This window comes from Lynx canadensis, chromosome B1, assembly GCF_007474595.2.
Source record: "Lynx canadensis isolate LIC74 chromosome B1, mLynCan4.pri.v2, whole genome shotgun sequence".
In the NCBI taxonomy this organism is placed as follows: Eukaryota; Metazoa; Chordata; class Mammalia; order Carnivora; family Felidae; genus Lynx; species Lynx canadensis.
Window position 1 is genome coordinate 145321767 of NC_044306.2, and position 131263 is coordinate 145453029.

The 131263-nt window shown below is 44.7% G+C and overlaps 1 protein-coding gene and 1 long non-coding RNA gene across 3 annotated transcripts; one reads left to right on the plus strand and one right to left on the minus strand.

Annotated features, from left to right (window-relative positions):
- The first annotated feature begins 4519 nt into the window (after positions 1-4519).
- LOC115512549 lies at positions 4520-9617 on the plus strand. Its single transcript, XR_003968420.1, has 3 exons — positions 4520-4535; positions 5157-5164; positions 9536-9617. It is a non-coding gene; the product is annotated as an uncharacterized LOC115512549 (long non-coding RNA).
- Positions 8404-120080, minus strand: PARM1 (prostate androgen-regulated mucin-like protein 1). Of its 2 annotated transcripts, XM_030313679.2 has the most exons (5): positions 119789-120080; positions 47896-48621; positions 46438-46489; positions 26002-26080; positions 8404-12566 (listed from the first exon to the last, which is right to left on the minus strand). In XM_030313679.2, exons 1-5 carry the CDS (start codon positions 119829-119831, stop codon positions 12537-12539), a joined length of 930 nt encoding a protein of 309 aa, XP_030169539.1. In that variant the 5' UTR covers positions 119832-120080; the 3' UTR covers positions 8404-12536. The 2 variants fall into 2 exon arrangements, with proteins under 2 accessions (XP_030169539.1, XP_030169538.1); XM_030313678.2 differs by lacking the exon at positions 46438-46489.
- Positions 120081-131263: the final 11183 nt, after the last annotated feature.

A 131263-nucleotide genomic window follows, 5' to 3' on the forward strand; every position in this document is an offset into this window, starting at 1 on the left:
TTGATGCTGATTATAAAGATACCTACCAGGAAAGGAGGCACCTTTGGCCCACATTTTGCTGGACTCACATTTTCAGGAACCAGTTAGCTTATGCCCCCCCCCCCCCCGATAATTTCAAATATAGATTTATGATACATGTTTGGTTTTATATATTAAGTAGGTATCTGTCAAAGTGGGTATCCAAAGTGAGGGGTTTTACTTTTTATGGTTAGTATTTGGCATTTTAATTATATGAAATAGATTTTTTGGGAATAAAACTCCAATTCAAGAGGCAACATGGGACTCTTAGCTGTCATCCAGAGACTTTATTGTATATCATGGGTCAGTCATATCTGCATTTCTAATTCCAGTTTGTCATTCCTTCTGAGACACAGAAGGGGAAGAGCAGAGATGGGGGTAATGGTTTTTGAGCGCTACGCATAAAGGATCTTATTTAGTCTTTATAAACACGATTGCCAAGAAATGATTGCCATTTACACTTTTTTTTCTTAGGTGAGGAATCTGAGGCTCAGGAAGATTAGGTAACATGCCTGGGGTCTTTAAAGTGTGTGATTGACAGAACTGAGATGTAGCTGCAGGTCTATTTTCATATGCTGCTTTTGCCAACAACCTATCCTACAAGAAGATGAAGATAATAGCATTGAATTACTAACTTGAAAGTAATTATCGTGACTTTTACTTTGTTTTATCCCAAAGAAGTCTAGCTCAGTGCTGGGTACTGTAAATGACCACAGGGGTAGGTGAGGAGCTGGGCAAAGCATGAAATTTGGAGCTGTGGCACCCAGGCTTCAGAGCCAGTTCCCAGGGCTTCCCGGATTCACCACTAACCAAATACGTACCCTCAGGAAAGTCAGCTTCCTCAGACTACCTATCTTTTCGGGTGGTTGTGGGGATTAATTGAGTTGATGCTAGTAAACCACTTGGGATAGTGTCTCATACATGATAAGTTCTCACTGGATATTAGTTTTTATTACGATTGATCAGACGGATTGTACCATAGTGTAGGTACATGAACTTGAGTAAGCCTCCTTTTCCTCCTTGGTAAAATATGGAAAACTCACTTATATGGCTATCATATTTAGCAAACATATGCTTTTATAGTCTTTGATCCGTGCTGTGTGCTCTTCAGGTATTAATTTATTTAACTTTCATAATAGGCCCACGAGGCATATACCATTCTGATCCCCATTTTACAGATGAAGAAACTGAGGACCTGAGAGGTTAAATATTGTCTTTAAGGCAATACAACTGGTAATTAGCCGAGGTGAGATTCAAACCCAGACACTCTAGTTCTAGAGTCTGAGTTTGTTGTGTCTAATCCATGCCACGGCTGCAGTGAAACAATATTCGTAAAGCATCTGTCCGTTTCCTGGCAAAGAGCAGAGGCTTAGCAGATGTCAGCTCCTCTCTCATTTTCTCAGTGTATACCCTTCGAAATTGTCGTGGAGTGCAACATACGCATTTATTAGCTGGCCAGCGTGCCTTCCAAAGATGCCCACGTTTGTGTAACAGCAGCATCCCTGGACTCTTTAGGGGTGCCAGACAATATGTGAACATACCTCTCTCTGATTAGGCCCGTCCTGGATCGTCCTTTCTGTTGCAACGCTGGAGTTCGAGGAAGCGGGACGTCAACATGCACTCATGCGTGTGCAGTGATCTCCTGTAGGGCAGTTGTCGGTGCTAACAGTGTGGAGTAGAGCAGCCGGAGGGCAGCGCTGATGTTTCCAATGACAGAGAACAAGTAATGGAGATGAGGCAGCCAAAGGGATGGCACCTGAAAGTAGTGTGCACACCCCCAGCTGCTGTTCAGGGTTCCTTGATGAAGATCCTAGGAAAATTTTAGGTGAGGCAGTCTGCATCATGTAGGGCTGTCCCAAGAAAATCAACTGTGGATGATTTCATCCACTGAAGGATTTCTAGCATCCTTTACTCCCAGATACGAAATGCTGGTAACTGCACCAGTCATGGCAACAAGCAGAAAACAAAACCCAAATATGCTGCCACACATTGCTACCCGTGGGTAAGGGGCAGTGGTATTGGCCCTATTGAGAATGGCTCCCTGTCGGGCCCTTGGGGTCTACCTGGGATTATGAGTTAGAAAGCTGCTTCTTCCAATGCCTTACTGCTCAACATCAGGGGGCAGCGGGGAACCCCTAGCATCAGCACCACCTGGAGCTTATTACAAATGCAGATTCTCACCCCTTCTCCCTGACCTGTGAATCAGAAGCTGCATTTTTAAATTGACTTTATTTATTTATTTTTGAGAGAGAGAGAGTGCAAGCAGGGGAGGGGCAGAAAGAGAGAGAGAGAGTCATAGAATCCAAAGCAGGCTCCAGGCTCTGAGCTGTCAGCACAGAGCCTGAAGCAGGGCCCGAACCCACAAACCAACCGTGAGATCATGACCTGAGCTGAAGTCGGAAGCTTAACCGACTGAGCCACCCAGGCACCCCCGAAGCTTCATTTTAATGAACCCCCCCAACCCAGTGATTTGTGTACACATTAAAGTTTGAGAAGCACCATCATCTAGATAGAACATGGACTTGGGAATAAGAAGGTCCAGAGCTGAAATCAAGATTCTGCCTCTTATTAGCTCTGTCACCATGGGAAGTTCACTTAACCTTTCTGAGCCTCAATTTTCTGGTCTCTAAAAAACCCTTCCTCACCATGTAGGCACTTAACAGGCATTCAACACAGGCCATTTCCCTTCTGTCCTCCTCTCTTCCATCAGACGACACAGTCAGGAAGGCCAGTTAAACTCCTTGGTGAACCTTAGTGAATTTTTACTGTAGGAAATTGTGGCAAGATGAGGATAGGATGACATTCTCTCTCCCTGCCCCCTCCTCACTCTCCGGCTTGCTTTCTGCAGTGAGAGAGAACAATACTTACCGAGTTCCAGCCCGAGGCATCACTGGGCCATGACAAACACTGGAAGCACGGGCTGATCTGGGAGTGTCCAGGTTGGGGAGAAGCCAGTACCCTTGGCTCAAACGGGTCAGTTAGAAAGAGCAAGTAAGATTTCTAAGATAAAATCTTGGACTAATGGTAAAGGATGGATCTTCAAAGGAACAGCCCAGAGGGCAAGTTCAGGTCCAGGAAATTCATTAGGCAGATGGTAGGGGACTGAGGACCAGAGAGATCTCTGGGAATGAGGAAGATGAAACCAAACTTGTCAGGACACTTTCAGATCTTACTACTACATCCTGTTCTGCGCTCCCAGAGTACCCTGTACATTACCAAGGTACCCATCACTCTGCGTGGAGTCACTGTTTTTATTATTAGATTGAAAGCATTTTGAGGATGAGTATTATTTTAGGGATCATGTCTTGTTTCATTTGTTTATACATCTAGAATGTATACACGAATACTGTTTGTTGAGTGGTGAATGAATGAAATTTTTGCTTCCAATGCTACAGTTCCACCACAGGCTATTCCTTAGTGGAATCCACGGGACCTTTAATGGAGCAAACAGTGAGGCTCTCAATGAACAACTGCTTCTCTGTTGATCTCTAGTCCCATATGCTTCTACCAGGTAGCAGCCTGGGGTTCCCACGGCCCCCTCTCTTCTTACAGCTAGTGTCCTAAGCACAGAGAAGGAACCGAGGGGAAAGGATACAAAGTGGGGCAGAATTTCTAGCCTACCCGTTCTCCTGTGTCGATGGTTTTGACTCTGGTTGGACTGAGAGCCTGTTATTCCACAGGGAACCAGCTGCCTCATTTCCAGGAGATTATAGAGGCTAGGAAAGAGTGATTTTACTTTTTTTTTTTTTTTTTTTTTTTTGAAGAGCCACCTGTCAGCTCCCTGGATAGCTCAGATGTCCAGCCCCAAAGGAGCTAGTTCAGGAATTTACCTGAACTCATAGGGGCATTGAAACTGGCCTAGGGGAGACAGACGTAAAATCCAGCCTCTCCATTATAGAGGAGAGGAGGCCAACAGCCAGGTATTGCTGGGAACCCTTGGAGGGTGGAGGCAAAGGCAAAGGTTCCCAGGCTGTGCCCCATGATTAGGGCTGCTTAGTGAACTTGGCTGCTTTCCAGAAATGAATGTTCTGAAGGAGAGAGCACAGCCCCTCATGCAGCCCCTGGGCCTCAGGACTGGAGATTAATTGCCATCGGGGATTATTCATCCTGTAAGTTAAATGTATTTCATTTCATCGAGTATCGGCTCCAGAGCTTGTTATCATGGTTCAGCAAGACCATCTGCAGCCAGGTGTTTCCTCACAAGGGGAGATGAAGGAGGGGGCTTGGTGGTGGGATGTGGAGGGAGGAATGGCCGGTGGAACTTTGAAAGGAAATCTCGCTCTTACTTTCCCCCTCTCTTCCTAGCAGATGTTTTTATCAAGTTCTGGCTTTCTGAAGAATGCATTATTCTCCTCAGAAGACCCCAAGCAGAGATGAAGGGTAGGGAGGAGTTGGTGGGTGGATGGGGGGTGTGGAATGACCCAGGGCTCTTGCATGCAGCAACCTAAGTGTTGACAATGGTTTTGAACCCCTTCTCTACCCTATTTTTTGTTTGTTTGTTTGGTGTGTGTGTGTGGGTGAGGTGGGGGTGGAGAGAGAAAAGAGCAAGAAAAGTAGGGAAGGGAGAGTATTTGGTATATATGGACCACATACGCATCTCTCTCTCTCATGTTCATTTGTTTGTAGGGTCCAGTTCAGTCGCACCCTTTCTTTTCCAGTCCCCAAGCTTTACTCACATTTTGGCAGAAAGTTTGAGTCACCCTGCCATGTAAAGACCCATGACCAGACGAGACGTTGGCTAAAACATAAGATGTCAGGGTAAAAGAACATGCAAAGGCTAGTGGAAGAAGAAAGTTCTCAGTGCCAACAAGGTCTAGTGATCAGTTGCAGAAAGGAAGTCTTTTGTAACTATGTGTTATTCTCTTCCTCAATTTGATATATCTCTGTATCTGCCTATCTCTCTATTTGTCTAATCTACCTACAACCTATTTGTTATTTGTATTCATCAGTTCCTCCTCTCTCCTTCATCCCTGCCATGTCTCCCCGCCCCCGCCCCTTATCCAATATCAAGTGGTTAATCGTATAAGTTGGCATATAAGTCATTGGCTATCAAAGGAAGATTGCATCTGGACTAGGAGTAAATGTTCCCAGAGCTCAAGTCACACATGGAATACTGTGTCTTTCTTTTTAGGGGGCAGGTGAGTGTGTAAGAGACAGTTGCATCACCTTAGGGATAAAATGATGTTGTTACTCTCCTCTTGAGGGAAGTTGTAATCTGGAGTAAGAAGGGTGGACTGTGCTCACTTATTTTCAGCTCAGTATCCTCACCACCTTGTCTAAGGTCTCCTTTGCAGGACAGAGGGGAAGCTGGGAACCGCATTTCTTTCAATTCCCTTTCCTACAGGGTTCTGGCTAGAGCTTGTCCATAAGACGTTCTCACATGAGATAGGAAAGATGGAAAAAAGGGAAAGTCATTCTCCAGACCATTGCTGGCAGGTGTGGGGGTAGCTGGGGCTCCCCAGTGAGCTCTTAAGAACCCCCTGCCTCACTGCTGGAGCCTGAGACAGTGGCAGCCTCCCAGAGACCCAAGAATTTCAGCAGTTACCTGCTATGGCTCCCCTACCCGTTTCTCTTCCTGCTCTTAAAAAGTTTGTGCAAGACTGATTTCTATGTGAAATCCTTAGCTTTGTGTTCAGATGTTCTTATATATTCCAGGAACGCACGGGCAAGTGTTTGTTGTTTTCCCCGATGAACGCCTGTGGCAGGTCTCAGTGTCCTGGCATGGGGGCCAGGGGTGAGCATTTGTCTCTCACACCACCCGACGGCCCCTGGCTTCCGTCGGGCTTGAGCTTTTCAGCACTTTGCCCAGCAGTGTTTGCTGTGGTGAGTTCTGTCCAAGTGCCGAGGCAGACACGGCTAGTGGGAGAACAGGAGTGCTCTGCACTGTCTCACCACAGCTACTGTGTGGGCCTCGTGACAAGAGAAGGGTCAGCCTGGAGTCCCCTGCTGTTGAGCTGGAGGTTGTCAGGTGGGTGACCTTGTCTGGAAGGACCAGAATCTTGACAGAGGGAGCCCAGAGTCTGCCAGGCCAGGTGCCCTACGAGGGGGCCCCTGTGGTGACTCTAGAAGCCTCCCTTCAGGTAGGGGCCTTGCTTTTGCAGCGGGTGCCTGGCCTCGGCCACACTGGATTCAAACACAGATGTCTGGCTGAGTGTATGTGCAGGAAACTCGGGCACTGAGTGAGGGCTCTGTGGCAGCGGTCAAGAGCATGGACTCTGGAGTCTGACGGTTGGCACCAGAATTCTGTTCCACAACTTACCAGCTGTGTGACCTTGGGCAAGTTTCGACACCTTTGGCCCTTAGTTTTCTCATCAGTACCATGGGAATACTGTATTAATAAGATCTACCCCCTTGCGATGTTAACCCACGTAAAGTACTTGGAACAGTATCTGGCTCATTGTAAGTGTTAGGTGAGAATAAGCCATTATGATGATGATACCAAGGAAAGACAAGTCAGTGACATAATGGAACAAGAGGGCAAAAGGGGAAGACATTCTGAGGCTAGAATTTCTAGTCCACGCTGCTGGGGATTCACGCTTGTCTCCTACGGAGAGCGGGGTGGCTTCAAGTGGAAGCTAAGAGGGGGGTTCTTCACTAAACTCTGGGAGACAGTCGGGCCAGTGTTTGTGCTCTGACAGAAGGGGGTAAGTAGAGGCAGTCTCTTCCTTGGCAGAGAACACAGCCCAGCAGGGCAGCATGAATTGGCAGAAAGGTGACAGTGCCTGGCAGGGGACATGTGCTTGGGACCTGACTGGGCTTTCTCTGGGCTGCATGCCAGACCCCCCCCAGATCACCTAAAATAGCTGAGGGGGGTACCTCACAAGACGGGGAAGGGCCCATTTTAGTAGAAGGTGTGAGAGTCTTAAGAGCTGGGTTATATTTAGATAGGAAACCAGCCCCTTGAGTGGAAAATAACCAACGGCTCTGGCAGCAGACCGACCTGGTTTGAATTCCACTTCTGCCACTTACTAAACTGTAAATATTTGGCAAGCAGGGGCCATCTTATTCATTGCGGAGTACATGGAAGGAGTCCGTACATGCGTGAGTGAATGGAGTATCCTGGCACCTCAGTTTCCACATCTGTAAGATGGAGAGAGTGTAGTGATCACTGAGTTGATCCAAGGATTACATTAGACAATGCCCACAGGTACCCAAAGTTCCTAATGGATACTACATTCCTTCTGTTTTATAGTAAATATTCAGTATCTTGCTTAAAATAGGAACACAATACACTTCTTGCCTCCAATGGATTAATGCTGCTTTAGTGCTACAAATGGAGTCCATTCTGTACTTGTCATAGATTAGGTCCTTTAAAAGAAGAGACCGTACTGCTTACAGGCGTTTTCCCAATTTGATCATTGCTTTTCGATGGTCATTTATGACTCAATGCTTTCTGACAAACATCAAAATATAGCCAGCTATTGGTGAGCTGGGTGAGTACTACTGAATTTTAGGAGAGTAAAACATCACAGATAGCTTACTAAAGACTTGAAACATATTATGATCTGACTTGGAAAAGCTATCATATAGGAAAATATATTGATGGGGACCAAATAACTCATAATATGTAAACACCTCCCATTAGGCCGTTTCTTTCCATGCATGTTCAAAGTGCTTTCTGACTGATTCTGTTCAGACAAGCTTGGTTGGAATCATGGACTGGTTACTTGCTTTTGTGGCCATGGAGGGCCTCAAAAAAATGGCTGAATCATCAACAGGAAAGGGTCTGTTTGATGTCTGGTCCTGTTTTTTCATCTAGACTCTTCCCAGTCAACCCTCCACGTCGTGCCACTGGAAACCAGGCACCTAACCTTATGAAATCTGACCTTAAGTTTCACATCATCAAATCAACTTGCTCTAGCTTACAGGTGGCTCCGTTCCTCTCCTGTGTTGCAAAATGCATGCATCTTGTTGCCGTTCTTCTCCTCAGAATCAGAATAATCTTTGGTTAGCTTCTGAGGGTTGATGGTCTATTCTGAATGATTGAAATTGCTTGCTCTTTAACTGTCAGGATGGGTATGATGGACTTAATTTTTTTGAAGGAGAGCCAGCAAGCATCAAATGTACTTGCTGATGTCAAATATGCCTTAATAAGACTTGAGTTTTTCTCACTGCCTACTTACTGAATCAAAGTGTTTATTCTTACATCTACTTTCTAAGACGTGGTGTATTGTTAAGAGCAAAATCACTCCTTAGAAAGTTTCATTTCTGACACTCTTCAATTCTGTTTCAAGATCAGAGAAGCCTTCCTGCCGTGCAGAAAATGCTATTTATTGATGTGGGGTAAATTTTCTTTAAGAACAAGTCAAGGCTACTTAACATGAGCAGAGCGACTCAATGGCTTGAATAACAAAACATATCAAAATGTGAATCACTACTGTCAGATGCAGGCTTTTAACAACTTTAATTGATATAATTAGTATGCAATATGTCTTACAACAAATGTAGGTACAATGACATCAAATATCAAAGAAGTTGCACATCTTTCCATCTTTTAAGTGATGTTGGCTAACTCACCCCAAGAAAGCAAGCTGGCAAGGGTCTTCTGGTTAGCACTATTACCAGTATCAACTAATGCTTTAAAATCAAAGTTGAAATGGTACATTCATTTGCCAACAGGAGGTTAAAGGCAAAGAAGGTGAATCAGTGAATCAACGTGCAAATCAACACGGCCCAGTTGCAAAATTCATTTCCCACCCGTGAGGGTTTGAACCATGCACCCTTGCAAGCAGGACAAAGGGCAAACAGATGACTTCAAACCAGAATCAACTCCGTAAAGAACCCAGAACAACTTCGGGGTGGTGAAGGCCAGAGGTCTACCGCTGTTAGTGCTCAGGTATCTATACTGTGTTACCCTAACCTCCTGGATCCTAACTCAGTAGTCCGGGAGACCTATGTCCTGGGACATCTTTTCATTTGGAGACAGAAACCATTCTGGTCCCGGGCACAGCTAACCCTGCAGTCAGTCAGCAGCACGGGGGGTAGCTCATAGCTATGACAGCTGCCTGATGTGGCTACGATAACAGCTGTCGCTTGATAGATGTAAGTGAAAATAACACACCAGTATCACAACAAACAAGAAACTGAAACTGAGATCCCTTATATATATCTGCGTAATACTTTAAATGTCCATAAATATCTTTTCTCCAGAAACTGAAAACATTAGACATCGTTTCATTAATCCTCACAACACGTTTGTGAGGTAGTGTGGGGTGAGGTCAATGTGAAAGCAACACCCTCATTTAAGAAATGAAGACAGACATCCAGGGAGGGCAAGAGACTTCACTGGGGCCAGGAGAAAAGAAGACAAAGTTGGATCCCACTGTTCATCATTTGCAATCTGTGGTTTCGAAGAGGCTGCTTGCCTCCCTCCTGCTCTGACTTTCTATTGCTTTATTGACCTAGTCCTATTCCTGGAAGGAATGTGGTTGCTTTAGATCCACTGAAGCTATTTCCCTTGGGTAGACCTGAACAGACTCTCTGATGTCTAGGCGTCAATTATCAGCATGTATTTCAGGGGTGTGTGTGTGTGTGTGTGTGTTAAGCAACCTATGTTGAATACAGTTGTTCAAATTCTTTGGCCAACTCAGAAAAAAAATGCACTTGGCAAAATAAGGTTCAACCTATGGTAGTTTATACTGACATAACACAGAGTGTTAGTTTTTATGGGAAGCTGTCACCTTGCCGAACAGATCTTCCTGAGGTCCAGATCTCTCCCTTTGCCATAAGGATTTGGAAAGTAACAGGAGCAACAAACCCACCAATCGCTCTTGAACAACAGAAGACTTTGGTTAGGACAGATGTTACTGAGTCCGTGGTTCATAACTGGTCAGCTTTTCCTGGGAAGAGGTTGGTCCCTCTGACCCAGCATAATGACTGACCCAGTATTTATCCAGAAGAGCACCGCTTTGAAGGTGTTTCATGGACATTTTGTCAAAATGTTTGTGGAGGGAGAAAATAAAAGGGATATTCTGTTTTTACTGAATTGTCCTTTGCTAAACTGAGAGCCTCTAGGCTTTATAAAGGGCATGACAGTAGGGAAGAGAGACAACTATTCAGGCCCATCACGGCCAGAGGGGGCACCACTGGTCATCCCTGGCCGTTTTTCTGAGAATGTCCACTTTTTTTTTTTTTTTAAATCAGAGATACCAGAATTCTTGGCACTCTACTTCTCATTACCTAGTCCTATTGTAAAATACCTCTGGGGGTTGCTCATTCTCCTTTGATATGGAAGGAATTTAAGAATAATTTCTTCGCAGGGGCGTCTGTGTGGCTCAGTCGGTTGAGCATCCAACTTCGGCTCAGGTCATGATCTCACGGTTCGTGAGTTTGAGCCCTGCATCGGGCTCTGTGCTGACAGCTCAGAGCCTGGATCCTGCTTCGAGTTCTGTGTTCTGCCCTTCACGTGCTCACGCTCTCTCTCTCTCTCTCTCTCTCTCAAAAATGAAATAAACATTAAATTGTTAATAAGAAGAATAATTTCTTTGCAGAGTGTGGGATGGCAGGCTGTGGAAAGTGGAACCCTCCTGGCAACTGTGAATAGCGTGGCAACAATGGTTTTCATGTCAGTACTTGCTGGACCACAGTGAGTGACAGGTTGACCCGAGGGTCAAGTTTCTGGAAACCAAACAGAGCCATGGCAGCAGGTCCGAGTTTAGAAAGAAAAACTGATCCCATTTCAAGTTCTTTTAAAACACTGTGGGACAACAGAACACATTCTGAAACAGGGCCCAATTTATGTTTCCCAAACCATGGAAGTTTCCCACTCCAATCAGGACATGAGATGCCATTTGCTAACATCAGGTGTTACGGGAGGATAGAGTTTGAGCCATGAAATAAAGCTATCTAGAGAACACAGAAATACACAGCCAGCCACGCATGTCAAAACAACCCATAAGCCAACAAACTAAATACTTTTTAGATAACAATTTAACAAATTGTTTCATTTAATTAAAAAGAAAAAATACTACTACTCTGGCAGTGTCCTGTTAACGATGGGCATTTCAGTAACTCATGGTTTCTCAAACTCCGTACTATTGACATTTGGGGCCAGATGATTCTTTGTTGCGGTGGGCTAGCCCGTGCCCTGTAGGTTGTTTAGCGGATCTGTGGCCCCTACCTACTAGGAGCGCCAAGTTGTGACACTCAAAAATGTCACAAGACATTTTTAGATGTTTCCTGGGGGACGCAAAGTTGTCTGCCGGTTGAGAACCCCTGCAATAAATGGATATCTGCAAACATGATCGGTTCCTTCTCAAAATTCAAGTTGTAGGGTCTTAAGACTGTATACCTAAGAGTGCTCATTAATTCAAGGGCAGAATTAGTGAGGTAAGTGTATGGGAAGAATGCACGGATTACTCATGGTGTCTGTTTCCTATGGAATTGCCTCCCTGAACAACTGCATATAGACTAATGCCTTTACCCTTAAAAAAAAAAAGTTTACAGCCATTATCCAACAGACCGGAAGGCAGTGGACCAGCTGTTTCATGGGTATAAAGCAAGGATTCCAGACGCCCCTCCAAGCAGTGGATGACTCTGTTAGTTATTGAGGGCCGATTCCTAGTTTCCTTAACGCGGCACTCAGTGCTTGTCTGCTCCCAGCCTGCCCTCCCAGCCTCCCCCACTGCCCCACCGCACGCTCACTCGCACACACGCTCCCCCTTTCTCTCCGATAACTAAACTCATGTCACAGCCCTCTCCCACGGAGAGCCTGGGGGCCGCGATCCCAGCCGCAGCCGACTAGAATGAGCATCCTTAGCAGAGATGGCTGGCCTGGAGGGGAGAACAGATAAGAGGGCACGCTGAGCTCTGACAGCAACATGCTACTGTCCTTCGGCTTGCTGGCCTCCTCCAGGTCACCTTCTAGTTTCCTCTTCCATTAATGAGGCAGTGAAGAAGCCGGGATCCAGCTTGTAGAGCCAAGCAGGCATCCTGTCAGATACAACTAGGTAAAAACAGATTAAAAAGGAATCCGAGCAGCCCCTGCTTCCTCACCTGCGGGGCGAAATCCTCCCAGTACTCATTTCCTTGCCCCTCACTGAGATTTAATAGAATTTCCTAAATAAAAGTATAAGAAATGCCACAAACAAAAAGTCCCTCCCAAAGGAACCCCCCCCCCCCCCGACACAAAACAGCTCAATCCCTGGCCCTCAGTCCCTCTTCCAGTGGATCCTGTGGTGGGTCCAGAAGCCTCCACCACGGTGGTCTGGCCTGTGGCTCCGGCTCCAGGCTGGCCCATTTTGGCTGCAGATAAGCCTCCACTCACCTTAAAACAAAGATTCTTTTTGTACCAGAAAGGGGAAGTTACAGCAGCCAGAGGAGAGGGAGGAAAACAAAACAACCAAACCAACAAAACAGGGCTTAAGATTGTCGCGCGATGCGCATCAGGTACTTGTATTAATTCTACTGGGAAAGCACTTATAAATAAAGAACAGTTATTTCTCATCCCAGCCACGTTCCTTCGTTAGGAGTCGTCGTACAGAGGGTTGTTGTAGTTTCCCCAGGATCCGTAGTCGTGATCATCCAGAAGCCTTCCGTAGGAGGAATGCCTGGTGGGAGGAGGAGAGGGCTGTGGTTATTTGGAGAAGTTGGCCGTCTGGGGCTAGCCGACGGCGGCCCGACAGCCTGAGCAGGGGAGGCCTCCAGGGCCCTCACGAGGGGAGACAGGATGCTTGCACCCACCAGCCGTGGAAGCCTCAGTCCACAAACCCCTGGAAGTTACCACCTGGGAACTGCTCACCTGCTCACCTGGGAACCCAGCTGGCACCTTCCACTGAGACCAGCTGGGTCCTTGTCCCTCTCCTTGACCTCCAGTGCTAGAGAAGGAGGGGGACCCATTCCTATGGCTACTTAATAAGAAGTAATGGCAAAGGGAATGTTGCATTCGGGCATTTCGCTTAAGTCCTGGACTCAGTTTCCCCAGAAATAATAATGACACCACTGTTCCTCTCTCCACCCCTCCTGACCAGCACATAGTGTTTTACAATCTACAAAATGCTTCTGTGTTCCATTCGTACTTGAGGGTCCTCAAAATAAGGCCATGGACCAGGTATTGCTTATTTTTCTGCTGGGGAAAATTTCTCCCTCAGAGCGAGCTGTTGACTGACGTGCACAAAGTCACCCAACTGAGCTATGAATCAGATTCCTACCTCCTGGATCCCGAGCTCTGAGCTCAGCTTCCCAGAGTCCGATTAGCACCCCTCAGTTCAATGGCAATATGGGCTTAACAGGCTTTGATAGGTTATTCTGGGAACCTGTCTCACAATATTATTTCTATAAGAAACTGAAATCAAACAGTGATCACTCCTCTGTTTAAAACCTCGGAGTGGTGGGGCGCCTGCGTGGCTAAGTTGGTTAAGCTTCTAACTTTGGCTCAAGTCATGATCTTGAGGTTCACGAGTTCGAGCCCCGCATCAGGCTGTCTGCTGTCTGTTGTTGGCACAGAGCCTGCTTTGGATCCTCTGTCTCCCTCTCTCTCTGCCTCACTCTGTCCCTCCCCAGCTTGTGCTCTCAAACAAAAATAAACATTTAAAAAACAAAAAACCAAAAACCTTGGAGTGGGTCCTCATCTCATAGAGTAAAAGCCAAAGTTATTACAACAGTGTTCAAAGCCCTTCGGGATCTGTCCCGTTACTTTTCTGAGCACATCAGCTACTACTCCAGTCCTTCTCGCTCTTTCTGCTCCAACCATGCCTCCCTGCTCCTTCCCATCATGTCTGGCACCCTCTTGCCTCAGGGCCTTTGCATGTACCATTCCCTCAGCTTGGAACAGCTGTCCTCCAGGTGTCCACACAGTTCATTCCTTCATCTCTATCAAATCTTTGCACAAATGTCACCTTTCCAGTGAGGCCTTCCTTAAGAGCTCTATTTAACTTGCAATTCCCACCCCCCCACCCCTGGCACCCCTGGCTTGATTTTCTCATAGGACTCATCACCTTCTCACACACTATATAATTTACTTGTTTATTTTGTTATTGCTGCCTCCCTTGACGAAACTGTAAATATGGATGATTTGCCTACTTTGTTTGTTCTTAGCACCGTCTCCAAAGCCTCGGAGAATATCCAGCACATAATAAGTCCTTAATAACTGTTTGTGGAAGAAACAGTGATTGGAAATAAACTACATCCCGAAAAGCCAATCTGTTCCCAAGACAGAAGCTTCCCAGGGAGGATTATCATCACTTTACGGCTAAAACTAATGTCAGGACTGGGAGAACACCACAAAATGAAACACAGAGTGGTTCTGAGGTTCATGCTAGTGTGTGAATTATCACACCTGGCCACTGGAAATCATGTCTGCTATATATAGGACACGCAAAATGTGGCCCCCCTATCTCCCTCCCCCCAATTTTTTTCTCGGCTCAACGTGAAAACTGAACAAAATGAAAATACAATCTGAAAGGCACAGAAAGCGTGCGTTACACTTACATCTCTGGCTACCATAATTGCTGTCGCTCTTCTATATGGTGTTTACATATACCAGGGATTTGAAAAGAGAAGATCTGTTGCAAAGAGCCAGGCCCTTGCTGAATTCGTTTTGAGATTCTTAGACCTCAAAATTCTGAGAGCTGGCTCAGCTCACCCAGCCGATGCACCTGGAAATTTGAGAATGTTCCACCATGTGCTTTGTTTCCCCTAACGGCCCACACTCATTTCTGTAGGTGTGAGAAGGAAAGAGACCAGAAATAACACACCGTTGGATCTGATGGACAGGGATTAAGGGAGGCCAGTTTTGGTAAACAAGGTCACAGGCTATGCATCGCCAACACCTCCCCCACACTTAACACCTCCAGCCTCAAACAAATCCTTCAATGGGACGGTTGAGAAATGGAAGCTATAGAATGAACTAGTAAAAACCTCAGGATTATAGGACTGGAGCTCAGCCTAGATTTCAGCATGACTTACTGTTGCACGCCTGGCCAACATCTACCTAATAAACTTGCTCCGATATTGATAGGGTACTCCTGCTTCGCCTTTGTATGGTAATATAACGTCTCACAGCATTTTACATCTACCATATAATTTTATTCCCATAAAGTATCAGTTGGGTCAATAGATGCATGTCCTTGAATATGTTTTTAAACCCCTGTTTATTCATCTATAAAATGGAGAAACTTAAAATGTGTTCGAGCTGGTGGGAGGACTAAATGAAGTAATGCATATAAAAGGCCTGGCACATAGTAAATGCACAGTAAATGTTGGCCAGTATCGCTGTTTAATTTTTATTATAATGAAACGTACACAAGCACACGGCAAATAGTGGAAAAGGGCACTGAGTGAAAAGCAAGCCTCCTTCCCACCAAGAACTCCTGAAACTACACTCCAGGCATAGTTAAAAAACCCATTTCTGATATTATTGTTATTTGAATTAAAAAAAAAAATATTGTGCTGGAGTGGGGCCAGAGGATTAAAACTCTCTCGGTCATCAGGTTTTACTGCTTATTGTTATTTTCAGGCAAGACTATTTGATCAGAGCCTCCCTGAACCTGCTGTTTTCTAAGAGACATTCACGACATCAATACTAGGAAAATAAAAGCAAAAGATAGATCTTTACTTTCATTTTTCTTTGCTTTCTCATTTGAATGAACAGGGAGTTGAATAAATTACCAATAAATGAGGAAAGTGAAGCAAGAGATAGAGATAAGCCATAAGTGGGAATGTACTGAACTTGTAGCTTGTTTCAATATATTAACAAGGCTAAACAAGAAGAATTGGGTGTGCTGGGATCCCAGCCAGGTTTGGATAAATCGTGTAATACTGTAGAGAGAGAAAGACAAACACATTTGTGTGTGTGTGTGTGTGAGAGAGAGAGAGAGAAGAAAAGACAGAGAGGGGTAAGAGGAGAACAATGACCCTTTTAAACTATCTCTCTAGGTCAGAACTTCTTAGATCATGCACGTTTTAGATGAAAATCGGGAGGCTTCAGATCGGTACTCGTGGCGTCCAAGAGGTGAAAACAATCTCACTTTCAAGATTAGGAAGGTAAGGCTTAAGAAACCTACGTGACTCTGTCCACGTGATTTAATGGTAGAGCTGCTATTGAAACCTGGTCTCCTGGCCCTGTTCTGCAACACCGCTTCACCTAATTTCACTCCGAATAGCAGTCTGTACGAATGTCACCGCTGTCAGGTCGAGGCGGTTTTCTTTACTCAACTTCATGAAGACTGGTACCATTCAACATAGCTGCATTTTCTAACTGCTGTGCTTTGGCTCCCTTAGATGGTAAACCTCTTGGGGGCAGCCTACGTCTTACCTTCCTTTGAATTTTCTGGACATCTAGTATGTTGCTCTTACTGCGGTGGCTCTTTCATAAATATTTGATGACGAGTGCTTACATCAGGTACAGATAAATAGTGTATATGGAGTTTGCTTGGTCGATACCAGCAGGGATTAGTCTGGCCTGTGGCAATTCATCGTGCAGTGTAACCGCGGCAAAGTGAAAATATTATTAAAGAATACAAAGGGTCAAAGCCATCACTTTGACCTTAATTGTAGGGAGAGGAAAGAGAAGTATAGCTAAATTTCTCTCATGCAGCGATGTGGCTTCAAAGCACCCAGCACCGTGCTCACAGGCCCTGTGAATCAACGGCACTCTGCTGTCAGTGCCCTTTTGCGGTACTGTATGGTTTAGGGAGCTAACAGCAGAACCCGGGGAGGACAAAACAGGGAGTGATTTATGTTAAGCCCTGGCTTCGCGGCTTCCTTCTCAAATGGCTTGGCTCTAACAGGAAGCAGCCCTTCCTACTCCCCTCCTCCCTAACTGCTGATGCCTTGTGACAACTGGTACCTGTGGTGGTGACGTTTGTGGTTTGAGGCCTTTTCCACAACTGCAAAATGGTACCTATTTTAAGACAACTGTAGCATCAGTACTTAACGGAACTCCATTGTCTTTGAAAATGAATGAGGTGTTTTACTTGTGCTGAAACAAACTTATTTTAGATCTACCCTATGACCCAGCAATAGCACTGCTAGGAATTTGCCCAAGGGATACAGGAGTGCTGATGCATAGGGGCACTTGTATCCCAATGTTTACAGCAGCATTTTCAACAATAGCCAAATTATGGAAAGAGCCTAAATGTCCATCAACTGATGAGCGAATAAAGAAATTGTGGTTTATATACACAATGGAGTACTACAGGGCAATGAAAAAGAACGAAATATGGCCCTTTGTAGCAACGTGGATGGAACTGGAGAGTGTTATGCTAAGTGAAAGAAGTCATACAGAGAAAGACAGATACTGTATGTTTTCACTCTTATGTGGATCCTGAGAAACTGAACAGAAGACTGTGGAGGAGGGGAAGGAAAAAAAAAGTTAGGGAGGGAGGGAGGCAAACCATAACAGACTCTTAAAAACTGAGAACAAACTGAGGGTCGATGGGGGGTGGGAGGGAGGGGAGGGTGGGTGATGGGTATTGAGGAGGGCACCTGTTGGGATGAGCACTGGGTGCCGTATGGAAACCAATTTGACAATAAATTTCATATTAAAAAAAAAAGGAAAGAAAACACCTTCCCCTTTGTAAGAATCAACCCCAGTTCTCAATGAAGGGTCCAGCTTTGTTTATTGTGACACCTCCCAAAGTTCTCACCTCTTTAGTCGAGGAGTGAGTCTTGCCATTCAATTGTTAGCTCTTATTATGTGCTAAGAAGAAGAGATGTAAAGATGAAAAAGATATGGCTTAGTGCTGGGAAAACACAGCCTAACCTGCAGCTCATTAGTCATTGGTAATTAAGCCTTCAGACTCTTATCATCCATTTGCAAAGTCAGTTCGGTGCAGCTGCCACTGTCTCCTTTGTTTCTGTTGGTGGCTTTCTCTGATTGTCATCTCCCTGGCTGGCTCCTTTCATTTCAGTAGTCACTGAAACCTTACGATCTATTAGGCCCGATTCTGGAGCTGGGAGAACGGCCACGATCCCTGTCCTAAGGGACTTTACAATCTCCTGGGGGCCGACACAATAAATAAGACATGAAAAATAATAGGACGAATGGTAATATGTGCAACAGAAGACAACAAAGCAATGAAGGGGAATGAGGAGTTCCAAACGTGAGGTGGGGACTGTAACCACGAATATGGTTGGTGATCAGAAAAGGTCTCACTAAAATGACATTTGAACAGACAGGTAAACCAGGTGTGGGATGGGCCATGTGAAGGCCCGCCAGGAACTGCACAGGCAGAGAGAACAGGAGTGCAGAGGCTCTGAGGAAGGAGCAAACAACACATCTGTGTGGTAGCTACTGAACTACGATTGTTTCAAAATAAATTATTTATTGGAATGATTCTGGATTTATAGAAAAAATGCAAGGATGGTACAAAGAATTCACATATGGCCCCCACCCAGCTTCCCTTGATATTGACCTCTTATTTAGCCATGGTGCATTTGTCGAAACTAGGGAATTAGCATTGTCAGCTATAGTTTTGGAGCCGAGAAAAACTGTGACTCTTAGGGGTAGATTTATTTGCCCACAGTTCCTGAAGCAAGTTAGTGGCAGAATGAGTATTCTAATTTAGGAATCAGTTTCTGCCTTTCTACTAAAATCCCAATAATGGAAACTTTCCAAACATTGATTTTCAAGGTATTCTTCCCATGTTCTGGGTTTCTTTTAAAGAGCACCTATTTTAAATTTATCTTTAAGTAACGACCTCTACTGGGGCGCATGGGTGGCTCAGTCAGTTGAGTGTTCAACTCTGGTCATGATCTCAGAGTAGTGGGATCCAGCCCCACATCAGGCTCCACACTGAGCGTGGAACCCACTTGGGATTCTCTCTCTCTCTCTCTCTCTCTCTCTCTCTCTTTCTCTCTCTCGCTCTGCCCCCACCACTTGCACATGCTCTAAGATAAAATTTTTTTAAAAAATAACCTTTACTTTGAAGGAGTAGATGAAATTTATTTTTTATTTTAAAATTATCTGCCAGTATCATACTGGCAGGCTCTCATCACTTGTTTATTTGTAAACAAGTTCAGAGTCAGGAGGTCACTAACGAAGTGTATGGTTTCATAGATTCCCAGAGCTTCCCCTCCTCTAAATCTAGTTTCCCTTTATTTGGAATAAATGAACACTGCCCACTGCACCCTAAACTTTCCTACCCAGAATTATTCACTCAGCCAGGAACTGTTTATAAAACAATTATGCCAAGGGCTTTCTATCCTTCTAGTGGAGGAGCCCGACCAAGAATACAACGATTCCAGGACAGGGAACGGAGTGGTACAAAGGAGAGGTGTGCAGCTAGGAACTCACCCTGGAGAGGGTGGGAGGGAGGCTTCCCAGAGAGAGTCTCTTTTGAGATAGACAACCTGGAATTAGGCAGATAAAAGAGAGGTGAGCCAAACACCTGTGCCCGAGGGATCAACCTGTCGAAAGTAGCCAAGACATGAACCAGCGGGGGGCACTGTATCTAGAATGTGTGTGTCTGGTGTGTTGGGAGATGGGGGTAGATCAGGATCACTCAAAGTATGGTTCTCACACCCAGCGGCACTGGCCTCACCTGTGAGCTGCCACACGGAATCAGAACCTATGGGGACCAGCCCCAGGAAACCACGGTGGTGCTTTTTGTTTTTGTTTTGGGGGGGGGAATGTCTTGAAATTTATTTATTCTAAAGACCCATGAATAACAGATATAGGAACGGGGACAATGGTCACAAGGAAGGCACTTGAAGAAGAAAAAGCGGTGAAACAATTATATAAAGGAGTTCAGATAGAAATACAAATTTTTCCAATCATAAACATTTTTATAGATTGGTAATTTCTTTTCTTTTTTAAGTTTATTTATTTGTTTTGAGAGAAAGAGAGATAAAGAGAGACAGCAAGCATGAGTGGGGGAGGGACAGAGAGAGGAGAGAGAGAATCCCAAGCAGGCTCCACACTGTCAGCGTGGAGCCTGACAAGGGGCTTGATCCCATGAACCATGAGCTCATGACCTGAGCCGAAATCAAGAGTCAGACACTTATCTGAGCCACACACAGGCGCCCCTAGATTGGTATTTTCTAATCCTACATGTTTTCTCAGATTGGTATTAGCCTATAGATGGATTAAATTGGTTGCTAAGCTTAAATATGCTGATTTGGAACATGACAGTGAGCTGCCTAATGTCCATCAAAGCCTTTTTTCCTGTTAAGCAGACAGACAGGGAGCGCCTAACTTTACTTAGATAAGCCATGGACACATCCTGGGGATAAAATACAGGGTACTAAATTAATTTCATTTTCATTTAAGACCCACTTCCTTCATGAAGACTCTGTCTAGTATCACGTCTGAACATCTTCCCCTTTTTTGAACTTCCGTCAAATAAGGTTGAACATTACTAAACTGGGTTTAGGGGGAACATTTAGGAGGCGTTGCTAACATTGCCGGGCGATCACATGAAAAGGAACCGTGTTTTTAATTACCGCCCCCCCATTGATTCTTATGCACATTAAAGTCTCAGAACCACCGAGGTACAGAATCAAGTCAGTCAGACTTACGGAATGCCAAAAGCTGATCCGAAAAAAGTCAACCCGCAAGTAACAGATTCTAGAAGACCTTAGACTTTATGGCTGGGCCCTACTCTTCAAACCTACCAACATCCAAAAGGAATCCCGTTGTATAAAATGTGGTCACTGAAAGACTTCAAGCAAGACAGGTGACTTCTAAGAGAATGCCCTGTCGTGTCTCGAAATCAAGATCACATTTATTTTTGTGATGGGAACAGTCCCTGTTGTCTGTGTGGGTTACCCACACCTAATTATAGCAGCATCCACATTGCTGGCGATAGCAGATACGGTCTCCTGCACAGGGGATTATCTCGTGGCAGAACAGCTTTGAGCCAATTTAAACACAGCAAACCCGACTTACCTCGTTCTTCAATCATCACTAATTAAAGCCACCCTTCTGCAAGAGGCAGGCAGGGCTCTTGCTTCCTTTTAAAGTTGCAAACAGGCCCTGAGATCAAGAGTGCTCAGAGATGGTTTCTGTTTATGAACATGTAACGTGGATGCAACCGCACGGGCGTTTAGAAGCAGCACAACTGAAACCGCCAAGTGGAACACGGAAGTCTGTACATCGGCGTGTAATTGGAAAACGGAGCTGCTGTGTCATCTTCCCCCCTCTCCTCTCCCCTCTCCTTTGAATCCCTGCCTACCCAATGGGACTGTTGGCCGCTACCATTCTACTGAGCACCTAAGTAGTAAGCGCTGCATTAACAACCATTACAGTGACAGGACGTCGTCCTTCCATCGTGCTCACCTTGAACCCGGTGCTGAAGGTTTCTCTCTGGTACAATTTAATCCTCATACCAATTCCGAGCTAGGTACTAGGTATTAGTAGTAGTCAGGTAGTTGTATTACCTAAACTGAGTTAGGTATTAGTACTATAATACTGATATAAATATAACTATATACAGTTAAAGAACACAAAACTGATCACAAAGTGCGTAACACATTTGCCCTAGAGCACATGTTCTTAACCACCCTGCTGCATGGTCTTTGCAGGTGCCGTACGTTCATCACTCCACTTCATCTTCAAAAGAACCTTGAAAGAAGGGTGTTTTCCACTCGATGTTTGCACATGAAGAAATTCAGGATCAGGGAGGTTATCATTTGTCCAAGGCCACTTAAATAGTAAGTAAAAGGGTCAGTGCTGAACTTGACCGCAAAGCCCATGTTCCTCCCTCCGCACGATGCCACTGCAAGCTAAAATGCGGGGTCGGTAATAGAGAAGAGCCCTGGAAGGTTCAGGGCAGCTCATTTTTACGTCGCTTCCGAAAGTGGCTTAGATTACAGAAAGAGATGGTTCCCTAGGCGGGGGGTATTGTGACAAAACTAGAGGTCATGGGTCCCTGAAGAACAGGAGTGTGGAAAGAGATGGCTGAATTTACCAACGCCTTCAGAGAGAATTAAGATTTAGGAAAAGGGGCAACTACTGAGCCACCGCTGGCAGAGCTGACAGGACGTGCCCCTCGTCTGGTTGTGAGGCTGCCCTTTGAGGCAGACACTTCTTTTGCATTTGCAGGGACACTGGCTGGGCCAGGGTGACAGCCCGTGGTCACACGCCAGCAACTAATGGTTCCCTCACGGGCTGTGATTTCAGTCACTTTCTGCCCAAGCCAAGTGAGCTGAAAGACCACAGAAAACAGACCGCTTGTCATGTTCTATTTCTCAGAAATCGGGGATGATAGAAATGGAATAAACTTCCAGCCAAGGAAACACCCGCCCTTAGGTATACACACACACATGCATGCACACAGGCAGGCCCCTATGCACACACACACACGCACGTACACACACACATTTGTCGATTTAGCCAAATGTATTTTTGATGAATGATCAGTGGGGCTTTCCAAGAATCTGGCAAAACAACACTTGAAGCGCTTTTAGCCCAGCCTTAAGATGCACGAGGGCTCTTAACCTCCTTATGTTATCGTTTTGCCAAAATAATTAACAGAGCAGCAGAAAGGGGTTTTCCTTAGGGGGTTTCTAAAGAGGGGTCTGATCACTTTACCCATCCTTAAATGTGTAGTCCCAAAGATAAATAACAACCTCAAACCTATACCACTGGGGCCTTTCTACATTTAAGACGGAGGGCCTACACGGGGAGGGAAGCCATGACGAATTCAGTGTAATCATTCACCGAGTTCACCTTGTGTTGAGAATGTCCGGAGAAGATACACTTTAAATTTTTTAAAATAAAACGTGATGCAATTTTAATCAGCACTCATTAGAACCAATTTTTATGACCTGCTAGCAAAATATTCCAAACACAGTACATTCTGCGATGGGAGCACTGTGTCTCATCACTGATGGGACCCCAGTGCTAGAAGGGTAACTGGCACACCGCTAATGCTCACGAACTAGAATGCACCTGTTCCACTGAGAGCCCTTCCCGCTGACAACTTTGATGATGATGGTGATGATGATGGCAGTGCTAGGTACCTGGGAAGCAAGGTCCATTAATTTTCCCAACAATGCTACCAAGTAGTTAATACCGTGGCCCTTATTTTTACGGGGGAGGGAGAAGTGAGGGCTCGTGAAGCTCCGTGACATTTTCAGGTCACACCAGAGCCTTCTAAGAAGTGGTAGAGTGTGGATTCAAACCGAGGTCTCCCTGCTTCTGGAGTCTGAATTTTTTTTTTAAGGTTATTTATTGATTTTGAGAGAGAGAGAGAGAGAGAGAGAGAGAGAGAGAGACGGAGGACATGAGTGGGGAAGGGGCAGAGAGAGAGAAAGAGAGAGATTCCCAAGCAGGCTCCACACTGTCAGCACAGAGGCCGATGTGGGGCTTGAACCCATGAACTGTGAAATCACGACCTGAGCCGAGGTCAAGAGCCCGACCCCTAACCGACTGAGCCACCCAGGAGCCCCTGGAGTCTAATTTTTAATCATGGTTCTAGACTGCCTGTCTGTAGTCAGTGGTTTGAGACAGTAATCTTGAATTCTCGCCTGGAGTCAAGATGAAGAGTCTTTAGATTCTTTCAAGATCCTTTTTGGCAAGTGCATGGCGAGAGGAGAGTGTTTTATTTCACTCCACATTCCAGTGGACGTTACACTTTTTGTGACACAGCCCTTAAGAAACTCACCACTGTGACAACAGAATGGTTCTCAAATTTACCCTTTTCTCAAAGTTCCTTTTCTGCCTCCTCCCACCCCAACACGGAGAAACTGGCTACAAAGAGGGAATGAGGTCCCCAGACTAGTTCATAAAAGCCAACTTAACTCAGAATTAACATGGTGTATCTGCAGTGATAAACTAGTAAGGAAACCAGCTGGAAAAGAGTACCATTTAGTAAGATATAATTCATAAAGTTAAGTTTTCTGGTCAAGGAAATACAGACTTAATGGAGAAAAAGATTTTTTAAACTACGAAGGAGACAAAGATGCTCTTATAAAAGCTTTTAGACACAGGTGACGCTGGCACTTTAATTCCAATTTCTCTTTGAAACCTGGCTTTCCTGTGCTTTGTACCTTAGATACAAGTGATAGTACCAGGCGCTCTCATATTTAACACCATCGTTCGATTGATCCTGTGCACAATTTAGAACAAAAGATGGAGGAAGATAACAGGGCAAGAGGAGCGGAAGGGCACCTGGGTGGCTCAGTCGGTTAAGCGTCCTGAGTTTGGCTCAGGTCACGATCTCACAGTTTGTGAGTTTGAGCCCCATACTGGGCTCTGTGCTGACTGCGTGGAGCCTGCTTGGGATTCCGTCTCCCTCTCCCTCTCTCTCTCTCTCTCTCTCTCTCTGCCCCTCCCCTGTGCTCTCTCTTTCTCTCTCAAAAATGAATAAATTAACATTTAAAAAAAAAGGGAAAGAGGCGGGAGAGTTGGTGAGTGCTGGTTTGGGCTGGGGTGGCCAGGGGAAACGAGACAGGGCAGCCACGGAGACATGTGAAGTGTGATAGAGGTGATAAATGAAGTCCGTGAGATCCACGGAGGCAAGCAGGCCAGGAGGGAAGCCCCGGATGTGTGCCTCTTGAGGAAGAAGCACAGCTGAGGAGAAGAAAAACCAGTGAGGAGTGTACATGTGTGTGCACGGCAGTGCCTGAGTGACTAGATATTCTTTTTTATTTTTTTTTTTTTAATTTTTTAACATTTGTTTATTATTGAGAGACAGAGAGAGACAGAGCATGAGCATGGGAGGGACAGAGAGAGGGGGAGACACAGGATCCGAAGCAGGCTCCAGGCTCTGAGCTGTCAGCACAGAGCCTGACGCGGGGCACGAACTCACAAACCTCGAGATCGTGACCTGAGCTGAAGTCGGACACTCAACAGTGCGTCTAGACAGTGATTAACAGCCAGGACAAAAGTAATGAGGCACTTAGACAGTAAAGAACAAGGGCACCAAACTGGAAAGGAAGACTTCTGGAAGATGTGATGTGAAAGCTTTGCATGAGAGGCAGCTAGAAGAAAAGCCTTCAGGGAGGGGGACCAGCCAGAGCCAAGGGCCTGGAGAGAAAAAGAGCCTGGCATAGTCTATAAGAATTGGGCAGACAGCCAGCACACCTGTGGCTCTGTGGTTAGGAGGGAGACGTGTGATGAGTGAGAAGAGGTAAGGCAGGCCCCTCGAATGACCTTGAAGGTCAAGCTGAAGGGTTAGAACTTAACTCTCAGTGCAGGGGGAAGCCACTGGGGGCTTTTAAGGGAGGGAGCACAAGGGCCACCATAAAGATGGCTCCAGCTGTTGAGAAGAGAATGGGTTGGAGGTCAGAGAGGGGCTGTTCTCACCATGGCTGCACGTGCCCTTCTGTCCCTTATTAGAGGCACCGCACAGACTGGCATGGTGAATAAGACTGCTGCTTGCCATGAGGCATGTTTTCGCCGTGAGGACCCTCGGTGTAAGTCACGTGGTTTTGAGCCGTTGGGATTTCACAAAGCAGGAGACAACAAAAGTGGGCGCTCATAGTCTACTGCAACTTTCTATTTGACTAGGGCAAGTAAAACCTCAGCTACCATCTGTGATCACCTTCATTTCATAAAAGAGGAGATATTTTGAAACCAAAGATAGGACATAATCTCAGAGGGGAAAACCCCATTTTATAGAGAATACACTACACTTTCCGTGTATTTTCAACATTTTTGCTTTAGAACCCGTGAAAACCTCCTTATCGACCGGGTACACAGCCACACATCAGTGTTCCGTACGTCGATATTCAGGAACCACTGAGCTCATGCCTCTACCCACTTCACAAGTGAGGAACCTGAGGTCCAGGAGGCAGGTGGCCTTCTCAGGGTAAAGGGGGTAGTTAAGGGCAGAGGGCCAAGGCTTCAGCCTCCTGACTACAGGTTCATTCTTGTCCCGTTACGTCATCGTGCCGCGTATTTATTCTGCTTATTTATTCTGCTTTGCCAACATTCAGATACTGTACCATCTATTCCGGTCCAATGTGTAGTGCACCGGCCACTTTTACTTCCCTGCCAGGATTTCCAAGAACTAAGTACGTATCAGGAAACAAGCACTCAGCAATCCAGCTCTAATGGAATCCTTTTCTTCATAAAGAAGAAAGTGTGGTGCGTCTCACCTGATCTTCAGATACGCTGCAACTCCGAACACCAACAATACGACGGCAATGACAGTCACCGTAATGGCGGCGATGCTGCCTGTGGAGGAGGAGAGGCACAGAGAGAGATGAAGGAAGGGCATTCGTTTCAGATCAGTCTGCACAGAAGTCAGAGCTAGCATGAAACCCAGGATCTTAATTCTGTCACCAAAATGCTTCTCATTCTAGGAGAGATTTGTTAAATGACCAACACTATTAAGACCTTTTGGCTGGTCCGGAGTTCCGGAAACAAGTCAACAGTAACATTTTTTGCTTTAAGGATGACACAACCTGTTGCTGTTGCTATTGGTGTTTGCGGGGATTTTCGGGGACTCTTGTCTCAAATCTCCTGACACCCTGTTTCCTTCTTCTTTTTTTTTTTTTTTTTTTAATTTTTTTTTTTTCAACGTTTATTTATTTTTGGGACAGAGAGAGACAGAGCATGAACGGGGGAGGGGCAGAGAGAGAGGGAGATGCAGAATCGGAAACAGGCTCCAGGCTCTGAGCCATCAGCCCAGAGCCTGACGCGGGGCTCGAACTCCCGGACCGCGAGATCGTGACCTGGCTGAAGTCGGACGCTTAACCGACTGCGCCACCCAGGCGCCCCGCTGTTTCCTTCTTCTATACACTCAGGCTCCTCTTTCTATCCCTTGTGAAATCTTGGGAGGCTTAGGGTGTTTTATTCAAGGGTCACTACAAAGTAATGTGGTTGGTTTTTAAATAAACCAGACCCACACAGCCGGATCAGTAGTGTCTGCTTCAAAAGGATCACCTTGGTAGGAGAAGCGCTCATTTTAACGATACCATCAGATCATGTTTTAAAACAACTTCTTGGAAAGTGTGTCAAACTTTCATCCTTGAAGGGTGAATTCGGTTTTGTGGAGAGTAAAGTCAAGTTTGGTGTAAAAATAAGGTCAAGTCTGATAGGTAACACCACTTTCTGTGTATAGAAATAACCAGGTGTAATTATAAAGTAACATGAACGTTTCATTGTGTAGTTTGAAATCTGGCTCCAAAGGCAACTATTAATGAGCAGCTAAAAAACCCTTTGAGCACGTAGCCTTATGAGAATAGCCACACTGCTTCCAAGTATTACGACTTTGGAGCACAATGCTCTTTTTGTGTGAGCTTTGGATTGTGATGTATATACTTCAGTTTTGTTTCACCTGGGAAATGCCAAGAATCAACTGGGCTCTTGTCCCCTAATAATTAAAGTGACTTTTTTTCGATGCTAAAGCTGGTGTTAGGGACCCCATCAGTCCACTGAGAAACTATTTACCACTGCAACCAACGCATGGGGCCCTTCGTCACACTGGAAAGAGCATCAGGGATCGGGAGTCCGAATATGTAGATCCAAGTGTGGCCCCATCGCGGTTAGCTGCGTATGTAGCACGGGTTATTTAGGTAACACCGACTTGGCATGCCAATCACCTGCAGCAACCAAGAGAGAAGAACTGCTCCACCCCCCACACAACTTGAGGAGGGATTAAATGAAGAGCCATGCGTGCCAAGCCCAAGTCTTATCCAAAGCGTACCGTCCTGCACCAGTGCCCATCTGTCGTGTACTGGACCTCAAAGGTGATGGATCTGCCCCACGCTTTTGGAGATTTACTGTTTGTAGGTTATTTTGCCATTTCTCCTTTTATTCCTTTCCGTCTCTTATGAATGCCTTTTGTATATTGTTCTTATTAGACCTTTCCACCAAAGGAATTAGAGCAGAGCTAAGAAGCAAATCAGTCTACTTACTTATTAACTCTTTATTAACTCCCCAAAAGCTCTGGGTGAAAGGCTACATCAAACATCCACGCGCTGCTGGTTATGTCTCTCAAAGGGAGCCAAGGAGGTCCGCTGCTAACCCTGAGGCTAAGACCAGAGCTTGACGTGTCTACACAGACTGACCACATTCCACCGTTTCAGAGTTGCCACACGTGTGGACGCTCACATGCCTACCTCCTTGCTCCTGGAATCCTTCAGAGCTAGCTTAGTACAATTATCAGGTTAATCCTTTCCCCCTTGTTACTACTGTAAAGATAGAACTGTGGCACGGAATCGTCCAATGTACAGATCGGATCGAGTAGAGAGAGTTCAAGGTCAGATCCCCTTATGGAAAACTTCCACTCCTCCTCTGAAAGGCTGCACTTGGCTTTGAGGCCTCCAAACTGTGCTGAAATTAGAACAATTCAAAGTTCACGGAAGCCTCTTAACAGCTCTTTTAAAAGAGCTTGTGAAATGAGGATTATGACTGCAAGGTAAGGTGCTGGGGGCCTTTCAAGACTCACAGAGATACAGTGGTTGCAATTAGGAGCAGTTGAAACACTGACCTTTAAATTTAATTTGCCCCTTTCAAAAAAATGGGAAAAGAGACAAAATAGAGTTGATTTCTCTCTGAGACGACTCTTTCTTGCTCCCGCAGAGTTTAATGCAGGAAACTGTAGGTTTGACCTTTTTCAGAGTTTCTTTCCTAACCCTAGGCAGTTGGATCTCCTCCAAATCCATGATTTACTGGATATATTTATGTATCGCCTCTCTCCAGAGATAAATCAGGCAGTTCCCCAAGTCAAGTGCCGTTCTCAAAAAAATGGCAAGCGATAGAGTGACCCGCTGCCCCTCTAAGTGGCTGCTGGCCGTCTAGCTCTCGAAGCCCCGATCCTCAAATGGGGCTCTCAAGGTCATCCTACCTTGTTCACAAGAGGGCAGCCCCTGTGACCAGAGCTGGGATTAGCAGGTGATTTTCCCCCTGCTGGGCTCTTGAGGGCAGCTGGGCAAAGGGGCCCTTCTGAGGGTTGGTCCTGCTCCACATGAGGTAGAATAGGTCGTACTTCAATATCTGGACCACTTATGAACTATTCCGCCACCCGCTGGCTCTCCTCACAGGGTGCCAGCCAAGGGAGCAAGGGTCCTCTGAAAGTCAATCTCCATCAGGCCCCGAGCCTAGGAGGTCTTGTGTGGCAAGCCTGCTCTGCCCCCCACAGCAGCTACCTTCCAAAGCAGCGAAGCAGCGGGGAACCTCATCCTGGGAAGTTCCGCACCTCGGGGCATCATGGTTCCAGCATAATGGGTTGCTGAGCCAACATTAGCACAACTTTTATGGTAACTGAAAAGGCTTGATTTCCTCCTGGTGAAAACAAATGTCACTTCCCCCAGAGTTCTGTTTAAACCAAACTGGAATTTCCCTTCTCCTCCTACTTAGTCTTTTTTCAAGGAGGGGCAGGGAGAGAGAAAAGGAGGAAGGTGTGGCCGGCCAGGGAAGGCTTTGCCCATTGAGGAAGGTATGGGCACTTGTGGGCAGGGTGCTGTGAGTGGGGGATGGGGAGGAGGCTGGCATTTCACTTCCTCCTTACTGGGGTTTGCCAGTTACCGACTGGGTGTGACTCATGCTGTAAAGCCCTGGAGCCAGAAGGAATTAGAGAGAATTGGAGGAAACTTATCTGTATATTTTACAAGCTGAGACGCAAGAATATTCCACTGTGCTAGCACATTCCACTGTGCCAACATGTTCGGCCTGACCAGAGGGTTGCTGAAGATCCACGCAAAGCCTCCTTGAAAACTGGGCCTCTCTGGAGGCTGGGATTTCTCAGGGTGCCATTTTGCCACTTTCACAACAACTCAGAACAAAAATAAACAAGCTAAAGGACAACCATAGTTGTCTCTGCACGCAGGTTACTTTGGGCCAGTACGTGCCCAGAGCCTTACGGCCATCAGGTCACTTAAGTCTCTTTAGGAGATGAGTGGAATTATCCCCACTTTATGGATGAGAAAGTTAGGGCTCAGGGAAATGAAGAGCCTGGTTCAGATCTTACAGTCTGATAAATGGTTACGATAACATCTGAACCCGGACTATTTTATCGCACGCTTTGTATTTGTAATCACTAATATACACGTTACGTCCACTGGCCCTTCTCTTAGCTTGGCCAGCTCCTTCTCTTTCCTCATGACTTAACTAAATATCAACCCTTCCGAGCGGCTTTCTTGACACCCCCACACGAATTACCACGTTACTGTGGGTTCTCAACTCTTCGTGTCCGCTTCTTTCAAATACTGTGTGTTGCGTTTATAAGCTTCCCCAGGCAGGTTCTAACCATATTCATCTCTTCCTCTTCTTCCTGCCCTCTCAACCCCAGATGCAGTCTCTAGTCCATAGTGCGTACTTGACTCATTTATTTAATGCTGAATGACGAAATGTAATGTTGGCAAAAAAAAGAGAGAGAGAGAGAGAACTGGCAGTTTTGGAGCCCCATCACTGTGCTGAGAAAGTTCCCAAGCAGCAGGTTTTCCGTCTACCCATCTTGGAATCCCCTGCCCCAGGTCTTACCTGATTATCTACATGAATGACTCTATAGCCATGGTCCAACCCCTGCATCATGAGCTTGTGAGTGCCCATGGAGGACGGAGCTGGAGGAGTTATTTGGGGAACAGCCATCCAAACAGAGTCAGATGACATCCTTGAAGTAGGCAGAGCAAGCTCCCAGAAGGCTATGCTCCTGGTCAGACCTGGCACTCCAGGAGGCAGGCTGTTCCGGAGGTCATCACTTGCCCTGCTTTGAGTCTGTTCTGTGCCCTGTGCTGTCCTGGAATAAAGTATGGCATCATTTTAAGGGGTCTTTCTCCTCACACCTGGTACTCACGCAACAGGCATGTCCCTTTCTTGATCACACTCCTACTGGTCCTTCACGGACATAGAAGTCTTCATACTCTGAAGGGACTCCGCTCCTATCCCAACTAACCCCTCGCCCCACTTGACCTAAAGAGGCCCACCTGTCTTAAATGTTCCTCTGGGGACTTTTCTTGTTGAAGGATTTTCTCTTTTCCCCACTTTAAACGTGGAAGAAATGTTTCATATGAAATATTCAGCAGGATACTTGTCAATCCTATGGAGGATGGGAATATTAGGATATGGCAGGGCAAACCCGAACAACCTCTCGAAGAGCCTTCCCAGGCTCTTTAAAGGGGCTGCCATCGCTCTGAGAGCGCAGGAGGTGACAACGGGCAGCTCCTGGGTGACGAAGGTGAGCTGTCCGCAGGCGACTCCTGAACAATGTTTTCCTTGGAAATGCAACAACCGGCTTATTTAGACTGCACTCGTAAGTATTTTGACCAACTTCCTGGGTATGTGTGTGCACGTCTGATCTATTTTGAGAAGTCTGTAACAGACCTTTGGCTGTTTTTCAATATTCTTGCTCTTTTCTTTCCTCTTCCTGGTCCAGAGGGTAGGTAAGACATGGAGAAGAGGAGCAGGTGACCACTTCAGAGTGTGGTGGCCTCTCCAGTCAGGGTCACCAGAGGAAAGGAACATCTTTTCTCAAAGGAATTCTTCCTCTATAAACACAGGTGTCTGCGCATGTGCTGGAGGAGGGGTGTGGGTAGCAACTGGGGGAGAGGCTGCAGTGCAAGACCTCCGTGTGTGCCCGATTATACTAGGAAAAGTTTCTCCAGCAATAGTCTCCTATCACACCTCTATCCTCCCAACAACAACGATAACAGTAATAAACAACACTAAAAGTGATCGTGACTGACACTTTCTTGTTATTGGCTCTGGGCCGGGCACTGTTCCATGAGCTTCACTTACTCGAATTCATGTCATTCTCGTGAGAACTTCGTAAGGCAGGTGCTCTCGTTATTTTCTTTACAGATGGGGAAACCAAGGCACAGAGAAACTAAGGGCGGGGAGGCACAGAGTTGATCATTAGAATTGCTGGGACCCCAGCACAGGTTGCGGAGTCCATGTTGCTTGGGGCTGGGCTCTCCTGACACCCCGGGCTGCAGCAGTTAAGTGTGAGTCCACCTGGGGGTTAACTGGTGGCCCTGGCACCTCCTCTGCCTGCTGTCGCTGTCCGGGAACCAGGTCCTAACTCACGGCTGTGTGGCGTTTTGTGTCCTCCTGTAGGTACTGGTGAAGTTGGTCAAAGCTCTGCAATTCAGAATACTTGTAGGCAGGACTAGTTAGAAGCAGACAATAGTCACAGAACAGCGACCTAATAAGGCCATGTCCTTGGTTTCCAGCATGTGTCGGGGTCCAGAAGAATCGCCAAGATCACTGCCCAGTGCTATTCACCGCAGCATACCAAGTCACCAGGGGTAGGTGGCAACTGCAATTCACGCTGGTGTGTGTGTGTGTGTGAGTGTGTGTGTGTGTGTGTGTGTGGGCGCGCCTGTGTGTGTAGGATGTACTATGGGGGAGAGAAGGGAAAAAGAAAATCTCAGTTTTTGGATACTCTCACCCAAGTGGGTCCTAATTTTACCATTACTGAAGGTCACTTGGACTTCGGACCTTGAATTCTGCTTGGATTTCACTTCTGTTTTTTTCCCCCGTTCACTCTGTCCCACAACAGGGGAAGCTAAGCTTATCTGACTCTGATCCCAAATCAATCCTGTGAGTTTCTCCTGAATGAGCTGCATGGGTTCCTCTGAGCTAAGGCAGTTGCCAGATGTGGAGAAGCAACAGGCAGGGCTGTGAGGTTTCACTTCCCAGTTGCAGAGACATGTGTCAGGCTTGGGAACCACACTGGGAAGCGTAGGATTGGATGGATAGGCAGGTAGGTAGTTATGGGGGGAGGTGTATGGTACCGAACTCTGTATTTCTGTCTCTAACTTGGGGATGTCTATAAAAATTGGAACCTTGGGGAGACATGGGAATGAGGCTGTTCTTTGAAGGATGGACAGGACTCGAATAGACAGTGATGAAGGTTTGAGTCTGGGGCCAGGTAGAGGGAGAATAGACACCTAACATTTCTAGGCTGGACATTTAGCACTGAGTCTGGAGACAGAAGCACCTCAACTGGTGTCCTTAAGTAAAAAATGGCACATTCCTTGTCCTCTCCATTTCATAGGAATATTGAGACGGGGGCGCTTTGTAAATCAGCACAAATGAAGGGGACTGTTGCGATCTTTGCAGAGCCCAGCCCCTTGACTTTAGGGTTCAGGAGTCCTAAGTACTGAGGGATTCACTGAGTAACTTACCCAAGGTCACCCAATTTACAGTGGTGACAAAACCAAAGTCACACTCTACATAAAAGGATATAATGGAAATTAATAGGGATCATGAAATGGTTGGTATTTGGGACCAAATCATGGAGTATTCTCAAAGTCAGACATGGTGTTTGGGGACACTGTGACAGTATGGGGAATGGGGACCATGGAAGTGTTTTGGGCAGAGGGATGATTTGCAATAACCTTCTCAAAAATCCAGTCTTCTCTTAGAACTCATCCCCAATGACGTCTGTTCATCTTGAGCCCTCTTTTTCTAGATATTTGCCCTTTTACTTAGCATGGCACCATTTTTTAAAGTTTATTTATTTATTTTGAGAGAAAGAGAGAGCACAAGTTGGGGAGGAACAGAGCGAGAGGGAGAGAGAGAGAATCCCAAGCAAGCTCCACACTGTCAGTGCAGAGCCCAACCCGGGGCTTGAACCCACAAACCATGAGATCATGACCTGAACCGAAATCAAGAGTTGGACGCTTCACTGACTGAGCCACCCAAGTGCCCCCAGCATGGCACCATTTAATAACTTATTCTAGTATATAGCTAATACTGACACGTGTGGTTATGGGTAGTTATGCACACACACACAAGATAAAGACGAGATACGGTATTATACTAATGGTTTTATGTGAGCACGTTCTTTCTGCTCTCCCTAGACTGAAAATCCCTTAAAGCCAGAGATACCAAATACATTTCTTTATTTGTCTAGGCCCAAAGTAAGAAATTCATAAAATATACAATTGCTTCTGAAAGCGTAGCTGTTTTTAAAATTGGACTTTATTAGCAGCTACGATGCAAATATGGAGCTCCCTTATAAGGCATACAGCTTGCGCACAAATATGCTACAGAAATGTTTTTCATTAGCAAAACCTAAATTTGCCTCCGTAAGTTACTCCTGCTCCCCCATGCCCCCAAACCTTTAAGTCATTAAATTATTGCTTACCCATTTCTTCAGAATGGCGGGGGGTAAACTTTATCAAATTTAGTCAAATATGACCGCAACTGGCATCTTTTATTTCACATTTCTACTCTTATTTAAATGCTAGTTAATGAGCAGAATTGCTTAATGGGCAGATGTGGGATTCAAATTTCAGGGCAGGATCCTGAATACCTATCTTTTTCTTCTTCTGGTAATCAGAAGACCTGGTTTGGGGCCTGATTTCACTTTCATCTAAATATTTTACCTACTTGGGTAGCATATAAAGATGTATACTGGAAATACTAATCTCTTCAAAGATGTATATTGGAAATGTCAGTATCAGGCAAATGCTTATTTCCTCTTCCTCAGTTCCCATTCATGTGAGCACATCAGCTGTACTTCAAGGATGCCGGGAGCACAGGTTTGCAATGAATACAAGTAGGCACGGTCCCTGGTTATCATGGTTTTAAGGTTTTGTCATTTCGGGGCACCAGGGTGGCTCTGTTGGTGAAGTGTCTGACTCTTGATTTTGTCTCAGGTCATGATCTCACGGTTTGTGAGTTCAAGCCCTGCACTGGGCTCCGTGCTGACTGGGCAGAGCCTGCTTGGGATTCTCTCTCCCTCTCTCTCTGCCCCTCCCCTGCTTGTGCTCTCTAAACAAACAAGCAAACAAACAACATGTAAAAATTCTCCATTTCACTTAACATTTGACAGTCTTTCCCAATGCAAATGAAGCCTCTTTCCCACCAGGAATTTCTTCGGGCTATGTGTTCAGGTCCCCTGATCCCAACCCCCCCATTCGACATTTGTAATGTGAACTAGCTTGGGTTTCTACGAACAGCAAACAGTGCTCCCCAGCCCCTTTGCCCATGGCCAGTTTTGCAGCCTCCAGTCAACGTAAGGGGGCATTCCTCTCACTTGGCACTCCCTAGACTAAAGGAGCCCTGGGGAATGAGAACGCCCTCCTGAAACGTGGGTGAGCCCTCCGTCTGAACTCTACTACAGAGTCTCCTCCAGGACTGCTCTGAGTTCAGTCTTGGCGCGGCAACCGTTCTCAGGGGACATCTGTAGTATTATGCTAAGAACAGTAATAACAACAGAAAGGAAACCAAAGTCATAGCTGCCATCATTTACCGTGGCTACCCTGTGCCAGGCCCTGAGCTGGGCACAGCGGGGGAGTATCTCCACTTTGGTGGTTAGGAACTGGAGGCTCCAAAAGAAGTTACCAAAAACCTGCTCCACTAGTTAGTGGGAAGGAACGGGATTCAAGCTTTAAAGCTGCATCTCCCAAACCTATGCTCTTCTAGTTTCTGTCATCAGAAGACCCGGCATACAGACCTGCCTTATAGATGCACCCACGAGCTGAGTAACCGTGGGCAAGCCACTTTACCCCTCCCTGTCTGTGTTCATGACCTCATTTGTGTCTCTGTCTCTACTTGTAAACCGAGGATTCTTTCAGTCATTCACACAGCTGCTGTTTATTGTTTACAATGTGTCAAACTTTGATGAAACACACCCTGCCTCTCAGCGCCTCTCTACAAATTAAATCGTTCATTTCAAATGCTTTGTCCATCACGAAGTGCAACACAAAGGTCTCACGGGCTCTGGGCACCTTCTACCCATAAAACTCTAAAGCCAGTAAGGAACTTTGGTTCCATAGGAGATGTGAGCCAACCTGGGTATTTTAGAAATGACCGCAGATCTCAAATTCAGGGTTTGCTTCCAGTGAGGTCATGACCAATGGAATAATGCAATTTTACCATTCAACGGAAATTCTAAAAGGGTTCACTGAATCTAACCTCTTCATTTTACAGAATGGAAGGTGATAGAAATTAAGGGATTTGGTTGAGATCAGACTCCATCAGTTGCAGAGCTGGGACGAGATACCTTTTGATTTCTGGTTTGCATTCTTTTAAATTCTCTAATTCTGGGACTCATCCCAAGTGAAGCTTTAAAGCACTGATAGCTGAGACAACAGATAGGGATAAGATCCTGGCCTCTACTTCACAGCCGTGTTTCCGAAAATCAAACATCTCCATACCGCTGTCATGATTTTTGTCCTGTCCACATCACCTATGCTATAATTTTCTGAACACACGTCTTTAAGTCATTATTTTTCTTTAGATACTTACTATACAGATAGCTTCACCCTAAACAGTAATAGCTATGGAGTCATGAATTCAACATGCTGTTTTATTCTTTTCTCAAATTCACATGAAGACAAAAACCAGTCTTTATTAGGACAAAAAGGGTTCGCCACCTTGCATGCTATCCACCCAGAGTAGGGACCACACTCTGGGAACATAGCTCCCAGGAACATCAGTTTCTCAAAGGGGTTGGGAGAGGAGATGCTGGGCTGGTGGGGGGGGGGGGAGGTGAGGCACCGGCCCTCAGGGCCCCGAAAGAGGCCAAAAAGAACAGAGGGCAGAGAGCTGGGGCCAGCAGCATCTGCCCTGTCAACTCCTGTCCCTGCCCCTGGGAATGCAGCAGCTTTATGAATACTGCTTCTTGGTGAAGGCCCAAGTTGGCGGAAATGTGACGTAGGAGTGACAACTGTCTCACCCTGCCTCACCCACTCCCAGGAGCAGTGCAGACACGAGGGAGGACTTCACTTCTGGGTCCATCAAGCTAAGCCCTATGTCTGCCCCTTCACATGCGCTATGCCAGTTTCTGCCCTTCTCAGCTCTCTCCTGCAGGACAAATTTGCAGTGCCTGGCTTTATAGCCTAGCATAATTAGTTTTAAATTACTTTATACAAGGTATATAATTCAGCCTAGACTGAATTATAAATTCTTTACAAAAATGTTTTTTAATGTTTATTTATTTTTGAGGAGTGGGGGGAGAGGCAGAGAGAGAGGGAGACATAGAATCCAAAGCAGGCTCTAGGCTCTGAGCTGTCAGCACAGAGCCCGATGCGGGGCTTGAACTCATAAACTGTGAGATCGTGACCTGAGCCAGAGCCGGACGCTTAACCCAGGCACCCCTGGACTGAGTTATAACTTCTAATGAGCTAAGAGAACTACAACTTGCCATGGGGTGGGGAGGGGGGGATTTCAGCTCAGATTCCTGGGGCAGAGGGAAGGTGGGCAGGGTCGGAGAACAGAGAATCCCCTCTATGGTTTGCCCCGGATGAAGGAGAATTCTCTTTCCTCTTCTGAAAATTCCGATCTCTAAGTGTGAGCGGGTCAGCTGTGTCATGTCAGGTCACCTAATTCCTTGACTGGGGGACAGATATTTCTATTCAGGAGTCAAGTCAGAAAGAGGAAAAGAAATCCCTAAATCACTCTGCTACCCGAGTATCCTTAATGCAATTCGCGTTGAAATTATGGAAAAGAATTCCCTGGGGTTCTTTCAGGTGGGAACAACTAACTACATGGCAGTGGGGAGGAGGAGGAGTGCGGGGGCTGAGAAGTCAGCCTTTTGTGGCCCCTGACTTTCAACAGTAAGGGACCAGGTTGAGATACTCAACTCGGAAGTCATCCCTTTGTGAATTCCACGGAGGGGGCGAATAATGGATGGCACTGCTTGCTTAAAAGCTGTCACTGATCTCCATGGACTCCATGGACGGGGAGGTTTTTGTTATTGTTCCTTCAGTATTTCAATGAGGACAATGAGGCATGACCATGGATAAATCCATTCTGGGTAAAATAAACCAGAAAAGTTGGCCTAGGCTCTTTTTGAGACTCACCCAGTCTGCAAGGCAAGGCTCAGGGTCCTTTGGGGTTCACCACACTTCCACACTGGTGTTCCCTTGAGGACATAAGCAAGAAGGAAGGGAGGAACCTCTCAGAGCCCGAGATAGAGACCTAACCCTATTTGCCAAGCGGTGTGCAAATGTCTGACTTTTATCATGGAATATGGGTGGAGAGCAGAGAGTTACAGTTTCAGGACACCTGTTCCAATACTTACCTTGGCCAATGGCAGTGACACTAGTGTAATTAATGCAGCCCAAGGACTCAGGGATCTCTGCAGAACCATTAATTAATTTAGCCTTGCCTCCATGTATTTAGTCACCTAGGCCAGGTAGAAATCTGCTTTTGGATATTATTATTTTACCAAATTTTAATTTTTCCCAGACTCAGGCCCCCAAGGTTTTAGCGTTAAAAACTTTGGAAAGAAAATAATTTCCGGGGCGCCTGGGTGCCTCAGTTGGTTAAGTGTCTGACTTTGGCTCAGGTCATGATCTCACGGTTCCTGAGTTCAAGCCCCGCAGCAGGTTCTGTGCTGACAGCTCAGAGCCTGGAGCCTGCTTCAAATTCTGTGTCTCCTCCTCTCTCTGCCCCTCCCCTGCTTGTGCTCTGTCTCTCTCTCTCAAAAATATATAAACATTAAAAAAATAAAGGAAAATAATTTCTAAACTTTGATGCCAGTAAAGAGGAGTGAAACCCTAGCTCCTAACTGGCCACACTCAGGGGCCAGTGGGTCCTTGGCAAAATCCTAGCTCGGCTTTTGTATCCCCATCTCCCCGCAAGATTTCTTTTCTCCCCGCTAGAAATCTCCAGTTGTTGGAGATTTCTCTACCCTTTCCCTCTGCGTTTCCCAAGTTCCACAAAAGGGTTACTATTTCAAATGTGAACCTAGTTATTTCTCCTTTACACGATCTTTTGATTATCCTTTTCTGTACTGTGTTATAGATGGGTACTTAAATGGATCCTTATTACCTAATACTTACAGTAATAATCCTTTTGGGAGTCTTAAAGTGTTTTACAAACATTCCATTTTTTTCAAGTTGAGAAAATCAAAGTCTAGAAGAGTCAGACTCTTGTTGGTATCCACACAGAGAGCTGGAAACCCACTGTAATAATAATAATAACAGCTAACATTTACTTAGTGTGAACTGTGCAAAAGACACTTTATATATACTTGTCTCAGTTAATGCTAGTAAGCACCCTATAAGGCAAGTACTGCAATTCTGTTGTCCTTGTTTCATAGATGAGGAAAACGTGATACTCAACGACAAACAAACTTGTGCACGTCTCCTCTCCAACGAGTGGCGTCGGTGGAATCTGAACCAGGCAGTCTCTTGCCAAAGTTTGTAATTCTTACCCCTCTTAGAGCCTGTCTTCAAAGTGACCCCACAATTTCTCCAAACAGAAATACGGCAAAGTGTTTTTGATGGCCCACCTCCATGGACTCACTGAGATTTTATGATTTTAACCTAAATTCACCTTCAGTTTTGAGACTGTGGCTCCCCCCCCCCCAAAGGTTGGGAGTCTGATGATAAAGGGAAAGTACCGTGACATAAGATGCTGGTTCTTACTGGCCAATATTTTCCTTTCGTGAGACCGGAGAAACAAGGCATGCTGAGGGCAATATCAATTAAGCATCCAGTATGCGTTCTAGAACACGCTGGGGTGGGATTTTTACATTCTTATCTGATAAAGATGATGGATTGGTGCTGATCCGTTTTCACTTTCCTGTTATTATTTTATGATGAAAAAGACATGATCTTTGCAGTACAAAGATTACGGTAAAGGGTCTGGATATAGAACTGGTTCTATTCCAACCAGTTTCCCCAGTGAGACAGTAAGCCACAGATTCATTAATGATATCAGCTGTGCTTATAAGCTAAATCCCACTCTCTCAGTGAAGCATTTCCAGAATCACTTTAGTCATATACGACTGGTGAAATTATTTGAAACAGAAAGTAAGAAAGTGTTCCATGGAGACAGAAACTCTCCAAATGTAATGAAAGGTGATGCTAAGACAATTAAAATACGGGATGGAGTTGCACCCCTCACAGGTAACAACATAAATGGTAACTAGCTGGTTTCATTACCTTGACATGTATTTTTTAAAGGATATTTTGGAAATATCTCAAAATCAGATTAAGGTTTAGGTAGTAAAAAGTAAACCAAAGGAGAAATAAAAGTCATAGAGACAAGAATGCAGAATAATTTTTACCTAAAATGAAATCTGATCTTTGGAGTTCCTTTGGGCAATTTACTTGGAGTTAACAAACTTTGAGGTTTAGCCTAAGCTTCAAAAATTGGGCACAAAATAAAAAAAAGAAATGTGACTGAGGGTTTTACAGCAATCCATAATCTCATCAGCTCCGAAGTCCATCGGAACCAAACGCAGGAGGCAGTCAGCAGGTTAGGAACGAGGTGTGGTGGGAAGGGGCAGTGGGAACCCACAGTGGCAGCACAGAGCCCTTTAGGTCATCTATAATGATGGCAATGTATTACAGGGATATCTGTGTGCATGGGAGTTATGAACTAAATGTTTATGCCCAACCCCCAACTCATATGTTGAAATCCTACCCCTGGTATGATAGTATCTGGAGGTGGGGCCTTTGGGAAGTGACTAGGTCATGAGGTGGAGCCCTCGTGAACAGGATTAGTGCCCTTATAAAAGAGTCCCCAGAGAGCTCCTATGCCCCTTCTGCCACATGAGGGCACAGTGAGAAGATAGCCATGTGTCAACCAAGAAGTAGGAGGTCTCATCAGACACTGAATCTGCAGGTGATTTGATCCTGGATATCCCAGCCTCCAGAACTGTGAGAAATAAATTGTTTAAGCCACCCAGCCTGTGGTATTTTTGTCCTACTAGCTTGAACTGATTAAGACAGTACGTGAAAGTGTTTTTCTTCATCCTCAATCCAAAGGTCAGGGTTTACGAGGCTAAGAAAATACGTGGATTTATTATCTGAAGTTTGATATTTAGTCATTAAACTATACACTGTTGGGTGCTAGGAATTTCTTTGTGAGCCCAAACAGACAAGGCCCCACCCATAGTTACCTGGAAATGCAGGGTAAACGATGAACAAAGAGCCACAAGCATAAATGTGAAGAAGAGATACAACTGAACTGTGACAGTGTAACTGGAAGACCAGAGCTAGACTGGGGGGCCCAAGAGAGACTTCCTGAACAGGTGATCTGAGCCGCTGAGACCCCAGGAATGAGTCAGAATTAACTGGTGAAGGGATGTGTTTTGGGTTCCCAGGAGAAGGTGTGTCAAGAGGGAGATGAGCACGTTCATGAAACGGACAGACGTCAGCGTGGGAGGGGCAGAGAGCAAGGAGTAGGGAGTGGGATGAGGCAGGGATGGCAGGGCTCTGTGGCCTTATGGATTCCATCCTAAGGGCAGTGGGATGTCCCAGAGGGGCTGGGATGCAGGGAGGAGCGAGGGGTGTGTGACCTGATCAGATCTGTGTGTGATCCTCACTCTGGCTGCTCTTTGGTGAATGGGCAGGATGGGGAGATGGGTGCAGGGGAGCACAAAGAGGGGCCATGGTGGTGGGATTATGGGAGCTCGGACATGAGAGCAAGAATGAAGTGAAGCGGATGCATTTGGCAGCTACGAAGATTTCGAAATCAACAGTGTTCGGTACTGAGAGGACACAGGGAGCAAAGAAGAACAACCTGAAAAGATGGTGGCACCTGTAAGTAAGTAAGTAAATAAATAAATAAATAAATAAATAAATATATTCTTCCATCTTTTTAAGGACCTAATTCTTTCTCAAATCTATACTCATCGTTATGAGTTAATCATGGAGTAAGGAGCTGTCGCGTAGAGCTAAAAGTCCCCTGCAGGTATGGATGTAGAGATGTCTAGATGTCCATGCCTGCCGAGTGCCCTTTATTTAAGGGTATTTATTAGCACAGTTTGTACTGAATAAAGACGGGGGTTCAGACAAGCAATTTAAAGTTTGAAGGCCTGCGGCACCTGGGTGGCTCAGTCGGTTAAGCGCCTGACTCTTGATTTAGGCTCAGGTCATGATCTCGTGGTTCGTGAGCTCTAGCCCCGTGGCAGGCTCTGTGCTGACAGCGTGGAGCTTGCTTGGGATTCTTTGTCTCCCTCTCCCTCTCTGCCCTTCTCCTGCTCACTCTCTCTCTCTCTAAATAAATGAACATTAAAAAAAAAAATAAAGTTCAAAGGCCTTCATCGATTTTCACAATGATATGTCCTCTTTGTAACGGGAAGTATAAGATAGCATAAAGAAGGCCAGTGGATGCTTGGATTTTATGGACAAAAGAGAATATCCCTTTGCATCAAGCAAAGTGTAATTTTAAAGTTTTCATTTGCATAAATTGAAGACATTTTGAATATAACTTGGAACGTGATGTCAGTTAATCTCTCAAGCATTTGCTGAACACCAAATCGTGCACGACACCGTTCAATTTAGTTTATGGGTCAAAACATATCATAGTCATGGTTTCCGCCCTTTTAGAGTTCTGATTTAGTAACACAAGAGGATCCAAATTTAACATATCGTGCATCTCTTTCTTTCTTAAAAACAAAACAGAAACAAACAACAGAACTCATTTGCCCTGCAGAGCTGCTTTGGGATGGCCGCGACTACCACCTGCCTCTCCTTCCATCAGGCAGCCCCACCACCCCTTGGACTCGGCTGGCCGCACTCCGTCCACGGAGCTTATTTCCACAGTGGTGCTGGAGGCCATCAGTCCTCCCCTGACTTTTCACTTCTGTGATTTCAGGTAGGATGGGTCTAGTGGAATAAACTCTTGACTCAGGGCCAGTTAGGAGAACTGAATGGCAATCCTGGTCTGGGTGCTCAAGTGAAAACTTGAGTAAGTTGCTGAATCTCTTTGTTTGAACAGATACCATCGAGATCACATCAATGGAATGTTCTGAACATCACACAAGGGGCTTACCTGTGTCAACTGCTAGCCTGACTCTTAGGACACGTATATTCTCAGTCAGCTTCATATGAATATGGATCTCATTCTTCTGCATCGGACAATTGTAATACACAGTTTCATGGCATGATAAGCCAAAAGGACCTGAAAGATTGTCTCTCTTATATTTAGTTTATAGCTAAGAACCCTTAAAGTCAAAGTAGTTAAGTGACATGGTTTATCAGTGGCAACAGCAAACTGGAAACCAGGTAGAAACTGGTCTTTGTGTTTCTAGCACTGAACTTCCTGCAACTTAACCATACATGTTCCTGACAACTGAATATTCTTAAAATATAATTCTCAGCATTTTCTTCTCCTGATCAAAAGCTCTTGATGACTCTTAATCGTCTGGCAAGTAAAGTAAGCCACCTTATCCTGCTACTCAGGGTCCTCTAACACTTGTTCTGAAATCTTGTTTCCTCCTTCTGCGAGTTTCCTCTCCATGCAGTCTGGGATCCACTAAACTAGGTTACTTGCCATGTTGTGTTCATGCTACATTGTAAGCTCCATGAGAACAGTGATGTCTCGTTCATGGCCAAATCCCCAGCACCTAGTCAGATGCCTGACTCATAGTTAAAGCTCAATGAAAGTTTGTTGAAAATGGTGGACTTTCTTCATTACAATAAATGTAACAGCAACAGAAATAAGAATAACAACAGTAAAATGGCAATAATAATGATGATAAATCATAGTAAAATAATAATCAGACATTGACTGGACCATTGGTCAATAGTCACTAAGCTATAAATTTCTTTTTTTTTAAGTTTATTTTATTTATTTTGGGGGGGCTGGGGCACAGAAAGAGGGAGAGAATCCCAAGCAGGTTCTGCATCCTCAGCGCGGAGCTGGGATGGGGGTCGATCCCACAGACCGTGAGATCGTGACCCGAGCTGAAATCAAGAGTTTGATGCTGAACTGACCGAGTCACCCAGGCGCCCCTAAGCTGTAAATTTCTTAATTAAACCTTATAATAATCCAGTCATGTGGATACTGTTCTTATCCTATTGATGACATGACCAATGCTCAGGGAGATGAAACAACTTCTCTGGTGTTGGTTGACTGACTCTGTCATTCACATGTTCAACAAATGTTACTGAGGGGCTACCCTGTGTCAGGCTCTGTTCTAGGGATTGGGGATGCAGCCTACATATTCCTCTTTGTGAACAAGCTCTTTGCTTTCAGGGAGCTGACATTCTAATGGCAGAAAACACACACCCACTCACTAAATAAATGAGATAGAAAGTGGTAAGAGATCGTGAAGGGATGACGGTTTCATAAAGGGCTAAGGGTAAAGGCTCACTGAGGGGATGACAGTCGAGGTCTTGAGTGATGGAAAGGAGTGAGCTGTGAAAGACCTAGAGGTTTTTAAAATATCTCAGGCAAAGGGAACAGCAAGTACAAAGGACCTGAGGTAAGAGTGTCTCTGGTATGTTCCAGAAAACGGTAAGGCTGCCGGTGTGTCTGCAGGTGAAGGTGGAAGAAGAGAGCAGAAAGACCGCACAGATTAGATCACGTGAACACTGCAGGCGCCTCACAAACTTGGCTTTGGCTCTGATTCAGAAGGTAAGCAACAGGAGAGTCAGAGCCGGGGAGTGACAGGTTCTATCCTGGGTTCTAAAAGGATCTCTCTGGCAAGGATGTAGCTAGTGGGGATCAATTACAGGAATATTAAAATCGTGTCTGTGACCGAAGGCAGAGGAGCCTGGGTTCTGATGGGCTGCATGAGGAGTCTCTGTGGAAAGGAGTCCAGGATTAGCCCAAGGTTTCTGGAAGGTGAGGGAGGAGCAGGTCAGGGGCTGAGGATTTCAGGACCTTACCACATACACATTCAGTGCAAGACGCCTACGAGCCACGCACGTGGAAATATGAGTTAGCTGACAGCTGGATGTACACGTCTTTAGTTCACTGAAATGAAACAGGGATAGAACTTTCTGTCTCAAAGTTATCAGCATGTGGATGGCATGGTGAGTCCTGTGGTGGGATGAGATCATCTCAGGAATGAGTATGGAGAGGTCAGCAGAGAGGAGGGCAGGACTGGCCCTGGGGTTGCTCTGGTGTGGGAGGGGGTGAGAGGCAGGGACTTTGGAGGAGTGGTCAGTGAGGCAGGTGAAGGAATGAGAGATTTGTCCTCGACGTCAGATGGAGACTGCGCTTTAAAGACCAGGGCAGTGACCATCCCTGTCAAATGCTGTGGAAAGGTCAGGTCAAACCAGGCCTCAACCCCTAGACTCGGCAGACTCGGAGGGCATTGGAAAACTCACCAGGAGCAATTCTGGGGCTTGCAGCTGCTGGGTAGATCCTGAACTACTTTGCCACTGCTTCCCTACTTTGCACGAAGGTGCTTGGATCTCCCTTGCCCTGTCTCTCTTTAGGTCCAAATTCCCTTCCTCTCCTAGGACCCCGCTCCTGTGCCCCCTCCGTCACAGAACCTTCCCTGATCCCCTAGTCAAATTGCACTGCCGTGGCATTTACCTTGTTTTAGCATTATTCATTGGTGACTGTATCTAGGTATTTGTTGAATGGATGAGTCCCTGGGCCAATAAAAATATGCCATGTGAACTTCATGCAGAATAAGACAAAATGCTAAACAAAAGTGTGGTATTATTACTGCCACAATTAGGGCAGCTCACGCATCTGAACACGAACACCCCCAAACGGTAACCTGCCAGCAGGGTCTCTGGGTGCTGCTGGGCCTGCGGGGCTGGGGGAGGAGGGAGCGCAGAGACACCGGCTGTTGAAAGAAGACTTGATTGTGGTTTTAAGGATCTGGGCTCTGGGCCCAGCTCTGCCACTGGGTGGTGTGACCTTGGGTGAGGCCCTCCAAACTTCTGGGACATAATTTCTTCACCTTTGAAACGAACGAACAGATTGTACCCCATCTGCTCAAAGATCCTTCCACACACTTCAGTTGATACTCAGGTTAGAAAGTAATGTGGTCACTCTAATGGTATTAAGAGTTACTTGCGCCCTTTCTCTCTACTCAAACTGCAAAGATTCAAAGACAGGTCTCCCACGTCTCTGCCTCAAGCACAGTATACTGGTGGATGCAGAGGAAATGTTTTTTGATTTAATAGATCACAAGAATAAATCCTTTCTGGTCTATGAAACGTACACTGGCCCGATCTCTCTTCACCCTGCCACCCATCTCTCTTCTCAAATCGGTCCCTCCTTCCTTCCTTAATTCACCTCGGAGTTGCTACTGGGTGTAATATTCCCTAGAGCTATAAAGGTTCATGACCCAGCTCTGTCACTAATTTTGCACGTCTTGACTCTGTTGGCTTAGAGTTGAGGACATCGAGACACAGGTTCTACAACACAGGCCAGAGCACTGGAACTGGATGGTCTCAGATAATCCAGCCCACGGAACTAGGGTACTTGTAGAAAGTGGTAGGTTGTGTCTGATTCGGGAGATTTATGCATGGCAGGCTCAGAATCTGTGCTCAGGAATCTTAATCCACCATGTCTGAGTATCCCGGAGGGGACAGAACGTGGAGAGAGGGCCATCAGCCAGAAAGCCGAAGACATGGCGTCACGGGGGTGGTGTCGTGGCCTAAACTAGGAAAGAGAGAAGAGACGAAGGCCACTTCGAGCCAGTACTTTGCTGGCACCTTTGACAGGGACAGTCCTTCAGATACTGAGTCAACACCCACCCTGTTCCAGGAACTGGGTCCGTGTTACAGAGGTCACCTGCAGGCTGGGAGCACAGCATCCTACAACACCACACCGAAAGGCACTGTGATGAGTGCTGGCCGGAGGTGTGAACAGGGTGCCAATGGGGATGGGGGCTGCACAGACGAATCAGCATTTCAACTGGGTGTGCCACTCTCTACTGTACCCTTCCCCACTTTGCTCTCTGATGGGCCCTCCGGGAGGCTGACCTGTATGGACGACATCCATGGGCTTCCCCGTTCTTGGCTTCTGGCTGTATATCTAAGGGAAGGGAGACGGGGAGGGCAGAAGGTTTATTTATTTCACTCTCAGGGTTAGCTGTGTCTCTCTCAACCAAGAGTCGGTGCTTCTGTCAAGGTGGTCTGTTCTACAAGACTCTCCTTCTGGGTTCTGGTGACTGTTCCCTCCTCCAAGGCCTGACTCACGACAGCTCTGCTATTATGCTCCCCTGTGGTTACCCTGGACCTTCGTAATTAATTCCTTTACCCCCGTTTGACTGCCTCGCTGTCTCTTTTGGGACTCTCGCGGATATATTAGGCCTTCAGCATCAGAACGCGTAATTCTTCGGGACGTCATCCCCTAGTAAACTCATCTTCCGTGAGGAATCATGTCTTGTTAATCTTAGCCCTCTCTCCCCACCTCCACTGCTTACTGGAGTTTCTGTTCGTAGAGGTTTTCATCGTTAAACGGGAGTTCAAGTCTCCTCGGTCACAGCCATTCCTTTGACTCCAACTGGTCATGTGTGGCTCTATTCTGAATACTCCTAGGGCAGCCCACAGCTCTGGCAGGACTGTCCCAGCGAAGGGGCCACAGAGCCATTTCCCCCTTCACCTTCTGGCTGCTCTCACCTTATTGTTTCTTGCTCAGGAGGCCAAACGCTCCCACTAAAGCCTATTCCTGCTCAATACCCTCAAGTTTACCATCTTTACGTCAATGTCACACACATAGGACCTTCGAAGAGACCCTAAATCTCCCTCCGCTGTAATTTCCAAGATTGGAAAATCAAGATAAAAATAATACTGACTTCACAGGGCTGCTGGGAGAGTAAAAACAAATCCAATGCCCTGTAAAATTTATTGTCTTTCCCATGAACTCTAGCAGTGACTATAAAGAATCAGCCAAGTTCTCTACACACACACCCCCGCCCCCTCCCTACTTTGCTTTACTGGTTTCCATGAAGTAAGCACTTCGTTAATACACTGAGAAAAATAATAACTGACACGTCCTGAGCACTTACTAAGTAAGCACTCCACAGGCATCGCATAGAATCTCCCCAAGGATCATGTACGATAGAACCCCTTGTGTCCCCATTTTACAGATGAGGAAAAATAAGGGCACAAAAAGATGAAGTCACTTGCGCAAGGTCAGGAGCCGAAACTAAAACCTAGGAAGCGTGCCCAAAAGCCACACTGGTACCCCCTTTGCTTATACTGTCTCATCTGCTGCCATTGTCTGTGACATCTGTGAAGACAAACTGTAAAGGCTGGCTGTAATAATGAGATATCCTGTAGAAATTATCACGTGACTAAAGGCAAAGTTTGCACTTCTGTGGACGTTCTTGTGAATTCAGCTCAGGCACTGCACCCCCAAATTCAAATGTAACCTACTGTGCTGGGTTAGCGGAACCGCATTCTTAACATCTCCGTGGTCTAGTGACTGAGACTCACCTGAACTTAGAGCATGCTCCACTTCCTGCATGATCACCCCGGGGGAGGCAGTGGTCTCGACGTCGATCAGCATACAGGTCACTTTGGCCGGCACCGTCGCTTGGGGCGTCGTCTCCGTGGGCACGGGCTCTGCTGTGGCATGCGAAGTGGGTGTGTGTTCAGAGCTGTGCTCTTCTGCTGGGGACTCTGGTGTGGCTGGGGCTCCTGTGGGCTTGAGGCTGGTCTCAGCAGAGCTGTGATTGGTGCTGGCAGAGGAGGCAGACGAAACCTCGGGGGGTGAGGTTGACAGGGGTGGAGGTGATGAGGCTGCAGCCTGAGGGGAGGGGAGTGCGGGAGACTCCGTGGGGGACTCAGCAGGGGACTGAGCTGGGGTCTCAGAGGGGGACTGCGACCCTGTGGGTGGCACGCTTGCCTTGGGAGTGCCTGAGCTGTGTTCTGAGGGCGTGGGTGTCAAGTGCAGCCCCCCGCTTGTTGGGGAGGGGTCTGTGTTCTTGCGTTCCCAGTGAGAGGCCGGGAGGCTGGTGTTCTCCTCTCTGGGCTCTACGGAAACGTTCTTGGGGAGTGTAGGTGTTGGAGCCGAGGTCGTAACTGGGAAGACGGATGTGCCAGTGGTCGGGGAGGCAGGGGGGCTTTGCGGAGAGCTTGTCCAGATGTCCGTCAACGAGATGTTTGTCGGAAGAGAAAGAGGCAAGGGGCCTGATGTAGGCAGGCTCTGGACCCTCAGCCCTGTGGAAAAGCCAGTACAAACGTGGTGAATGCGTGAAAACCCGGGAGGCAAGGCTGCTTTATAGCACGTTCACAGATCTTTCTCATTTTGCATTGCGCCTCCCCAATTGTGCAGGTGACTTTTAAATATTTTCTTCCCACTAACCGCTCCCTCCTCCCTTTGTGACTTATCGGTAGGAACCAGCCCGAAGGCTCCGTAAGAATAATTAGTGGGTCAGGCAACACGAGCCCGGCCAACACACTGAATGAACCCATCTCATCTCCTGCTTGCTTAGAAGTGTGCCCTTGAAATAGTGAGACTCTCTGAGGAACTGACCTTTATGGGGATTTGTCCAGAATGCTGAGGGGCTGGTTCCCCAATGCCTGCAGTGATACCCAGGGTATGTGCTGAGGGTGGGGAAGGCGTGGTTGGTGAGGGCACAGCTGGAGGAGCTTACTGATTGGCTAGTCCCTCTGAGGGGAGTTCACTGATTGGCTGTTCCCTGTCCCAGGATTGTGGGCTCTGCATTTATGCACAGCGATGCTGGTGCTATGGGCTTGCCGGCTGGCATGAGTCAAGATGTGGACACATCCCTTGTGAAGGAGGAAAGGGGGGGAAATCCCAGAATAAAAGCTGAGAGGAGGAATTTGAGGTTTGGAAATATCACCTGAGACTGGAACCCAGTTCTTTCAAATTCTAGCTGGGGTCTTTACAATCGTACCATCTTGCAAAATGTTCTCCTTCACATTTTGTAAAATTTAGAATTAGTTTTTTCTTCCTTCCTCCCTCCATTTACACATTCCATTTAATTAACTAATTCTTTCATTCAAGTACTTAATAAATGGCTTCTAAGTGCTATCACTCTGCTAGTACTGGGTTTTGATTTTTTTTTTAATTTTAATGTTTATTTTTGAGAGAGAGAGATAGACCATGAATAGAGGATGGGCAGAGAGAGAGGGAGACACAGAATCTGAAGCAGGCTCTAGGCTCTGAGCTGCCAGCACAGAGCCTGATGTGGGGCTCAAACTCAGGAACTACAAGATTGTGACCTGAGCTGAAGTAGGTCGCTTAACTGACTGAACCACTCAGGCACCCCTTGATTTCGCTTTTTATGTAAACCATCTTTTGATTGACTCCCATGCCCCTTATCATCCCCCCAACTAGCTTTTCCCCTAGTCGTTGGCACCCTCTCTCACTCAGCTGCTCGCTTAAAAACCGAGTCAACCTTAAGTCAAAACCTTAAGTCATCTCTTTCCCTCATACCACACCATCAAATTCATTGGCAAATTATAATGGCCCAACCTTGAAAACATCCCAACTTAATCACTTTTCACCACCTCCCCCATTATCTCAACATCACCTGAGCCACCAGTCACTTGCTAGACTATTGCCATAGTCTCTTCATTGGTCTTCTGCTTTCCAGATTTTCTCCCTTTCAGTTACTTTTCACATAGCAGCCAGCATATTTTAAAGTGATCAATCAGATCATGTTCGTTAACTGGTCAAAACCCTCCAAAGCCATCTATCTGCTGCACCTAGAACAAAATCCCAAACTAATCCCCCATTGTCTCCCCATGCTCTCTTCATCATTCCAGTTGGTCTCTACTCAAATGGCCACCTCCTTCTCAGAGGAGCCTTTCCAGATGATCCTAACTATAATCATTCCTACTCCAGCTAGCTCCTTGCTTATTTTTTTTAAAAGATTACTTTTTTAATTGTTAAAATATACATAGCATTTACCATTTCCACCATCTTTAAGGGTACAGTTCAGTGGCATTAAGTACCTTCCCATTATTGTTCAACCATCACCACTAACCCATCTCCAGAACTTTCTTATCTTTCCAAACTGAAACTCTGCACCATTAAATAATAGTACTCTCCTTTCTTCCCTCTCCCCAGTCCTGGAAACCACTATTCTACTTTCTGTCTCTATGAATTTGATTGCTCTAGGTAATGCAAGCAAGTAGAATCATATTATAATTGTCCTTTTATGATGGGCTTATTTCATTTAGCATAATGTCTTCATGGTTCACTCATAGTGTAGCAGGTGTCATAATTTCCTTTCTTTAAAAAAATGTTTATTTTTGAGAGAGAGGGAGAGAGAGAGAGAGAGCACACGTGCACAAGCAGGGGAGGGGGCAGAGAGAGGGGGACAGAAGATCTGCTGTGTTGACAGCAGAGACCCCCGATGAAGGGCTCCAACTCATGAACTGCAAGATCATGACCTGAGCCAAAGTCAGATGCTTAACCAACTGAGCCACCCAAGAGTTTCCTTCCCAGAAAATTCCACCCAGAATTTCCTTCCTTTTTAAGGCTGAATAATATTCCATTGTATATACAGACCACATTGTATTCATCCATGCATTCATTGATGGACTTCGATGGGTTGCTTCTACCTTTTGGCTACCGTGAATAATGCTATGAATCTGAGTGTACAAATATCCATTTGAGACCCTGCCTTCAATTCTTCATACACCCAGAAGTGGACGTGGTGGGTCATATAGTAATTGTATGCTTGATTGCTTGAGGAACCACCATACCCTTTAGTCATTTTTGTGTTTCGTAAAATAAAATAGTTTCTTCCTGAAATCATTTTATTTATTTATTTATTTATTTATTTATTTATTTATTTATTTCTCTCTCTCTCTTCTATCAGAATATAAGTTCCATGAGGGTATAGGGACATGATCTTATTCATTGCTGTTTGCCTCAGACAGTGGCTAGGTCATAGTAAGTGCTCAGTATGTACTTGTAGAAGGAAGGGAGGAAGGGAGGAAAATGAATTAACTTAAGAACTTCATTCAAAAATACCCCAGAATCTCTCTATTCTCTTCTATATATCCCTTAGTATGGCCACACCCATCATAGCTACCTCAGCAATGGCTGCCTACCGGGTGTAACATGAGGGAAGGAACCATGCTTTGAAAGTCAGCCTCACTCTATGTCACTCTCCCATGACATATACCTATCCTGGATGTCATGTTAGGTCTCCAGCTATTTAACCCTCCATACTCTGAGGAGATTTCCTTGGGGGTAGCATATAGGTAATGGTCAACCATGATCAAAATTCATAAGGAATAAAACATGGGCTAGATTCCAGCACAGAGGAAGGGGGGAAAAGATGTATATGGATGCATTCAGGCACTTGGGATAAAACTGCTTACTTCTTCATTCTTGTGCATAGTAGCCTCAGCAACTGATGAAAAGTTGTGCTACAGAATCTATCCTGAAAACATAATTTTCTCACGCTTAACCAAATTTAACATTTGGATTGTTATCAAAGCACTTGGTTTTATCTTACAGAAAAGGAGTTGGTCAAGACCGTAAACCACACGAGGGCTACTGTCCTAGGAAACAGGAGGGCAGACCTCCTAAGTTAGCCACATAATAGTCCATGTTGCTAGGGTGGACTTTTGGCAGTTCTGAAGTGTCAATGGTTTCAGGATGGATACAGATCAAGACATCTTTCAAATATGGACAAAACAACAGTTGGGACAAAGATTATTAAAACACTAGACCTTCATATGTGACCTTTGGAGCTTACTAGCTCTGCCTCCTGGTAGCTCCCATGGCTCATTATTCTGTGGCCACAAAACAAAAATGGCAATGTTTACTGTTGACAGTATCACTGAACAGACTGGCAGAGGGAGGCAGAAACAGTCTCAGTCTGGTAGGCGAGTCAGAATCTTTGGAAACCTGGGATAAAGTAGGAATAAGTCATATACAAAGAAACACTCATTCATTCATTCATTCATTCATTCTTTCATTGAGTAGCTTCTACGTCTATAGCTTTGTCCTCAGGGAGTTCAATATCCAGCAGGATGGAAACGACACCTGACTTCCTGAAATATGATGTGGTAAGTGCCTAGCTGAAGCAAAAGCAGGTTAGAGTGGGACCCCTGAAGTACAATGAATCCAATCTGTATAGGGACCATGGAATGCAAAAATATACAAATGTCATTTTCAGAGGACATTTAGAGAAGTCACAGAAGAGATGACATTTGAGTTGGTTCTGAAAGGATGACAACACACAAGGTGCCACTTAAGGTATGTGATGTTCAGGGTGACACTTGCATTGTCATTTCCAGTGGAGCTAAAAGCTGTACCATGGAAATCATTACAGTGCTAAAAATAACATGCTCCAGTAATTGGTTTTGTTGCTAGAAATGTCCATTTTCTTGTTTAACCCTGACTAATATACTTTAATAACCCCTACCCTTCCTGCTTCCAAAGAAGACTGGAGGTGGTCATTTCCCATGGCTACCTTCTGAATACTTATTTAAGGTTCTTTTAAATGTTTATTTATTTGAGAGAGAGAGACAGAGAGAGAGAGAGACAGAGAAAACATGAGTGGGGGAGGGACAGAGTTGGGGGGGCAGAGTGTGGGGAGGGACAGAGGCTCTGTGCCCCATATCTTCTGAATACTTACTTAAAATACTTCCCAGTCTAATTCAAGCAATTCCTACTCTTAATGAAACAACAGTGCAGCAAGTTGTGACCGTGCTGGTTATCTTCCCTTGAACAAGGCATCAGAAGCCTCTGATTTGCCTCATTTGATGGTATACACGCCATACTGCTCTGATTGCATGGCGGTGGATATCTTCAGCGTGAAGATATCCAAGTCTTATTCTGACTGTCCTAGGGAGTGCCTGCTGTCTTCATCCGCTCAGGCTGCCAGAACAAAATACCATGTCGACTGGACGGCTCTAAGAACAGAAATCTATTTCTCACAGTTTGAAGCCTGGCAAGTCCAAGCAAGGTGTGGGCCTATGCAGTTTCTGGTGAGAGCTCTATTCCACACTTACAGATGGCCACCTTCTGTGTCCTCACAGGGTCTTGCCCCCTGGAGAGAGAGAGAGCTCCCTGCTTTCTCTTCTCACAAAGGCACTAATCCCATCCTGAGGGCCCCACCCTCATGATCTCATCTAATCGTGATCACTTCCCCAAAGCCCCATCTCCAAATACCATTACATTGGGGTTAAGACTTCAACGTTCAGAACCACTGAGAGAGTCTGAGGAAGTATCATTTCTGCTTTCTTACATGTTGGCCTTGTGCTTCCCAAGGGCTACCACACTAAGTCTAACAGATAAGGATGTATACTTTCTCAGATTAAAAAAATTTTTTTAGAGCTGAGAGGGCCTACGTGGTGAATGAGTACAGCTCCTCATTTGACAGACGGGGGACAGACTCAGAGTGGAAGTGGTGTCAGTGACCTCAGACTTCTAGGAGGAGGATCTGGGCCACGTTGCCTGGAAAGAATCATTTAGGGACAGAATTGGAAGTAGACCTTCCATCCTCAGCTCCCCCTACTCCCCCCCCCCTCCACACACACATACAATGCCCTTGACATGAAAATAGTGGTAGAATGTACTGTAGTAACCGCCATTACAGAGTAAGCAAGGAGGCATCCATAGGAGACGGGGCAGTTGAGTAAGTTAAAGTAATGCAGTGCCCCATACACTTTCCCACCCAAAGCAGAGTCCCTTTGCCTTGAGGAAAACAGTTCTAATATTTCCTTGAGAAAATGGCAGAACAAATAGGATGAAGAAATCCAACCCATTAATCTCTAAATTAGAGGTGAATTGTGCATTGTTCCAAAAAACAGTGACCCACGTGGTCAGATACGATGTGCGCTGCTTGGGCAGTGACAGGCCTCCATGCCTGAAACGGACTGACTCAAGGATTGACTCTCTCAGACTTGGCCGGCATGAGAATTCTAGGGGTATGATGACCAACCGAACGCGATGGGAGATTCCTCCTCGTAGGCTAACGAACGGCAGTCTTTCCTGAAGTGTGGGCAGCTTGAGGCTTTTACGTTGCGAGAGCAGCTGGCAGGCTGATGCTCAGAAGAAGAGCAGATTCTCAGTTGGATAGAAAAGGGACTCACGTCCACGCCCATTGGGCTATATGGGAGAGACTGATATCCTAGTTTGTGTCACTTGGATGGATGAAAGAAAGGTGTCTGGCTCCAGCCCCGGTTTCTTGCCTTGCTAGGAGAAGGGACTTGGCAGCTGACAGCTGGGGCGGGTAGGTGAGTTCTCCCAGTGCCGAGAGGAGTCACAGGATATTCCGGGGAAGGGAGTCCACACTGTGCACATGTGTTCGCGTCTCCCCACCCGACTGGCCGTCAGCAGCAGTCGGGAGCGTTGGCAGCCGGCGGAGAACGAGTGCCCTGAACTGGCACCTTTTCCCGGGCTTCGTGAGCAGCAGCCTGGGTCAGTGCCAGAGTCCCAGGTAGCCTGATTACCTGTGCTACTTGCCTATCCCCCACCCCCACCCCCGGCATGTCCTTTCCTGCCCTTGCCTCGTCAAGTACCTGAGGAAACATGTGACAGAGCTTTGGCACAATCAGTGAAACTCGATCAAAACGCAGTCAGGCTCTTCCCCGTTGCTGCCAAGTCAGCGTGAGCATTGCCTTTGACTGTGGTCTCGAGGATCACGCCAGGCCTGCCTGGCAGAGGCCCCGTGGCTGCTAAGTGATTGCTAAGGTTAGCCAGACAGCCACGACAGTGAGCTTCCTAAAAGGCCGGCTGGACCCTATCACACCGCTCTGACGGTTGAGAGGAAGAAAGGAAGCCCGCACTGGCTTCTCCCTCCACTGATGATAAAACTTCAAATCCCCAGCAAGGTCTGGAAGGCTCTCCGTGATCCCAGTCTGCCCCTCCAGCCTTGCACCCCACTAGGCCCTCAAAACACACCAGGCTTTTCCCTTAATTCTATTCCTTCTGCCTAAACAGTGCTCTCTCTTTTCTCTGCCTGACTTCCTCCTATTCATCGTTCCAGTGTTAGCTTAAGGGCCTTCGCTGATTCTCCTGCTACATCTCTCCCTCGCCTGCTCCCAATCTCTCATGTGCTCCGAGCACCCAGTCCCTTAACGTCAGAGCACTGCGATCCGCGTGTTAGCTATGTAATTGATTACAAGAAGCTTGGTTTAATGCGTGCCTCCCTCTTTAGCCTCCAGAACGCACGTGGAACAGGGACTCTAGTGGATTTGCTCACCACGTATACCTCACTGCCTGGCCCATAATAGGAATTCAATCCCTAAAATGACAATATTTTGACAATCTGAAATATTGCCTCCTGTCCACCTCTCTTGCCTTTGCATTTGTTGCTCTTCCTACCCTGAATCCCCTCTTCCCATCCCAATTCCGAGAACTCCAGAGCCTCCCCTCCTCTGTGAAGTTGCCACAGCATTTCACACAGATTTCAACTGAAGCACACTGAGCCATGATTTCTCTCCACGTTTGTCTTCCATCCGTTGGGAGCCCTAATAATAGAGACTGCGGCTTGTTGTGTGTGTGTGTGCGTGTCTTAGTGCCTGGCACAGAGAAGGGACTCAATAAATATTCATTGAGTACAAACATGGATTCTCTACCCTCTGAAAGACAGAAATGTTCTCTGGCTTATAGGCTGGGCCCTGATAGCACAAATGCATTTTCCCTCTGATTTGTCTGTAAGTTCCATAAAAACCATTGGCTAATATGAAATTGTAGACGGGTCTTGAAACAGACGTTTGCTATTTTTGCTTGCTTGTTTCCACTTTGAAGACTGCAGGAATTTCCCCTCTGTGAGCATGATATAGACCAGAGTTACCAGCTCTTGAAATGCTGGCCATCAATCAGTTGGCCCAAACACAGGCCAGCCTTACCATCTCTTTACAGAATGGACTACCCTTCTGTTAAACAGACAGGAAAAGAGAGAATAAAACTCATCTTAACATGACATATAATTTTCAATATCAAAGCTACGTCCTAGTGTCCTTTAGTTTGAGTGAAGTCACCATTAGGGACATTCACACTTACAAAAATTGCCCAACCGAGGGCACCCAACACTTCAGAAGGTTCATCTAACATCTGCAAAACCATTACTAATCAGAGTCTGGTCCAACCATATGGTATTTGAAGGCTATCGTATGTCTAGACAGAATGTGTATGCCCCAAAGCCATCAAACTGTGTTTAAGAAGACACTTGTTTGAAGTAGAAAAGCCATATTCTCCTCAGTGTTTTGTTTATGGAAATGAGATGCAATTCTAGTCCAGAAAGAGGAAAAATGTTTCTGTTTTTCAGCCACCGAATTAGAACCTGCAAACCTGGAGTATGACTCAATTTCTCTATCCATAAAATTAGGACTAATGATATCACCAGGCTCCCCATGGGTGCTGTGAATGCCAACGAGGGAATAACACTTATGAAGAATGTTGTACTTCCTGGAGAAAAAAAAGTAACATTTTCTTCCTTTTCCCCAGAAGCCACATCTATCTTTGGTCAGTCAGATGTCCCCCAAAACTCATTCTCTTTGGTTGAGTGGGGGTTGTGGTGGTCTGTCTCCAGGAGGAGGCTATGCTGAGCAAGGATGCCAACAGATACCCAAAATTCCAAAGTACCATATTGGGGTTTCTCAGGATAGAGCAATGGAGAGAAAGAGACAATGTAGGGAGGGCGAGAACCTTCTCATCGGCTGTTCTGTGGTTGAGGGGGATATGGGCGTGTACAGTGGGTGGTAATAGGATGGAAGAAGAAGAAAATCTAACACCTCCAAGGGGATGTCCAAAGACTCAAACCCACGAACTGTGAGATCATGACCTGAGACAAAATCAGGAGTTGGACGCTTAACTGAGGGCACCACCCAGGTGTCCCAGGGAACCTTCTTTTAGGTTTCAAATGGCCCCCGTGGCCGAGGCAGCCCTGGTGGAGGTCACCACTGCCTTTTCAGCCTAAATGCACTTGCCCACTTCTTCCCCCAGGTTGTGCCTAGTTCAGGGTGCCATCCATGACCCCTTGTTCCACACAAAGAGCTGGAGCTCTTTAGATGGCCAGCTCCACATCAGTCTGCCTTTGAAAGGACAGTTCTCAAGGGCATCCCAGAATGACGCATCCTGGCATTCTTCTTGGTGAATTAGTAGGCAATCTGGCTAATTACAGGATAATGCCCCAAAATGCAATCAGATATTGTATTCCTGTTTGCCTCACCACTAAAGTTCACCAATGATCACCCAGAGGTCATGGCTCCAGTGCAAACATATTTCCATGACCGGGCTAATGACTCAGAGGAAGTTTCCTCTGAAGGGACAGGACAGCAGATCTTTCTGAGAGAAGACAAATAACCCTTGACATTTGGGCCCCCTTCTTCTTCCTACCACCAGTTTTTTTCTAAGAGTTTCCTCCAGAAATGGCAGTCAGCATAAATGGTACGCTTCATAGTTTCTTTCTCTTACTTTTTATGTACTTTTAAAATCAAAATATAACATACCTGCGGTATGATGCACACACCTTAAGGGTACAAATCAATGCATTTTTACATGTGTATTTCCTGGCATAACCACCACTCAGACAAAGATACCCTCTCCAGCAGCCCAGAACGTTCCCTCATCCCCTCTCACAGACTTAACTCTCCAACGGTAACTCTTACTCTGACTTTTATCACAAAATATTAGTTTTGTCTGCTTTTGAACTTCACATACATGGAATCAGTGTGTACTTTTATGTCCGGATCTTTCACTCACTGTAATAACACTGTCTTGTGTTTTATGTTTAATAACCCATCATTTTTCATTGCTGGATAGTATTCGATTGTATGAATACACCACAATCTATTTATCCCCTCTGCCAGTGGCAGACATTTGGGCTCTTTCCAGTTTAGGGCTGTTATAAATGAGCTGCTTGCTTCCTATCTTCTTAGTTAACACTTTTCTAGTGCTTACTCCAAGCCAAATTTTCTGGGGACTTTTTTTTTTTTTTTTTTTTTTAATTTTTTTCAACGTTTATTTATTTTTGGGACAGAGAGAGACAGAGCATGAACGGGGGAGGGGAGAGAGAGAGGGAGACACAGAATCGGAAACAGGCTCCAGGCTCTGAGCCATCAGCCCAGAGCCTGACGCGGGGCTCGAACTCACGGACCGCGAGATCGTGACCTGGCTGAAGTCGGACGCTTAACCGACTGCGCCACCCAGGCGCCCCATGGGGACTTTGTAAGTATTAAGGTGAGCCATCTAAGGTGAAAAGAGGTTAAATAACCTCTCAAGACATATAACTCAAAGGTGGTGCAGCTTGGATTCAGTCTAGAAGGCCATCTATCTCAACGACTTGCCTTCTTAGCCACCTTGCTAGATGGCTGCCTTCTATGGTGAAAGCTATAAGCCCAACCACTTATTAGCTGATCGATCTCGGGCAAGTCTCTTGATTATCGTCTTCTCATCTTCAGACTGGGGATAACTACAGTATTCCTTTTGTACATCTATCGTGAGGATGACATAAATAATATGTACAAGGCAGACACTGTTGCTTGACTAAGCTAACATCCATTCCAAATCCCCTCTTGCCTGCCTCCCTATAGAGGCTGTGAAAGCTAGATGCACTTTTCCTAGTCTCCTCTGCAGCTAGAAGAACCTGTGAACCCCAGTTCTGCACAGTGAGATTGACGGGATGTAGGTTAACGGGCTTCTGGAAAAATTTTGCTTTCTAATGAAAGGCATATATAAGAAAGGGAAATTCCCTTCGTACCTATTCTTTCCCCCTCTTTCCTGTCTTAATTTTTTTTAATGTTTATTTTATTTATTTTGAGAGAGAGAGAGAGAGAGAGCAGGGGAGGGGCAGAGAGAGAGGGAGAGAGAGGATCCCAAGCAGGCTCTGCACTGTCAGCACAGAGCCGGACACAGAGCTCGAACTCACAAACCATGAGACCACGACCTGAGCAGAAATCAAGAGTCAGTCGCTTCACTGACTGAGCCCCCAGGTGTCCCCCCTCACCCCCTGCCTCCTTCCTGTCTTTAATGCAGATGTGATGTCTGGCACAGTGGTAGCCATCTTGTGAAGCTAAGAGTGAAAGTCAATCCACTAGGGAGGATGAAGGCGTAAGAGAGAAAGAGCCTTTTTCCTTGATAATACTGTTGATCTTGCCAAGCCAGGACTGGTTTGCCTTGTCTCCAGACTTCCTGTTAAATAAACAATAAATGCTGCTGGGGATTAAGGCACTATTGGTCAGGTTTCTCATGACTTGCAATTGAGATGAGAGACTATGTAAAAAAGCTCATCCCAATGCCTTGCACAAAGTAAGAGCTCAGTAAATATTAGGCCATTGCGCTGACCACTATCTAATTGGAAACTGGGCCCTATTGCCTTCACCTCCTTTAATCTGCTAATAATTTGCAGAAGGCACTTTTTAGGCACAATCAGAGAGAGACTATTACTCCCCATGGCATCAGCTGTGAGCCTCGGAGATGGAGTGCCTCCACATCCTTGAACGAAGCCACAGGCAACAAGGCCTGTCAGCGTTTCTGGGGGTGTTCGCTAGGCTGATGCTTCTGGACGCTGAGCCACCTCACACACCCACAACGTGCCTCAGAAAGGAAAAAAAACAGCTAAAGGTGATTTTCCACTTTATTAAAAAAAAAAACATTCAGAGAGTCCTGGACGGTTTCATCATGAATCTTGATATGACATGAATGAGGCTGAGTGGCTTCTGAGCAAGCTGAGGAAACAGCACTTAACTAACCACCAAGGACCTGCCTCTCGTTATTCTCAGGCAAGAACACCCTCACGAGAATGGCATCCTCCTACTATTTTTAAATTTTAAGCTTTGCTTCGCAGTTTACTTTTTAAAAATTCAATTAGACTTTTGTTTGTTTAGGTCCAATGTGACCAATCCCTATTGCGCGCCTGCTATGGAAGAAGGCATACTAGGGGAGATAAATTTGTTTCATATTTCATATAGCCTTTCCACTCACCACGGCAATTTGACTCTAGTTTTCCCCCGTGTATGTTGATGCTTTATGCCTTTTGCACCTGACGCTTCTGAGTAAAGACCTCTGACACTGGAGCAGTCGTGACTCCTCCTCTCCCACTCTTCCCCCACACAAATCATCTGTTTTGTCAAGTGTGCTGAAAGGTGGGTGCTATAGTATGAATGTTTGTGCCCCCCCATTCATATGTTGAAGTACTAACCCCCAATGTGACAGCATTAAGAAGTGGGGCCTTTGGGAGGTACTTAGATCATGAGTGTGGAGCCTTTATGAACGTGATTAGTGTTTTTTTTTTTAAGATAGAGAGAGAGAGAGGGAGAGAGCTGGGGAGAGGACCAGAGGGAGAGAGAGAGAATCTCAAGCAGGGGCAACACACAGCGTGGAGCCCTACTGGGGGCTCGATCCCACAACCCTGGGATCATGATCTGTGCTGAAATCAAGAGTTGCACACTCAACACACTCAGCCACCCAGGTGCTCCAGATTAGTGCTTTTATAAAAGAGACCCCCACAGGACTTCCAGCCCCTTCCACCTTGCGAGGACGCAGAGACGATACCAGCTCTGCCGGGAAGAGGGCTTTCCACAGAACGCAACAGTGCTGGTGCCTTGATCTTGGACCCTCCAGCCTCCGGAACTGTGAGAAATAAATTTCTGTTGTTTCTAAGCTACCCGGTCTGCGGAATTTTGTTACAGCAGCCTGAACAGAGTAAGACAGAAGCAGATAAACAAGCAGATAAACAACTAGGTGAAAGGGATTGGTAGGCTATGAAATAACACACTGAATTAATTAATTATAATTTCTGTGCTTTTGCTCTCTTTCTGCCTTTTAAACTGTCTCCTAAATAACAGGTTTAAAAGCTCAGAGTGTTGGCATGAAAAGGTGCTTAGCATCACTCATCGTCAGGGAAATGCAAATCAAAACCACAATGAGATACCACCTCACACCTGTCAGAATGGCTAAAATAAACAACTCAGGCAACAACAGATGTTGGTGAGGATTTGGAGAAAGAGGGTCTCTTTTGCATTGCTGGTGGGAATGCAAACTGGTACAGCCACTCTGGAAAAACAGTATGGAAGTTCCTCAAAAAGTTAAAATTAGAACCACCCTAGGATCCAGCAATTGCTCTACTAGGTATTTACCCAAAGAATGCAAAAACACTAATTCAGAGGGATACATGCACCCCAATGTTTACAGCAGTGCTATCAACAATAGCCAAACTATGGAAAGAGCTCAGTGTCCATTGACTGATGAATGGATAAAGAAAGGGTGATGTATATACATATATACATATATACATATATGTATATACATGCATGTATATATACATGTATACATATATACATATACATGTGTGCATGTATATATACATATACACATGTATACATATACACATATACATATATACACTGCTGTAAACATATATACACATATATACATGCATGTATATGCATACATATGTATATGTATGTATACACATATATACATGCATGTATATATGCATATATATGCATGCATATATGTATATATATAAATATGGAATATTACTCAGCCATCAAAAAGAATGAAATCTTGCCATTTACAACACCATGGATGGAGCTAGAGTATTATGGTAAGTGAAATAAATCTGTTGGAGAAAGACAATATCATATGATTTCACTCATATGTGGAATTCAAGAAACAAAACAAAGAAGGGAAAAAAAAAGAGGCAAACCAAGGGAAAAAAAAAAGACAGAGAGAGGCAAACCAAGAAACGGACTCTTCACTATAGAGAAAAACTCATGGTTACCAGAGGGCAGGTGGGTGGGGGGTTGGGGCAAATAGGGGGTCGGCAGTGCACTTGTCATGATGAGCACTGGGTAACGTATAGAAAGAAGTATTGAATCACACTATATTGTGTACCTGAAACTAATGCTACATGGTGTGTTAATTCAAATAACAAGTTAAAAAAAAAAACACCTTCCAGTGTCAGGACATAGCCCTAGGATCGGAGGATCTGTCTCCTCTATAAATATCTGAGTGAGAATGAGGTCTGTTACTCATTTGAGTGTTCTAGGAGGGAAGCGCTTTGCGGGTGTCAAGGCCACGCACGGTGCTGTGGACATGCTGCTTCTCCTCTCTGAGACTCGAGTCTCCAGTCATTAACGCCTTTTCTGGTGAGGGGGCCTCAGTGCTGCGCTTGGTCTCTCTGCTGAGAGGTGTCACTTTTCAGAACTAACCCTGGGTGGGGGCTAACTGTGTGGATGGAAACACCCCATGGAAAGACCTCATTCCTCACCAGACACTCCAGGAGAAGACTCTGTGTTTTATCTTCTCGTGGAATGTGGTCCGAGTCCTGCTATGTTGTCCAAGATAGGCACAGCATCCTAGGGGAACAGAGAACCATGTACCCATTATTTCCCTGAATAAAGAGTGGGGGACTCGGTCTGTAGGCGCCTCCAGTCACATGTGCAGGCTCACAGCTCACACGAAGGGGTGAAGGGCAAAAGCTCAGTGGCGACAAAGCTTATTTCCAGTTTATGTGCTATCAGGGTACCCGGTTAATTTCGGAGGAGTGACTCTTCTCCGCAGAAACGTTCCCTATAATGAACTAAATCAGTAGAAATCAGTATGAGGAACCACGCTTTATGGAAGAGATGTTGTGGGGTAATGAATTTTAATCAAATACGTTAAGTGATGAGGGGAACTGGCTGTGTGAAGAGATTCCACGGTGAATCCTCATTTGATGTGATTAATTACTTCCTAATTTGTCGCTTGTGGAAAGCAGCTTTCTGATTTCTAATTTGCCTAGAAACCCAGACTCTCTCATGCTCTTGCTCCTGAACGCATTCACCACTCCAGAAAGAATTAGCCTGCTCTCCCTAATCGCCGAGTTGACGTCGCTGCTTAAAACACCCTAAATCACTAGTTGGGTACACACAACCGCATAAACATCGTCTCCAGGGTTTCATTGGTTAACCACCCCCCCCCCCCCGACTGGCGCTCCTCTCAGTGTCTCTGCCGCAAGGCCACCTCTGCTAGGAAAAGTGTCAGCAAAACCATCGATGGGGATACTGGAGTACAGCGTATTCTGATGAAAATCTTCGGGATCCAAGAAAATGCTGCTCTGCAGCCCTTGCTGACGGATGCTATTAAACGCATCAATCTGGGAGGACAGAGGCCGGCGGCGTGAGCTAATTTGGATGGATTGACGGGAGAGGTACAGAAATTGGTAGCTCAACTCGAAGAGTAATTTTTTTGCGTTCAGTTCACTTAGAGTAAATTGATAAGTGTTGCTGCTGAGAGAAAGTTTATGCAAAAAGTAACTCTGCCCATTTGATACCTTCTGAATCACTTCTTTAACATATTCCTAAATTCCCTCCGGTAACGCTGGGACGGATGACACAACGACACCAAATGCACGTGTGCTTAATTTGAGGCCGAGGCAGCTTTAGCTCATGGCTGTATTTTAGGTTTTTATTTAGTTATTTGTTTGGGGTGGAGGGGCAAAGAGAGAGAGAGAAAGAGGAAGAGAGAGAGTGAGAGGGAGAGAATCCTAAGCAGACAGCTGTCAGTGCAGAGTCCATCACGGGGCTCAATCCCACGAAGTGTGAGATCATGACCTGAGCTGACATCAAGAGCCAGATGCACCCCCTCATGGCTTGATTTTATTTTATTATTTTACTTTTTTAAAGTTGATTTATTTTGAGGTGCCTGGGTGCCTCAGTCGGTTAAGCGTCCGACTTCAGCTCAAGTCATGATCTCAGGGGTTGTGAGTTCGAGCCACGCGTCGGGCTCTGTGCTGACAGCTCAGAGCCTGGAACCTGGTTCAGGTTCCGTGTCTCTCTCCCTCTCTCTCTGACCCTCCCCTGCTCACACTCTGTCTCTGTCTCTCTCAAAAACACATAAACATTAAAAACTGTTTGGAATATATTTATTTTGAGAGAGAGAGAGAGAGAGGAGAGAGAGAGAGAAAGTGTGAGTGGGGGAGGGTCACAGAGAGAAAATCCCAGGCAGGGTCTACACGGTCAGTGCAGAAACAGATGTGGACTTGAACCTGCAAACTGCGAGATCGTGACCTAAGCCTGAGTCAGATGCTTAGCTGACTGAGCCACCCAGGCACCCTACTCATGGCTTTAATTTAAAAACAATTCCCAGGCCAACCTATCCAGCCTCCTGGGTTCCGGTGCTCTATTTCCAAATGCCATTTGGGCTTTGCACTCAAACTCAGTAAGTCCAGCAACTGGTTCACCTTTCCTCCTCTCCATCTTCTCCACCAGCTCCTTCCCTTATTTCTGGCATTACCTTCCCTTATCCAAGTTCCTTTTATCTTATTTTTAATAAAGACTGTACATATTTAAGGAGTACAACATGATGATTATACATATACACATAAAGTGAAATGACTTACGTGAGTCAAGCTAACTCACGTATCATCGCCTCACGTAAGTGCCCCTTTTTTGTGTGTGTGATGACAGCACCTGAAATCTACTCTTAGCACACTTCCAGTATTCACCACAGTATTATTCACAGCAGTCCCGGTGCCATACATTAGATCTCTAGACTTAGTCATCCTGTGTATCTGCAACTTGGTATCATTTGACCAACGTCTCTCCCCATTTCCCCACCTCCAGCCCTTTGGTGACCACAGTTCTACTCTCTGCTTCTATGTATTCGACTTTTTAAAATTCCACATATGGGTGAGATCACAGTTTTGTTTTTGTTTTTTTTTTCCTTTCTGTGTTGGTTTGCTTCACTTAGCAGAATGTCCTCCAGGTTCATCCATGTTGTTGCAAATGGCAGGATCTCTTTTTTTTAAGGCTGAGTTAATATACATAGAGATAGAGATAGATATATAGATATAGATAGATATAGGTGCCATGATTTCTTCATCCGTCCATCCAAAGTCACACAGCCCACAAGAGGCAAACCTGGGGTTTGTTTCAGATAAATCTAACTATTTCAGCAATTCTGCAAGTCCTTTTGTAAGGAGGATCTTATTCCTGTAGATATTGGAAGCCATAAAGGCAAGTGTTTACACTATGGTTAAATATTAAGCTACAAATGAACGCACATGTGCGCATGAGTGCGTGCACACACACACACACACACACACACACATATACACAGTCAAGCCAAACGTACAAATTCCTCACGTATCCAGTCAGAAAGAAATGGGTGGGTCATTCTTTAGACTATAGGACAGGCACCCACATATCCTTTGGCAGGGATTATCTCCCAGCCAGACTACTGACACGCCTCTTGTCCAGCTCAGAGGCTATTTTTAGCATGACAGCATCACATCTCACCCTAAAAGCACTTATCAACTCTTAGTTGGGTCTCTGCAGACTGAAGCAGAAGGTCTCTGCTCGCTTGGGTATGGCTATGGGGCTGGAATCGCATTCACAAGTCTTCATCCAGAAAATCTACCTTTTATTAAGTCCTTATCAAATAATGATACATAGAAAAGCCAAATTATTCTTTGCAAGATCAGGAATAGCATTTCTATTTGCTGTGTAATTGAATCAAGAGCATTTCGGCTTTGGCTTCTCTCTCTGAAATCCGTCCTTTCATTTATGACCTAAGCAAAGGACAGCAGAATAAAAAAGATACAAGCAACCTTTCCGAACCATTCAGACAAAATTAATTCTCCTTTCTATGTAGGGTTGTACACACACCCTGGAGAGGAATGTGTTTGATGAGAATTTCAATTTCTGTTTCACTCTAATAAAGCTACACTTTATTAAAGTAAACACTACCGAGCGAAGAAAGGAAAGCAAGATTCTCTTTAAAAAAAAAAGTTTGGGGCGCCTGGGTGGCTCAGTCAATTAAATGTCAGACTTCAGCTCAGGTCATGATCTCACAGTTCGTGAGTTCGAGCCCCACATCAGGCTCTGTGCTGACAGCTCAGAGCCTGGAGCCTGCTTCACATTCTGTGTCTCCCTCTCTCTCTGCCCCTTCCCTGCTCGTGCTGTGTCTCTGTCTCAAAAATAAATACACATTAAAAAAAACTTTAAAAAAGGTGGTATAGTTTTAAGAGGGTAACATTAGCAAGTCTGAATCTCCAGCTTCACAAATGAGCCCGCAGTTCCATCATTCCAGCGGCACACAGGGCATTCCTTAGATGACATTTCATCACCAAACTCAACAGGTCCCAATGTAACCTGAACAATTCCAAAACAGTTCTAAATGCTCCCCTGATGTTGCCCAATGGCACTAGCTAGTCCCAGTGAATTAGAAGGAAATTTGATTTCTTCCTCACTTTTGTTTTCTGTATCCCGTCAAACTCAATCCTTGTTTATCCTTCAATTAAAACAACTATTTAGAGCCCACTCTGTGCTAGGTACCATGCTAAGTGTTGGGGATAGAATGATGAACAAGGTCACTGCCCTCGCAGAGCTTAATATTCAGTGGAGTGAGCCAATTAGCAAGTGTGAGGTTAGACTGCTGTGTAATTAGCGAGGGCACAGGGCACTGGGTAGGCACATCAGAGGGAGGGCTGCAGGCGTATGCAGGTCAGGGGGTCAGTGTGGAATTTCTGAGTGAAGTGACCTCTCAGATTGGATGTGAGGGACGTGTGGAAGTTAGTCCATGTAGAACAGGGAGGGTGGGAAGAAGGGGGAACAGTATTTTTTTTTAAATTTTTAAACTTTTTAATGTGTATTTATTTTGAGTGAGAGACAGAGAGCAAGCAGAGGAAAGGCAGAGAGAGAGAGGGAGACACAGAATCCGAAGCAGGCTCCAGGCTCCGAGCTGTCCGCACGGAGCCTGACGCAGGGCTCGAACCCACGAACTGTGAGATTATGACTTGAGCCGAAATCAGATGCTTAACCACCTGAGCCACCCAGGGCCCTGGGGGAACTGTATTTTAAATAGAAAGAGCATCATGTATGGAATCCCAGAAATGAGAGAGCATGAAGTCTCATGTTATGTCTGGAACCTAGAATGCCAGAAAATCTGGGACCAGATCAGGTAGGGCCTCAGAAAACACAGATGAGCTTTGGACTTCATCCCAGTCATTCTGAACAGGGGGTGATGTGATCAGCTTTCAGCTTCTGGAAGATCGCTCTGGGGAGGGTAGAGAACTGGCCAGAGCCTGGTGAGTCTGGAGCTGGGGAAGGCAGCTGGAGGCTGTTTCAGAGAGGAGAAGCTACTGTCCTGGACGAAGGCAGGGGCCATGGGCTCCTTTTATGTCACTTTCTGTACTTGCATGGGGACCGCACAGAGAGAACACTCGTGGGTCTGCAGAGCAAACATACCACTCTGGGGCCAGAACAAGATCTTCAAACCCCGACGCTGCTCCTCATTAGCTCTGTGACCATGCAGAAGCTACTTAATCTCTTGGTGCCTCGGTTTTCTCAAATGTAAAATAGGGATAATAATAGTGTACACCCCGTAGTAAATACACAGTAGATGCAGAACTCCTACATCTAAGCACTTAGAAAAGTGCCAGGCACAGAGGAAGCAATCAATATTAGTTATTATTATTAAATGTGTTTGGAATTACGCTGCCACCTGCTTTATTCATTCTCATCACGCTTTACTTGGTCTACCCCATGGTGACCTGTCCAGCCCTCCCGCCTCACTCCTTCCTTGCTTAAGTCTACTCTGCTCATGCCTTCTACGTCATTGTCAGCACATCTTTCATCACGTCCCTCTCCTTTTCCAGATAGCAGAGGCCTCCCAATCAAGTCCCACATCCTTAATCTAACAATAAAACCCTACTTTAACCTGGTCCTATTCGCTCTTCTCCAAGCTTATTTCCCAGTTATACCCCAGAGTCTGCCCTCCTGGCTTACAAGAATTTAAATTTGCAAGGAGTCTCATGTAATATCGGCTTTAGCTTATGATGATGCTTTTATTCACATTTATGAGAACTGCTTTGGTGTGTGCTTCCCAAGTATTCGAGTGCCAGGAAACAAGAGCCCCTATGAAGTCATCTTCCCAGTGGTGAAATATTCCCAGCGTTTTTTGGTTCGTAAGTCTATAGCAGTGACAATCCGATGCTTCATTTACATTGCTTTTATTGATTTCTGTTGTCTTCTGCTGGCTAAAACAGAATAGTAAATGTTTAAATGTATGGTATGCAATAGTCATAAATAAGCTGAACAAAGGCATTCAGCCTTATCACAGAGTAATTAACGAAGGGAAATTGCCTTGGAAGGCCATGCCATGACAACTAATGCCATTTAGTTAAGTGACAGTGTCCGTTTGAAGGGGATTTGATGTTGTTTTAGAATAAGTAGATTAATTTCAGGGCTCAGGAAGTATCAACATCTCTTGAAATTAATAGTAATTATGTCTCAGACATACAGGAATTTGCCTTCTGGAGGTTTTCAGGAAGAAATTACCCTTGAAAGCCTGAAGAAGGCTGTTTTCTCAAAAGATACATTCTGCTCAGTGTTGGGCACTGGCTTATTCTTCCTGTCCACACACCAATCCCAACTCCTGCTTCTTGGTCTTGATATTCTACCCTCTGCCTTAGTTCCCTCCCTGCTTTCCTTCTACCACTTTACCAAAGCCCGACTCCGTGGCTAGGTCCTCTGTCCTTTGTGAAGGCTTTTGTGATCATTACAATTTACAACCGCTTCTCCCTTCTCTAAACTGCTATCGTTTACTTTGTATTCTTTTATTCCCATCTTTTTCGAGCATATAAATAATGTATAATTAATGCACAATGGGATTTAACCCAAGTATACTCCCATGAAACCATTACCACAGTCAAGAGAATGAATGTACGTACCACCTCCAAAAGTTTCCCTGTGCCCCCTTGAAATCCCATCCTTCCCCACACCTAGCCCTGTTTCTAAACCACCGATCTGCTTTCCGTCACCACTCATAAAAAAATTCTCATGCATTTAACTTCTTCATTTGCTATAAAATTAGTTTTGCCTTAAACACTCAGTTATCTTATAGAGATATGTAACAAACAGGGCAAAAGTGTTTTATATCTATCCCCATATATGTTCCATTTCTCTTCTCCTGGCATACCAGTTGCTGCCTAACAAATTATTCCAAAAATGAGTAGCTTAAAACAACACGTATCATTTTGCAGTTCCTGTGGGGCGGGAATTAGTATGCAACTTAATTGGGTCCCCTGTCTCCAGGTGTCTCACAAAGCTGCAAACAAGGTATCTAGAGCATCAGTCAGCTCAAGATTCAACTGGGGAAGAAGCTGCTTCTAAATTAATTCATGTGGTGGCAGGATTCAAGTCCTGGTGAGTTTTTGGACGGAACACTTCAATTTCATCATGGCTATTGGCTAGAGTTCACCCTCAGTTCTCTGCCACCTGGGCTTTTCTATACTACAGCACACAACATGGTGGTTTGCTTCATCTGAGTGGGCAAGCAAGAAGAAACAGAGAGAGAATGTGAGCAAGATGGAAACCACAGGCTTTTATAACCTAATCTTGGAAGTGAGATTCCAGCACTCTTGCTAGATTCCATTCCCCAGAAGCAAGTCTTCAGATCTATCTCACACACAGGGAAGGGAATTAAACCTGGAAGTGGGGATCACTGGGAACCACTTTAGAATCAGACTACTGCTGTTTTGTTCTTGTTTTTGTTTTTGGTACATATATCATAAAGAGCACAACACACTGTTTTCATTTCTGCTTTAAAAAGAGAATTCCTGGAGCTCTTCATTCTTTGGTTAGATCCAGATTTCCACCTGGCATCATTTTCCTTCTGGATTTCCTTTCATATTTCTTACATTGCTTGTCTGTTGAGGCACAGTCTTCCAGCTTTTATATGTCTGAAAGAATCTTTACTTTGCCTTTGTAAAAGTTAGTTAGTTTAGTCTAATTCACTGACTTTTTTATTTTTTGCGGGATACAGAATTCTTGACTGACAGTATTTTTTTCAAGTATTTCAATGCTGTCACTTCACTTTCTTATGACTTGTATTGTTTCCAATGAGGAATCTGCTATGATTTTTATCTTTGTTCTTAATTGTCTTTTTTTCTCCTGGTTGCTTTAGAGACTTTCTCTTTTTCATTGGTATTAAAACAATTTGATTAACATGTGGCTTGATGTAGTTTTTCTCCATGTTTCTTTTGTTTGGAGTTAGTTACAATTGCTTATATTTCTAAGTTTATAGTTTCCATCAAGTTTGGAAAAATTTCAGCCACAAGGTCCTCAAATATTTTTTCTGAACTCCCCATTTCCCTTGAACACATGTATATGAGGCCACATGAAGTCATCCCACAACTCATTGCTGCCTTTTTCAATTATTGTTTAAATCTTTTTTTATCTTATTTCGGAAAATTGTCTTTAAATTTACAAACTTATCTTATGTTGCATGTAGGTCCTGTTAGTCCCATTCAATGTTTTTTTGTTTTGTTTTGAATTTGGGTCTTTTTGGTTTTGCTTTGTTTTGGTGATGTTTAAGCATTGTAATTTTCTTCTTTGTACCTTTGTTTTGGCTCTTTAAAAAATCTTCTACATCTCAGAGTGCCTGGGTGGTGCAGTTGGTTAAGTGTCCAGCTCTTGGTTTCAGCTCAAGTCATGATCTCATGGTTCGTGAGTTCAAGCCCTGCATTGGGCTCTGTGCTGACAGCAGAGAGCCTGCTTGGGATTCTCTCTCTCCGTCTCTCCCTGCCTCTCCCTTGCTCTGTCTCTCAAAATAAAGAAACTTAAAAAAAATCTTCCACATCTCTCCTTAAAATGTTTTTCATTAATTTTTCTCTTCACTGTGAGTTGTATTTTATTGCTTCTTTACATGTCTGGTAATTTTTGATTAGGTGATAGGCAGTGTGTATTTTCATGTTGGGTTATTTATTTGTTTATCTTTTTAGCTATCTATTTATTTTTGCATTACTTAAACTGTTTTTGAACTTTGTTTTAGGACATGGTTATTTGGAATCATTTTGATTCTTTCATGGCTTACATTTAGGCTTTGTTAAGTGGGACCACAGCAGGCTTTAGAATAAGGTTAATTTGGCCCCTGTACTTAGGCAATATCCTTCTGAGTACTAAACCTGATGCCCCATATATTATTAAATTTCTCTCTTGTTGTTGCTGGGAACTTGAATTACTCCCAGTCTTGAATGAATGTCAGAAATTTTTCTGCCAAATCACGTCTGATGATTCTTTCTTCAGCTCTAAGAAGTTTTCACACAAGCATGCATGAATCAGTACCCAGCTTAGGCCTTGAAAAGAAACTTTTTCAGGTTCTGGATGGAGCTCTCTCTGTGTGTAGTTCTGGTAGGGTACCTTAGGAATTTTAGCTTCTTTGTCCTCCTCTAAAATTCTCAATTCCATTTCTTCAACTCAGGGAGACTGCCTGGCTCTACCTAAATTCTTTTTCTCTGTACCCCAGACTGGCACTCTAAGTATCAGACTGAGGCAATTGTAGGGCTCATCTTGATTGCTTCCCTTCTCTTAGAGATTACTCCCTATTGTCCAATATTGGAAAACCATTGATTCATATAGTTCGTCTGGTTTTTTTTTTAGTTGTTCAAGGTTAAAAAAGTTAAAACTGGTCTCTGTTACTCCATTATGTTCAGAAGCAGAAATCTATTCCATATGCTTTAGTAAGCTATAACACAGTTTACCCTCCTCCCCTCAATTTTCATATATCCCTTATGCTCGTGAAAAAGTGCTCCTGGAGGGAGACACGTATCATTTTCCTTCTTTTTCACCTAACACAGTGCTGTACATATATTGAAAAATATATGTTTCTTTTTACATGGTCTCTTAGAAGGTCTGGCTGTGAACTATCTTCTGTTTGCTCTGTAATAGTGCATCCTTGTGTTCTTTCTCTTATCTCTGTTTTCTCCATATTTAGTTCTTCTTGTCACCCCCTGAATATAAGAGCTCTTTTGCACAATGTCACCAAATCTGATGGCTTCAGCTCTCATCTTTGTTAAATCCTGGGTGGCAACTTTACTACACCAGAGGACTTCAAAGTGGAATTTATGTGTCAAATATTTTAAAGAGGAACACAGGCAAAAAAACAAAAAAAACAAAAAACAAAAAACAAAAAAAAACCCAAAACCTGCCATTTGGAAAAATTAGTCTAATGATCTTAATTATTATACTTGGTTGAATCCCATTAGTTTAGTTACCTTCCTGTCTTCTGGTCCTGAGCTCCAGCTCTCTGTTGTGATTTACAATGTCTTCTCAACTCAGATGGCAGCATCCTACCTGTGACTTACCAAGACTTTCCCTGGATGATCCTAAGTCCCTGTCTCTTGGATCACAGACAGAACCTAAGGTCCATTTGCTGTTTCCGGTACTGTCCTAAATTTCATCTTTAGCTAGATCTGTGTTGTTCTGAGGCCAACAGTATTCTGGAGGAGCTCAATAATCCCTATTTATACTACAGTTGGGAAATTCTTCTTCCTCCAGCTGGAAAAACTGGTTTTGTAGATGAAGATATCAATGAAATTACTATCTCATAGGTGAAATTCATTGCCTTAAGGACCTACTGCAGTGGCTCCAAGGCCTTGCTTGCTTGAATTAAAAAGCCTGCCAATTATGCGCACACTCTGTTCTTACCTCGAGTCCAGTATATCCACAATTTATCTTATCATCTCTCTTGCCTTTCTGATCCTTCCTCCGTGGTTCCCATGTTCATTAATGGTGCCTTCAGTCTCCCATTTAGGTAAGCTTGAAGCTCAGGAGTCATATTGGACACCTCAGTCTCTTCCTGTTTTCACCTGATCTGTTTTCCAGTTCCAACAGTTTTATATTTATGATGTCTCCTGTATGTTACAGATTCTAACCCTCCAATGTGTTCTCTTATTCATTTTTTTCTCTATATTCCCATCATCATTCCGTTCCTGCAAGGCCTCATCCCTGGACCCCTGACTCTGGTATCACCAATCCGTCCCACGTGGTCTTTCTAGATAAGTCTCCCTCAGAGGCAGCCCACTTATGTGACTTCCCTCCTCAAAAGTTTCAACAGCTGCCCACTGTCTACAAAATGAAGTCCAAACAAATCCTCCAGCACTGGAGGCTCTTTCCTCAGTGACTTTGGCTTATGCTACCATCGTGATCTTACCCATCATGACTCCCCCCACAGCTGCCATCTCCATCCGAGCTGCACTTTTCTTTTCTCTCGGAATTCTCTGAGGCTCAGTGGCGCCTGTTTAAACCTACACGTCTGAACGTTAAGGTCCAGCACACATGCCAACCCCTTCATGTCATTTTCTCAAAGTTTCTAGCCACAAGTAATAGCCACGTGCTTATGCTTAGAACACTGCCTGGCACACAGAAGACACAAATAAAGTGTTTATTTGATCAATAAATGACTCTTTCTCTTCCATGCTTTCATAACATTTTTTTTACTTGTCCGATAGCACTTTTATCATCATCCTGCCTTGATGCACTAATTAGTTTATTCATTCAACAAGAAATGATTGAGCACCGATGATGTGCAAGGTTCCATGCTATAGAGTTAAATGAATAATGTTCCGTCTGTCCCATAGCAGTACAAATGTTTCCACTGTATACACACCTATCTTTCCCATGGTGGTATGAATGTGTCCACTGTATACATGGCTGTCTCTCTCATGGCAGTGTGAATGTGTCCACTGTATACACAGCTATCTCTCCCACAGCAGTGTGAATGTGTCCACTGTATACACACCTGTCTTTCCCACGGTGGTATGAACGTGCCCATTGTATACACAGCTGTCTCTCTCATGGCAATGTGAATGTGTCCACTGTATACACACTTGCCTTTTCCATGGTGGTACGAATGTGTCCACTGTATACATGGGTGTCTCTCTTATGGCAGTGTGAGTGTATCCACTGTATACACAGCTATCTCTCTCCCACAGCAGTGTGAATGTGTCCATGCATACCTGGCTATCTTTCCCATGGTCATGTACGGTCATGTATGGTCATGTCGAAGTGTATCTGGCCATCTCTCTCACAGCAGTGTGAACGTGTCCACTACATACGTGGCCATCTCTCCCATGGCACTGTGAATGTGTCCACTGCATACACGGCCATTTCTCCCCTAGTGAGGTTCCCAAAGGAACAGACCACATCTTATTCCTCCTGACTTCATTCATGGAGCCTAGCACAGGGCCCTGAATGACTTGAATGACTTCCGAATTAATGAAATAAATGCAGCTCAAACAAGAGTCAGGATGCCGACAACCTGTTTATGTCTCAAATAATGGAAAGGAGGACAAAGGTCACTTAGTACCCCCAGAGGAAGGAGGTGCTGACTTACTTCTTTTTATTTGACTTTAATCCCTTTCGAAACGGAACAGAATTCTGTCCTTCGAGATCAACCGTAAGAGAATACCACAACCAACACAAAATCTCTCAAGTTTAAGTTTCTTCAAAAGGTAATCAAGCTAATGGAGTGGCAACCTTTAAAACTGCACAGTTTCATCTACTGGCATTGACAAAATCTGGCTTAAATAACACCTCAAGTATTTAATTTTTAATAAACAAAAGGGATATTCAGTGAAGCTATTATTTCAAATTTAAAAGGAGTCTTCATAGATAATTTTACTTCGTGATCCTCTTATATACCATTTAGAATAGGGTTTGCTTTATGCACACCTTTCCTTAATATAATTGTTGTTTATAGATAGGGCGACTAGAATATTCACTGCCTCTAACTTTTAATGATGAATATTTATAGTGATACAAAAATGCTATCAAAATGTTAGTGTCTTCTCTTCTAACAATGAATAACGGAATGGGCCCCTGTCACACCCAAACACTGGTCCTGTCCTCCAATGACAGCTGACTGGACCGGGGGTGTCGTCACCTGACCCAAGTTGGACCAATCAAATCCTTTCCTCTGGAAAATTAATTGCATTTGGGACCGAGACATTAGGTGATTTGTCAGAATTAATGTTTAAATTGGGATGGCATCATCCCGTATGCATAAAGAAGGGGAAACCAATTTACAAATGAAAAAGAATGAAGCAAACATAAAAGAGAAGCACAAATAATATTGAACATTTAATGTGTCCAGGTACTATGTCACTGAATTCTCATAGAACTCAGCTAAACTCAAGTATTTACAGTTAAGAAAACTGAGGCGGGGCGCCTGGGTGGCTCAGTCGGTTGAGCGTCCGACTTCGGCCCAGGTCACGATCTCGCGGTCCGTGAGTTCGAGCCCCGCGTCGGGCTCTGTGCTGACAGCTCGGAGCCCGGAGCCTGTTTCAGATTCTGTGTCTCCCTCTCTCTCTGCCCCTCCCCTGTTCATGCTCTGTCTCTCTGTGTCTCAAAAATAAATAAACATTAAAAAAAAAAAGAAAAAAGAAAACTGAAGCAAAGAGAGATTAATGGGAATGGCAGGGCCGCAATGTGAACCCTGTCAGACTGCAGAGCCCAGCTTGTTAGCATGACCTTACACTGCCCTGGACCAGCAGAGCTGGGTGAGGGACCTTGAGACCCCAGGGAGCAGAGTTGGCTGGCTTCTTTATCAGATTTCCTGATCTCGCCTGAGACTCCTCTGAACTTTCTGCCTTTGGATATTATATGGAAGACCAATTTCTTTTATGAAATTCTCCCCCTTCTGCTTAAACCATGGCAGAGGGTTCTGTTACCTGCAATCTAAAAGTCCCATACAACAGCCCCGGGCCCTTCATTCACACTCAAAGTCAGACCTTGCTTTGTCATTGAACTTCATGTGCCTGTGCTCATATCCCCATTCCCAGCAACCTCTGGTGCTGTTGTGTTAGTCTCTGTACATAGGCAACACCCATGTGCCTCAGGTCTTTGCACCTGCTTCTCTGCTGTACAAACAAATCCGTTACTTGTCATGGAAACGTACAGAGAATAACACAAAGGGCAGGAGATGCCTGGGACTTTGCTTAATTGATGGGCCTGGTTAAATTATAAGAAAATATTTTATTGTGAGCTGGTGTCTGTAATGTCTGCAATTAATGTTTTTAGTATAATTAGGCAGTTCCAACATTAGCTAGAGAAGGGTAATTAAATCTGTGTTTTGCCTTTCATACCACAAAAGAAACCTTTCAAAACAACAGAGAAAGGTAAAACCTAGCTAAATAGATTTTTTTTTTTAACCAGGAAAGTTTGTGGCAAACTTTTGTTGGCATCGAAACACGTGTAAATCTTCAAGCTGGTTATTCGCGGCAGGCCCTGAGCATTGTAAACATGCCACCTCTCAGCATTATCGTTATTAAAGCAAGAAGGCAAGCATCGAATTATTTCATCAAGCGTATAATGTAAGTGTAGCCCTTGTGGTTCTTGGCTTCCGGCTGAAGAAAATGAAGAAACTGTATTCAGGGCTCTGCATTCAGACGGGTCAGGGCTAAATCACTGCTCACCGCCTCTGAGCTGTGCCACCTTGGGTAAGTCACTGTGTCGTTCTCCTTCCTCTAAGCCTCGGTGTCTTCATCTGTAAAATGGGAGATTCATTGTATTTATTTACTTCACAGGATTGTGGCGAGGATGAATCGGATGATCCCCTGCTGGGAAAGGCCGTGTGCCCCAGGCCCCAGCATCTGTAAACTTCCTTGCTGAGGGTGCCAAACTCAAGGCCCAAGCGTCCTCTGACCCTGAGCCATTTCTGGAGCCAGTCACGTAGCCAGCGAAGGAAGGTCCCCAGGGGGGACCTGGCTTGTTCACTCCTTGCTATAAAAGGTGCTGAGCCCCTCGTCCCGGATTCCTCAGCTTTGCACAATTGCCTGCACGGGTGACATCTGGGCCACAGTGTCGGGTGGGATTTAGTGGGAGAAGTGTTACCATGTGACGCTCCTAATGTCTGCCGTGCTGTAGGGAAAAATGGGCCTCGCTGCAATCCACTGAGTCTCACTGTCTTCTTTCAGCGACTGTGGGGTTTTGGCAAGCCAGTCTTCCTGCTTGCTTACTCGCGCCCTTTGGGTCTTTGGGGGGGTCTTTTTTTTTTATCCCTTGCCATCCTCTATGACAGGAGTTGGCAAACCTTTTTCTACAGGGGCCAGATAGTAAATACTTCAGGTTTTCGGGCCACGTACAATTTATACGGCAGATTTTTTTCTTTGTGAATTTCTTTTCTTGAACAACCCTTTCAAAAATGTAAAAAACCACTTCTAATTCACAAGTTGAACAAAAATAGGCTGAGGACTGGAGAGGACCCTCACTTTCATGAGGCTGGGGTCCTTCCCTGCTATCCACACACAGAACTTAAAACAATATGTACTAGATTAGTGAAAATTCAGAAAACGTTAGCTCTTTTCACACTTCCTGCTTTTTGTTTGTTAATCACTAAACCTAAGGAAGCCCTGTTAGTACTCAAATTAAGGTCCCAAATGACGGAGAACTTTCTGGTACACATCATAATGCACCGTGACTAGTTTTTCCTACTCCTGCAAGTGAGTTCTGCCTCTTTGGTTACAGGACAATTCTTTACTATCAGGCTTCCCACTGCAATGCCAGGAAGAGATTACAGGTTAAAAACAAAAAGAATAGATTACAGGTGTGTGTGTGGAGACATCGAACCCCTCAGCTTTCAGGGCAGCTGGGCAACTGGGCTGGGACACTCGCCTCTGTTTACCCCAGTGTGCTGGGTAAATGTTACCATTTTTAACATGATAAAGGTTGTTAAGCTCTGCTTCAAGCCATTAAGTTATTGTTTCCTTAAGTCCAGCTTTGGGCTCTATGGGGTTTTACATGTTCAAATCACTCTTTTCAACTAGAGTATGGAGGGTGTGGAACTCCAAGTCTCTTTACTGATCCCAGGTGACTGTGGGATGGTTTCTCCGACAGGACAGGCAATGATACAAGTCACATTAACTGGTGAACTCTTAATGGTCTAGACAGCCTCTGAGGAGAAAGATGAACTAAAGCAGCTAGGAAGACATCAAGGCCATAGACAAAATAAACACAAAGTAAATCTTAGAAGACCGCGAAACTGAAAAGTGAAGGGTTAGTGGGGAAAGGGAGGCCAGAGGGAAGTAATCATTCTGTGCCCATGAATTTCCAGGCACCGATTCTCGTGAAACAGGCAAACACTCTGGGGCCTGACGTAAAAAAGAGACGAGAGGAAAAGTAGTAGGAGAGAGAAGTAAATGGGAGGAAGAGGGAAGAAGCTAGGGTAAAGTGCTGTGGGCTGCAGAAGCTGTTCATAGGAACAGATAGATGCACGACAGGTGACGCCGTGTCTCGGGTCCAGCATGGCCACCAGCCCAGGGGAGGACAGACTCCCCCTGGTGCCTCATGGCCGGACATGCCCACATCCCACGGCATCGCTGTATCACGGCACCTTGCAAGAGTGAGCGTGTATCACCCAGAGACGTTAACAACGAGTTATATACAGTCTGCTTTGTTTTCTGAGTCGGGAAAGCATTTCAGAAAGATTTCCCTCGAAAAACAGTTGCGAGTTATGGTTTCAAAAACACCTTCCATAAAAGGATAGAGACTTTAGTTTTCCTAACAGCCTCATTCCCAGATCATCGTCAGGAACAAAAGCCACACTCTGCTATGACTCTCACGGCACATGAGTGGCGGTGCAGGTCCCCCTCGACGGACCTGTCCTGGTGCCTCCTGTAGTCGGCTCCTCTAATTCTTCCTCTGAGTATAAGATTCTGAGCTGTCATTATAGAAATACGACAATATCTGGTCCCTGGAACAATTTCTTATGATATCAGGGGTGAGCTAGGGCAGTGGGGATCTGATTTTTTTTTTTCCTGTTAAAGTGTTAGCGGAAAAGTAGGCAAATATGCACGAGGCTAACAAGCATCCTTTATGGGGTCAGAGCCCAGAATCCTCTGAATAGTGAGCTGATTGACTCCAGAGGTGACAATGATTTTCTGTATAAAAAGAATTAGAACTAAACTGTACATGTCCTGGAATAATGGCATCTTAATTCAGGCATATCATTGGGGAAATTGCTTTAGAAATTTTTTTCTGTTAAAGCTTGACTGAACTTCTCAGAAAATGTTCCTGGAGGAAGTATTTCTGAAAGGCACCCTAAACCCTGGACGTGGAGGGCCACTGCCTCGGGACCAAGTTCCCATTCACCAATGGTGGCCAGGCTTGAAACTTTAATCCCCAGTGGCAGCGACTTTATTTGAAAAATACATGCATTTCACTAAGGTGGAACACAAGTGTTCTTTGTGTGGTTGGAAGAAGAAGTTGTTATTTTTTTTTAAAAAAAGTTTCTCATTTGAATTTCCTAATTTTCTACAAAGCATACATATTGCAACTGTAATAATGCAGAGCTTATTTATTTATTTATTTTTTAAAACTTAAAAAAAATGTTTTCATTTTTTTTGAGGGACAGAGAGAGACAGAGCATGAGCAGGGGAGGGGCAGAGAGACAGGAGACAGAGACTCTGAAGCAGGTTCCAGGCTCTGAGCTGTCAGCACAGAGCCTGACATGGGGCTTGAACCCACGAACTGTGAGCTCATGATGTGAGGCGAAGTCAGACGTTTAACCAACTGAGCCACCCAGGTGCCCCAATGCAAAGCCCATTAAAAAAGAAAAGAAAAGAGAAGAAAAGAAAAAAGAAAAGAAAAGGAAAGCAAAGGAAAGGAAAGAAAAGAAAAGAAAAGAAAAGAAAAGAAAAAAAAGAAAAAAAACTATACCCAAGCCATTGTAGGAGGGTTGATTATACAGGGGTCGGTAAATTACCAATTTACCTGTCTCTCCTAACTCTATTAATCTAATCAATACAATGAACGGAGTCAAAGGCGACTCAATACCAGTGTTTCACAAACCTCTTCAGTACACAGACACCTGTAAATGTCTGGGAAGTGTCAAAACCTAGTAAGGGATATCCCTTCCTTTGTATTCATAGGCGTGCTTGCGTCTTTCAACTCTCCCAGAACTTACAGAGTGGATCAAGGAAATTGAGATCAGTGATCTATTGCTGGTTGGAGCCTCCCATCCCATATTGTTGTTTTGTTTTGTTTTGCTTTCCAGAAACAAAAACAAAATCATAATCTAGCCTGACTGGGAAGGGCAAAACTCTCATTAACTACATTGTCTGGTTATGTCTCATTACAGCCCAGTTAACTGTAACACTAGGCTCAAGATGCCTTAAAAAAAAAAAAAAAAACCCGATACATCTGAATTTAATGCATCTAATAGAAGCTGTAATCTTTCAAAATCTGGATGGTGTGGCCCACCTGTTCTAGCTTTTCAGAGGCTGTGCTGACAACCAAAGGTGGGGGTTGGGTCAGGTGGAAATGTGCAAACTGTCCCCTGAGCTGATAGCACCAGCTTTCAGAGTAAGGTCGTGCTGGACAGAGTCTGAATGAACCATGCAGTGGGGTCCAGGATCGTTGCTGTGTCTGGTACTGCCCCTGAAACTCATCCCCGTTAGGTGACCACATCTTGAGACTCTACTGTGGATGCAACCACCTCCACATTCTATGCTGATAAACCAAAATGGGGAAGGAAGGCTAGTGTGGCCAATAAAAGTCTTATATGTCTCCCTGTCTCCTGAAATGGAACGAACAGCGCCATACAGGCAGAGATATGGAAGTCTAAAAAGCAGGACAAAGCCTCTCTCGGATGCTATTCCACAGTCCCCAATGGTGGTCTTTCCCCCAGCACATCTGTGTTAGGTCGAGAGGGAGCTGGGGGGCGCCCGGGTCCTGACACCTGAGAGAGGTGGCCTGGGCTCCCTTGCTCCAGAACAGAGGAGACAGCCAGAATCTGCAGCCTGTGGACAGCATGGGTTTTCTACATCTGAAAAATGTATGTTCAACTCAATGGCCAGCTCGAGGCTTATGCCACTGCAAGAGGGGGGAGGATCTGAGGTTATCTAGAACCCACGGCAGGACGTTGTCTTCAACTTATACTCTCTTCCAGGACCCAGATGCAGATGAGGACACCTGACCTGCCAGTGGCCTCCAGAAGAGACAATGTCCCCAGCTCTACCCCGGGCTGTGAATATGAATACTGGAAAAAGTGCACTGACTGCTTTCAGGATGCTGAGAATTTTCGGGGGGAAATAAAAGTATTTTACATGCTGAGATCATTTATTCTTTTATACTCTTTGTAAGTCTGTTCACATTTATTTGAAAAATGTTAGTCTCTTCCACGTATACTCTCCAGCACTGTCTAAATAGCAGCTCTTGCTAATTATCCTATTTCAAGTGTATGTTGCATACATGTGTCCCACTGTGAAAACAACCTGAAATACAAAACCAAAACCAACATTCAAACCAAAATACTGAACAAAGTTTCTGAAAGCACTGTGGAAATGGGAAGGGAGGAGTAAATTTAAATATCTAATGTGTGATGGGACTGTAGTGTGCACATTTGCATACTATTCATTTACTCTTAAGAACAACACTCTGGGGGGCCTGGTGGTTCACTGGGTTGAGCACCCGACTCTTGGTTTTGGCGCAGATCATGATCTCACTGGTTCGTGGAACAGAGACCAGTTTGGGATTCGCTCTCTCTCTCTGCCCCTCCCCTGCTTGCCTGTGCGTGCTCTCCATCTCTCAGAATAAATAAATAAACCTTAAAAAAATGTTCTAAAAGAGTAACACTCTAAAGTATTACTGTCTCATCCTTTACAAATGAGGAAAATGAGGCTGGGAGAAATAAAGACCATTTAGCCGATAATGGGAAGGGCCAAGGTTTTCAACTGTCACCTGCTTGAAAGCAAATCCCATGCTTTCTCAGCTATATTGGACCAGCTCCCAGACATCCCTCAACTCTCCTATGCCAAAATTGTAAACTTTCATCTCACTGCCTGGAAACCCAGTGCATCATCATGATTACATCATCCAGGACTTTATATTTAAAATGAAATAATCCAGGGGTGCCTGAGTGGCTCATTTGGTTAAGCGGCCGACTCTTTTTTTTTTTTTTTAAATTTTTTTTTTCAACGTTTATTTATTTTTGGGACAGAGAGAGACAGAGCATGAACGGGGGAGGGGCAGAGAGAGAGGGAGACACAGAATGGGAAACAGGCTCCAGGCTCTGAGCCATCAGCCCAGAGCCCGATGCGGGGCTCGAACTCACGGACCGCGAGATCATGACCTGGCTGAAGTCGGGCGCTTAACCGACTGCGCCACCCAGGCGCCCCAAGCGGCCGACTCTTGATTTCAGCTCAGGTCATGATCTCATGGTTCATGAGTTCTGCTCCACATCGGGATCTGTGCTGACAGTGCAGAGCCTGCTTGGAAGTTTCTCTCTCTCCCTCTCTCGCTGCCCCTTGCTGCCCCTCTCTCTCTCCAAATAAATAAACTTAACAAATTATAAAATGAAAGAATCCAGAGAACACAGAAGCACCCATTACTAGGCTCAGATTCAATCTGCATTACTCTCTTAGAGTCTCGGCCGATCAGAATAAGTAATCGTGGGGTACTACTTTGAATGTCTACGGAACATGTTTTCACATGGGTGTTTAAGTAAAAGATAAGTCCCTCAAATATACCTCTTGATTTTAAGAAGCAATTTACAGCACAATGTCAGCGCTCAAAAACACTACTGAAGAGAAACACTAAGAGACAGAATTTTGAGAACACTCAGATTCAACCACGATGTTTAGGAAGGCAAAGATTTCAAAAAGGTTTTAACTTAGTTTTGTGCTTCTTTCTGAAGTTACCTTATTGTTCTAAAACATACAAGCATACAGCTCAACGATAAACAGAGGAGTTCTGAAAGAAACAGAGAGGTTTCAAAAAACAAGTGGACAGAAAGGGTTGAGAGGGAAGTATTGTCACAGGCATTTTTGTTAACACTGTAAAACACACACACACACACACACACACACACACACACACACACACACAATATTTAGGGCAAAAAGCAGGGATCCCTAACGCAGCACAAGAGGCTGTGGATGATTGAGAGATTCCAGAGCAGTGTGGCACTGACTTAGCTCATCCTTCTCGGCTCTATAGTCCCTCAGGAAGGTGATTCAGGCAGCCTTGCTCCACCAGGCAGGACTCAGGAATTTCGACGTTTCCACCCCCTGCCCTGCTCAGAGACAGGGACAAGCATGTTATCAAGACTCCTGCTCACCCTTGCTCACCTTTGTACATGCCAGCCCGGCCCCTACTACCTGTGACCTCAAGGAGCTATATGTGAATAAAGAAGGATGTGCGACAAGAAGTCATTAGGCTGGTGGCTGTCCTCTGGTCCTGGGGCAGATGAGCACCAGGCAGCTAACTGGTGCTGCAGGGAGAATGTGTTCTGATACCCTGGACTTCTCAGAAACCTTTGGGACTTTCTTCTGAAGAGTATAGACCAGACTGGGAGAAAATTAGGATGAGGCATGAGGTCATTAAACAGTTAAGCCAGCCCCTCATGTGCCCCACCAGTGGAAGAAGGCGATGGAATGAACAATTCAGCAAAGTGGAACTCAGGACCTCAGAGCTGGCCTCCCCAACCTCTTCATTTTCAGGTAAGCAAACGTAGCCCAGAACCATGACTGTACTTTTATGAAGCCTAAAACGTAATGATGATCAGATGCACCATTATTTCACGTACCATGAACAGACAGCCAAAGTGCTGCCCACAAACCACGACAGGCCACCAATTTGGAGACGCATCCAGGTTCAGGGGTGGTAAATGTAAGACAAAAAAGTGGATGTCTTAGAACTGATGAGCTGTAGGAAGCAACTTGCCCCCAAACGCCCCAATCTCCACCCTTGGGTGTCTTTTGTCTCTGCTGTACCGTGCGGCTTCACCTTACAGATGAGGAAGCTGGGGTCCAGAGGTTGGGTGACTCACTGAGCCACTGAGCTGATGAAGAACAGAAGTGGGGCTCCGACTAGACCCTGACCCCTACACGTGGCCTCTACTTCAAGGTATCGATCTTTGGCTCTGGAAAACAGAACTAAAAATGTGTCTGCAGAACATCTGCTTCCTGTCTAGGTTTTGCTTATGATAATACAAAAAATTAGATTGCTGTCCTGAACCCAGGGAGCAGGTTGGAAGCAGTCAGGGTAAAGGTTTGCCAGTGCGGGAGACAGTGCCTCTGGACTTATAAATGCACTCGGGAAACCTATGAAGTAGGTAATTCACACGCCTGGCAATTGAGGAACTACTTATGGCGGATTTGATGTTTCACTCGACCTAGACTTACCGGCATGTGGAAGGGGGTGAAAGCCACTTTCTTTTCCACAGGCCTAGCCCTTCCCTCCCCAAAGCTACCTGTGATTCTTCCACCAGTCCTGTGTCACCATGTAAATAGTGGAAGCTTGCCCTGTTTGTCACTACACGCTTTGGGAGCTGACCAGCTCCAGGTGGCCCAGAGCCCCCCCAGACTTGAGAAGAGGGCCAAAGCCACACAGGAAGATGGCCCCCTCCTCAGTGCCTCCTCTGGTCAGGCTGGCATCAGAGCACAAAAGAGGCTTGGAAAAGAATGATCTGGAATGTCTCATCTGGCTGGTGCCCCAGGAACCCCAGACACTGTGTACCTCTTGTCCACATACTGTCACTTCTAAGTTTAGCTCAGGGAGGCGTGGCCTCTAAGTCCTCGTGTGGGGACAAGCTTCCAGAGCATTCCAATACCTGGATTAAAGGTGAATGCATTTAATGTCCCTCTCACTCTTCCCGCCCCGCCGCCCCCCCCCGTCCCCCCCCCGCCCCAGGGCCCAGGGCTGGTCACCTGGCTGTGAACAGCCTTGGTTTCCTGAGCATGCCGATGTCTTAGACAATAAATTAAAAAGGTCGTGCCCAGATTCACTTGGCCCCTGTTAGGAGCCCTGGGAGCTCAGCCCACAGATCTTCTCGAGATGAGAGTGTGATCTCAAAAGCAGTGGGAAACAAAACCCCGCTGCTCCCCGGCCACTCTCTTGTTGCCTGGCCTGACAGCGAGGTGTGGAAAGGCTCCCCAAAAGGGGAGCGGCCAGGCTGCCCGTGCTGGGACAGGAACAAAGGCATCGCGTCCTCTCCAGGTATCCGCTTCCGTCATGCCCCCACTAGGTCTTTCGGCCTTTGTTTTCCTTGCACTCCGGGCCGCAGGAAGAAAAGAAACATTCTCAGAGCTGTGCCTTCAGACCCAGTTGCTGGAGAAAATGTATCATCCCTCTCGAGACACTGTTTTCAGGAGCATGACAGGCACTTCAGCCCTTGGGATGAAATGTGAGGCCATCTGCCTTCCCGGTCTTCCTCTGCAGGACCACTGTGGGACTCAGGGAGGCAAGACATAGTCCTGCACCGAAGAAAATGGGAGTGGCCAGCGCATTCAGGTTCGGTGTTTGCATGTCAGCGGCTTGGGTAACACAACTTCTGGAAGCCGTGCTGTGCTCTCTGCATTTAAGTGCCTCCTCGTATGTTAAGCGGGAGTTTAGGTTTGTGCTTTCTTCCCAACGCCTACAGACCCTTTTTAAGCCACTTAACCGCCAGGAAGGGGCCCTGGACCCCCAAGGTGACCACAAGGGGCCCGCGAGCTGGGCTCCCTCTGGGGGGTCTCCCAAGTGAGCCTGACCAGGAACAGCCGGAGGATATCAGCTGCTCCTTCCCACCCTACCTTGTCATCAGGAGAAGCCCCACATGCACACGCCAGGGCCACCTTAAAATAGCCACCTGCAAGGAGAGACCGCTGCCAAACGTGGTTTACCTCAGGCCTGAATTCAGTCTAGTCTGGTTCTCTGTCCGGAAGGTTATTTCTGGTTTTGAACACGAACAGCTTTGGCAAGCTATAGCTCACCATCTACTCTCGTCCCTCATGGCATTTCTTTGGTCTTCTTTTACAAAGAAGTATTCTTCCAATTGTGGTTTTTCACTTGAGTTATACATTGGAAGCAGGCGGTGATGTTGCAAAATTACCAACATCCAAGCTCCGTCCCCCGAGTTTCGGGTTTGAATGCTCTGGTGTGGGGCCGTGACAGTGGAACGACATGGGTGTCAAAGCTCCTGACACTAATCACGTAGTTGGAGACGTTCTCCCCTTTACCCCACAGCATCGCTTAAATACGGGAAAGCACCGCTATTCTCAGAATGAGCAGAAACCCAAATCCTGCAGGTCTGCCTCTATTTCTAGGATACGAGTTTGAGACCCTCCCAAACTTAACGCTCGGTTTAATTCAGTCTGATGAAATCACATCAGGGATTTTGCTACCTTTAAGTAACAGGGAGACAGAAGTACATGATCAAAAGGAAAAGTTGCTTTTTTTTTTGTTCAGGGGAACAAAGAAAGAAAGTGGATGCAAAACTGGCCAAGGAAAGCACGGCAGACAACTGACCCTAAACTGCCTTTTCTCCCTACATACGGTTAGCAGGACCATGTCAGCGGGAGGGAAGTTGATTTCACACTGTTTAAAAGTTTTTTTTCTTTAGTTTAAATTTATTCATTCTGAGACACAGAGAGGGAGAGAGAGACAGACAGACAGAGGGAGAGAATAAGTGGGGTAGGGGCAGAGAGAGAGGGAAAGAGAATCCCAAGCAGGCTCTGTGCTGTCAGCACAGAGCCCGATGCAGGGCTTGAACTCATGAACCATGAGATCATGACCTGGGCCGAGATCAAGAGTCAGTCGCTTAACCAACTGAGCCACCCAGGCGCCCCATGATTTTACAATTAATTACAGTTTCAGTTCATTTAAGTGTCAGTATTATACTTCCCTCCTTTCCTTCTTCAGTGCACCCTGGCAAATAATCAGGGTATGACATGAGAAAATTTCAACTCTCCTTTCGGGTTGATATGGTACAGAACTCAGGAAGCATGAAAGTCTTCTTACAGAACATAGAACCCACATAAAGGGTGAAGCATAAAACCAGAATAAATCAACTTTCTTATTTCCTGACCTGTACAAACTTCATTATCTAGACCTGATGTTTCGGTAACCTGATTTCCAAATGATGCAATGTCCCTTTCCTTTAATTTTTCTTGAGACAAATGCTCTAATTTTATTTGTAGGATTTGGGGGGAAGGAAAGTTCAATGTCTAATTTTTCTGATATATTTAGAACTATTTTCCTCTGCTTTCTAGGAGACCAAACAGAGAAACAGAAATGGGACCAAATTCTATAAATCAATTATGGTTGGCTTGTCCTTAAATATCATAAACTGCTGAAAAGAAACGAAGTCAAATAGACATGTATTAGTTTTATTTTGAAAGTTGCCTCAGAGAGGGTGTTAAAAGTAAAGAGTGCTGCAAGAACGAAAATGAAAAGAGGGGGAAAAAATCCTGGGAAGACTTCAGAAATAATGAACTATTTCTTACCAGCCTCTTCTAAGCCATCAGAATCCTGTGCCTGCCACTTTACCCACTGTGCTGGTCTGGATACATAAGCAATCCAACGTGGTGGGGTTAACAGCTGACAATCTGTCACTGTGTTGCCTAATAATGGGTACATTTTGCCCAATATTCTAGCCACTGCTTCACCTTCTTGACATGTTAAAATATCCCCCAAGGAAAAACCACAAGTTAAATAACAGCAGAGCAAGAGGACCTTACAGGTAGACGTGGATTTGGTTGGATTTTGTGTCCTGCTTTCATGCCCTTTCAGAATTTATTTAAGGAGTTGGGAGAGTCAGAATGTGTTAGCTTATGAAGTTTTTTTTGGAACTGAAACCAGAAAGAACGAAAGAAAGAAAGAAGAAAGAAAGGAAGGAAGAAAAGAAAGAAAGAAAGAAAGAAAGAAAGAAAGAAAGAAAGAAAAGAAACAACTTTGAACTTAAGCTTTCACCAGCTCAGCCTGTGTGCCAATGCCAATCTCTGCTGGTTTCCCCGACAAGACCCCCCCCCCCGCCCCGTCTAGTGCGCCCCACGGCAGTCTGTCTCTGCAGGCCGAGCGCTAAGGTGTTCCCACAGCCAAAGCCAGGTGGAGAAGCGAGACCACCGTGAAGATCATTTTAGGTCAGAATACAGGCCAAACCCCCAAACTGGTTCTGCTCAAAACTGCCTGGCTGTCCTTATTTTATCACTTGGCTTTACATGGAGAGACACGGTTCCAGGACTCACCACACGACAAACCACTGTGACATTCTACCCCAAGACTTAATGCGAAGTGGAGACTGAGCTGATCAGTGTTTGCAAAGCCTTGCACACCTGGATATGTTAATGTGAACGAATGTGCTGGCTGGCACAGGGGGAAACAAAGCCCTCCCGCAGTTCATCTTCTTGACCTAAACTGGCAGATTTAGGGGATTTGTGTTTGCACTACGTCCAAAGTTCTTACATCTGCGTAAGGATTTCTGACTGGAAAAAGGACTTCTGCTCTGGGAAAGAACTGCCTAGTGGATTCGAGGTACCAAGCCATCTGCAAAATTCCACGCCAAATCCTCAAAGCTTGCTGTTTCCAGACCCCAAAGCTAATCAATTTGGGAGGAAATTGGCTCATACAATACCAACCCAGGAATGCCAGCAGCCAAGATCCAGATGCTGGATGTGAAATCACAGGTGGAATCCGCTCCCAGTCTGCAACACGCCAAAATTACAGATGTAACCAAATCATCTGGACAGGAGTCAAGAGGGCGGATACTGAGAGTATGGGCGCCACTCAAATTGGAATCAGACGGCATCAGCGAGACTGGTGGCGATAAAGACTCTCTTTGACCAAACTGTAGCCAGGTTCCTCTGGGTCTTCTTCTCCCCTAGGCCTTGACCCTGGGGTCCCTCCTCCCCCTCCGCATCCTGTCTTTGGCTTTCCTAGCCCAGTCTCAGCAAGAATCTTGCTAAGTCAGTTTACTGAGACTCCCCCCACCTTTGAAATCTGATCACCTTTGGTACCTGCTAAGGAGCCTCCTTCCTCTCCTTTGATGTTCTATACATTTACTTGCTCGTGTCTTTGGCCTACCTTCAACACGGTTCCCGGTGAGGTGAGGTCAGTTTAGCAAGAATCCCCCAACCATTGATGTGTCCTCTTAGTGATTTTCCATCCACTGCCCCCTCACCCTGTTCTTTGGCTGTAAGTCCCCACTTGTCCTTGCTGTATTTGGAGTGGAGCCTGGGCTCTCTCCTCTAACTCCAGAGTCTTGGCACCTACTGCAACCGTCTCGAATAAAGTCTTCTTTACCATTTTAATACATGTTGGAATAATTTTTTCAGTAACAGTAATGACTGTACCGCAACAGGACCCAAAGGTCAAGGCATTTTGGTGACAACAAATGTCACCGTCTGCTTAGCAGGGAGCTTATGTTTTCCTTTGTGTGATTGCTTTGTTTAAATAAACTTAAAAAAAAAAAGAAAAAAAAACCTTAGTTATTTATTTCATTTGCTTCCCCTACTAGTTTAACAAAGAGCCGACACTGAGTATTTTAGCTTTAAGGCTTTATCTTTAAATAAACTGTTTATTTTGGAATAATTTTAGATTTACAGAAAACACTGGCTATTTCAGTTATGAGGCTTTACCTTTAAATCAACTGTTTATTTTGGAATAATTTTAGGTCTACAGAAAAATTGCAGTGAGAATACAGAGAGTTGCCACATAGCCCTACTCGGTTTTCCCCATTGTTAATATCTTACTTTTGTCAAAACTAAGAAATTATCATTACATTACTATTAATGAAAAATTTAAATTTAATTAAAATTATTGTTAATTAGACTTTCTTCAGATTTTATCAGGTGTTCCAATAATGGCCTCTTTCTCTTCCAGGATCTAGCCCAGGTACACACTGCATTTAATTTTCATGACTCCCCAGTCTCCTGGGGTCTGGGACAGCTTCTCAGCCTTTCCTTGTTCTCATCCCCTTGGCCTTCAGGAATGCTGGTCAGGCGTCCAGTAGGATGTCCCCCAATCTGAGCTGATCTGATGTTTTTCTCATTAAACTGCGGTGATGGGGTTTTAGAAAGAATATCACGGAGTGAACTGTCCTTTTCATCGCGTGGTCATGTTTTTGTGATTATTTGGAGGGTTACAAAGATGGCAGGTTTTGCCCCTTAATTTCAGAGCATGAGTCTTCACATTGCAAAGGTATCCAAGGGGAAACCCATTACCCAAGACATTGGTGAGAAATTTTACTGGAGGGTTCACGGCGGAGGAGGAGAACGTTGTCTGGCACGTGACAGAGAACAAGTTAATGGAAATCCTCTCTAACGTCAGTGTTCCCTCTTACACAGGAAGGTCAGCTCATGCGGCCTCTTATGTGTGCCCAGGTAGCCTCTGGAGCCACCAACCCCAATCCATCTGCACCCCAAGAACCCCCTCAAACTCCCATCTTAAGCATCTGTACACCCATCTTCTGGCACAGCAAAGGCCATTCTGTAGACCCATCTGCACAAAAGTCACCTAGGGATAATAAACTAAATCATCTTGTCAATCACAATTTTTGTCTTTTACATAAGGAAAGTTTATTAAATTCTTTTCTACTCATAATCTAGTAGGCAAAAAAAAAAAAAAATGACTTCAATATAGAGTCCACCCATGCCAGATGAACTGGAGAGTTAAGGCAAATTGTCTTGGCCATGGGATCTGGGGTGGAGGGGCAGGCTGGGTGAGTAGAAACTTATTTTGCCTAAAGTTTCAAAATTGCCCTTCTTCACAGTCACGCACACAAGGCAATCCCAAAGTCACTCAGTTCGCTTCAGTTGTTGGCCACTCACCCCTCCCTCTCTATGTCCCAGATAATCTTCAGGCAAGACCACCCCTAAATTCCAGGAGAAGGGAACATGAGATGAGGAGGGCAGGCCATTGAGTCATTCATTCCATCACTCAACAAAAAATTATTCCTTATGTTTAGCTGTTAAATCAGGCAGTCCCTGCCCTTAACACAGCTTTTATTTCTTTAGGTTTTAATTCAACAGGTGTTTTTTAAGCTCCTACAAAATGTCTGGGAATGGACTAGACCCTAGAAACACATAGTAAATAAAACAGATACAATCCCTACCTTCACAGAATCTATAGTCTAAGGAGAGATCAAAGAATCATAAAAATAAACTCATTTTGGGGCGCCCAGGTAGCTCAGTCGATTAAGCATTCAATTCTTGACTTTGGCTCAGGTCACGATCTCACCATCATGAGATAGAGTCCCATGTCATGTTCCGTGCTGGGCAGGGAGCCTGCTTCAGATTCTCTCTCTGCCCTTACCCTCCCACCTCTCTCTCTCTCGCTCTCTCTCAAAATAAGTAAATAAATATTGAAAAATAAACTCATTTCAAGCTATGACAAGAATCACAGTGAAAGCATCAAGAAAAGATGTAATAAGATCTACTCTGTGTGTGTGGGTGAGAGAGAGAGAGAGAGCCAGAGAGAAAGAGGGAGAGAGGGAGAGAAGAGAGAGAGAGAGATTTGCAGGGTGGGGGAGCAGGAGATTTAACTTTTTGGAAGTAGGGGTCAGGGGATGCCTCTCTGGAGGAGTAACATTTATAGGGGAGGGACCTGGGGAATGAGTCAAGTTAGTTAAGCTATGAAAAGCACAGTTCAGGCTGAAAGGAGGGCCTTCTGGAATGTTCTAGGAACTGCAGAGGACAGTGTGTCTGGAGCATAGCGACCCTTATGACCATGGCAATCATTCAGGGCCAGGTTAAGACCATGTTCAGGGTTGTGAGTGCTGCCCTCCCTGTAGGAGGCATGGGAGGTGCTCGGGAAGGCGGGAATTAAGTACCGCCTTCACTTCATAGAAGGGCCCTGTGCAAACTGTGAATAAATGCTAACCGACCTGTCCCCACCTCCGTTAGCCAACCACCCTGCTTCTTCTACACCCACACCCACATCTCAGGAAGGAGAGCAAGGCAGCAACCCCCTAACCAGGGTCTGATACAGATAAAAGCTGAAGCTCCTCTCTCATGAGAAGGAAAGAGCTACATGTGTAGACTGGGTACCATGCTAGTCCCCTGGGCATGCCTGCCTCTGAATTCAAGGATGACAAACTACACTGGTGGTTGCAAAGACTTGTGTCTACACCCCAGCATCCCTCCTTAAGCAATGACTCTGCTACATGGTTCAACAGCGTCAATTTTCCAACGGTAATTTGGGCTCACGTTTTGTAAATAGGGTAAGAAGGTCCGTATTTTTGTTGACAGTTTGGTTAACAACCAGGCAAAGCCACAAAAAAAACAACAGTAGTAGAACAATGACAACGAAAGCCCTAGTTACAAAGACAATGGTGTTCAGCATTTTGTACCAAATGAGCGGCCGCAGACGCGTAATGCTCCCATTAGCATTTGCCAAAACCGGGGACTAAAATATCTGTCAGTGAATTATGGATTATTGGGGATCTACTGGGTGCAGCATGTGTCTGAGAAACAAAAGGGACAGAAATGTTTATGAAGGGGGAAGGAGAGGTGGCCCAACGGGGCATCAGAACCCACAATGCTTATGCAACAGGAACTTTCTAGAGTGAAAAGGATAATTCAGACAAACTGCGGGATAATAAGAGCCTTGCCCAGGGAGCCAGAAGACTTGCTGGGTTCTAGCACTAAGTTTGTCATTAACTATCCGTGTGACCCTGGGCAAGTCAATTTCCCTCTCTGAGCCTCTATCGCCACATTTATATCATGGTGCGGGGAAGGAGGAGCCTGAAGAATGTTTATATCAATCTCTAAGGTCCTTATCATCTGAACCTTCTATGATTCCATGATGCTTAGATCTCCACCGTCTACTCTAGAAGCCACTAGATGTGTGTGGCCATTTGAATTCGATACAACGAAATGAAAATTCTAGTTTCCTGTTGCACTGGTCACACTGCAAATGTTCAATAGCCACGGGCAGCTAGTGGCTGGTGCCGAAAGAGAACATTTCCATCGTGACAGAAAGTTTTCTTAGACAGCACTGTTCTAGACCTTCTTCTTTAAAAGAGACTCTTGAAGAGTCTAACGTGAACACTACTCATGTTCTTAGTTATTGAGTTTATTGTAAAATTAACTACTGCTGTCACAAACACTACTAAGAGTTGACATTCATTGAATACTACTTTGCTAGAATTGTGCTATGGGCTCCTTTTGATTTAATTCTCACAAAAACCCTTAGAGATAGGGGCTGTTATTTTCCTTACTTATAAATGAGGAAAACAAGGTTCAGAGTGATTATGTCGGCTGTTCAGAGCCACATCCTCAAAGTGGCAAGGATAAAACTTGAGCCCACTGACTGTCATCATCCAGAGCCCCCGATGTTTGTTCTAAACTTGTTCTCTGGTCTCACTGTCTTATGACCAAGCCTCTTGGACTTCTCAGTCTCTCCCGTGGTGGACGCTGGACCTTTGCACATGCTGTGTGTAGGATGCCCTCCTTCTCCTTTTCTCCTTTTCTCCTTTGCCTGGCAACTTACTTGTCTTTTAAAAACTAACTCAGGGGCGCCTGGGTGGCGCAGTCGGTTAAGTGTCCGACTTCAGTCAGGTCACGATCTCGCGGTCTGTGAGTTCGAGCCCCGCGTCGGGCTCTGGGCTGATGGCTCAGAGCCTGGAGCCTGTTTCCGATTCTGTGTCTCCCTCTCTCTCTGCCCCTCCCCCGTTCATGCTCTGTCTCTCTCTGTCCCAAAAAATAAAAATGCTGAAAAAAAAAAAAAAAAACTAACTCAGATATGGGGCGTCTGGGTGGCTCAGTCGGTTAAGTGTCTGACTTCAGCTCAGGTCACGATCTCGTGGTTTGTGAGCTCAAGTCCCGTGTCAGGCTCTGTGCTGATGAGCCTGCTTCAGATTCTGTGTCTCCCTCTCTGTCTGCCGCTTCCCCACTTGTGCTTTGTCTCTGTCTCTCACAAATAAATAAAAACATTAAAAAATTTAAAAAAAAAATCTAACTCAGATATCACTTCTCCATCAGGCAAAACAGTTGCCCTGTCTGCTTTGGGTTTCCACTACGCTCCATTCATGCCTCAAGAGAGCCCACAAGGCTCCGTTATGATATCTGTCTGCAAGCAGGTCTCCTAGCAGACTATTCGTGCATTCAAGATTAAGTCCATATAATTTTTTTTTTAATTTTTTTTTTTCAACGTTTATTTATTTTTGGGACAGAGAGAGACAGAGCATGAACGGGGGAGGGGCAGAGAGAGAGGGAGACACAGAATCAGAAACAGGCTCCAGGCTCTGAGCCATCAGCCCAGAGCCCGACGCGGGGCTCGAACTCACGGACCGCAAGATCGTGACCTGGCTGAAGTCGGACGCTTAACCGACTGCGCCACCCAGGCGCCCCTAAGTCCATATAATTTTTATATATCCTCAGTTCGCAAAAGGTGCTGAGTCCATGTTTGCTGAACAAAAATACCAAATATCTTTCTCAGATTACGAGTCGCCACCTTTTCCAACCACTGCCGCTTATCTAGATGCTTTCCATTTTCCCTGGAACTTGCAATTTAGATGCATTCCTTACCTGCAAGCAGACGGTTCTGGGTTCTGGGTTCTGGAGCCTGCTTCAGATTCTGTGTCTCCCTTTCTGTCTGCCCCTTCCCCACTTGTGCTCTGTGGCTCCAAGTCTCTCTACAAGCAGGCTGTCATTTATAAGCAAGGAAATGTTGCCACTTCCTACCAAGTTCTGTCCGCATTTTCCGCCATGCACCAGGCCTGGGCAGCACTCTGGGCTAACTGCCTACAGTGTTCAGAGGCTGTCCAGAAACACTTCAGTCCCATCAGGGTGCAGCTTGGCCAGTGTCTTGCTTCAGTCCCTCCCCGCAGCAACAGGACTTCCCGCAGCTGCTTTATGAAGGATGTTGAAGTTGTTCACAAGGGTCTTGGTGCACAGTTAACAAGATACCCAGTAACCCCCACACATTCTCCCCAGGAGGAGAACGGCATTACCCCGCTCCCCGCCTTGTAGCTCTTCACGGCACTTCCGTAGCTCTCAGAGAAAACAGGAGAACAAAAAGTTCTTCCTGCCTGCCCTCCCTGTCCTCTAAAGTCATACAGGCAGCTGTATTCAGAGTTACCTTTTGGCTTCTGCATTTTCAAGAGCTGAGGTAGGTCCAAGTCTTAAAAACAAAACAAAAGAAAACAAAACCCCTAATTGACCATCCTAACAAACAAAAACAGAATCAGAACTATCAATAGAACAAAGCGTAGGAAGAGAAATGCTATTTCGGGTACCTGGGTGGCTCAGTCGGTTGAGCGTCTGATGTCGGCTCAGGTCATGATCTCAAGGTTTGTGGGTTTGAGCCCCGCGTTGGGCTTTGTGCTGACAGCTCAGAGCCTGGAGCCTGCATCGGATTCTGTGCCTCTCTCTTTCTCAGCCCCTCCCCTGCTCACGCTGTCTCTCTCTCTCTCTCGATAATAAATAAACATTTAAAAAAAAAAAAGAAATGCTATTTATGAAGACCTTCTGTGTAACAGGATTGTTCTGGGTAAGCTCATCTCTTGTTATCCAACAGTGCAAGAAGGTATACTGAATGATCACATTTTACAGATGGGGATACTGAAGCCTAGAAAGCACTGAATAATTGAAAGAGCAAGGGCTTACTGGCAGAGAGAGCTCGGTTTAAACGTGAACATCACTAGTTCTTTGGTTTTGGACAAATGTTTGGATCTCAAGTCTCTGTTTCCTCATTTGGAAATAGAGACCAGTAGTACCAACCTTCCAGGGTTGCCGCAGAGCTGGACAAGAAAACGTCTGTAAAGTGCCTAACACGACATCTGGCACTTTGTTAGGTGTAATGTTAGCTCCCCCTCCCCTTGCCTGCTAAGTGGCTGAGATGGAGTTCAAAAGCAGGGTCACGGGCTCCAAACCCTTTGCAGATCTGGAGTGAGAACGTATCTCAGCTGCCCCTCTACCGCAAGCTGAACTTGAGCGGTTCTGGCAAACGGTCTCCATTATTTTATGTATCTCTGCCCAGCTCTAACTCTTTTAGAAACCAAAATCAAAATACATAAGTCACGTATCTCCCAGTGCATTTTAATGTACCTTCAGCGCAGCCTGCTCATGAAAATATCTCTGCCAGCCACTTAATGTCATAGAACCACTTAGGATAAAGGTTTAACGTTGGCAAAAGATAAGAGAACAATCATTGCGTTTCAGTTCCTATGGAATCTGCAAAAAGCCCATAAGATACAGGGAGCAACCATAGTCTTTCCTGTCCTAAATCTTTATTGTAGTCCCCTTCCTTTGAAGGACGCTAGGTATTCTTGCGGAAAGAAAAAAAATCTTTTTGTATAAAGTTGTGGGCTGCATTTAGAACTGGGGAGGATTTCAGTTTCAGTAGTCTTCTTGCTGGCCAGAGATATATTTGTTCTTTGCTTGATCCTCCCATGGAATTTCTTTCTCCTTCTCCAATGCACGGGTCTATGCAAATGTGGTCTCACATGTTTACGTACGTTGTCACATGACCACGTATTTCCCAGCCTATGCACCCCTTCCCTACTTTCAACACCCTAAGAGCATTGTAGAGACGGCTGTGGTACAACGAGAAGGTGCAAAGTTGGAGTGGTGAGAGTAGCACTGAGTTCTGGCTCTGCCCCTTTCAATGCGACTTTGGACATGTTGCCTCACTTCTGTGAGTCTCGTTTTTTCTCATCTGTACAATGGGGGTACGAGCCAACTGCCAAAAGCTTGTGAGGATCCAGTGTCATTTTGCATCTGAAAGCTCTGTGGAAACTACCAGGTGCTATTCAAATGTTTTCATTAGAATTTAAGGAGCAAGAGCCTGAAGAACTACATGCTTAGGGTAGTCTTTTCCATTTGTAAAGTTTTTTTTTAAATGCTTATTTATTATTTTTGAGAGAGAGCGAGGACAAGTGGGGAGGGGCAAAGAAAGAGGGGGCAGAGGCTCCATGTTGATAGCAGCGAGCCCCACGTTAGGATCGAACTCATGAACTGTGAGATCATGACCTGAGCTGAAGTCAGATGCTAAATCAACGGAGCCACCCAGGCATCTCAGTATTTTCCATTTTTAATTTTTTAAAATTGTTTTATTTATTATTTTTGAGAGAGACAGAGACAGAATGCGAATGGGTTAGGGGCAGAGAGAGAGGGAGACGCAGAATCTGAAGCAGGCTCCAGGCTCCAAGCTATCAGCACCGAACCCACTGTGGGGCTCGGACCCACGAGCTGTGAGATCATGACCTGAGCTGAAGGCAGACGTTCAACCGACTTGAGCCACCCAGGCACCCCTCCATTTTTAAATTGAAATTCACAGTTGCCAGTAGTCTGATTAATTTTGGATCAGGTATTGGAAAGCTTAGAGATTAAAGACTTTAACTAACATACGTGATTTCCAAAATACGAAACTGTGCATTAAAATGTGGCTTTTATGGCATTCTACCAAACAGACTGTAATGGAAAGAGCAAAGTTAAAACACCCATGACTCGCTCCCAGGGCTCTCACTGACCCACCACCTCAGTGACACATCTCTGAACCACTCTGCCCCCTCACCTACAATGATTTCCTTATCTGTAACTACAAGCACAATCTCTGCCTTTGTGGGTGATCAGAGGGTGACGAGGATGCATCCAAGAGCAATCTGCACATTGGAAGCTACAACCCACGTAAACTTGAGCCAGGACTACCGCTAGTATAAGGACATCCTCTGGCACCAGACCATCCTGAGGAGCCATTTGTATTTTCAAAGCAAGAATGAACGTCAGATGTTCTGAACCTTATCAGGGACCCAGAGTTCAAGTACTGGATGCAATCTATGGATCTTCTCCCCACCCGCCCCTGCAAAAGGACACATAAGTACATATATGCAATGCTGGGTACAACTTTAGGAGTTTCATGGAGTTCCTGGTGGTCATTTATGGATCAGCCAGGTTTTCGTAGACTTCAGGTTAAGAATCTGTTGCAGATCATAAAGAGCAGATGCCAGAGGTCCTCGCATTTGAGACTTTTACTTAACAGATGATACACGGAGGCAGGGCACTTATCAGCGACCTAGCCACAAATGTTAATATAGTTTTAACAATGTTGTTCTTCCATATTATTTAAAAAAAATTGTTTTTCAACGTTTATTTATTTTTGGGACAGAGAGAGACAGAGCATGAACGGGGGAGGGGCAGAGAGAGAGGGAGACACAGAATCGGAAACAGGCTCCAGGCTCTGAGCCATCAGCCCAGAGCCCGATGCGGGGCTCGAACTCACGGACCGCGAGATCGTGACCTGGCTGAAGTCGGACGCTTAACCGACTGCGCCACCCAGGCGCCCCTGTTCTTCCATTTTAAAAACCTGACCACTCATATTCTATAGAGAAAGCTCAGTTATTTGGACTATTTTATTGGTAAATAAACATTTAATTTGTCATCCCTGTTAAATCAAGACAAGTTTATGCATATCTTATCCATTTTCCATACCACAAATTGAATTTATACCTTGAAATGATGCTGTGTAGCAAGGAAGTATAGACTGAATTAATCCAATGTCCCATTTGAAGCCAAACTGCTAATGCTTTTAGAAGGATACTTTATCCACCAGGGCTTAAACCTAAATGCTTAGATGCATTTTGATCTACCTATTAATCATGCTTCCTGAATTTATATACTAGCTGCCAGTACCCCATCCAAAAGAAAAATCAAGTGTCGGTTAAGTCTGATGCTAAAAAAGTGGATCTTTATAAAAATAAAATCAAGAAAAGTTGTGAACAATATAATTTGCACATTAAGGAGTCCAGGTGGTAAGGGTTACCACTTCCCTTGCAGATGGGGATTTAGTGCCTGTTACTTATTCACGGTCATCACAACCAGTAGAAATTTCTTTCTTGCAGTGCAGTGGGGTTGGTTCATGTTTTCTCAACATGTTAGAGCATATCAACAGTGTCACAAGTGAACAGCAAATTAGCTGGTTTGTAACACTGAGTTTATAGCAAAGTCCAACCTATACGTTGCTTGCTGTGTAGTTTCTAAATAGCAGCATTTTTTTGGCCAGACATTATGAGTCAAAACACAGGTCAAATTTGGGATGTTAAAAACCTTGTAGTGTATAAAAGACAACCTACTGAGTGGAAGAAGGTATTTGCAAATGACATCTCTGATAAATGGTTAGCATCCAAAACATATAAAGAACATATACACCTTAACACACACACAAAAAGACAAAACACAAAAAACAAAACACCAAATAATCTAATTAAAATGGGCAGAAGACATGAACAGACATCTCTCACAAGAAGATATACAGATGGCCAACGGACACGTGAAAAGATGCTCAACATCACTCACTCTCAGGGAAATGCAAATCAAAACCACAGGGAGATATTACGTCACAGTGTCAGAATGGCTAAAATATAAACTACACGAAACAAGTGTTGGCGAGGATGTGGAGAAAAAGGAACCCGCTTGTACTATTGGTGGGAATGCAAACTGGTGCAACCACTGTGGGAAACAGTATAGACGTTCCTCAAAAAGTTAACAATAGTGTTACCATATGATCCAGTAATTCCACTACTGGGGATTTACCCAAAGAAACTGAAAACACTAATTCAAAAAGTTATATGCACCCCTATGTTTATAGCAGCATTATCTGCAATAACCAAATTATGGAAGCAGTTCAAGTGTCCATTGACTGATGAATGGATAAATATGTGGTGTATATATACACACACACACATATATGTGTGTATATATATGTACACACACACACACACACACACACACTGGAATATTACTCAGCCATACAAAAGAATGAAATCTTGCCATTTGCAACCACATGGATTATTTAGAGCATACAATGCCAAGTGAAATAAACCAGTCAGAGAAAGACAAACACCGTATGATTTCACTCATATATGGAATTGAAGAAACAAAGGAGCACGGGGAAAAAGGAAAACCAAGAAACAGACTCTTAACTATAGAGAACAGACTGATGGTTACCAGAGGGGAGGCTGGTGGGGGGATGGGCGAAATAGGGGATGGGGATTAAAGAACACAGATATTGTGATGAACACTGAATAATGTACAGGATTACTGAATCACTATATTGTACACCTGACACTAATATAACATTGCATATTACCTACACTGGAATTTAAAAAAAAAATTAGAAGGAAAAAAAAAGCCCTTTTCAGGAAGCAAAGAACATAGATGTTCTCTTAAATCCAAGCTGCTATTGTTGATAGTTCGACCAGAAGAGGCACAGCTTCAGACAGAAGATAAATGAAGTCACCTTGGCTAGCACACAGACCTGGTGAAGTACCACCTGGCTCATGTCAGTGAACTTTGTGCCTCTAGTTCAAGCTTTCTGTGTCTTCCTAGAAACCCAACAACAATGACGTCAAAGAGAAATTGGGTCCTTTTCTCCAGAACTCCCTTCCCTTCATACACCATCTCAGCAGGCTTTTAATTTTTCCAGGGTAGTTCTTGCATCAATAGTGAATGACCTCTTCCCACCAACTCTGAGAAGAATTTATCAGGGGGATTGAGGCTTAGAGCTTCGGAGGTTATATTCCAGATCTGCTCCTGGCTTCTGCCTCATGTGCCGTGTAGTCTCAGGCAGCTGCCATTCCAAGTTTGGAGAGGAGGTGGAGAGGTGGCCAGGCGGGTCATGATAGAACTGGTAGCCTCCAAACTGGCCAGCTTGACTTGCCAAGGGAGACAAGCTGTTTCACCAGACCTGACCCACTTTCCTTCCTCTTCCCCTCAGGCCCCTCAGGATTTGAGCCCCAGCTGGCTCATCTGCTTTCTTCGGTCTGATGTCTCTGGAGAGACCAGGATGTTCTCAGATGTCAGTGGTGGGGATCGCTTTTCAGACTTTAATGGTTCTTGTCACTCCTTTCATTCTGGAAGAATTATCATAAAGAACAATCTTCCATGGAAAAGATTGGTCATCCCAAGCATGTGCCCCAAAACAGATACATGAGCTGGTTGACTTGCTCAACCCTTACATAACCTCAGATTTCCTGATTAACTCCTTTAATCTTAATTGTTTTAGAAAAAAAAATTCAAAGCTTCTAAAGCTCTTTACTCCTAGTCTCCTGGGCACTGATGTTGGGTCCCAAGCTGTTTGACCACATTGCTTTGGCAAAACAATGGCTCTCCCTGGGATTTTAAAAATATAATGAGGCTGTTCTTTTGCTTTGTAACTATTTATCTCAGCATGGACTCAGTTCTCATCAAGGAGCTTTGTTTATAGCTTTACATTTTTTTACTCCTTTGAGAATAACCCAAATCAATAAAGACTTTAGACAGTAGACCTCTCACTTTTCTTAGAATATTTCTCTTGCCTATATAAGCAAAACTATCTAGGTAATTACGTCTCCTGTAAGAGAAATTATACTTTTTCCGGGGAAAAGAATTTCAAATATTGATTTTCACTCTGCCCTATCAGGAAAGCTGTAATTCCAAAACAACATTGACTAGGTAGAACCAAACAAATGTCCATGTCCTACCTAATCAGAAGATGTGGATGTATATGAGTATAGCTATTGAATATACAGATTATCCAACTTTTTATGGAGAGGAAGAGTTGAGTTTTAGATATTACAAAAAATGCACTAATCCACTGAATATTAATTTTCCCTGAAAAAAACATCCTTTCTCACGTTACCTGGTCTCCTCCTTCTTAAATTCTTCTAATTATTTTGGTAAGGAAGGACGCAAGTAAGAAAGGAGGAAAACACACATCCCACCCACAAATACACCGGCAGAGAAGTGAAACAACGCCCTCAAATTTGCCCCATGCCTCCCAAACAGCATACATGCTACAAGTCATGCCATTATTACAACGTTCCTGAAGCATCTAGAGTATTCTCGAAGTTAAGCTGGCTGCATAAGCAGAATTGCTATTGCTTAGTGCAACCCATTCTGTGATCTAAGGAGAGTCATTAAAAATCTCATTAATTTAGACCATTGGTTTTCAATGAGGCTGATAAGTTTAGAAATATGTGAAGGCATTTCCTTCCCTCCCTTCTTTTTTTTTCTCTCTCTCTTTACTTTTCTTTTATCTTCCTTGTCACAACGTCTGTAGGTGCTACTGTTTATGTAGTGGTCAGGGACCAGGGATGCGGTCTCTTTATGCTATGTCCCCTCCAAATGCCCACAGCACTCTGATTAAAAAACACCCGATTTAAAAGGTCTCAACCAGCCCTCTACAATCAAGGGAAATAGAAATTAAAAAGTTAACAAGTAAAATAAAAAATACTTGACGCGACTGCAGCTGCTATCTTGAATAAAAAGTTAACTTATAGTTGATTAAATTATTGCCTGCTTCTTTTATCAGTGGGGGGAGTGCCTCTCACGAACATGGCTTAGATGTGAAAATAATACAGCTGGCATGGGCTGAACCGTGTGCCGGCAAAAAGATATGTGGAAACCCTAACCCCTAGGCACCTGTGAATGTTACCTTAGTTGGAAATCTGGTCTCGGAAGATATAATCAAATTAAGATGAGGCCATACTGGATTAGGGTTGGCCCTGATGCAATATGACTGAGTGACCGGTGTCCTCGTAAAGGGAATCTGGACACAGACGCAGAGGGAAGAAGGTCACGTGAAGACGGAGGCAGAGATTGAAGTTAATGTTTCCACAAGCCAAGGAATGCCTGGGGTTACCAGGAGCTGGAAGAAGCGAGGAAGGGTCCTCCCCTTGAGGCTCTGGAGGGAGCATGGCCCTGCTGAAACCTTAATTTCCAACTTCCAGCTTCCACAACAGTGAGAGAATACATTTCTGTTGTTTTAAGCCATCCAAGTTTGGGGTAATTTGTTATGACAGCCCTAGGAAACTAAGACAATAGCTAATCTATATTTATCCCAAACTTGGCAGTTTGGCACAGTCCAAGGGAGCAAGCAGTTTGCAGCGGAATGGGGGGAGTGATGTTTGGGTACAGGCCACTTACTGGCATCTTCTGCTGCCAGGTGACAGAGAAGGCAGGAGCCGGTGTCCCCTCCTACCCGGGAGAGCACACTTTCCTTTGAATACCTCTACCTATGAATCCTTTAAAGGACAATCTTTACTGGATTCTCTTAGCTAAAGTGAAATTTTATTGCAAAAGTATGTGCCGCTAAGGGTGGTTGTCCAAAGACAGCACGCTTGTTTGGAAAGCGATTACAATTCCTTTCCAAATTTCACGAGCTGCTGTGTGATTCTGTGAAGCAGGCTAACAGGATCTCCTCTCCTTTCTGTGCTTCCCCTGGGACCTGCTGATGTCCCTTGCATTCGTGGAGCCTCTCACCATGCAGCTCCTTACCCAGGAGCTGTCCCAGCTCCCAGGCCACTCTCCACTCCCAAAATGTTTTCGTCCTACAGGCTACTAGAGGCTCTCTGCCCTTCTATGTGCCAGTCCATAGCAATAAATAAATTACTCTCAGCTACTCTAATGCATTACTTCTTTTTTTTTTAAAGCTTTTTTTTTTTTTTATTTTGAGAAAGATAGAGCATGAGCAGGGGAGGGCAGAGAGAGAGAGAGGGAGAGAGAGAATCCCAGTCTCCACACTGTCAGCACAGAGCCCCACACAGGGCTTGAGTTCACGAACCCCAAGATCATGACCTGAGCTGAAACCAAGAGTCAGACGTTTAACGGACTGAGTCATCCAGACACCCCAATGGTTTACTTCTTTCAGAGATCATGAAGCCTTTAATCCTACCTCTAAGTGGAGGAGTGCTAGGGAACAATGAAGAAGGGGCTTTGGAGTCTTTAAAGTCGGGGCACTCCTATTCCTATAAACATGAGATTTGTAGTCTAAGTTCAGCCGCTAAGGAGCTGTGAGATCTTGGGTCTCCATCTTTGAGCTTCAGATTCGTCAGTTCAACCCAGTAAGTCCTGAGCACCTACTGTGTACACACTCACACCTGGGCAAGGGATATGAAGCTAAGACAGCATTCTTCCTCTCCAAAGGCCGGAAGTCTAAAGGGGTAACGTATGCAAACAGCTGAAGGGGAACTCTGAGCTTACAGGATGAAGAGAACTTTGGCTGGCAGCCAATGGAGTACAGCTTTCTAGAATGAGGAACTGGCAGGGTGAAGGGCTGAAGGTAGTGGCGTGTGCTTCCATCCTGGGGAAGACTTCCCAAACAAGAATCATCTATTTGTTTCTGTAGCCTCTCATACCATGAGTACCCGCACTATCTCTCTTTCGTTCTGCCTCTAACTCAGATCTTAAGCCACTTGCTAAGGAGTTTGGACTTGTTTCTGTAAGAGATGGGGGGTTTCTGGAAAATTCTTTATAAAAACTTTGAATAATGGGAAAATTTAATCATCTACAAAAAATGGGAGAGAAGAGTGCAATGGACCCTTATGTACCCTTTGCCCAGTTTCAAGAATTATCAACCCCAAATCATTTTTTTTCTGTTAACCGCCCCCCCCCCACACAAAACTATTTTCTCTAGGATTTTGAAGCAAATACTAGGCACAGTGGCACTTCTTATGTAAATATAACAGTGTGTATTTCTAAAAGATAAGGGCTGTGGGGCACCTGGGTGGCTCAGTCGGTTAAGCGTCCAACTTTGGCTCAGGTTGTGATCTCAAGGTTCATGAGTTCGAGCCCCATGTCAGGCTCTGTGCTGACAGAGCTCAGAGCCTGCTTCGGATTCTGTGTCTCCCTCTCTCTCTGCCCCTCCTCAACTCATGCTCTCTCTCTCTCAAAAACAAATGAACATTTAAAAGGGCTATTGCTAAAAACATATGGCTATGTCATTGTCATACTGAAACGATAATACATTAATATCATCAAATGTCTAGGCAATGATTAAATTCCCAATTGTCTCAGAAATATCATAATTTATTCTTACAGTTTTGGTTTGATCCAAGTAAGGTCCACAGTTGTGACAGGTCACTGTGTCTCTCTTAAAGTCTCTTTTTCATCGATAAATCCTGCCTCCCCATCTTTCTCTCAATCTCCCTTTTTTCCTTGCAATTTATTTATTGAAGAAACCAAGTACGTCTGTCTCGTAGAGTTGTCTGTGGTCAGAAGTTTGTTGATTCCACTTCTGTGGTGTTACTTAACACCCTCTTTGGGCCTCTGTATTTCCTGTGACTTCACAGTTGGATGTGGAGGCTTGATCAGATGTGGGTCCCCTTCAGTGTGGGAAGCCTATTTCACAGGGGATGGTGTACCTTTCCATCAGGAAATATAGTATCTGGCTATGCCACCCTTCACGGTGTTGTCAGCCAGTGAGGGTCAGTGCCAAGATTCACTAACTCATCAGGTGATACAATATGGTGCTCTTCTATTTCTACCATGCCACCTTCATTTATTAGCTAGGATACCTATATAAAGACAGTCATCCCATCATCCAGTATGTGGTCACCCCGTGGGACACAGCACAAAATAAAGTCAAAAATAAGATCAATCAATCAAGAATTTTAATTCTATTTATCTCTTATTTCCCAAAATAACAGCCTCCTCCAAGGGGGACCAATGAAGCTGTGTGCTGTTACTGTTTTGTTCTGGTATCACAATTAACTCGTGAGTTTGAACAATGTGATCCAATCCACTGCAGTTATCCTTACTGGCGTTCAATTTGTTCCATCTTTGGCCAGTGGGAGCCTCATTAAGTGGTTCTGAGTCTTTCTGACAGGAGCCTGGTAGCCTTTGACAGCATTCTTACTACGTGGTAGAACAAGATATTCTAGGCTCATCTTATGTATTTTCTAACACAGATGGGGAATTCGCCACTTCTCTAAGAAGCCTTCGTTCTTTTTAAAATTTTATTTATTTGTTTTTGAGAGAGAGAGAGACAGACAAGAGTGAGAGAGCATGTGTGAGAGGAGGAGGGCCAGAGACAGAGGGAGAGAGAGAATCCCAAGCAGGCTCTGTGCTGTCATCACAGAGCCCAAGTCGGGGCTTGATCTTACGAACTGTGAGATCACAACCTGAGCTGAGATCAGGAGTCGGACACTTAACCGACTAAGTCAGCCAGGCACTCCTCCTTTGGTGGAAATGGGGTTTAGCAGCCACAATCAGAGCACCTAGAAGACTCTTAAGTAGATCTAGGGTTGCTTCTCCTCCTTCGGTGGGGAGGAGGCAGTTTGGCCTGGCCTGAATGATTTCCAAAAGAGTGGTGAGAGACTGTGAGAAGGGAAAGGGTGGCCAGTGACCATTTAGGAGTTACTGTGACAGTCTAGGAAAAGATGACAAAGTCCTCGGACAAGTCTGTAGATGCGGGGATGGGGAAGAGGACCAGAGTCGAGAGAGAAACTTCCGAGACCAAATTTACATAGTCTGATTTGGCCATTCGAGACAGTAGGGGCTAAGGTGGGTAAAAGATGACGGACCTGGGTTCAAAGCCTAGCTCTGTCACTTATCGGCTGTGTGATTACTTAACTTCTGAGACTCAGTGACCTGAACTGCAACATGGGATCGGTACTGTCTCTCCCATGGGGTTGTTAGAGGAGGATGAGATGAAGTGGCAAAGGAAATCAACATCATAGTATAGTGTGATACCTACTAAAACTAAAAATTACAAATGCGAAATCTCTGCCTTATACTAGCATGTTTATGAGCCTTATTTGGAATACGAAGGGGTTGCCCTATATGCTCATGGGCTGTTAGTAATGGATGCTTTCACATTTGTTTAAACCACATTTTATTGATTATTTTATCAAAAAGATGATATAACAAACTTAATGTTGCTGAAGAAAAACAAATCCTATATTCTTTGCGGACTGTTTCTCTTATTTGATGTCTAAGATGACAGATTTCATTTTAGAGAAGCTTAGAATAATGTTTTCATTTAAAATTGCTCCCATAAGTGACAAAAACATCAAAATCAAGATATTAAAAATGAATGAAGTATCTGAAATACTGATCAGTTAAGTCAGAGTTTCTTAAAATACCGAGACAGTTGTTCTGATCAATGATTTATGTAGCGCTCTGGTTTTACAAAATATAGTATTACTTTAAGTCAATTCCTTCCCAGAACCTTCCCTGCCCATTATGTCAGTGATATCCTGTAAACCTTCCTGAGGTTTTTGCTTTTCTAAGACGTAGTTTTTGAAGGCTCCATCAGAAGGATTTCTGAATCAAGATTTTGAGGATAAAAATAGCTATCCAGCAGTTACTATAGCCACATTAAATGTTGATAAAGAGGAATTGAATTATTGATACTATCTTTACTTTTTTTAATTGTGAAGGTAATACAAACTATTAAAAAAATTTCGGACACAACAAAAGAGCATAAAAAGCAATACTGATCCAAAGCCCACCTGCCAGAAATAACCACTGGATTCTTCTGAATCATTTTCTGTGCAGGCACAGACATAAAAATAATGCTTTCAATATTGCATCACAATGTACATTTATTCTGTAACTTGCTTTTCTTTTTTTTTTTTTAATTTTTTTTTTCAACGTTTATTTATTTTTGGGACAGAGAGAGACAGAGCATGAACGGGGGAGGGGCAGAGAGAGAGAGGGAGACACAGAATCGGAAACAGGCTCCAGGCTCTGAGCCATCAGCCCAGAGCCTGATGCGGGGCTCGAACCCACGGACCGCGAGATCGTGACCTGGCTGAAGTCGGACGCTTAACCGACTGCGCCACCCAGGCGCCCCTGTAACTTGCTTTTCTGATACAATTGTGAAATATAAAGTGACAACTATTATTTCAACAGATCGTAACCTATTTAATGTGTTAGTACATAAATAAACCAACCGCCTCATTCATCCAAACGCTTGGTATTATGTGGTTGAATGAACCTTGAATGTATGCTAGTTTACTGGATTAGTGCTTTATACCTAGACATTTACATTATTTCCAATGTACTAACATTTTAATTACTTTTGCCAACATATTAATATTTTTACAAGTTCTTCACCAAGGGTTGCCTGGGTAGCTCTGTTGAACAGCTGACTCTTGGTCTCAGCTCAGGTCTTCGTCTTGGGGTCATGAGTTCAGCCCCATGTTGGGCTCTGTAATGGGCGTGAAACCTACTTAAAAAAACTACTTAAAAAAAAAAGTTCTTAACCAAAACAAACAGAATCAAGTCTGGGCCAGTAAGAGACACATTCTTGTCAATTTCTGTGTCTATTTATAGTTTCCATAATAAGAAAAAAAACAGTGGGGGGGGGCAGCTTTTAAAAACTGTTACAAAACAAGAGACAATAATCCCTTACTGACATTTCATTTTTTTTAACAAAAACTTGGCCGTAAATTTCCTAATCTCAAAAATCACATCTCCCTCTTTCTGATCACCCTCCAAACTGGAACGGGTCTCAGTGATGTAATAATTTTTGCTCCTTCGGCAGCCACATTTGTCTTCGAGATTTGGGGAAACTTGTCTTGTGGATGCATGTTCCTTTCCCTTCCTTTATTTAAAAAAAATTCACTTGAGGGGCCCCTGGATGGTTCAGGGGGGTAAGCATCCAACTCTTGATATTGGCTCTGGTCATCATCTCACGGTTGTGGGATTGAGCCCCGTGTTGGGCTCTGCACTAACAGCACGGAGCCTGCTTGGGATTCTCTCTCAAAAGAAATAAATAAAAACTTTAAAAAATGTTACTTGAATAGCTTTATTGAGATGGACTACACAAATATAAAATGATGCAGCTACTTTCGAAAACAGTCTGACAGTTCCTCAAAAATTAAGTCTAGAATTACCATAGGCCCTTCTTTCCATCTCAGTCGGGGACACGGTCTTTCCCAGAGCGGGGAGGTGGGGGAATGGTCACCTGTCGTCCAGAGTCACGCCCACACCCCCAGAGACAGTTCCCTGCTGGTCCTCCAGCATCGGGGCAGACTCACTGTCCTTTGCCCCTCCCCAGTTTACAGTCAATGCTGCTACACTTCAAGGTGCCTGGGCGCCTTCCCGCCTCAAGAATGGGCAATGGACCTCACTGGTCAAGCAAGGCAGGTGTTTTTAATGCAAAGTGTCATCTTTTCTATTCTTTGGTTTGTTTATAGGTTGCGCTTCAAGTACAATCTTAAATTTTACCATTGCCCCTGAGGCTTCCAGACAAGTATGTGGTTATATCCTAAGCTCCTGTTCTTTTTGGCAGCTGCTATATAATGAAATGTTTCTATGTGAGCCGGAGAGTTCCATGAACATTTGTTGGATAATGAAGCTGAGGGATATGCCAGCCTGGGTGATTTTAACACCAGCCCTGTCAGGGGGTGTCAGCCCCGCAGGTCGGTAACACGTGCTCTCGGGATGCAGGTTTGATTTAGTCAGGGCTTTAATCACTTCCATCCATTGCTTGGACTAAAACACAATTCATATTTCAGAAGGACCAGTGAAGGCAGAATGCAGAGTCTTTAAGGCCAAGAAAACTCCCCATTCTGTTCTTCAAGTTTATTAGTAAATAACTTATGCTCTCAACACTCAGCATCTGAATTTACTTAACTTTCTCAAACATCACTGGGAAACCGCCAGTCATGCTTCCTTCAGACTCAAATTACTTTTCACCATCGGGTTGTTTCTAGTTATTCAGAAAATTCTCAAAAATGTTCAAATAGTGGAGGTATCTTTATCTTTCTAGCTGAGCTCAAAGGTGACATTTTCTTTCTTTCTTTTCTTAATGTTTATTTATTTTGAGAGAGCAAGCATGTGCACGTGCAAGGGAGAGGCAGAGAGAGGGGGAGAGAGAGAGAGAGAGCAGAGCCGGATGGATGCAGGGCTCCATCCCACGAACCAGGAGATCATGACCTGAGCTGAAATCAAGAGTCATATGCTCAACCCACTGAGCCACCCAGGTGTCCCAAGGTGACATTCTCTCTCTCTCTCTTTTAGTTGGGGAGGGAGGGAGAGACAGAGATAGACAGAGAGAGAGAGAGAGTGGGAAGGGATAGAGAGAGAGAGAGAGAGAGAGAGAGAGAATCCCAAGCAGACTCTGTGCTGTCGGCATGGAGCCCAACCTGGGGCTTGATCTCAGGAACAGTGAGATCATGACCTAAGTCGAAACCAGGTCAGATGCTTAACCGACTGAGCCACCCAGGTGCCCCCCAAGGTGACATTTTCTTAATTGGCCAGAGAACTTAAGACATTTCAGCTATTTTAAAGTGACATCCATGGGGGGGGGGTGGGGAAGGCTTACATTTTTAAAAGAAGTGTTTTGTATGTGCATAGCTAAAAAAAAAAAAAAAGCTGATTTTAAAGCTTAGCTTTTGTAACCCTCAATGAAAACTAAAGGCTGACTCATATTTTTTAAAAAACTAACTGGAAACACTAGACATAAGCACCTGATAGTAAGTGAGTTTGCCAATGTCTCATTTTTGGGTGATCTAAGGTAAAATTTGAATTAAGTCTTCATTTTGGCCACCCTCAAAAATGTATTTTAATCATTCAGTTCAACAAATATATTTTGGGCACACCCTAAGTGCCACATAGTATTTAGCACTGGGGATCCTACAGAAAACAACAGACAAAATCCCAGGGGGGCAGGGATGGGTAAAGGATGGAGGGAGATAGACATTAAAGAAAAAGCAGAGGGAAAGGCAGTTAAGGGGCACTGGTAATATGGTATTGTGAGGTGCAACAGGCTGTGATTTTAAAGTGCTGGTCAGGAGAAATCTCATTGAGAAGGTGCCATTTGAGGAAAGATTTTCGTGAGGTGAGGGAATTAGCCATCTGGAGAAAGGATGCGCTAGACAGAGGAACCAGCCATCGAATGCTATAAGAAAGCCAGTGTGGCTAGCGTGGGATGAGCGAAGAAGATGCAGAGGCCCCGGTCCAAGGATGAATGTGGTGGTGGCTCATGGTGGTCTTAATGGCCACGGTAAGGACTTGGGATTTCACTCTGGGTGCAATGGGAAGCCACTGTAAAGCTGTGAATAGAATGATGACATCATCTGATGCATTTCTATTGGATCAACTGTTGCTATGTAGAGAAAAGACTTAAGGAAGGCAAGGGCAAAAGTTGGTTGACCTATGAGCCAGCCACCACAATATTCCAAGAGAAAGAGATGATAGTTCACCCAGAGTGAGAGCAGTAGAGGTGGCAAAGGGTGTTTGAATTCTGTATCTATTTTAAAGGTAGGGCAAAAAGATCCTGAAGGATTGGATGAGGGGCGTTGAGAGAAAAAGACCCAAAAGATTTTCAACCTGACTCAAAGAGGACTCGTGATTTTCAACCTGAGCAGCTAGAAAGTTGAGTTGCCATTAATTGAGATGGGGAAGGCTGCATTTGGAGCCTTTTGGTAGAGGGAAGTCCAGGAGTTCAGATGTGGATATGTTGGGTTTGAGATGACTATTAGATGTTCAACTATTGATTTTCTTCTGACCAAGTCAAAATTCATCATCCTCAAAGAATGCAAATTCTTTAAGGGTAGAGTTTTGTCTGTATTGTTCATTGACGTATCTTGGACAGAGTCTTGGACAATGTTTAGTATATGTAGGTTATTAATTAAAAATTAATTTAACAAATATCTGTGAAGCACTCATTGTATGTCTCATTCTGTTCTACATTCTTGGAACACAGTGGGGACAAAACGGCTAAAATTCTTGCCTCCTGCAACTTACAATCTAGGGGTGGGGGGCAGGCAAGCCAATGAAGTAAAATAAATTAAACCTACTATATGTTGGCATACCTGCCTCATAAACATTTGTTGAATATTAACTAACATGGCACTCAATCCAGCAAAGGAGGAAACTCAATGTATATTATCATAACTCAATGAGGGGGAAAATTGAGATCTTGGGAGTTGGCACTCTATGCCAGCCTGACTTATGCCAAAGCCCATTCCACCGCACCGTGTTGCTTCTCACAAATCCCTTCCTCACCTGATAAATTTCAGGGCTGTGCTTCTCTTCCTATAAAGATTTAAAGGGGATTCTGTCCAAAATAGGGCTCTTTGAGGTGCAGGCGTAAGATGGCTGCCGGGAAGTGCACACCCTCGGGCCACTCAGCTCTCCTTACTGGATCCGAACCAAGCAGCAAATTCCTCTTGACATCTTGAAGCGTTTTCTCCCTCTACTTACCCTTTTACAATGCTGGGGTACCTTACTTACCTGCCATTAAATGCCACCGCATTGTTTTATCTGAATGGCTCAATTTGCAACCTTTCACAAACCCAAAAAGGTATACCAATCGAAGTTTTACATTCATATAAATTTGAGGAGGAATCTCTTCTCCCCCCCCCCCCATCAAAAAATGAAACCTGAGGCATTTTCCATTCCCAGCAGTGGCATAAGGGTGGGGGAGGGGGGTGGTGTGGTCTTCAGAAGCCCCAAATTATTTTAATTATTACGCCCTATCACCACCACCCCCACCAACACATTCAGCCATCTGATATTCTCTGTCTCATGCAAGGGACCACCCCCAGCCTCTCCCATGTAGCCTATGTAGAAATTCTGGAACAGCCATTATCCCTTCCTACTGTCCATTTCTGACCCAGTTTTCACATGTAATCTGAGGTCACACTTACTTTCCCACCAACATTTCCTAGAATGTAAATGATGAATGATCATTTATCCTTCAAAACTGATAATTCCCTCTCTTGCTCAGGCCTGTCTGAACAGCTCTTCAAAAAGGAGAATTCCAGAGCTCTCGCCTCCTGAATGCCGTCCCCATTACCCCTGTAATTTTTAAGACAAACATCCAGGGTTCTGTTCCTCATCAGCTGGGTGATGGCCATATTCATCTTGATGTTGCCTCTCAGGCAGCATCCATCGATAGCAAGGATTCCTGACTGGCAGAGTGCGCCCGCCGATAACTTGCCTCTTTTCCCCAGCCAACAAAGAGGTGTTAGGGCCACCAGATCCTTTAGGACCTTCTGATGAACAGATGGGCATCTAGATTCCCTTGTGTTCTCATTCTCAGATGTGTTGAAATCCTTTCATAATCTGATATAACTTGACATGTTCCATGAACTCAGTAGAATGATGGTGTCTTAAACATTTCCCTAAACACGTATTGACAAGGCATTGTAGTGAATAAAGAGAGCATTCACTATTTGCATAGTGAATAAAGAGGGCCTCCTTTTATCCTTACAATGATTGTCATTGTTCTTCCTAAAGAATCCGAGTTATAGTACAAAGCAAGAATCATATAGCATGGAGTGTTTAACAGTCAAATAAATGTTCCACACCAGTATAATGGTATCTGTCTGTTGCCCATATGCGGGATCACAAAAGCTTTTCTAACAGAAACTGAAAAGATTTTCTAAGAAGCGGACAGCACCGGTAATAATCCGATGTCACAGATACAATAGTAAGTGAGCAAACTCTGTCAGTAATGAGGTTATGCTTCTGGACAACACAAAACTGGCAAGAATATCGTAATTTAAAAGGTAACATATATTTTCATCACCCCATCCAACCACGGCCAAAAAACAAAACAAAACAAAACAAAAAAATCAAACAAAATCTTCTCCCCTCCAATTCTTTTCATGTTCAACACCTGCACTAGAGTTCCTCTGTCCTTATTTTCTCCCTCATAAAAAAGTAAATCAGGTGTCAGAATTTGGAAGATGTTATCATCAAAGTATTCTACCGTTCATCTTATTTTGTATCCTATAGACATGTTTTCTAAATACCACACTGGTAACTTCCCACAATGGTTTTCCACGAACAGTTACCTATTCACAGATTTTGCCTTAGGTATAAAAGGTGCAAATTCCCACCACAGTCCAATGCTTCAGGTTATTGTTGTTGTTTTTTTTTTTCCGATTTGCCTTGAAATTCTAATATGCTGCTTGAGGCTCCAAACCTACAGATTTCAAGTATTCCAATAGACCTATACGGCAGGAATTATGTAAACCTTATATAATTAATATTTGTGAGATGTACGAAGATCCTGGCACAGAAGAAAGCATTGAAATCCAAAGCTATTCTCTAACTTTCTTTTTTAATCAGTTGCCAGCTGGATTCTAGAAGGCTTCTAGTTCCAGCTCTCAGGCAAGAACATTGCTACCATTTAAAATACGTATACTGTTGTGTTTTTTTTTTTTAAAGGAACGGTACAGGAGGCTAAGGTGATAGAGCCTCAGGAAGGCTACAGAAATCCCAATTGTTCAAAACCACATAACAGTGCTATCCTAGAGACAGCTGCTCTTAAATTTGTCTTCCCAAGAACAGACTGAAAAGGTACAGGACAACTAATGCTAGGTGAGGTGGGGTTCAAAATAGAGCTAATCCTGTATCACCTAAACCCCTTGTTTAGGTGAACCGCAGATGAAAGGCCAAAGGTAGGGGTTCTAGATAAAATACGGGATGCCCAGTTAAATCTGAATTCGAGATAAACCACGAAGAATTGTTTAGTTTAAGTGTCCCAACTATTATGAGGGACATACTTAGAATACACTGTTTATTTGAAATTCAAATTAGACTGGGCAACCTGCGTTTTTATTTGCTAAATCTGGCAGCGCTAGCCAAAAGAAAACTAAAACAGCTTATTTTCAGTTGACATTATACCACCCTGTACCAATGAAAAACATAGATGGAAAGAATTATGTAATTGTCTGTTTTGTTGTAATGATTTCTACATCACTGAGACCTTGGCAAAGGTCTCAAGGTCTATAAACGACATTAAAACAGGTAAAAGACAGGTGAAAGAAACGGGCTACTTTGTCAGAAGGATTATGACGAGCCCTTAATGATCTACACATCAGAAAATCTGATGTTCCATGAATTCTGTCATTTAAATAACTGAAGCTGTGACTAAAAATATAAGTAATGCCACACATAAGTCCGTTTTTTTTTTCAATGTTTATTTATTTTTGGGACACAGAGAGACAGAGCATGAACGGGGGAGGGGCAGAGAGAGAGGGAGACACAGAATCTGAAACAGGCTCCAGGCTCCGAGCCATCAGCCCAGAGCCCGACGAGGGGCTCGAACTCACGGACCGCGAGATCGTGACCTGGCTGAAGTCGGACGCTTAACCGACTGCGCCACCCAGGCGCCCCTGTCCGTTTTATTTTATAGTCACCCCACTTGCACATTCACCGGACGACAACCTATTAGCCCTGCATTTCCAAGTAAAAAGCAATCATTGCCTAAGGCACGCACTCACTACCTGCCTACCTCTTTTCAGAATTGCCACTGTCTTCTAAATGAAACATTATTTTTTCCCAAACAACTGTTTCATTCAGTATCTTATTAGCAAAGCAAATATTTGATTCCGAAACTAACATGTCCAACTTAAGTGACAGATACTTGCAAAAGAAAGCAAACTGTTGTAAAGGCTATGGGTGTTAAGACAGCCAATCCCTTTTGAAAGTATTTTTAAAATGTCCATTGTTTCCAAATTCTGTGGCCACCTCCTCACCTACCCACCCCTGCAGAGAAAACTCTTGCTTAAGAATGTCTGATCAAACATCAGACATTGGCCAATATTTTCCTTATGAAAACACACAATTAAACCTGGCCCAAATGCTCAAGGTAAATTAGAGATCTGACCATTACTGATGATTTTGGGCCTGAGAGACAGAGACAGAGAGAGAGAGAATGAAAGAGAGCCATTCTGGATCATTCAGATAACCATGAGCTGCCTATTCCTAAGTTCTTGGATCTGAATCATCCAAAATTTATGGCTCTAGGAATCTGACTTTAAGGTTTAGCTGAGTTGGGCTTCTGAAACACACACAGTTTGCAAAAGGCTTTGTGGAAGAAATACAGTCCTTCATGAGACTTGACTTCTATTCGTCACAGAGCATTTTTTTGGACTGTTGTGCTAATGCTGGGAGGACACATTATTAACCTTTTCAAATTAGGCATTTAGTAGGCTCAGTTGAATATTTTCTTCATTTGCACATTAACAGCTGGCACTGTGCTAGGATATTAGTTGAGATCCTTGATTTACATAGTCTAAGCACAAGCACAGAAACTCTATTTCCGAGAGGGGGACGTGATGGGTAGCAATCGCTACTAAACTTTATTTACAAGAGTAATAAAAACAACAGTGGCTAACACTTATTGAGTGCTTACCACGTCCCGGGCACTGTAGGTATATTCAGTCACTTAACAGTTTCAACAACCTTATGAGGTTTTACTTTCCCAAGTTTGTAGAGAAGAAAATGCAGAATGGTTCAGTTTCTTGCCCTAAATTATACACTTAGTACGTAGTAAAACTTAGCTTTGTACCTAGGCAATCTAGAATCTTCCCGCTTACCACTTTGCAACACTGCCTCGGTAAAGGTATCAGATAACATTGAAGAGCTTCCTCCTTCTCAGGTCAGGTTTCATGGGAAGGAGGTGTCACTTCTTTGTGCTACTGACTTCAGGGGAACAGGAGATAACCAGGCTAGAGGACCTTGAGCAACCCATCACCCCCACTCCCAGACAACCATGGATAACCTCACTGTTCTTAAATGTGTGTGCATTTTTGGATTATTTTTAATAGGTTTATGATATGATTTATGGTGAGGCTTTCCTATGCTTATGATAAGCTCTTGACCTATATATCAGGATCGGCAGTGAGAACACAGCCATAAATGTGTAGGGTGGGGTTGCCCTTCCATGATAAGGACATTCTAGATGTTAGTCACCTGGAGAAGAGCTACCTGATAAGCCCAGAGCACAAACAGGATCTCTAGCTGGTGGCTGACTGCGGTCTAGCTCTCCTGGTCTTGATCACCAAAGGGCAACCTAAGTACTGGGGTAAGATATGATAGTTTCTTGGCAGAGAGAGCAGGGATAGACAAGGCAGACTCTCCAGGACAGAAAAGTAGGATCATGGGGTTTGTGTTTCTTTTACCTGTGTTTGCTTCCCTTTTGTCCCCCTTGAGTGTTGGAAAAGGGCTTTGTAAAGTTCTAGTATATCTCAGATGTCTCAGTGAGGAAGTTTTGTTTTTTTTTTTTGGTTTTTTTTTTTTTTTGCAGGGGTGGGGGAGAGCACAAGCAGAGGAAGGGCAGAGAGAGGGGGACAGAGGATCTGAAGCGGGCTCTGCACTGACAGGCTGATGGCAGAACGCCCAGTTTGCGGCTGGAACTCACGAACCACAAAATCATGACCTGAGCAGACGCTCAACCAACTGAGCCACCCAGGTACCCTTGAGTGAAGAAGTTTTTAAACAATTCAGCCATAGAACACCAAGAGGTGGCAATGATGGTGGTGGGCAAGGAGAAGAGAATCCAGAAGGGAGAGGGAAAGGAATGAAGATGGAAACTTCCTGCACCCTGCCATCCTCTCTCCTTCCCTCCTCAGTGCTGCAGCCAAAACGTGATGGTGCCAGCTTGTATTTCAATTCGGAGGCAGGACTCCCGTGTGCCTTGTACAGAGAGATGTTTGAGATGGTCTGTAAAATACCCTTAACAGTTTATGCCACAGTCAACTTTGAAAGAACTGAAGATGGTCCAAGCTTTCTCTCTTCCTTCTTTTTAAAATACAAGTGAGTAAGTGTCAAGATTACTTTTGTTGACAATGCCCACATATTTGCAAGTGTCCAAGTGTCCATTATTCAGGCAGGAGTAAGTGCTATGAATATACCGAGTGGATTTACTAAGCTACAAAATGTCCCCTGCCAAGCCCCATTCCTGGCTCAAGAAGATATCACCTGAAGAATTTTACTGGAGGGGTGAAAAAGGAAGAGGAAAGGTAGAAAAAGAGGAGAAGTTGGAGGAGGAGGGGGAAGAGGAGAGGAGGAGGAAGACTAGAGGAGAACACAAAAGTAGCAACTACTGGGTGAAACTAACCAGAGCTTCACCAGAGGAGCTGGGAGAGGAGTCACTGAAACATACATGCCACACTCATTTCAGGAACCCTCACCCCTCTCTCCTTTACTGACACCTCTATTGTTTTTCCTAGAAAAATGCTATTTTGGTTTCTGAAAACACCCTACTTCGGGATGCAAAGAATCACATGAGGTATTTATGCCAATTTTTATATTATTTTCCTGACAACTAGCTGCAAGTAGCCTCCCCTAAAGAGATTCCTTCAGATGGAAGGTTGAAAGACATGCAGACACGTTAACTATGTTTCCAGGGTCAGGAGAGCCCCCAAACTGGGAGGCTGTGGCTTTCTCCCTTCAGAACCACCCCCCACCATGTGTACATGGATGGGGATCAGGCTACTCTGTGTGTCCACCAGCCCTCTCTCTCCACTGATGGACAAGGGCAATAGTCTCCCCTCCAGAATAGCTGGGCTAAACTCTAAAACTGACCAAGAAAAAAAAATGTTGAGTTCCTTAGAAAAAAAAAAAAAAGCTACAATACACTGCCTAGTAGGCTTAATCTGGGTAGTGCCAACTGCCAGAGCTATCAATAAAAATTAAAAAGACAATGGAGCCCCTGGATGGCTCAGTCATTGAGCCTGACTTCAGCTCAGGTCATGATCTCAGGGTTCTTGGTTCCAGCCCCTCTTCCGGCTGGGTGTTGACAGCGCAGAGCCTGGAGCCTGCTTCGGATTCTGTGTCTCCCTCTCTCTCTGCCCCTCCCCTGGTCACATTCTGTCTCTCTGTCTCTCAAAAATAAATAAACATTAAAAAAAACTGGAAAAAAAAAAAGACAAGCCACAAGATAAAATTAGGAAACAAACCTATCTATGGGCTCTACTGGCTCACTCAAGTTTTTCTGAGCTTTGAGCTTCATGAAAAGATTCCTAGCGAGGAGAAAAGTAAAGGCACCTTTCATGTCATTTCGTAAACACCTCTTGCCCGGAGTGGGGCTGGAATTGCCTCACATGGCAACCCCGTGGTTTGGGATGGCGGCTGTTACACCTGCTAGGATCCTGGCGCTCCCCGCTGAGGCTGTGTAGCCAAAGCGCCCAGAGTGTTCCGGAACCTCCGCAGACGCGATTGCTAACCGTGCGGATACCAAAACGAAAGGTTTTCTCAGGCTTTCAGCAAGTCGAGAAAAACAAAAACAAAAATGAAACAAAACACGCTATACTCTCAAGTCTGGAAACTTTTCCTGAAAATTGCACTCTCTTTTGTGAGCTGTCAGGAAACTCCTGGCTTCTTTTCCAAGGATTGTAACGACCGCTGCCCACAATTACAGGAGCCCAAGCGATTCGGGAGGAAAAGAATTCACGGACTATAGGCAGCAGTCAAATCGGCTTGTGCCATATGGCTTTGGAACATTCTTGTCGAAACATGCCGGTGTCCGCGTACTCCGCTGCTTGTTCCACTGCCACCTTATCCAGAGTCAGCTGTCCCTTGTCCGGCTGCATTTTCTGGAAAAGCTGGGTACCCAGCACCAGACTGAAAGCGTTGTTTGAATGTACCCCGGCCCCCACTAAGCCGAGCTCAGGCCTGATCCTCTCTCCACAGCCCCTGCCAGAGGCCGCGGTCGGTGGTCCCGAGACCCGCGAGACGCGCGCGGCGAAGACGTCCCGAATTGGTGTCGGGGGCGGGGGGTAGTTTTAGCCAACTTAACAGGTTGTGCCACGGTTTCTCCCCTTTTGGGGAGGCTCCGGGTCACGGGGTAGAATTGCAACCCCAGGTTTGATCGCGAGTCAGGCAGCTGCCGGTGGGGCTGTTAGTGCCGCATCATCCCCAAGCGCACCTCCTCAGAGACGCGGGAGACCGGAGAGCAGAGACCGCCAAGTCTCAGGGACCGCAACCAGACCCGCCGCGCGCGCAGCCACCGCTTAGAGCCATCCAGATGCCATCGCCCCGCTCCCCCGCCGCTTCTCCCGCTTTCTCTTCCCTCCCAGGGTCCAACCGCCTCAAGAAGTCGGCTGCCCGACTCTGGCAGGGTGTGCTCGGAGACCCGAAAAGCCTCAAGTCGCCATCAGTGTCGCCCACCAGGGTTCGAACGCGTCGCGCAGCCACCTGTTCCACAAAGCCCCGAGTTTGTGCGGGCGCGGGCTGCGACAGGAAGGACCCCGTCACCCCCTCGGTCTCGCACAGCCCAGGCTCTCCACAGGCTCACACCACCCCAAATTCAAGTGCGCACATACCTTCACGCAACTCCGGAGGCTCGCGCCACTCGGGCCGCCCGCGCGCGGTGACTTACTTCCCGGTGTCCCCGCTCCAGCCCCAGCCCCAGCCCCGGCCGCCGGAGCCCCTCCCGCGCCCGGCCGCTCGGGGAGGACGGCGCCCCCAAATACCTGCCGTGAAGATGCAGAGAGCGAAGAGAGTCGTGCAGACCATGGTACCCGGGTGTTCGGTGCCGAGCTCCGGGAATGACCGAGCGCTCCGGGCGCGTACGGCTCCTCCTCTGCCCGGCTGGCTGCCGCGGGAGCCGGGAGGCGAGGGCGGCTCTGCGCGCTCAGCCCCGGCGGCTCGGGCTTGTTCCTGCGGCTGACGGAGAAGCCAGGCAAACGCGGTGCGGCTCGGTCAGCTGCGTGTGCTCCCGCGCCGGGCGCGTTTCTGCTCCATCCCAGCCGCCCGAGCCGGGGCCGCCTCTGCCGCCGCGCCTGCCCCCGCCAAACCCCTCCCACCCGGGCCCCGCGGCGCTGACAAGGCCACCCCCTGGCCTCCCCTCTCCCGGCGCGCTCGGGTCCCGGGAGCCCCGGCCCAGGGCGGCCTCTGCTGGACAGACTCGAGTTTTGAAAAGGTTTAAGAGTCTAGCACGGTGCTGGGAACTAAACGGATGCTGAGTGTGAGCAGATCTCTGCCCTGGGGAGTTCATCTCAACTTTTCTCATGAATGCTTACAACAGGTGACCATATGCCACCTTAGGCGTCAACCCGAGGAGCCAAGACCCCACTATTGCGTAAGAGAATACACATTACTTTCCTGCGTGCAGGTTACACCCTCATGCGCATTCAACCCCACTGCACTTCCTGCCGCCAGAGCCAGGATGTCTTTTATCCTATTCAGCTTCTTACCAGAGGAAATAACACTAAGGTCAGGTAACAGTGATCATGGGATCACTGAGCCAGGCAACCTCCTAGGTGTGGTATCATGACTCCTTCCAACAATCTTGTGACATAAGATTGCTGCTATTCCATTTTCCAGATGAGAAAACTAAGGCCTAGAGAAGAGAAGTAATGCACTCAAGGTCACATAGCTGGTAAGGGCTGGGACCCCATAATTGAACAGTTTGTGCACCGGGGTTATAAAAACAAAGGCTGACATTTCCTGAGTGATTGCCGTGTGCTGGGCAACTGTGCTGCACAGATATTAACTGTGTGAATTCTCACAACAGTCCCTTGAGGTGGGTGCTATTATATCTTCGTTTTCAGGGGAGGAAGTGGAAGTACAGGGAGGTTTAAGTACTTGTCCGAGATCACACAACTAGCTAATGGTATGGGTAGGATGCCCCCGCACCCCCATCCTCTGTACTAAACTTGGTTTTCAAACCCCAAGGTTTCTGTATGTTCTGTATGATCAAAGCTGACCTTGCACTTAATCTTCCCCACCACCTTAGACTTGCTTGTTTCTCACACCTCTATCAGACCAGATGCCAGATCATCTCTAATATCTCTGTTGTTATGAGCCTGCTGGTCCCCTAGTCACCAGAGCTGGAAAGCGGCTGGAATTAATGAGCCTTCCTAAAGAATTAATTTGCTCAGGACCATTAGTAGCGCTGGGGAGCAGCTTTCTTTTCCTGTGGCTTCTTCTTCCTGTACTCAGGTTTCATTTTCTCACTTGTTTGGGTCTTATCACGGTATCTGTGATGACGTGCATTCCTCTGCCTGACCCCACCGTTACCACTCGTGCAGCTGGTCACGCCTTCCACAACCAGATGCAACTGGGCTCAGAGGTTTGATGGTTTGTTTTGTTTTGCTGGGATCTTTTTTCTTGGTTAATTGATTGATCCTTGTTGGAATGAGAAGTAAAAGATACCACAACCAGGTGCCTATCCTCTTTCCTCCTCCCTAGCCAGAGAACCTGTAAATTCAATTTGTTAAACAAGTTTTCTGAGTGCTTTTGACCTTGAGGTTTTTCCAGTTTCTGGTGCTCTCTACATGATTATGAAAAATTTCTGCATCTGCGCTGTGGTTGTCTTGGGGGGGCAAGGATCATACACAGGTGAATTTTATATGTAAAATAAAATGTGTATATTTGTGTATACATATTTCTTCTTTATCTTATTTATATATAAAATTTATATAAGGCAATGATGCCTTTCAAGGAGGGCCATTTCAGTAACTAACTCTATGATAGAAATAAATGTTTTTCAAAATCCCTGTACAGAGAAAAATACTCGATTGGATTTCAGCAAAACTTTAACGGAAACTCTCTGGGGCACAAAGCATGTGTGACTCCAGCTTTGATATCTAAGATGATGGTTTGGTACCCAAAGGATGGTGATTCCCACGTCGGAATCGGTTAAAATTTCCAAAGCTTTTCATTGTATACGGAATAGAGTTGAAAATTGTTTCGTTCACTAAAATCAGTCATTTTTATTAATGGTTAAAACTTGTAATTTATTATTTGGTGAAAACATATTTGATCACTTACTAGATGCCAGACCTCATGCAAGGCTGTGGGAATGTAATAGGTTGTAAGAGTCAGGGTAGGCCAGGTTATGCTGCTGTAATAACCCACCCTAAAGTCTCAGAGGCTTAAGCAATAATGATTTATTTCATGCTCATCAACGTCTGCTATAAATCCAGGTCGTTTCCCAGAGTAGCTATCCTCTACATCGGGGAACTCAGTGCTATACCCCCATGTCAAATCCTGCTTCCACAGTCACCGAGATAGAGAAAGGGAGAAGCGGAGACTTAAGTGAAGCCTTTCCATCTTCTACCTGGAAGTCGCATGCACTTCTGGTCATATTTCGTTGGTTAAAGCAAGTCATTGGCCATGCTCAACTTCAGGAAAGCAAGAAAGCACAATCTTCTTCTTTGCCCAGATGGAGAGGAGAGCTAGAGAGCAGGGGACAGTTGTGATGTGTGCCACAGTGCTTCATTGTCTCTGCCATCAGGAGCTTATGTTCTGGTAGTGGAAAGTCAAACATCGAATGAACAATCATAAAAATACATGCAATAACTTATTGTATTAAAAATGGCGGGGAGACAAGAGAAATGGGTGAACTGTTTTTAAATTTTTTCTTTAAATAAATAGAATTTTTAAAGAGTTTTGAAATATATGCAGTAGCTTATTATATTAAATTCTATAAATAATAATACCCACTAACATTTATGGAACTTCTGCTACGTATTGGGAATTGTTCCAGGCGTTTTATGTACTACGTTTAAACTTTGTACTGCATAAGGTTATATGAACTTCACAAATAAAGAGACTGAGAAATACTAAAAGAGACTGTAAGTGTGAAGGAAACCAAAAGATGCTATGAGATATTCCACCAGGGGGACGTGGACTCCTCAGTGGGTCCAGGAATGGAATTTGCATGCAACTCTTGAGTCACGTCTTATAGCAAAAGCCAGTTTCTTCATAGAATTCTCTTAGTCCCTTTATAATACTCCAGTGGGATAAAATCTAAGATAAATCTGCCTTTTACTGACTTCCACTATTTTTTGATCACTGTTAAAATGAATTTCTAAGGTTGTAGGCTTTCAACATCTTATGAAGAATTGCCCTTGGTTGACTGAGTTTTCGACATCCTGAATTTATTATAATTTACAGATAATATCAAATAATATAGTTAGGTAATACAGAAGTGTTAGCTTTGGGCCCTTGGATTCTTCCCGGCCTGGGAGAGACAGAATAACTTGGTTGAGAGAGCGGGGTGAGGCAGTACGTGCAATGGTTCAAGGCTGGGTTCTGATGTCTATCTAGCCCATGATCCCCGAAGGCTGGATTCTCATCTGCTTTCTACCATCTACTAACTGAGTGACTCTAATTACTTGGCACCGCTATATCTCAGTTTCCTCCTGGCATTATTGGGAAAAGGAAATGGATTATATAGGTAAAAAGGTCTGCATGTTCTCAGTGTGGATCAATGTTATCTATTATTAGAGGAGAAACTTTGGGGGGGGTGCATTAAAAAACATTTGTGGATCTAAAGTACAAGAGCAAAACGTTACTGCCTGCTACGTTTATTTCTTCACACATTCAGCTGTGGACTGGGCTTCTGCCTTCAGTAATCCCACGCTGCTACAACTGGGTTGCAGGCGAAAGGCTCTTAACCTTCTGTGACAGCCCCTCCCCACCTCACCCTCTTCCCCAAAGGCAGGAATGCAGCAGCCTCCAGACACTGATAGCTTTTGTCCCGGTTTTATTTCTTTTCTCAAATTGCATTGCAAAAAACATCTCCATGGGCTCTGCTACGTTTCCTCACATTGCTTTGCTTTTCTCTTCTCAACTCCCTATTTCCTCTTTTTAAATATTAATGACAGAAAAGAGTAAAAGCAGTTATGCAATATGTGTAAAAGTGTAAATTTGGAACTTTGCCAAGAAATATTTGCTTGAACAAGAGCGATTTTAAATTTTTTTTTTCAACGTTTATTTATTTTTGGGACAGAGAGAGACAGAGCATGAACGGGGGAGGGGCAGAGAGAGAGGGAGACACAGAATCGGAAACAGGCTCCAGGCTCTGAGCCATCAGCCCAGAGCCTGACGCGGGGCTCGAACTCACGGACCGCGAGATCCTGACCTGGCTGAAGTCGGACGCTTACCAGACTGCGCCACCCAGGCGCCCCGAACAAGAGCGATTTTAAAAGGGCGTGATGAAACATGATTACTTCCCTCATTTAAATACAATTGTTTGAAGCCGCTTGGGCTCTTTGAGGACACAAAACCACATGTCACTAATTTTTATTTTAATTAAGGAGGAAGCTCTTAAAATATTTCAGGAAGACACTGGCTTCATGGAGGTGATGCACATAATGAGACCGCTTATTTAAACAAGTCTAAAATGTGATTGAGTTGATGCTGGAGACCTGGATTATTAAATAGAAGTAAAAGATAAGCCACATATGTAGTTTAAAAATTTCTAGAAGTCTGATTTTAAAAAAGGAGAAAGAGGTGAAATTAATTTATTAAATGTGTTTAATAATATGCTTTATTTAACTTAATATCTCTAAAATATCATTTTACACGTAGTAAATATAAACATGTTAATGAGATATTTTACATTCTTTTTTTCATCCTAAGCCTTCAAAACCCAGTGTGTATTTTATACGTACATAACATCTCAATTCAGACCGGGTGCACTTTGAAAATTCAATAACCTGGCGTGGCTAGCAGTTATCATAATGGGCAGTGTGGTATAGAACATCGATTGGCCCTGCGCATTACCTCATGATATATCCTGTGAAAGTACGAAGCAGTGCTTGTGGGACTTTCTTAACTGACAGTGGAGTAGTTAGAAGTCTAGGATTTGCTTATTGCATGACCTCTAACCCTCATTAACCTCTCGACTCTCAGTTTCCCCTTCTGTGAAATGGAGATTATGCAGGGTGCCTGGATGGCTCAGTTGGTTAAGCATCCAGCTCTTGCTTTAGACCTCACAGTTCATGGTTGTTGTTGTTGTTTTTTTTCCCCAATGTTTATTCATTTTTGAGAGAGAGAAAGATGGAGTGCAAGCAGGGGAGGTGCAGAGAAAGAGGGAGACACAGAATCCGAAGCAGGCTCCAGGCTCCAGGCTCCAAGCTGTCAGCACAGAGCCTGAGGTGGGGCTCGAACTCACGGTCGGCGAGATCACGACCTGAGCCCAAGTCCGATGCTCAACCGACTGGGCCACCCAGGCGCCCCCACAGTTCGTGGTTTTAAGCCCTGCATCGAACTTGGGATTCTGCTTGGGGATTCTCTCTCCCTCTCTGTCTGCCCTTCCTTGGCACGTGCACTCTCTCTCTCAAAATGCATACATACATACATACATACATACTTATAAAGAAATGGAGATGATGATAATAATAATGATATCTTGCTTCAGAGGATTGTTGTAAGGATTAAGTGCACAGAGAGCATTTAGAACAGACCCTAACAGAAGAGAGCCTCAATAAATGTTAACTGTTACAGTTGGTAGGAATGGTTATGATGATAATGATGAGAAATGATTATTAATAGTAAAATCTTTTCAATTGTTATTGCAGTATTTGCAATAGCAAGTTCCTTACTATTCAGAGGCATTGACCTTGTCGTTTCTGCCTAGAAGTTTATGTATGCATTCAAAGTTTAGAACGACATTTCTCAAACATTTTGGTTTCAGGAACCCCTTACATTCTTAAAATGGATCAAGAACTCCAAAAACTATTTGTTTATGTGGTGGGGGCATTTTTAGGACCCTTTCAGATAACTGTAGCTTGTTTTCTTTTACACTGCACCAAAACCCAATCAGCGGTCTTTTCTTAAAAGTTAGCAGCAGTGTGGAATGTGAAAGCGTCTCAGTGAAAATTTCATATTCTGTTCCATAAAAATCTGTTGGTCTAGGGGTGCCTGTGGGGCTCTGTGGTTAAGCATCTGACTTTGGCTCAGGTCATTATCTCACAGTTCCTGAGTTCAAGCCTGTGTTGGGCTCTGTGCTGACAGCTCAGAGCCTGGAGCCTGCTTCTAATTCTGTGTTTCCCTCTCTCTCTGCCCCTCCCCCTCTTGTGCTCTTCTCTCTCTCTCTCTCTCTCAAAAATAAATAAACGTTAAATAAATAAATAAATAAATAAATAAATAAATAAATAAAATCTGCTGGTCTATTTTGCACATTATATCTTTTACCCATGTATAATTTTGTTACATCATGCATTGGTCATATAGAAAATATTGGTTCACTGAGTTATGAAGATCTTCCAAATCTTAACACGTTTTGTCATACAACATCAAAAAAATTACATTCATTAATATCTCCACCTATATCATCAGAAAAATCTTTAAATATTAGGAAGCTGTCAAGTTAATGGTGGAGGATACAAGTTTGGCCAAATTCTAATTTTTGCTCGACAGCTTGATTCTTACCATTGGCGCTAATCACTGTCAACTGCATTTCTTGAAGTGACAGCCTTGCGTATGGGGAAGATGTCATACAAATATCCAAGTCTGAATAACCGTAGTTTGTCTGAGTCATTTTTTCAACTAAAACTCGTGTTCCACAAAAACGTGGTTAGTACAGCTTGCAACTTGAATCATCACATGAGTAGGTTTCCTTGGGACAATCATCTCATTTTGGTATACGGCAAGCATGCCTTGTGCATACGTCCCACTTATTTACATAGACTAGAAAAAAAGATGTGTATTTAAGATGATGATTTGATAATGATTTTTGCTGCTTATTGAAGGACATTTCTAAGCAAAACATGTTTTTTTCCCCTTTACACTGAGCACGCATGGTGGTGAAGAATATAACGGCTGCAAGTATAACGTGCTGCCACTGCCTTCTGTGACGCTAAGACACCAAAGTTTTACCTACAATTGCTCTGACACTATCAAGGCCTAAGTCAACATCCAGAAAGATTAAATAAAATTAAAAAGGTAAATAGCATCTTTGTGTTATTATGAGGATAGTTTTGACTTTGCAGACCTGACAGAATCTTGGAAACTCCAGGAATTAGTGGACCACACTTTGAGAACTGCTGGTGTAGGGAAATACCTTCAAAGTTTGTTAAGGATGCCGACTGTTTTATCTGTCCAAGGAAGACCCTTTTTTTTTTCCTTTTCCTTTTCCTTTTTTTTTTTTTTTTTCCGGAGAGATGTTTATTCCCCTTTTGTAAGCAAGTGGCTCGAACGGTGATCGCAACTTCCTATAAAGCCTGCCTCTTTTGCAGCAGTGATTGGTATAGGGTGGACATCAGACTCTGATTTACTGAGTGCACTTTCCAGGATTTTAATACTTGCTACACCAGAAAATGCCACTAAGGGTTGCTCTCTGGAGATGAAATTATGGGGCTCTGGTATTCTGGTAGCCACTCCAGCATGTGGAAAAAAGCTAGTCTGAAGTAGGATACAGAAACCTGACTCTCAGAGAGAAGGAGGAGTGGGAGAAAAGAGGTCCGATGGCTTTCCGGTCCCTAGTCACACTTGTCTCTGAGATGTAATCACACCTTTGCCCTTCTTGCCACTCTGAGCATTTCAATAAATTGCCCCTTCCGGTCATGCTAGTTCAAGCTGTGTTTCTGTCATCTGAAACCAAAAGAAATTAGCTCACGCCGAGGGCAGCAAAAGCTAACTTCCAAAGTCATTGAGAGAATGTTCAGTAATAGAGATTGAGGATTGTCTTTTCATTCAGGAAAATTCCAGTCTCAGCTATGAGCTAAAAAAAAAAAAAAAAAAATCACAGCAAAACCACACCACTACTAAGTTATTGGATCAATATATGGTGAAACAAGTCAGGATATTCAGCTTCTATTAAAAAAGTATGCATGGAACTGAAAGTGGTGAATTCATAAAAGTAAATAAAGTTCACCAATGACACTACAGGCTTAATAATACATTATAAATTCCAATTCTTTCCACAAATAGTTGTAATGAAAAACATAATGAATAACCTTGGTTTTAAATTTTTTTTTTTCAACGTTTATTTATTTTTGGGACAGAGAGAGACAGAGCATGAACGGGGGAGGGGCAGAGAGAGAGGGAGACACAGAATCGGAAACAGGCTCCAGGCTCTGAGCCATCAGCCCAGAGCCTGACGCGGGGCTCGAACTCACGGACCGCGAGATCGTGACCTGGCTGAAGTCGGACGCTTAACCGACTGCGCCACCCAGGCGCCCCAACCTTGGTTTTAAATACCTTACATTCTCATAATATTTGTAAATTTATCCAACAAAGCCTTTTTTTTTTTTTTTTTTTTTCTGTTCTACACATGTTTTTGCCACCATCAGTTGTAACACATCTTAATAGATTCTACTTCGGATTGTGCTGAGTTAGTGTTTTTTTCATCTTCTTTAAAAATATTCTTGGGGTGCCTGGGTGGCTCAGTTTGTTAAGTGTCCCACTTCGGCTCAGGTCATTATCTAATGGTTCATGAGTTCAGGCCCTGCATTGGGCTCTGTGCTGACGGCTCAGAGCCTGAAGCCTGCTTCAGATTCTGTCTCTCCCTCTCTCTCTGCCCCTTCCCTGCTTATGCTCTGTCTCTCTAAAATGAACAAACGTTAAAAAAATTAAAGAAAAATATTCTTGACTTCAGTTTTCCTCAGACATCCGTAGATGCTGATTTTCCAGTCATTTCAAATTCAGTCAAATAACTACAACTGAGCAGCGTTGATAACATCTACTGACCCATTAAGAGTCAAGGAAAACCATTAGAAACATCTTCCCAGTTTTTAAGTTGACTAGTGCTGTCACTCCCGATGTCCTCAACACTACGAGCAGTAGAAAGGCTAGCAGTCCAAACCAGTTTATTTTTTCTGGACACTTATTTTTGGCTGCTGCAATCAAATACAATTTAATTAACTCACCATTGGTAAACAATTTTTCTTCCCTGGCTAACAAATGAGCTACTTAGAAAGTTCCTTTGGTTGCAGCTTCCTTTTGATTTTTCATTTTCATGGAAAAATTCTATTCTAATGAGGTATTTGTTTTAAATGTTATAATCTTTCTAACTGGGGAATAGTATGTATTGGTAACAGCGTGGTGATTTTTAGTCTGGTTACATTGAATTCTTTTAGTACAGCAATAGCATAATGCTTTGCAGTTTCGTTAGATAACAAAAGAATCCACACCTCCTTGTGCTTAAAACGTGCGATACTTAGGGACTACTTTTCATTTTTTTTAATTAAAGTTTTTTTAGTTAACTTATTTATTTTGGGACAGAGCTAACAGAAGGGGCAGAGACAGAGAGGGAGAGAAAGAGAGAGAGACAATCCCAAGCAGGCTTCCACACTGTCATAGTGCAGAGCCTGATGTGGGGCTCCAACTCGCGAACCGCGAGATCATGGCCTGAACCAAAATCGAGAGTCGGTCGCTCAACCGACTGAGCCACCCAGGCACCCGTACTGTTCACTTTTTACATTTGTTTTGACATGATGGGTACGCGATAACAATACAAAGAAAAAACGTGACGGTATAGTGATGTGCGTGACACTCCAAATGCTGCCTGGTTGCGACTTCATCCCTGTGATTTGTAGCAGCAGCGTGAAGCCCCGAGAACGCCACGCAGCTTGTCACCACCGCTCCACCAGGCACTGCGGCTGGAGTGTGAAAGAGCTGTAGGCAGCGCGTCAGCACACAAGTACAGCTGTGTCCCAATAAAACTTCAGTTACGGTAAACGCTGAAATGTGAACTTCATACGATTTTCTTATGTTATGAAATATTTTTGTTTTGATTCCCCCCCCCCCGTCCCCCCCTGCCCCCGCTATTCTGACGTCACAGGCAATACAAAAACAGATCTGGCCTCCTGGCCATAGTTGCCGACCTCTGCTGTAGCAAGGCTGTGCGTTGGATTCTGCTAGGTCTCTGGGATTCATTCCAACCTAAAACAACTTCAGATTATCAGCCTGGAGTGTCTTGAACTTGATAATGCATATTCATACTCCAAATCCATGTGAGGTTACGGCTAGGGTTCTGATTTATGAGGGAGACTATTTTCCTTATTATTTTTTCTCTTTTTTCACATGGAGCTGAGCAGAGTCTCTGATAGACAAGTTACCTTTTGTGTTTCTCTTTACCAACAGGTATATTTTCTTCTAGCCTATTTCTTTTTCTTTTCTTTTTCTTTTTTTCTTAATTTTTTTTTAATATTTATTTTTGAGACAGAGAGAGACAGAGCATGAACAGGGGAGGGGCAGAGAGAGAGGGAGACACAGAATCGGAAACAGGCTCCAGGCTCTGAGCCATCAGCCCAGAGCCCGACGCGGGGCTCGAACTCACGGACCATGAGATCATGACCTGAGCCGAAGTTGGCTGCTTAACCGACTGAGCTACCCAGGCGCCCCTCTTTTTATTTTTTTAACATTTATTTATGTTTTGAGAGAGAGAGAGACAGAACGTGAGCGGGGGAGGGGCAGACAGAGAGGGAGACACAGAATCTGAAGCAGGCTCCAGGCTCTGAGCTGTCAGCCCAGAACCTGCTGCGGGGCCGAACTCACCGCGAGATCATGACCTGAGCTGAAGTCAGAGGCTTAACACACTGAGCCACCCAGGCGCTCCTATTCTAGCCTATTTCTTTATTAAAATTGTAGTCATCCTTCAGGGGCCCTTGCAATATGTCAGAAATCTAATCTAATTACTCATGCAAGAAATCTAATCCCCAATTTATTCAAGTCAAGCTCTTATCTCTTGGTCCCCATTTGATCATCAAACCTAGGGCCTCTATGGCTTTAAGAACTGCAGACTGCTCTCCTTGCATACAGATCTATTGTCTTTTGGGGGAAGGGATCTTTGCTTTCTTTTGAGTCCAGAAATATATTTATGAAAAGTTTGCAGTATTTTATCCAGAGTTTTATAAATTGTTTGCCTCAGGAGGTGTTTTTTTCAGAATAACTAGACTTACACATTCATAGATATGAAAGTCTCTTGTATTTTCTTAGCCCCCACTCCCCTTTTCTAGTTTTAATTCCCTTTACTTTGTCTAACTCGATTTCTATTTTAAGCCTTATATCCCATTAAGCTGGTGGAAAACTCTAACCCTAGTCGTTGTGATTTACCCCCAGCTTTCTGGATTGTTCCAGGATCTTATGCAATGCTAACATTTAGAGTGGGATGACAGCATCTGGTTGTTGGGTCATCTGTTTTGAAATCCAGTCATTCTCTTCAGCATAGCTGTTCAAATCCAGGGCTCTCTGTCGGGGTGGGGATGTAG

Bases quoted from the DNA above. Each gene is read 5' to 3' on its own strand.
- PARM1 (XM_030313678.2), bottom strand. From the start codon at position 119,831: ATGGTCTGCACGACTCTCTTCGCTCTCTGCATCTTCACGGCAG. The intron at 26,081-47,895 runs GTGAGTCTCAGT...CCTCCTCCACAG, and splicing joins GGAGCATGCTCTAAGTTCAG to GCAGCATCGCCGCCATTACG. The intron at 12,567-26,001 runs GTGAGACGCACC...TCCTCCCACCAG, and splicing joins GCAGCGTATCTGAAGATCAG to GCATTCCTCCTACGGAAGGC.